The sequence below is a fragment of the Elephas maximus genome, chromosome 5, assembly GCF_024166365.1.
Source record: "Elephas maximus indicus isolate mEleMax1 chromosome 5, mEleMax1 primary haplotype, whole genome shotgun sequence".
NCBI classification, from domain to species: domain Eukaryota; kingdom Metazoa; phylum Chordata; class Mammalia; order Proboscidea; family Elephantidae; genus Elephas; species Elephas maximus.
Window position 1 is genome coordinate 160,105,356 of NC_064823.1, and position 142,250 is coordinate 160,247,605.

The 142,250-nt window shown below is 50.8% G+C and overlaps 3 protein-coding genes across 10 annotated transcripts in view; 2 read left to right on the top strand and 1 right to left on the bottom strand.

The window, feature by feature from the left end:
- The first annotated feature begins 6,073 nt into the window (after window positions 1–6,073).
- Window positions 6,074–25,251, top strand: FGFR3 (fibroblast growth factor receptor 3). 4 transcript variants are annotated; one of them, XM_049886580.1, is made up of 18 exons: window positions 6,074–6,292; window positions 6,625–6,831; window positions 14,293–14,562; window positions 14,923–14,976; window positions 17,156–17,325; window positions 17,417–17,540; window positions 17,633–17,823; window positions 18,918–19,068; window positions 20,419–20,609; window positions 20,885–21,033; window positions 21,467–21,588; window positions 21,673–21,783; window positions 21,980–22,170; window positions 22,379–22,501; window positions 22,634–22,704; window positions 22,898–23,035; window positions 23,219–23,324; window positions 23,445–25,251. In XM_049886580.1, exons 2-18 carry the CDS (start codon window positions 6,723–6,725, stop codon window positions 23,589–23,591), a joined length of 2,418 nt encoding a protein of 805 aa, XP_049742537.1. In that variant the 5' UTR covers window positions 6,074–6,292; window positions 6,625–6,722; the 3' UTR covers window positions 23,592–25,251. The 4 variants fall into 4 exon arrangements, with proteins under 4 accessions (XP_049742537.1, XP_049742538.1, XP_049742539.1 ...); XM_049886581.1 differs by having other exon boundaries at window positions 20,888–21,033; XM_049886582.1 differs by lacking the exon at window positions 18,918–19,068 and adding an exon at window positions 19,756–19,900.
- Window positions 25,252–31,199: 5,948 nt separating this feature from the next.
- LETM1 (leucine zipper and EF-hand containing transmembrane protein 1) lies at window positions 31,200–103,968 on the bottom strand. Of its 2 annotated transcripts, XM_049886584.1 has the most exons (15): window positions 103,670–103,968; window positions 97,279–97,339; window positions 79,671–80,121; window positions 56,858–57,001; window positions 55,367–55,504; window positions 53,067–53,270; window positions 46,225–46,344; window positions 45,205–45,336; window positions 44,509–44,652; window positions 43,418–43,549; window positions 38,681–38,815; window positions 37,846–38,033; window positions 36,963–37,001; window positions 36,330–36,468; window positions 31,200–34,441 (listed from the first exon to the last, which is right to left on the bottom strand). In XM_049886584.1, the coding sequence occupies exons 1-15, from the start codon at window positions 103,746–103,748 to the stop codon at window positions 34,292–34,294; spliced, it is 2,256 nt and encodes a 751-aa protein (XP_049742541.1). In that variant the 5' UTR covers window positions 103,749–103,968; the 3' UTR covers window positions 31,200–34,291. The 2 variants fall into 2 exon arrangements, with proteins under 2 accessions (XP_049742541.1, XP_049742542.1); XM_049886585.1 differs by lacking the exon at window positions 36,963–37,001.
- A 19,434-nt stretch (window positions 103,969–123,402) lies between these two features.
- The window catches only part of NSD2 (nuclear receptor binding SET domain protein 2), a 97,946-nt gene continuing 79,098 nt past the window's right edge, over window positions 123,403–142,250 (top strand). For 2 of the 4 annotated variants that reach the window (XM_049886593.1, XM_049886597.1), the window contains exon 1: window positions 123,725–123,891. The gene's annotated coding sequence lies outside the window, so the exon portion shown is untranslated. Of the gene's footprint in view, window positions 123,427–123,724; window positions 123,892–137,118; window positions 137,815–142,250 lie in introns of those variants that run through there. The other 2 variants (XM_049886596.1, XM_049886595.1) reach the window with 2 other exon arrangements.

A 142,250-nucleotide genomic window follows, 5' to 3' on the forward strand; every position in this document is an offset into this window, starting at 1 on the left:
CACTGCCTGCCGGACCCTGCAGGCCCCTCTGAACTAGCTGACTCCTGCCTTGAATATGGCTGAGGTTTGACCGTGAGTGACCCGTGCAGGGACCACTGGGGCAAAGGCTGGGGGTCAAGGCTCTGAGGAGGGGCTCCAGCCGAGGCTGTGGGGGCAGAGATCTGAAGGGGCTTCCTGGGGCAGGTGATGCCCGGAAGGGCCAGCAGGACAGAGGGGAAGGGGCATTCCAAGGAGGGTGGGGACGGCCATGCAGGAGGACCGGTGTGACGTGAGATTGGCCCACGGTCCCGGGGCCCAGATTCCTAATTCAGCTGGAGCCTGGAGATGGAGCTTGTTTATTCTTGGCAGGAAGGCTGGTGCAGGGGGGTAGGGAGGAGGTGGGGGGTGAAACCTTTTCAAAAAATAAAAATAATAAAAACGCTCATTTAGAAGGCTCCCAAGGCGTGCTAAACTCCAAAAGGGTCTTGGAAAAAATGCTGAGAGGGTTCAAGCATAAATGGACCCAAAACACCATAATTAAATTTCCCTTAAATTTACCAGAGTTTGGGGTCAAAGAAAAAATAAAACTTAGGGAAAATACACTTGAGGTTTCAGGCAAATGCCAAGTGCTTAGGAAAATAGATTTCTGAGCTGCTCAGCAGCTACTGGCCTGGCCCCCGCCAGGCCTGGGAGCTGTACAGGCCTTAACCCCTCCCTGGCTGGCTCTGCCGCCCTGCTGGATACCCCCAGCCCCGCCTCCTGGCCTGCATCGCAGCTGTGGGGGCCTTGTCCACGCCCCGGCTGGCACACGACTCCCTCCCCTTCTCCTACCTTGGCCTCTTCTGCGTTGCCCGGACAGAGGCTCTGTGCCAGGCTCTGAGTGGGGGGCTGGCAGGGGCCCCTTGTCCTTTGCCTTCTGCCCTTCCCCCACCTGAGTTTGGAGCCCAGGGAAAGCCTGAACTTTCACCCCCTCAGCCCCTCCTCTCCTCTGTCTGCAGGCAGCCTGGTCTCCTTCCTTGGCCCATCTGGGAGCAACCACATTTTCCAAACCAAAAGTCAGGACTTGAGATCTAGCTGCCTGAGCAAACCAAGGGGCAAAAAGGCCAGGATGCTTGAGTTGGGCTGCCATGGCATGGTACTGCCAAGGTGACAGACTCCCAACAGCGCTTGCTTCATGGTGTTGCCTTTCTTGCACAGCCTGCCAGGAAGCTCGGAGCTGAATATAAGAATCTGACACAGTAGCTAGTATTGGCCAAGGGACTTGGGAATATTCTCTCTTCTCCCTTCCCATATTCTTTAAAATTACATTTCTGTTATAATGAGGAAATCAAATGTGACTTTTATTTTAATCCTCCTCAAATTCTCTGAGAATAAATTAAAAAGGCAGAAATTATCCATAGTCCAGCCCAGCCCTGCTTAGCAGTGGCCTGTCCCTGGTCCCCCAGGCCCTGCCACAGGGGGTTGGGGGAAATAGTAGTGGTTTCCAGGGACTGAGGAGCTCCCAAGGGTGGACAATATGGGTGTCCCCATTGTCAGGTGGACCCTGCTGAGAAACCACCCAGGGAGGAAGTGCATGTTGGGAGGTGGGGAGCTCCTGAGGGCCTCCTGGAGGAGGGGGATGGAGAGAGGGGACACAAGACTCCCTTGGGGCCTCAGTTTTCCTATGCCTCCCCTATCCTACCACCAGCTGCACCCCTGGGCAGGTCCCTTTATCCCAGGTAACTGAGCAGGAGGCTCCCCCGGGGCTCCAGCTGCCCTGGGCTCCATGCCTGAGTGGCAGTTCCTCAAGGCTCAGCCTCACTCCCCGCCATGTCAGGGTCTATAGCAGCCTCTGCCTGCCAGAAGCACTGTGGATAGCAGGAGGGGCTGCAGATTTGAGCCCATTACCAGGAACACCGTCACCGAAGGCTGACTGTTCCTTGCTGCCATCCCCGGCCTGGAATGGGGAAGGCCAGGAGTGGGTGAAGGCGGGGCCAGCTGCTACCAGCCAGGGTGGTCCCCACACCCAGCACATAGCCCAGCCCGGGTGTCCCTCCCAGTGTACCCCTCCTTGCCTCTTGCTAGCACAGGCCCCAGCAAGCTGGGGCATAGAGGTCTGACTCACCGGCCCCAGGCTGGGCCAGGCCTCAGTGGCCCCTCACACCTCATGCTCTGGCCTCTGCCCCCTGCCCCCCACACACCAGACCCTGTGGGTCTGGGCCTCAGGAGACAGGGTTGTGGGCAGAGGGCTCAGGGGGAGTGGGCTGGGAAGCGTAAACACAGAAGGCTGTCTGGGATAGCTGTCCTCCAGAGGTCCCCTGCAGGCTCCTGAGCCTCGGGACTAGCCCTCAGCAGTTCTCTACCTTCTCTCTCCTCACCTTGCTTGCCTGTCCAATGGGCCTCTAGAGGGCTTACCTGGTCAGGTGGTCGGGACGCCCAAGCTCTGTGATATTGCAAAGTGTCTTGGTGGAAATGTTCAGCAAAGCGGCTCTATTGAAATAGCACTGTTAATGGCTAAATTTTCGAAAGCACCATTGAAACCCCCGGAACAGGTGGAGGTCCTGGAGCTGCCCCTCCAGCACAGAGCACCACCGACAACACTACGCTTGGCCTCACGGCCTGAAAGTCCAGGAAGTACCACAACATAAAAACACAGTGCTTTGGTTTAATTAAACTCATTGATTTGGAAACAATGATTTTGGACAATGAAATCATTTTGACAATAATAGTAAACAATCCCTTTAAGGAATGCCCTCCCCTGGTGGTGAGGGGGGTGTAAAACTGGCAGTGATGCCTTGTCTGGTGGTAGAGGTCATCAGTGGGACCCTGTGGAAGGCACTTGGCAGAATCAGCCAAGAGGCATGAAAACGTTCCCGCCCTTTGACCTAAATGCCAACCAGACAGTTCTACTATAGAGATACAGCGAAGAGGTCACTTTCAGACTGTGGGAGGCACTAGGCGGCCTGATCACCATGGAGTGTGGCAGAATGGTGGTCCCCCAAAAGGGATCTCCCCATTCTAACTCCCAAAACCTGTGAATGTGACCTTATTTGGAAAAAAAGTCTTTGCAGATGTGCTTAAGTGAAACATCTTAGAGATGAGATTGTCCTGAATTAGCCTGTGGACCTTAAATCCAATGACCAAAACCAAACCAGTTACCATCTAGTTGTTTTCACTCCTAGCGGCCCCCTGTGTGTCAGAGTAGAACTGGGCTCCGAAGGGTTTCCAAGGGCTGATTTTTGGGGATTGGATTGTCAGGGCTTTCTTCCAAGGTGCCTCTGGGTGGACTCGAACTTCCAACCATTCAATCAGTAGTTAAGTGGCTAACTGCACCACCCAGGGACTCCTAACCCAATGACAAGTGTCCTTAGATACACAGAGAAGAAGGCCAGGTGAGGATGGACGCAGAAATGGGAGTGGTGTGGCCACAAGTCAAGGAAGCCTGAAGCCGTCAGAAGCTGGAGGAGGCAGGGAAGGATCCTCCCCCAGAGACTCTAGAACGACCCTGCAGACACCTTGACTTTGGACTATTACTGGGGGATGGGAGGAGAGAGCCCCTTCCCCTGTGAGGGCAGTGGTCTAGGAGGGTTCAGCCACAGCCAGGGCTGCAACACCCAAGGGGGAGGGTGCAGGGAAGAAACACACCCGTTTCCCTCCCTTCTTGCTCAGGCTGCCCATGGGCCAAACCTACCCAGAAGGTCGAGGGCAAGGGACCCTAGCAGACTCAGTGTGATCAGGCTCTTGGGACAGGCAGAAAAAGGAACAGGGCATAGGGGTGCAAACAGACAATAACCACCCAGTACAGGTCTCCTTAGTCTGGAAGGACTAAGGTGTCCCTGACCCAAGCCATGCTGTTTTCAATTGCCTCATATGCATGTGAAAGCTGGACAATAAATAAGGAAGCCCGAAGAAAAATTAACACCTTTGAGTTGTGGTGTTGGCGAAAAATACTGAATATACCGTGAACTGCCAAAAAAAAAAAAAAAAATTTTTTTTTTTTTTTTGCCAAAAGAACAAACAAATCTGTCTTGGAAGAAGTACAGCCAGAATGCTCCTTAGAAGTGAGGATGGTGAGACTTCATCTCACATACTTTGGACATGTTATCAGATGGACCAGTCCCTGGAGAAGGGCATCATGCTTGGTAAAGCAGAGGGTTAGCAGAAAAGAGGAAGACCCTCAACAAGATGGACTGACACAGTGGCTGCAACAATGGGCTCAAGCATAACAGCAATTGTGAGGATGTCGCAGGACCAGGCAATGTTTTGTTCTGTTGTACGGAGGGTCGCTATGAGTCAGAACCAAGTATATGGCACCTAACAACAACATGGGCCTTCTGGCCCCCACTGGGCATTTCCGCCAGGTTGAAAATCTTGATGGAACTAAAGCAGGAAGCAGCACACACAAAGATGGGAAAGCTCACCTCTGAGAGGCTGGGGCTTGCAGGGGATGGAGGGACAGCTGGGGCCGGGGCGGGGCTGTGGACATTGTCCTGGGAGAGGGAGCTGGAGCTCCACTGAATCTCCCTGCCCTCTGGCCACCTCTCAGAGACTCACCCCCCTCCTCCCTACCCCCTCCCCTCACTGAGTCCTGCCCCTGCCAACCCCTTTCCACAGGAGGGCAAACCCAGTCCAGACCCCCAGATGAATGGGGGCAAAAAGGCACAGCCCCCACCCATCTCGGCACATGAAGTAACTGATTGATAGGCTGGTTAATAGATTAGGCAGAATGCGCTGCTGGGACCTCCCAGGAGGCCATCCAGGGACAACATCCCAGGAGAGGATGTGGGATGGGGTGGGGGGGGTGGGTGCTGCCTGGGGTTGTGTGCTGGCCTGAGCAGGGATGGGGTCGGCACACAGCAGATGTGCTGAGCCAGCAGGTGGGCCCAGAAGGTGGGCGTGAGGGCTCCCTGGGGTCTGGCCAGAGAGGCTGGGGTGTCCCAGGGTTGGCCTGGGTGAGCACTGGGCAGTGGGCTGGGAAGAGTGGATCGAGCGGCCAGGTCCCAGGAAGCTCTAGCTGCTCATTTTCCTGATGAGCAAACTGAGTCCCAGGAGACTTGTCCTTGGGCCACAAACCAGGTGGGCCATAGGCATTGGAACCAGAGGGGCACCTTCTCCCCACTCTGGCTTCTGTAGTCTTCCTCACATGGGCTCTTGCCCTGGGCTTTCTGAAAGTGGGGAGAACATTTCTGTTCCTTGCGAGCTGGGACAGGGCACAGAGGTACCACAATCACTTAGGGTGGGACCCAGACACCTCAGAGACTTGCAGGGCTGCACGTACTGCTTGCTGGATGGGAGGCCAGACTAGCCTTCTTGGGAACTGAGCTCCCCAGCCCCTAACCCTCCAGCTGGAATGTGGCCCACAGCAGGCCGGCTTAGGCTCCGCCGCCAGTTCCCTAGGTCGCCCCCCACCTGGGGTCCTTGCCCCTGCCCAGCACTCCAGATTCTTGGCAAGCCATTCAACTTGCAAACCTGCTTCCTCCTGGGGGGATGGGGATAGTGGGCCCTCCGGCAGCTTAGCTGCAGTATGTATGCCTCAGGCGCTTAGTGCAGCAGTGACCCCACAACTCTGGGGTGTATTCCCCTTGCATTCCATGCCCCAGGCCTTTGCACACACAATTCCCCACCCTGCACGCCGCCCCGGCCCTCCTCCACCAGCGATGCCTGCTCCCATCGCAGGGAGCAGCTCCAGCGGCTCCTTCTCCGGGAAGCCTCCCTGGACATCCATCGAGCCCATCCCCCTCCGCCCCCTCCCCCGCATTCCCGAGCCTGGGCCCCTGAGCAGAGCTGCGCTGTGCAAACACAGGCGGGTGCTCGGCCTCGCTGTGCTCCCAGCGCGGACCCGCCCTCCGGGCCCCTCGATAAGCTGGGGGGCCTGCCCGCGCCCAGCCCCGGCTCCCACGCCCTCCGAGACCGCCCGGCGCCCCCGCCCGGCTCCGCCCCCTCTAATCCCCTTCGCGGGCAGGGGCGGGGCGAGCTGTGGCCCTGCCCCCGGTCCGCCCTGCAGGGCGGGGCGTGTCTCCGGGCCCGAGCAAGCCTGTCGGGGCGGGGGCGGGGGCGGGGGCGGGGGCGGGGGCGGGGCGGGGCGGGGCGGGCTGGAGGGCCGCCCCCACTGGCTGCCGCGCGCCGGGCTCCCGGGGCTCACAGTGCGCGGTGGCGGCAGCGGCGGCGCGGGTATCGGGCGCCGCGCGCGCATCTGAGGCCGCGTAGTCCTGCTCGGCCGGGCGGAAGGACCCCCAGCGAACCGACGGCAGGAGGGACGGGGCTGGCGCAGGGCCGGCGGGCAACGAGAGGGAGCAGGAGCCGTACTCAGCGAGCCGTGCGCTGAGCTCGCCAGGTCGGTGCGCGAGGCTGGAGAGCGCGGAGGGGCCGGGGGCGCGGGGCTCGGGCGCGCAGCTCGGCTCTGGAACGATCTCTGCGGCAGGGCCCGGGAACGGGCCGGGCTTCCCGCTCCGGAAAGTTTGCCGCCGCCACCCTGGGAGGGCTCTGCGGCCGCCAAGAGGGAAGAGGAGGAGGGAGGGACTGCGGCGGGGAGGCAGCGGCGGCGCCAGGCGGCCCGGGAGCCTGGGCGGCGGCGGGCGGGGTGTCGGAGGGCCAGGGCGCAGAGGCCCGGCCCTCGCCCCTGCGCTCTCGGTCTACCCGGTAACGCGCCGCCTGCTCCTCCCGCAGACTCCGGAGCGGGCCCTCCTCCCGCCGTGCCCCAGCTGGGCGGTGGGGGCAGCATGCCCGCGCGCGCTGCCTGAGGACGCCGCGGCCCCAGCCCCGCCATGGGCGCCCCGGCCTGCGCCCTCGCTCTCTGCGTGGCCGTGGCCGTAGTGGCCGGCGCTGCCTCGGGGCCCCCGGGCACAGAGCTACGCGTCGTGCGGAGAGCGGCAGGTAAGGACTCGACGGGGGCAGGGGCCAGGGCCGGTAAGCAGTGGTGTCGGGACGGAAAGGGAGCCTGGGTTGGCGGGGGTGCAGGGCACTGTCCCCGCTCTGGGACCGCGGGGTAGGGCCCGGGTTCCGCCGCCCCTTCTCCTCGGGGATCGTGGCTGAAGGCGGCGCAGCTGTTTGTGGGGCGCCTGGAGCCGCAGAGCTGCCACCCAAGTGCGAGGCCGCCGCGGGGAGCCGCGCTTAGCGGTGGCGTCCCAGCCCCTGCCCCCCGCGGTTCCCCAGAGGAGTCGCCGTCTGCCCCCGGGCGCCGTCGGGAGGGAGCGGGAGCGGAGTTTCCACGATTTCCATTGTTGATCCGCGGGTTCTGCGCCTACAGAAAGTTCTTCTTGTTGGCAGCCCCCACCACCCTCTCCGTCCCCTGTCAGGGCCAGCTCTGGCCGAAGCGGGAGGCCATGTACTTTGGGTATGACAGATCGTAAGGCGGGCCGTGTTCACGGCCGCGACACTGCCCAGCCGTCCAGTGGCCCGCGTGACCAGCTGACACCCCCTAGTACCAACACTCCCCCACCAGGCAGGCTGTAGTGCCCTTGGCCCCAGTGGGGGACGAAGGGACTTGCACCTGGGAGCTCCCGCCGAACGCTTGGCGGGGGCGCGGGGAGGTGTTGGGGCGCATGTCCGAGGAACTCGGGGCCGCCGGCCCGGGCTGACGGTCAAGGTCCAGCCGCACTGCTGGGGTCCCGGCGAAGGGCTAGTGATGGCAGGGCAGGGAGGGGCAGGAGCGCGTCTTGCGCGGAGTCCCGCCTGCACACGCGCCGGCCCCTGAGGTGCGCGCACGCCGCCCCCTGCCGAGCGCCCCGGGGGGCGGGGGGCCGCCCGCCCTCGCACGCGCCCTGCCAGGCTGGGCGGCTGCCGGGGACTGCGCCCCTGACACCTAGGATAGTCAACCTCAGAGGGTGCAGGTCAAGAGCGCCGGGGCGGGGGGCTGCGCGCGCTGGACCCCATCCCTGCCCAGCCCCGGGGCGCCCTGGCCCGGCTTGGCTGGCGGACTGCTTGCAGGGAGGCCCTCGCCGGTGCGCTCTTGCCCCACCCGGGCTGGCCCCGAACAGCCGCTCTTTTGTACCTCGGCGCGGCCACAGGCCGCGCATTGATGGCGGCGCGGCCTCGCGGGGAGGTGTGAGCTGAGTGGCCGCGGGCGCGGTGTGCCAGGGAGGCTGCCGGCCGCGGGCAAGAAGGAGGCAGATGGCGGCCCGCCCCCTCCGCGCGCCCCTCGCGCCCCTTTCTCCTACGGCGGCTGCAGCCTCCCGGAACAATGTCATTTTTTTTATGAATGAAAGTGGGCCCGCCGCTTGAATGTGCGTGTCATTCAGCAGCGTGACAGAGGCCGTCGGGAGGTCAGCGCGCGCTTTTACCGCCTGCTCGGACAGCCCCTGCTTCCAGGGTAGCCGAATAGGCGGCCGCGGGGGGAGCCCCGTATTAGCATTCGCATTCAGATGAAGATATTACTCCCTACGGCCCGGGAATGTCAAGTAGCTCCGGCGGAGGGGCAGGCGCGGCGGGACCCAGACCCTCGCTAGGACCCCTCTGTGGCGTCGGGGGTAGGGTAGGGGCCTCCCTCCATCCCCCACCGGGAAAGGGCAGCGCCTTCGAGGCCCTGTCCCCGGCGGCGCGGCGCAAAACCTGGGGAGGCTGCCGCTACCCCCAGCAGATCAGCCCCCTCTGGGGCACGGACAGAGGCCGCCCCGCCCCTTCTCCGGCGCTGTGTCTGGACCCCCAGCCCCCGCATTGGAGCTGCTGAAACAGGTAGGGAATTGATAGGTCAATAAACTTAATCCGGTTCCTTAACGAGATGGGCTGAGCAGTAAAAATACAAAGACCTCGTGAAGTTTACAGAGGCCCAGGCTGGCGCTTTCCCGGGGAACATAAATCTTGGAGCCAGAGCTGGCTGGGGTCAAGGGCTCTCGGGCAGGTGGTGGCCGATGGGCAGGATGGCCCTGGCCACTCCAGGCCTGGCCAGAGCAGCTTGTCTGGACATGGGGTGGTGTTCACGGTGGGGGGCCTGCAGGTGGACCCTAAGTTGCTCCAGCTGTACCCCAAGTCACAGGTTGATGGGGGGCACTCCTCCTCCAGTCTGACTGAATCCCACCCCTAGTGGTCTTTGGGGGGGCCCAGGGCATTTACCGGGAAGACGCTCTCTGAAGCCTCCCCCAACCCCCTCCACAGGGGCAGCTGCAACTGGACTTTGAGCCCAGAGGGCCCCTGGGTGGTTCATTAACCTGGGCGGAGCTGGAGGCTGCTCTGGGGCTGAGCCTCTGGCCTCTGAGTCCTGTCAGGCCCTCGAGGCTCCCCTGTCCACCCCTCCCTCACCACGCCCTCATTCCTGGTTGGGGCCGTTCTGGGCCTGGGGTCTCCTTGGGGAAGTGGGACCAGAGTGGCCCCCAGACACAGATGGTGAGTGCCCCCTTCAAACTCCCTGGCATGGTGACCTGAGTTGATTTACAAGTGAATGAGCCCTGAAGCTACCCCTGGGTGGTAGGGATCCCTGACCCCAGCCCTGAGAGGGCTCTCTGAGGCTGGGAGTGGCTGGAGGCTGCCAGCTGACTACCAACCTCTGGGTACACTTTCTGAGCCTCAGTTTCCTAGCTGTCCTGGAGAAGAAATAATTGCAGGGTTGTTGGCAGGATTAGGCCGGATAATCCCAGTAAACCCTCATTAGCCTGCCCAGCCTCCGGATACCCCCTTTGCCCCCCCATTATTATGAAACTTTGCCGCATTCCTGGCGTGAGCTGCGGGGTCAGTGTTGCCCACACCTGTGGCCCCCCGCCTTTCAGACTGAAATCACAGACCTAGCAACGTGTCTTGGAGCTTCATGTGCTTTCTAAGAACAGGACCCTTTTGTTCTGCGACCCAAATCCCTCCGGGTCGGCGGATCCCAGTCCACGCAGTCTTTCCAGTGGGTTGGTTTGAAGCGGTTTCCACACCCAGCACCAGTGAATAATGCTTTGATGTTTAAGGCCCCTGCGATGGAGTTTCTGGGTGTCACAAATGGTCAGGAGCTCTGTTGCTCACCGAAAAGGTTTGCAATTGAGTCCACCCAGGTACGCTTTGAAAGAAAGACCGGGCGATCTACTTCCAAAACATCAGCCGTTGAAACTGGTGTGGAGCACAGTTCTACTCTGACAGACATGGGGGTCCCATGAGTTGGAGTCGACTTGATGGCAACTTCTTTTACTGGTTTGAATCCCCCCCAACCCCCCATGCTACCCAATCCATTGGAACAGTGTTCTAGAACCAGGAGGAAACTTCCCCAGGGCAGGGAGCTGCCCCCTTGAGCAGACTGGTTCCAGCCACCCATCCCCGGGCATAGACTGAGGGCCGTCAGGGTCTCTCTCCATCAGGTCCCCTGCTTTCACATTCTCTGGCCCCCCTAATCAGTGGTGGCAGCCTCCCTGGGCTCCTAGCCCTTGACAGTCATGCCAGGTGAGTTTATTGCCCTGGACCCAGCTGGGGAGACTGAGGCCAGTGGATGGCAGGAAGACATGACTGGGTGCCCTGGGCCCCTAATCTCTTCCGCATGTTCCCCCAAGCCCAGCATGGTCTCTCCAGGACACAGCACCCTTGGGTAACGCCAGCATCCTGTTAGAAGCTCTGCCCCTGCCCACCACCCACCTCCGATGTGTGGGGGCACCAGTGGACATATAGATGTCGGCAGCGCCTCCCTCTTGTTGATCCAGAAAGACCCCTTTCTGGGACCACTAAGTGGGAGAGGGCACTGGGGGGGACTGGCAGCCACACAGGGGCTTGGAGCCGGGAGCATTGCGGGAACTCCCCAGGTAGAGCCAGACCCTGGCCCAGTTGGTACCCAGTCCCCACACTATCCTGCACTCAGCCATTCCCCTGCCAGGTCTCCCCCAGGTTCCCTTGTGCACCCCTGGAGCTGGCTCCAGGTGGGTCTTATGGGATAGCAAGGAGGCGCAGATTTCCTGTCTGCCCAGTGCCCCCCAGGGGGTCCCTGGCCTCTGTGGCAGCCAGTGGGACAAGGTGGGAGGGCAGCATCAGGGGTCAGCCCTTGACTGAGTGGATGGCCCTTCTCCCAGCTCAGCAGGCCCTGCTCCCCTTCCATCCCCGCTCCAAGTAACCGGCGGCTGGCTGGCCTGGGGGATCACTCAGTGTCCCACAGCCCGGGCCCCAGGCCCTCGCTGGACCAAGTTGAAGGGAATACTTGTGCAGACAGCTTGACCCACCATCGCCACTCAGACCAAACCGGAACCAGCCGGTTGTTGCCTTTGGGCTGAGGCCTGAAGCTGAGGCTGCCACGACCAGCCTGTTCTGGGCCTTCTGGGGGGCCTCTAGCAGTACCCGGTGCTGGGTGGTCTGCAGTAGATGCAGTGGCCAGGACTAGAGGACTAGGTGTCAGGCTAGAGCCCCTAACCACTAGCTCACTTCAGGGGCTGGTCCTGAGCTGTGCGTCCCCGTGGGATGCAGCCTTCCGTGGATGCTTCTGGGATGAGCGTAGGCCCTTCTGGCTGGCAGGGTCCAGATGGGTAGTAGGGATGGATGTGGGGCTGGCCGAGGCGGGATGGGCAGAATCCGGCCCATCAGGGGAGCCAGAGACTGGTGGCCAGAGTGGGCAGCTGAAACCTCGAATCTAGGCCACGCGTCGGCAGAATGACAAGTAATGGGCTGGACTGGCCCAGCTGGGCCTGGGGAAGGAGGCCCGCCAGGCGGGACCACCCAGCCCTGTCCCGGGCCCCAAGCCCAGGCTGTTTGCCTGCCCTGGTCATTGTCTGGCCCTGGCAGGGAGACCTGGGGGGACAGTCAGCCCCACCGGTGGTGCATCCCCATTCTCCACGAGGGTCTGGTGGCCCCTCAGGAGCTGGGCAGCCAATGACCACTGGAGATGGTGTTGGGCACTGCTGGAGGCCCCCTGGAAGCCAGGGGGCCCCCTGCATGCATCCCCTCTTGATGACCCTCACCCCACCTTCCTGGCACCTAGAGGGTGAAGCCGCCTGGGTTCCTCGGCTGGGCTCTACAGCCCCGTTCTCCCCAGTCACTGGGTGACCTTGGGTGGCTTCCTCCCTCATCTTCAGTGTTCTCATCTGTTAAATGGGGGCTCCAAGACTCCTGCAGGCAGGAGCCCGTGAACTACCTGGCCACGGGAGACCCAGTGGCCCAGCCTGGCATCTCTTATGTTTTTGGTTTCTTCTTAGTGTGTGGTTTCTCCGACAAACCTCGTTGAAGTGTGTTTTGCATGTAAGATGCTCTGGTTCTGCATGCAGCTGGGTGGGGGCCTTCTGTCAGTGCACCCTCCACCCTACTCCTAGCTTGAGGCAAATAGACCCCTGTGGGGTGCACTAATTGCTTCTGCTTATAATGGTGTTGAAGGTTCAGCAACATTGTTACTGACTTTGAAGCTGGACTTGAAGGCAGCTAACAACAACAACAGGCTAAGAAGAAAGCAATCTGTTCTCTCACGGCCTGAGCTGATGTTGACAACAGTGGGATGATTTGGGGGGAGAAACTCTGAGAAGGATCGTTTCCTGGGGTAAATCTCCCCTCCGAGGAGGCTGGGCTTAGCCCTCACCCTGTTACTCCCACCTCAGTGCCCCCATTTAAATCAAGGGTCTGCAGACTATGCTCTACCACCCACTTCCATAAGGCCCATGAGCTAAGAACGGTTTTCATGTTTCTAAATGGTTGAAAAAAAAAAATCCAAAGAATAATATTTTATGGCACATGAAAATTATATAAAATCCAAGTATCAATGCCCCTAAATAAAGCTTTATTGGAACACAGCCACACCCATTTGTTTACATGTTGTCTAGGGCTGCTTTCAGGGCCCCTGGGTGGCAAGAACAGTGAATGCACTCAGCTGCTAACTAAAAGGTTGACGGTTCAAGTCTATCCAGGGGTGCCTCGGAAGAAAGGCCTGGCAAACTACTTCTGAAAAACCAGCTGTCAAAAACCTTATGGAAAGATACAACGATTGGTCTCTACCCATTCGGATCCGAAGAGAAAGAAGGAAACCAAAAATTCAAAGAAGAAACTGGTCTGCAGGACCAATAGTCTACACGAACCACAGCCTTAGCTACCCTGAGACCAGAAGAACTAGATGGTGCCCGGCTACTACTACCTACCGTTCTGATCAGGGCACGATGGGTGGATCCTGATAAAATGGGAGAAAAATGTGGAACAAAACCTTAAATTCTTTTTTTTTTTTTAATAATTTTTATTGTGCTTTAAGTGAAAGTCTACAAACCAAGTCAGTCTCTCACACAAAAACCCATATACACCTTGCTACACACTCCCAATTATTCTCCCCCTAATGAGACAGCCTGCTCTCTCCCTCTACTCTCTCTTTTCATGTCCATTTCGCCAGCTTCTAACCCCCTCCACCCCCTCATCTCCCCTCCAGGCAGGAGATGCCAACATAGTCTCAAGTGTCCGCCTGATCCAGGAAGCTCACTCCTCACCAGCATCCCTCTCCAACCCATTGTCCAGTCCACTCCATGTCTGAAGAGTTGGCTTCGGGAATGGTTCCTGTCCTGGGCCAACAGAAGGTCTAGGGGCTGTGACCACTGTGGTCCTTCTAGCCTCAGTCAGACGATTAAGTCTGGTCTTATGAGAATTTGGGGTCTGCATCCCACTGCTCTCCTGCTCCCTCAGGGGTTCTCTGTTGTGTTCCCTGTCAGAGCAGTCATCGAAAATCTTAAAATCTTAGAAGGAAAAAAAAAACCAAAAACACAGACTTACTGGACTGATTGAGGCTAGAGGACACCAGGAGACTATTGCCCCGAGATACGTTTTAAACTTTGAACCAAAACTAGTCCCTATAGTCACCTTTTAGCTAAATAACACATTGCCTCAGAGAATAAATAGCATACCTAAGTACTGTTCTCTTTTAAAAATTCATCTGTATGAAGCCAAATGGTCAACAATTACTTTAAAATAAAGATGATAACATAAGGGGGCAGGGAAACTAGGTTAATAGAAAGGGAGCAACCAGGGCATATAGTAAAGAATGTAACCAATGTCTCTGAACAACTTGTGTAGAAATTGTTGAATGGGAACCTAAAGTCCTGTGTAAACCTTGACTGAAAACACAATAAAATATTTAAAAAAAAAGGGAAAGAAAAGCCTGTGGAACACAGTTCTACTCTGACACACACAGGGTCACCCTGAGTCAGAATTGAGTCTACCGTGACTTTTTATTTTTATGGCTGCTCTGTATCACACTGACAGTTGAGTAACTGTGACAGAGATTGTGTAGCAGAGTGGGAAACCCTGGTCGTCTGGCCTTTGGGGGAACAGTTTGCTGGCCGCTGGCTTGAGCCATGCTCTCTGGTAGAGCCCTCTGCGCTCCAGGCCCCAGACACCCCCTGCTGCGTGCGGCCTCTACTGGTATCTGTAAAATGGGCGTAAACATGGGGCCTTCTGTGGTCTCATGGTTGCCCATGTTCCCTGCAGAGGCCCTGGAGCCTGAGCCTGGCCAGAAAGAGCAGCTGGTCTTTGGCAGTGGGGACACCATGGAGCTGACCTGCCACCCACCCATGGGCAGTACCCCAGGACCCACCATCTGGGTGAAGGACGGCTTGGGGCTAGTGCCCTCAGACCGCATCCTGGTGGGGCTGCAGAGGCTACAGGTGCTCAACGCCTCCCACGAGGACGCTGGCGCCTACAGCTGCCGCCAGCGGCTCACCCAGCGCATCCTGTGCCGCTTCAGCGTGCGGGTGACAGGTAAGCACCAACCAGGTGGAGGAGGCTTGGCTGGCTGAGCTCCCCCACGTGGCTGGGGTGGCTGCAGGAGAGGCCAGTGGGCAGGGGTCTCCAAGTGGTGGCTGCGATGTGCCCGTCGAGTGTCTTAATGGTTGGAGGTGCTGAAGCTGAGAGGAGGGTCTGCCCCCAGGAGGGGCTGTCTGAATATGGGGCCTCCAGCCCCACCTCTGAGGACCTCCTGGGCAGGCCAGAGACTGAGATGCTGGGAGGAAAAAGACACTCAACGTCAAAGCTGAGAAGTGGTGGGCATGGGGTCCAGGTGCCGGGCGGCTGCCCATCACGGGCCCACCACCCATACACCCCCACTCTCCTGCTTGGCAGATGCTCCGTCCTCGGGAGATGACGAAGACAGTGAGGACGAGGCTGAGGATACAGGTGAGACCAGGTCCCAGACACACACAGGGCTGGGAGGTGGCTGACTCTGAGCAAGGCTCGGGGACCACCTGCTCTCCTGCCAAACCCCACCCTCCCCAGGTATAGGCCGTCTGGGGAAGCCCTGGGCCCTGGGTGGCAGGCCAGAAGTAGGAAGGTGACCCATACTGCAGGTGGGGAGACTGAGGCCCAGGGTAAAAAGGTCAGTGGGGCTGGGACAGTGAGGCCCGTGGGTGCTGTGAAGATCTTGACATGGACTCTGGGTGAGCTGGGGCCATTTTAAGTGTGAGTAGAACACGGCAACTGTGGGGTGAGTGATAGCAGGGGTGGGGGAGCAGAGGCAACTGCGACAGTTCAGACCGGAGCCGATGGCGGCTGTGGGGTCAGGGATGCCTGGTAGGGCGTGTTGTGAAGGCAGGGGGGGACAGTGCCCCCGGTGTTGGAAGCAGTGGAGGGGACAGGCAGGGAGCTGGGGCATCTGGTCTGGAGGAGCTGGTGGATGTCCATGTGCAGATAAGGGTTGGTGTGGGGTAGACGTCTGCCTGGAGGGGACCCCATCATAACACGGGGGTTGACTCAGCCCTCTGTCTGTGCCTGGCCCAGGTGCTTCCCCTCTGGGACACGGTGGGCATAGAAAATCGACCAGGGAGATGGAGAAGGGCAGGAGACTGGGACAACGAGCCCAGGGAGAAAAGCACTGCTCTGGGGACTCGGGGTCCCTGGGGGTGGGGCCACCAAGCAGGAGCCACCAGGGAAAGGGCTCCCTCCAGGACCAAGGTCGGAAAAGGCTCTGCATCCCCAGGGAGCTGCTGGGCTTTTCCTTGTTTCCCTTTTCTCTTTGGCTGCCAGGAAGTTCCGAGCCAGATTTCTGGCTCAGCAGCCACAGCCGTCCCCTCCCCTGTCCACATGCTCCTTCATGCCTTCCCGAGAGTCTGTGCCCAACCCCAAGTTCCTGTTCTGGCCGTTTGAGGCGGGTGTTTGGCGTTTCCGTCCTGTGTGAGCTCAGGGGCTCTGAGGGTCAGTGGCAGGGCCACCTTCCAGAAGTCTCCATCTGACAGTGGGCAGCTTTGAGTCAGCACAGTCTCCAGGTCCCTCGGAAACAGTCCCTGGCATGGCTGCTAGTCCTGGGGAGCCCCCCAGGCTCTCATTTGGTCATGCTGGGGGTCTCTGCCTGCCCCAGCCTTGGAAACACGGGTGGGGGGCACAAAGCTCTAGGAAGTACCCTTCCTTATGGCATCCACAGTGCACCCAGCCCCTGAGCTCAGTGTTCTCCATTTGATGGATGGGTCCTGGCTGTGTGGTCACGGTGGGGAGGGTCCTCCTTCCTGCCAAAGGCCTAGCCCTCTCCTTGCTGCACCCCTGCGCCCTCCCTCCCCACGAGTCCCAGCATGAAGGAAGCTTCCACCCAGCTCAGAGGAAGGAGAAAAACCAGTTGGGCTATGAGGGTGGGGGTGGTGCAGTGGCCCTGAGCACTGAGAACGGAGGGGACAGGCAGGGCCATCATCACCGTGCACACGCCATGGTGCCCCGGTGCACCAAAGCGGGGGCTGAGGGTCTCTGCAGAAATCTAATGGGCTGTTGCCATCGCGACTTCTCCCGTAGGTGGCTGGATCTCACTCAGCCTCTTGGTGATCTGCTCCCAGGGCCTGCCCTGGCTCGTCCACCCGGCTGGGTGGCATGACCTGGGCCAGCCTGCTCCCTCTCTGGGTCTGACCTTTGTCAGCTGAGTCCAGAGGACACATATAGTGTGTGAGTGGCCAAGCCGAGGTGACGCCGGCTTCCCTCTGTGGGCCTGCCTGGGGGCACCCTGTGCCCCAAAGTCACCCAGGCCAGGGTGGGGTGCCCTGGACCCCTCCCCTGGAGGAGACTGGAGGGGAGGGAACACCAGGCTGGAGGAGCCGGCTCCAGGGACGCCCTGAGGGATTTGGCACGTGGCGCCAGGTCTGCTAGGAGCCTTGTCTAGCCCCGAAAGAGGTCCTCGAAACCTCGTCAACAATTGTGAGGGTGGCGCAGGACCGGGCAGTGTCTCGTTCTGTTGTACATAGGGTCTCTGTGGGTCGGGACCGACTCAACGGCACCTAGCGAGAACAATTCCCTACGCTGGAAGGGAAACTGAGGCCGGGGGGTGGGCACTTTTTGAGGGGGGCGAGGTTATGACCTTCATGCCCCTCTCTGCCTGTAGGAGCCCCTTATTGGACACGGCCTGAGCGCATGGACAAAAAGCTCTTGGCCGTGCCAGCGGCCAACACCGTCCGCTTCCGCTGCCCGGCCGCTGGCAACCCCACACCCTCCATATCGTGGCTCAAGAATGGCAAGGAATTCCGTGGCGAGCACCGCATTGGGGGCATCAAGGTGAGCTGGGTGGTGGGCAGGCGCTCACCCAGGCTCTGTGCTGGCCCCATGGGCCATGCCATCGCCCGCTCACCCCACGTGTCACCTTCAGCTGCGGCACCAGCAGTGGAGTCTGGTCATGGAGAGTGTGGTGCCCTCCGACCGCGGCAACTATACGTGTGTGGTGGAGAACAAGTTCGGCAGCATCCGGCAGACGTACACGTTGGATGTGCTCGGTGAGACTCGGGCTCGGCTCGCGGGTGAACGGGTCACCTGGTGGGGAGGTGGGCATGGCCCAGCAGCCCCTGAGCCCCGTCTGCGCCCACAGAGCGGTCCCCGCACCGGCCCATCCTGCAGGCAGGGCTGCCAGCCAACCAGACGGCAGTGCTGGGCAGCGACGTGGAGTTCCACTGCAAGGTATACAGCGACGCCCAGCCCCACATCCAGTGGCTCAAACACGTGGAGGTGAACGGCAGCAAGGTGGGCCCCGACGGCACACCCTACGTCACTGTGCTCAAGGTGGGGACCTGCTGGGGCAAGGGGATGAAGCACGGGGGAGCAGTACTAGGAGTCTGGGCCTGGGGAGCAAGAAGGCTGCTGTTGCGGGAGGCTGGGGTTTAAGTCCTAGCGTGCTCAAGGCTCAGTTTCTTTGTCTGCCACCGAGAGTTGGCCTCAGCCAGTTGAAGGCCCACAACCTGAAGGCGGGCTGAGTCGTCCTCCCAGGCCTCTGGGCTAGACTGGGCTCAGGGTCTCGGAGGCCTGGGGACCAAAATGCCACCCAGGCTGGAGGGTGGCTAGAGAATGCCTGAAGGGCCTTCCCAGCTCCCTCTGCAGCAGCACCCTGGTAGAGGGGACACTAAGCTAAAGGGACTGGGTGGCTGCTCCCGAGGCTGGCCCTGATGGAGCATGCACAGCATATGAGCGTGGCGTGGACCTCCCACCTGCCCGCCTCCCTCGGGCCAGGACGGCGTCAGCTCTGTTCCCACGGCCGCACGGGGTGGGGGCCGCCGAGTGGGGATGGTTGCGACACTCAAAGCTCAAAGAGAAACATCTGTTGGAGACAAGACGGGCAGTGGGGGTGGGAGCAGTCGCTTGGGGCCGAGAGGGAGAGGCCAGCAGCACAGGAGGGGGGTTCCGTCGGCGCTGGTCCTCATGCACACACACGTGAACACACATGCTTTTGGCCCGGATGGCACTGGATGGCATTGCGGCGAGCCTAGTTAAGACCCCAGGAGTGGGCACGGGTGGGGTGGGCACAGCCAGGGTGGGCTCGGAGCAGCCCTTCCCCACCATGCTCAGCCTTGGGGGGCCCCTGCCCAGGGCCTGGCTCTGAGTTATGGGGTGCAGATGCAGAAAAAGCATCTCCTATGAAACCAAAACCTGCCTGTACGCCTCCTCCAGGCAGCCTTCTGGGCCCCACACCCTTTCCTCAGGGGTCTCCTGCCTCATGGCTGGGGCCGCCCTTGTGTGGCATGCTGGGCGAGGATAGCTGGGGCTGGAGCCAGGCTCGCGTCCCCACGACACTCACACCCGGCTATGGCTGCCGCAGCCCGGCCTGGGTTCGCGCGGGCAGCCGCGGAGGCGCGCCTGAGCCGGGTCTCTTGTCCCCGCAGTCCTGGATCAGTGAGAGTGCGGAGGCTGACGCGCGCCTCCGCCTGGCCAATGTGTCCGAGCGGGACGGGGGCGAGTACCTCTGTCGAGCCACCAATTTCATAGGCGTGGCCGAGAAGGCCTTTTGGCTGCGTGTTCACGGGCCCCCAGCAGGTAACGACTCTGTCCCACGCCTGCCTGGCACGCCGAGCTCCGGCTCCAATGCCCTGGCCACGCGCCTGCCCGCACGCTCGCCCACCCGCATGCTCGCTCTGGTCTCGCTCGCTTCCCGCCCCGTGCTGCTCGCTGCTCCTGACGTGGCCGCCTCCTGAGCGCTGGCTCCTCGCGCCTCCAGTGTGCCCAAGCCCCCTTCGAGCCGCCGTGGCCTGCACCGATCCTCCCCACGCCCACACACTCCCAGGAAGCTCCTGGCGCCAGCAGGGGCCGCGCCCCACGCTATTTGAGCGTTTGCTGTTCCAGCCTTTTCTGTCTTCAGCCACGAGCTCTGCTGCCTGTTCACGTCTTGTCTGTCTGTCCTTCTGTTCTCCCCCGCTCCCCCCACCCCGCCTGCACCCTCTACCCAGTCGCTACGCTAACTCCTAACTCTGCATGTTGCACCTGCGCGGCGCGCTCCTAGCCGCACGCCTGCCGCTCCCTTGGGACAGAGGACTCTCGCCGGTGGAGGGCCTTGGCTTCCGGCTCCTGCGGCGCCAGAGGAGGCGGCGGCCGCGGAGGCCGTGGCGGCGGTGGTGGCGGCGGCGTTTTCCTTGCAGCCTGGCTGGATCGTCGCCGCGTGGACTCGGCTGCGGAGCCCCCGGGGGTGCTGGCACTCGCCTATCGCGCTCTGTTCTCTCTTCGTAGACGGCAGGCGTTAACACCACCGACAAGGAGCTAGAGGTTCTGGCCTTGCGCAATGTCACGTTTGAGGATGCGGGGGAGTACACGTGTCTGGCTGGCAATTCTATCGGGTTTTCCCATCACTCTGCGTGGCTGGTGGTGCTGCCAGGTACTGGCTCCTTCGATGCTGCTTGCTCTGCTCTTGTCCTCTTGGGTGTGGGACGCTGCCTGGGACATGCCACAGCCGCCGGGCACAGGTGGGAGTCCCCAGCGGCTCTCGGCTGCCCCTCCTTACAGAACCCTCGAGCCTGGCCCTGTACCTGGTGTGGGAGCAAAGCCTGCCTTGGCTGTGTCTTGGCTCCAGGGGTGCCTTCCTCCAAGTCCCCTACTGTCCCAGCGGGCCTCCAGCAGCTCTGCTCCGGCGGTTTTGGCATCTCTTGGGTACCGGGGTGGCAGTGTGGGTGCTACTGGCTCGCTGGGCTCATTCTCTGGGTCTGCCTCCTCCCTGCTTACAGGCATTTCTGACTGTAGTACCGTCACTGAGTGGAGGCATCGAGGCCTCGGTCCCCTGCCCCCCAGGAGCCCTGGTCCCCATGAGGGGGCCGAGCCCCCCCATTGGTGCCTGGGGCTGCAGCGGCAGTGAGGGCAGTGGGCGGCGGGCTGGCCCCAACGCCCATGTCTTTGCAGCTGAGGAGGAGCTGGCGGAGGCGGACGAGGCCAGTAGCGTGTACGCAGGCGTTCTCAGCTACGGGGCAGGCTTCTTCTTCTTCATCATGGTGGTGGTGGCCGTGACCCTGTGCCGGCTGCACAGCCCGACCAAGAAGGGCCTGGGCTCTCCCGCCGTGCACAAGGTCTCCCGCTTCCCGCTCAAGCGACAGGTAACAGAAAGTAGATACCAGGTTCTGAGCCAGCCCAGGGCCCGCCACCCCCTGCACCCGCCCCTCAGCCCCCACAGCTGAGACATTCTGCCTGGCCTTCCGTGTTCAGCACGTGGGGCCCCGTTGCTTTGTGGCACAAAACATTTTATTTTGAATTTTCACTTCACACCATACGGAGGTCTGAACACTCCCTTTCCCAACCCAGTGCCCCACCCCCTGCCCACCCTGCCCCAACTGTGCACCCCACGGCACCAACCTGGCCCTGCCGACCCAAGCAGGTGTCCCTGGAGTCCAACTCGTCCATGAATTCCAACACGCCACTGGTGCGCATGGCCAGGCTGTCCTCGGGGGAGGGCCCCACGCTGGCCAACGTCTCTGAGCTCGAGCTGCCTGCCGACCCCAAGTGGGAGCTGTCCCGTGCCCGGTCAGTGAGGGGGTGCACACAGGGCTTTGAGGGGCACCTGGGCAGGTGGTAATGAGAACAGTGTGAGGTTGCAGGGCCTGGCCTGGGGGAAGGGTGAGCACATACAGGGTGGGGTCTTGTGGTCAGGGAGCGGGGAGTCGGGTAGGATTCAGGGGACATGGAGAATGTAGATATGGGGCTGGGACCTCATGGAGAAAGCCAGGCCAGCGGGAGGTGCCCCTGAGATAGGAGCCATGTCTGGAGGCCAAAGGGCAGGAGGTCCAAGGGGCAATGTTCCTCATCTCACAAGCAGAGCTGAGCATGGAGGGCTTCCTGGAGGTGGTGGCACTGGGCCCGGAAGGTGGGGCTAGGGAGGAGCAGAGGCAGGAGCACAGGTGTGGAGGGGCGCTGAGTGGTGAGAGGGCTCATCCCCGCCTCCTGTGTCTTCTGCCAGGCTGACCCTGGGCAAGCCCCTGGGGGAGGGCTGCTTCGGCCAGGTGGTCATGGCAGAGGCCATCGGCATCGACAAAGAGCGGGCTGCCAAGCCTGTCACTGTGGCTGTGAAGATGCTGAAAGGTGAGCGAGGGAGGCCAGCGGGGGCGCCTGGGCCCAAGCTGGGGCGGGGGAGGCAGGCCCTGACGCCCCACCTTCCGTGAGTAGACGATGCCACGGACAAGGACCTCTCGGACCTGGTGTCAGAGATGGAGATGATGAAGATGATTGGCAAGCACAAGAACATCATCAACCTGCTGGGGGCCTGCACGCAGGGCGGTGAGTGCAGGGGGCGATGGGCGCCAGGGGCGGTGGGCGGGCCGGGGCAGGTGGGTGGGCTGGGGGCCGGGGGGCGGATGTCTCCTCCTTCCGAGCGCTGGCTTTTCAGGGAAGCAAGTCCCTGGCTCCCTGCACCCGGCAGCCGGGGGCCTCCTCTTTCTGGGCCCCGGTCTCCTCTGACACACTGTACTTGCAGGGCCCCTGTACGTGCTGGTGGAGTACGCGGCCAAGGGCAACCTGCGGGAGTACCTTCGGGCGCGGAGGCCCCCGGGCATGGACTACTCCTTTGACACCTGCAAGTTGCCTGAGGAGCAGCTCACCTTCAAGGACCTCGTGTCCTGTGCCTACCAGGTGGCACGGGGCATGGAGTATCTGGCCTCCCAGAAGGTGAGTGGGGGGCGGGAGTGGGGTTGACCCCAAGGTGGTGGCTGGCTGTGAGCCAGAGCAAACTGCCCCGGGAAGAGGCTGAGCAGGGGCGATGGGGGCCTGTGGGGCATGGGCCATGGTGGGGGCAGATCACAGAGCAGGCTGCTGCAGGGAGGGGCTGGCGTCGGGCTGATGGAATGTGGTCTCAGTCCCTGCTCCCCACCCCCAGTGCATCCACAGGGATCTGGCCGCCCGCAATGTGCTGGTGACAGAGGACAACGTGATGAAGATAGCTGACTTTGGCCTGGCCCGGGATGTGCACAACCTGGACTACTACAAGAAGACCACCAACGTGAGCCCAACCCGGGGTTGGAGAGTGGGGCTGGGCAGGTGGGGGGGGAGCCGGGCAGGTGGGGGGACCAGGCAGGTGGGGCCCCGGTCAGGAGGCCACCTGGCAGCCTAACACACCTTCCCCTCCCCCCAGGGCCGGCTGCCCGTGAAGTGGATGGCACCCGAGGCTCTGTTTGACCGAGTCTACACCCACCAGAGTGACGTGTATGTGTTGCCTCCAGTCCCCAGGCCCCGAGGGGTGGGGGAGCTGTATGGGGCATGCTGCTCCAGGGCAGGGGGGTTAGGGGCCGGGGAAGGACCCCCATACCCCTGCCAGCCCCTGTCAGGCCTCAGTCTCGTCCTGACGGGGTGGCTCCGGGGGTGGGTTCGCTGACAGCATCGCGGCCCCCTCCCGCAGCTGGTCCTTTGGTGTCCTGCTCTGGGAAATTTTCACGCTGGGGGGCTCACCATACCCCGGCATTCCCGTGGAGGAGCTCTTCAAGCTGCTCAAGGAAGGCCACCGCATGGACAAGCCAGCCAACTGCACACACGACCTGTGAGCCCCGCGCACCACCCACCCTAATGGCCTGTCCGGGAGGGTGGGCTGCCATCCCAGCCTTGGTGCTGGGCAGACCAAGGCAGGGTGAGGGTGCAGGTGGCTGAAGGACGTTCCTGAGCAAGCGTGGGGGGTGCAGGCCTGCCGGCTGGGCGTGGGGTGGCTGAGCGCCCGTCTCTGCAGGTACATGATCATGCGAGAGTGCTGGCATGCTGTGCCCTCCCAGCGGCCCACCTTCAAGCAGCTGGTGGAGGACCTGGACCGTGTGCTCACTGTGACGTCCACTGACGTGAGTGTCAGGCCCCGGGGCCCACACGGGGAGCCGGGCCTCCTGGGGCACAGCCTGAGCCAGGGGCAGTGATGGGAAGGAGGGCGCGGGGCCACAGTGCTGACAGCCCCCTGCCCACAGGAGTACCTGGACCTGTCAGTGCCATTTGAGCAGTACTCGCCTGGTGGCCAGGACACACCCAGCTCCGGCTCCTCGGGCGATGACTCTGTGTTTGCCCACGACCTTCTGCTGCCTGCCCCCCCCAGCAGCGGGGCTCTGCGGACGTGAAGGGCGACCTGACTGAGCCCCCGCCAATGTGAGACCGGCTCCCCACCCAGCCACTGCCTGTGCAGTTGATCACTGAGGCCCACTGCCCTGGGCCTGGGCCCTAGTACAGATGGATGGATGGATAGACAGAAACTGTGTGTGTGTGTTTTTGTGTGCGTGTGTGTGTGTGTGTGAGAGAGAGAGAGAGAGTCTTGCGGCCCCCAGGTTGCCCTGAGCTGCTGTACAAGACCCTCGTGCCCAGTGCCGTCTGTGCCTGTAGCACCTAGGGGCCTTCATTCTGGGGGACCAAATATAGAATGTAAGGAGGTTCCCTGTGGAGCCCTTTGGGGTGGGGAGCTGGGCCAGACTGCCCCCTTGTCCCCCAGTGCCACCCGACAGGGAATATCACAGGGTGGGATGGCCATCGCCTCCCAAAGCTGAGCCTGTAGGGCAGCCCCTCCTGGTGGGTTAAGCCTCTGGCCAGATGGCACCTTGTGCCTGCAGTGAGGGATGAGTGTCAGCGAGCAGCCCCCCCAACCTCCAGGCCTCCCCACTTCCCACCCTGTCCCCTGGAGACTGAAATTACGGGTACCTGAAGGCAGGAGAGCCTTTACTTCTATCCGAAAGGTTTATTGCAGAAGTGTGTATACATTTATATAGATAAATACCGTGTATATGGGATATATACATACAAATATATATATAGAAATACCTATGTGGAAGAAGAAAAGGCTGGTACAGCTGAGGCCCAGGACCCTGGGGGTGCAGGAGGGAGTGCTTCAGTGGGCGAGACCCCCGTGGGTGACGCAGATATAAGAATAAGCCGATTACCTGATATCACAGTTTTGTTTTAAAAATTGTACCTGGAATGTATATTTGTAAAGCTATTTATCGACCTTTGAGTCCTCATCCATGCCATGTTCATAGGTTTAGCCAGCCAAACAGCAGAGAGATTTAAGTTTTAACTTATTAACAGCTGAGAAAATTTATGCCGCATTTACAGGGATTGCGCGAATGTGCATGCAGCGGTGGTGGGCGCTGGGTCCCCCGCTGCCAGTCTGCCCCCCAGGCCAGAGCCGCCCCCCCGCACCCTAAAAGATCATTGCGTCTGAAGTGATTCAAGGGAGGATGTTTTATTTCCTTTGGCCTTCCTTTGCAGGAGACTTGGATTTCTGCAGGATTTTTCCTTAGGAGATTTATTTTTTGCATTTCAAGATGCCTTGGGATTTTTATACAGGTTCTAATTGCCGCCTGTTCTGGGTGTGGGCAGTTTCCAGCCAGGGGGCTGGCCCTGCATGCATGTTCAGTTGTTATTAGATGTTACAAGTTTATATATATCTATATATATAATTTATTGAGTTTTTACGAGATGTATTTGATGTAGACTTAACACTTCTTACGCAATGCTTTAGACGTTTATAGCCTGGGCTGCTACCTTTCAAAACTCGGGAGAGAAATCCGTGAATTCTGTTTTGTTACTTTTTGTACTGTTACCAGGCCCCGCGTCTGGGTGGCTGTCCCTGTGTTCATGGGCTGGCCGCCGCAGGGCAGGTGGCCAGGGCAGTCTCTGATCTCGGGGCTCAGCCGTGTCGTGGCCAAAGGTGTCGGCCCAAACCGGCAGATTGCTTTCGTTAACCTGGCAGACCTACTTTGCAAAAAATAAAGAGAAATGACTGGTTCGAACCCCTACTGTGTGCTTTCTTGCCCTCTGTTGTTCTGGGCTCCCAGGCAGCTTGGTGTCCTCAGCCTTCCTGGATGGGCTCTGTCATTTGCCCCCCCCAGGGCAGAAGGGGTCATGGGGTCCCAGAGGGATGTTCTGCTCTGCCCAGAGGCTCAAAGGGGACCAGCTGCCTGGGTCATGGCCTCGGGGTTTCCATTCAGGCCTTTCTGGCCTTGACACTGGAAAGGAAAGCCAGAGGGCGATCCAGTGTGGCAAGTCGCGTGGGGCCCTGGCACAGGCAGGGCAGAACCTCAAGGCCACCAGTGGTCTTCGTTGCCTTGGTCTTTGGGACCCTGGAGGGCAGGGAAGACAGGAGAGTCAGTGTTCATAGGGGGAGGCATGGAGATAGACACACCAGGGACCAAGGGCTGTGCCAGTCCCTGGGCACTTGAGTGCCCCATCCAGTGTTGATGGGCTCACGGAGGAAGAGCGCTGGGGAAGCAGCGTCCCCTGGTGGACGCTGAGTGTCCGGTTCCAGGTGGATGCTGGCTATGGGGAGTGGATCATGTCCAGACACCTCCAGTAGGTTCTGAGGCCTTCACCTTATCACCCTCTTGCCCTACCTGCTGTGGAGTGGCAGGTTTCCAGGTGTGCCCCTGGTGAGCTGCTCCAGACCCCCGGTGAAGCTGCTGGTAAGCCAGGCCTTCCCGCTGCCGCTCACCAGTGCCTCTTGCTGACCCCCGACACACACACCCCCGCGGCCCTTCCTGCCGCGTGCTGGCGTTTGGCCAGTGCTGAGGTCCCAGCGACGAGCCACAGGACATCCCCCACTCTCCAGTTCACACGGAGGGAGCAGGAAGACACCAGGACGGTGGGAACGGGAACGGGTCACACCTGGGCCCCACCTGGTGGAGAATAAGTCCAGGAAGGCTTCTTGGGGGAGGTGGAGGATAAATTGGCCAGGCCCAGGGGAAGACCAGGCTGTCTTTAGGGACAGGCGGCCATGTCTTGGTGGACTGGCTGGAGCCTGAGCCCGGCACTGCCCACCCCTCCTTCTCTGGGCCTCGGTGTCCTCCCCGCTCGCTCCTCTCAGAGCTGCCTCCGCTGTCCTTCCTGTCTCATCCCGGGACGAAGCCCGTTAGAGCCGCCTTGAGTGGAGAACTCTCAGCCAGTGGGCTTCAGGAACCCCGAGTCAGGGCGGTGGCGCGTGGGGACCAGCACGCCGCCTCGGTGGCCTCACGCGGGCTCGGAGCGCGAGCCGGGGGCGCCACCTAGCTCTGGGCCAGGGGACAGCGCCCGGTGGGGCTGGGCCAAGGAGACAAGAGGAGCTCGGGCCTCCGCAGTCTCCGCCCCGCCACGCCCCTCACCTGGCGGCCATCAGCGGGCATTCGCCTGCTCTCCTGTGGCCCCGCCCTGACCACGCCCCTCCGCAGTCCGGCCCTGCCCCCTACCTGGCTGGCTCCGACTGAGTCTACCTTCGGCCCCGCCCCTCACCTGCCTGCTCCTCTCGAGGTCCCGCCCCACCTCTCACCTGCCGGCTCCTCCTGCGGCCCCGCCCTGGCTCGCTCCTCCACCTGCCAGGTTCCTCCTACGGCCCTGGCCCTCACCTGGCACTCTCCTCCGGCAACCCTAGGTCGGTGAGGTCCGGCCCAACCCTGGGCTGGCACGCGTAGGTGCCTAGTGAGCACTGAACCCCCAGCCTCAGACCCCGCCTGGCCCAGGCTTCCCTGCCCAAACTCCTTCCCCTCCTGCCCTGGCCTGCGGGGGCGGACGGAACTCCTTTTGCTTCGTGAGTCTCCAGTTTCCGACCCCTCGTCCTGGTGGCCTTTGGAATTTGTTCCCAACTTTTTCTCGTGAAATATTTCAACCCTCCAGAAAGGCTGAAGGGAGCGTTCAGGAGCTGCTGGGCACACCTCCCCCCCCACGACTAAGCTCAACGGCGCCCACCTCTGGCCACGTGCGGTGGCTAAGTAGACAGATGTTCCCTAACCATTTGCACCTAAGTACTTCAGTGCGCATTTCTGAAGAACAGACACGCCCCCACGCATATCAACACAACTCATCCCCACTGTCACAGCATCGGTTCATTGTCAGCTCCTCCAACAGTCTCTGCAACGTTGTTAACGCGATACTATCTCAGTCAGGCAATCAGGCATGGAGCTGGTCAGTTCTGTTTAAACCAGAACCCGTTGCCATGGAGTCGACTTCCGACTCAGGGATCCCGTGTGTCAGAGTAGAACTGCTCCCTACGGTTTTCAATGGCTGATTTTTTGGAAGCAGATTGCCAAGCTTTTCTCCCCAGGCAGCTCTGTGGACTCGAACCGCCAAGCTTTCAGTTAGCAGCCGCACATGTCAGCCATTTGCACCACCCAGGGGATCCCGTGTCCCTCTAAAGTCTCCTGCAATCTAGAAAAGCTTTGCTTGTCACCCTCTGCCTCTGGCTTTTTGCAGAGGTGGGTCAGCCTCCAGTAGTGGGGAGTATTCGGGTATGGCCAGTCATCCGGCTTGCTACTGGCAGACACTGCCCAGCCTGGAGGAGGCTTACAGCTTGGGGCAGGCCTGCCTCCCCTCCTGGAGGCAATGCTGTCCCTCCTCCGGGGCCTCCCCTGCACCCACACCCACCACCCAGGGTGGGCCGCATTGGGGGCCTGCAGGGCAGGGTGGGTGGATTCCAGCACTTCCCCACATCAATCAGCTGGCCTTCTCCAGGAAGAAGAGCAGCTAGGATGCCTAGATTTTCTTTCCTTTTTTAATTTTTATTGTGCTTTAAGTGAAAGTTTACAAATCAAGTCAGTCTCTCATACAAAAATTTATACACACTTTGCTTGTTGCTGTTGTTAGGTGCCGTCGAGTCGCTTCCGACTCATAGCGACCCTATGCACAATAGAACAAAACACTGCCTGGTCCTGCACCATCCTTACAATCGTTGTTATGTTTGAGCTCACTGTTGCAGCCACTGTGTCAATCCACCTCGTTGAGGGTCTTCCTCTTTTCCGCTGACCCTGTACTTTGCCAAGCATGATGTCCTTCTCCGGGGACTGATCCCTCCTGACAACGTGTCCAAAGTATGTAAGACGCGGTCTCGCCATCCTTGCCTCTAAGGAGCATTCTGATTGTACTTCTAAGACAGATTTGTTCGTTGTTTTGGCAGTCCATGGTATATTCAATATTCTTCGCCAACACAATTCAAAGGCATCAACTCTTCTTCGGTCTTCCTTATTCATTGTCCAGCTTTCGCATGTATATGATGCGATTGAAAATACCATGGCTTGGGTCAGGCTTGGGTCAAGGTGACATCTTTGCTCTTCAACACTTTGAAGAGGTCCTTTGCAGCAGATTTACCCGATGCAATGCGTCTTTTGATTTCTTGACTGCTGCTTCCATGGCTGTTGATTGTGGACCCAAGTAAATCGAAATCGTTGACAGCTCCAATCTTTTCTCTGTTTATCATGATGTTGCTCATTGGTCCAGTTGTGAGGATTTTTGTTTTCTTTATGTTGAGGTGTAATCCACACTGAAGGCTGTGGTCTTTGATCTTCATTAGTAAGTGCTTCAAGTCCTCTTCACTTTCAGCAAGCAAGGTTGTGTCATCTGCATAACGCAGGTTATTAATGAGTCTTCCTCCGATCCTGATGCTCCGTTCTCCTTCATATAGTCCAGCTTCTCGTATTATTTGCTCAGCATACAGATTGAATAGGTATGGCGAAAGGATACAACCCTGGCGCACACCTTCCCTGACTTTAAATCAATCAGTATCCCCTTGTTCTGTTGGAACAACTGCCTCTTGATCTATGTAAAGGTTCCTCACTAGCACAATTAAGTGTTCTGGCTGATGTAGTCTCTGGTTTATGTGGCCCTTCCTGTCTCTTGGGCTCGTAATTACCTTGTGTTCTTGATTCTCCTTTGATCCAGGTGGGTTGAGCCACTTGCTAGCGTTTAAGGCCCCAGACGCCACTCTCCAAAGTGGGATGCAGAATGTTATCTTAATAGATTTTATTATGCCAATTGACTTAGATGTCCCCTGAAATCATGGTCCCCAAACCCCCACCCTTTGCTAAGCTGGCCTTTGGAGCATTGTTTATTCCGGAAACTGCTTTTGGTTTAGTCCAGTTGTGCTGACCTCTCCTGTATTGTGTTATCTTCCCCTTCACCTAAAATAGTTCTTATCTACTAATTAGTGAAAACCCCTCTCCCTCCCTCCCCATTCTCATAACCATCAAAGAATATTTTCTTTGTTTAAACTATTTCTCAAGTTCTTATAATAGCGGTCTTATATTTGTCCTTTTGCAACTAATTTCACTCAGCATAATGCCTTCCAGATTCCTCCATGTTATGAAATGTTTCACGGATTCATCATTGTTCTTTATCGATGTGTAGTAGTCCATTGTGTGAATATACCATAACTTATTTATCCATTCATCTGTTGATGGACACCTTGGTTGCCTCCATCGTTTTATTGACAACAGTGCTGCAATAAACATGGGTTTGCATATATCTGTTCGTGTAAAGGCTCTTATTTCTCTAGGTAGATTTTCTTGTAAGAAAGCTGGGAAATCATTCTTCCCCTTTGCTATTTTCAAAGTAAGAAACTTGTGTCAAGATCACCCACGGTGACAAACAGTTTTCCTGTTCTTAGTAGTCCAGGGCACATGGAGTAAGTTTTATGTATTTATTTAGTCACTTCTCTTTGTTCTTTCTGATGCTCACGCTGTCCTCACTTTGGCCAGGGGGAGCACAGGGACAGGCCAGTTCTCAAGCTCTGTGCCTTAGTGTGGCCTTTTGGACTTCAGAAGAGACACTTAATAAAGACACATTAGAGAGGCTCCAGCTCAGGCCTCAGGAAGCTCTCAGGATGCAGCCCGCTGCGGTCCAGCCCAGGCCCCTTGCTGCGTTGTCAGCTCAAAGGGGCCCCGCGTCTGAGGCCACTTCCCCAGTGGTCTGGGGCCTGGCCCCGCTCGTTCAGTCGGCAACATTGGTGGGTTCAGGTGCAGGGATAGCAATGAGCAGGCAGATGCCTCAACGGGAGAGGACAGTTGGGGGCCAGCTGGAGGGCCAGGTGGAGGACGTGTGCCCACTCCCGTGCCTGAAAAAAACAGGGTCCTGGGGGAGGCTGAGCTGCTCCAAATGTACCTTTACCCTAGCCAATGCTCAGGACCTGCTGCAGGCCAGAGGGTGGCAGACGGTGACAGTGAGAAGGTGGGCCTTGGGAGAGAGGGGATCGGGCAACAGGCAGGGCGCAAACATGGAGGACTGACAGGCCAGGTGGACGGAAGCGAGGGTTGCTGGTTGGGGACCAAGCAGGAGATGGCAGTGCTGGGCAGAGGCCTGGCAGGGTATGTAATAGCAGGGTGCCAGGAAGGGCTGTGAGGTGGAAGTCCCAGGCTCAGGGTAGGTCTGGCCACTGAGGCAGCTGGAGAGGGCCAGGGAGACGGGATGTGCCCCCATCCTGCTGCCGGAGGACCTTCTGCCTGGCGACCCCTCGAGTTTCCCTGCCTACCCTCCCAGCTAGGCCACAGCTCTCCACCTTCCAGGATAGGATGCACCCTCCTGACACCCAGAGATGTGGGCTAGATCCCATTGCCTGCCTACCACCAGGCTGCACACTGCCCTTCACGTCCCTTCGGCTTTCCGGGGGAGGAGTCCCACCTCCCCTTGACCTCAACCCTGCCTCCCCCCCTCCCCAAGGAGTCGCCTGGGCTGCAGAAAGGCCCGACCATGTCTCAGGAAAAGCAAGCCCTTCTGGGCGACTCCCCAGAGATGGCCCCAGCCCCTGCCGTCCAGGACACCACCTCGGTCCCCCACCTGTGGCTTCAGGCCAGGCAGCTGGCAAGCTGGGTGCCAGGCATCTGGGTCCCCAGGACCTCCCAGTGCCTGAGACATCTATGTGAGTACTCGGGTTGAGGAGAGACTGGTCAGGCAGCAGGGCCTCACAAAACCAGACAAAAGCAAAACCAACGCACGGCAGACAGGTAATCAAGGTAGCACTTTATTCCATCGTCACCACACGTCAGATTGCACTAGAACGCGCTGGCATGGTATTTGACTGCGTCACAGGAGCGCGGAGCAGTTTGGACACACAGTAACATGTCTGATGTCATGGGCCTTTGCACATTTCAGAGCAGGCACGACCACCACAGCACAGGAGGGGACAGGGCACATGAGGCCTGAGCGTAGGCAAGGAGCTGGAAGGTAATGGCAGGTGATGGACCCTCTAAGGAAGCCAGGCTCCTGGAATCTGATCTCCCAGCAGCAGCCCCGCCCCTCAGCACCTTTGCCAGAGTGGCACAGCGCTGGGCGGCCCTGGGGACAGAGACAATTTTGACATTTTCCACCCTGATTTCTTACATGTCATGCAGTTCAGAAATATGACTGTGAGCTTTATGTTAATAAACATCAACTTGATATTTTAATAAAAATACTATTACTAAAAAGGTGTTTGCACCCGGCCCAGGGCAGGAGCTGCTCTGCAAGGCCTGGGTGGACTGAGAACTTGCATTTCCACCTTGTTCCCAAGGCCGCACTGTGAGAACCTCTGGCCAAGAGGGTAGTTCAAAAATCACCCAGGTGCCCCTCATTTCAAAGAGTCTGGAATCTGGAATTCCAAAATGACTCTGAAAGCCCCGTGTGAATTTTCTGATTCCCTATTTTAAAAGCAGACATTTAGGTGGAGTGAAAGAGAAAATACGATTCTTTAAAAATTCCTGTTTCAGCTTCCTGCTGAAAAAGCTGGAGAAAGGGAGGCGGCTCAGGCACCGCAAGGCGGTCAAAAGGTGGCCGCCTTCTTTAAACACTCTAATTTCCGGGTCCACCATTTCACACCCCAGCACCTGGAAACTCACGTCGGCTGCAATAAATAACACTTGGTACAGTAAAAACAAATACAGGATGACAAGGGGAGAGAGCTGTCTCAGACCATCGACGTTGTCACTAAAATGGAAAAATGTCCCCACACGGACCGTTAGCTTTTCTCTTAATGCTCGAGAAAGCGGCCTTGCCCTGTGATGCCACCCGCCTGCCCACCCACTCTCAGCAGTGCCCGGGGGTAAGCAGCTTCTCCGAGGCGATGGCAGGTCTGTGTGGCAGTCCGGAGCAGAGGTCCTCAGAAATGCACCCATGGCGTCCAGTGTGCGGTGGAGTGCTCACCGGTGGCAGGAGGCGGTCTGCATAGCGACAGCCAAGGTGGACAGAAAAGATGGAAGGAATGGCAAGAGACGGTGGTGCCTGGCCATGCAGCAAGGACGAGGACGAGGTTATGGTCGTGACACAGCAGGCTGCCAAAGTGGGACCCAGGCAAGGAAACAGCTCACAAGGAAAAATGCCATCATCTGCCAGGTACATTTGGCAATCACAAAGCTTATTTTCAAAAAATAAGTACACTTTACAACTGAAAACCAGACTAAAGTGAGTTTAAAATAATTTATAAATATTAAGTAAGCATCGAAAACATACTTCTTTCTCCAATCATTGAAGTATAAAAAGCCTTTAGTATGCAACGATTACAAAGGTTTACATGAGACAATGCTACCACCTCATTCCTATGTTGTAGTCTTTAACAGCCAAGTTAAAAAAAAGGTTTCAAGTCATTTGTAGGCTACCGCTTCCAGGCCCTTCTCCTCCCCTTCCTGGCTGACCAGGTTCCTCCACCTACTCCCTTCCTATGCTCCTTAAACTCCTGTACCTGGATTAGCCCTGAGGGAATATGTTGCCTTCAAGTGAGGAGTTGGACACACAGCCGCGGGGAGACAGGTGTGAGGCCCAAGCATGCCCACCCCGGAGCTGTGCCGCCGGGTGTGGACACAAGGGGCCTCTCCACAGGAGTGAGCCCCCCAACTCTGCGGCAGCCACGGCGGTGGAGATGCCTGCGCGTTAAGCATTGCCTGTGGCCACGCAGGCCACACTTAGTGGCTCTGAGACATCTGGTTGCCCTCAGGATGCCACTTCTCACTGTTCATCACGCAGTGACATCATGCTACTTGGTAACCAGGAGTGTGACGACAGCAGCCTACTTGTTCTCAAGGAGCTGAGAGCCCTGGCCTGCCAAGCCCTGAGGAATGGCAAACCTGCCATCCCGCTCCCTCTCCTCAGAGCGTGCACTACCTAAATTTTACAGGAGAAACCACAGAAGCCAAAAGTGGGCTTTGACTAAGAAGTGCCGCTGAGCGAGGGAGTGGAACTTGAGGTGCTGAGGCCGTGAGGCGACACAGGGGTGTCCGCTCAGGGCCCCACACAGCGTCTGTCCACCCCCTCCCCACGGTCACAATGAACACCCGCAGTTGACATTAAGAAGATCTGTGAAAACCATCACATGATAAATCACTCAAACAGGAAATGCTTAATTACCCAGGGCTTCATTAGTATCTCACAGCATGATTTCATTAGGCACTCAGGAGTCAAGCGGACCGTTAGTTCACTGGTTGAAGAAGGAGGTGGAGACCAACAGGAAAGAAAGGGGAACCCTGGAACATAAGCTTAATGGTCAGGGTGCGAATGTTACCGTCTGGCGGCCATGAGACGAACGAACCCGTTGCTTGTTCCTCACATGGGCACGACTTTGAAAACATGTACGAACAGATCTTATTTACATGGACATTCAGGAATCAAAAGTCCACAGACTCATTTAAGTATCTTCTTCAGAGCTGAGAAGGGCTTTGTTTTTGTTTTTACAGAATTTCTACTCAAATGCCTCTGTCAGGGAAGCTGTCCAGCTCCGGCCTGCCCTGTGCCGGCCTCAGAGCTGGGGGTCTGTGTGTGGCTGTGACCAGAGCCGCTGGCAGGTTGCCCACTCCGCCACTGGGTTGGGGTCACTGCAGCACCCCTCCAGGCGTGGATCCAAACATGCTTCCCTGGGAGGGTGTGGGGGGTCCAGGCTGACGGAATCTTCATGGAATGATGGAAATTAGAATTTACCTGATTACAGAAGTCTCTGATTTATTCCAGGAAAAAAATACTAGACTTGCCACTAAGAACCACCTCTGACCTGTCACCATCATGGCCAGTGCCGTGCAGAAAGGATGGTGACAGACGCGCAGGCCACACGCCCCAGAGCGAGTGGCACCCACATCTAGTTCTTCACTTCGGCAGCTTCCTTCTCAGCCTTCTCCTTGGCCTTCTCCTTCTCCTCCACCTTCTCCTCCTTCTCTAGCATCGTCATAATCTCGGTCACCTGGCTGGTGGAGATGTGAATGTCCTCCTTGTCGATCAGCTCGATTACCTACATTCACAGGTAAAGGGACACGTCGCTCAGGAAAGGGTCCGGCTGCCTGCGCTCACCTGCTGCTCCTCCTCTGAGGGGCCTCCTCCGCCACAGGCACTCAGCACACTGGGCTGTCCCACCAGGCAGGGCCAAGGCCACCCGAGCAGGGGGCACCCAGCATGTGCTGACAGGGGCACCCAGCAATGCTGATGGGGGAACTAGGGGTCCTACAGCTGCCCTGGCCCTCAGAGTCCAAGCCCCCACCAAGCCCCAGGGGGCCAGCCAGGCTTCAAAGCCCCTGCGAGCCACCAGGGTGAGGAGCCTCAGGGAGCAGGAGGCCGTGGTCAGCCAAACCAGGTGAGGAGGCAAGGTGTGCTTCCCAAAGGGACCCACGGCCTGCAAAGAGGAGGGGTGGAAACAGCAAAGGGACACGACGGCAAAGTCACTGAAACCAAGTCTCTGCTCAGGGCCAGGGGCCTGCCTGTGCTGGATGGTGGCTCCCACAGGGCCACCCGCCCACCTTGCTGGCTTCGTGAGGACGGAACCCCAGGGAGGGGGGCAGACGACACGGACTTGGTCACCTCCACACTTCTGCTCTGGCATGTTCCTATGACAGGCCTTGCTTTTTAACTGAACTAGAAGGGAATGGGCTGACTTCTTGGGTAAACGCCTGGAAACCCTAAGTTGCTCAATGACGAGCACCGGAAGCCAGCCAAGGCCTCCATTAAGGTACTTCCTCTCCGAACGTGGCAATTTTCTGTGCTCTTGGTCCCTGGAACCCATGGGGCAGGCACATGGGAACCTAGCCTGCAGGATCACCTCTCCTGTGCTGGGCCCAGCCACAGGGTCACTCTTACACACACGCCCTCCCAGGCCTCCTGCAGTATGCACAGGCCCCTCCCCAACACTCACGCTGGCCGTGCTGACCCCTGCTCTGCAGCTCTTCTAGGCAGCAGGCCAGAGGCAGCCCCAGACCTGTGTGGAGCGAGGAACCTGGGGGTGCCTCCCTCAGGGGTGGGGCCGCCACACAGACGGATCTGAGGGCCTGGCCATCCCATCACCACCAGGGTCCAGGGCCCCAAGCCTTGCTAGAAAGGGAATGGCCAAGTGTCCCCTTAAAGAGCAGGCAGCCTGCCCCGGCGGAGACACCCTCACCATACGTGTCCTAACTCTGGTCACATGTGGCCTCTTGGGGCGGCGCATGTGACGAGGCAGAGTACAGCCCGGGCATCTGCTCCTCAGGGCAGGCGCGGTAAGGCCCTCAGAACCTGGCACACTCGAGGACAGACAGCCAGACGCCCAACGAGCTCGCCAGCCAGCTTGTTTGTGCTCCTCCCCACTTTGTTGTGTCTGTACCCCACGTGGCGGCTCACTTGTGGGCTCACGCGAGACCAAAGACCTAATGAATGGTCACAGCTACCGCAAGAACCCTCTAAAGACCTAAGGATGGTCGCAGCTACCGCAAGGACCGTCTGAAGACCTAGTGATGGTCACAGCTACCCTGAGAACCCTGTGAAGACCTAGTGATAGTGCAGTTGCCACAAGGGCCCTCTAAAGACCTAGTGATGGTCACAGCTACCATGAGGACCCTCTGAAGACCTCGTGACAGTGCAGTATGCTACGAGGACCCTCTGAAGACCTAGTGATGGTCACAGCTACCATGAGGACCCTCTGAAGACCTAGTGATAGTGCAGTTGCTACGAGGAACCTCTGAAAAACTAGTGATGGTCACAGCTACCACAAGGACCCTCTGAAGGCCTAGTGGATGGTTCAAACTACCAAGAGGACCCTCTGAAGGGCACTCAGGCCCTGTGGGTGGCAGGGGAGGCAGCAGCTCCCTTGGGCCCCAGCACCACCTGCCCCCCAACCACAGCTGACTGCACCATCTTGGCCTGGCTGGACCCACCTTGGCGAGGTCGTCAATGTCGATCCTGCCGTCTTTGTTCTCATCCAGCGCTGAGGCCAAGCGCAGCAGCTTGCTTTCTGGAATATGCTTAACTTGCTTCATGGCACTGATGAGCTCAGTGATGCTGATGACGTTCTCCCTGGGGTAGGGTGGGGGGGGTGGTAAGCACAGCCTGCCGTGTGGCCTCGGCCAGGGTGGCTCCCACACAGCCGCGGAGCACGGCCCAGACCCAGGTGGCCTCAAGTCTCCCCATGTCTGTCTGAGCTCCGGGGCTTTTCCTCTGGGCAGGCCTGGCCACCTCAGACAGACAGAAAACACAGGCTGCCTTTTCAACCTGGCCTGGTGCTTTCTGTGAGGGACCAGCATCCACACAGCTCTGGAGCTGCCTCAATGAGCCCTGCCACTCCACAGGATGAGGACAGAGAGCCCCAAGGAGGGCTAGGGGCCCACAGATGTGGTCACCATGGTGACTGGATGGTGGTCCTCAGGCCTCACCTCCCTTGAGGGGGCCATGTGGAAATACCATGGTCATGGGGGGGAGGCGGCAGCCCCCAAGGGCCAGCCCCGTGCCCTCCTGCACCACAGACCGAGACATGGGAGATGGGGCAATCACAACCCAAGCGGGACACTGACCTCATCTGGGGATGGAGGAAGGCTTCCATGAGCAGGGACCTGGAGGACGAGCAGGGTCATGGAGGTGAGGGTCATGAGGGGCCCTGGAGCTAGCCTGCCGTGTGACACCCGCCTCGGGGGTCTGGGAGGCCCTGTGAGGCGAGGTGTGCAGGGCATCCCGCCAAGCGCCTGGCCCAGGAAGTGTTCTCCGAGGGCAGCTACCGTGGCTGTGGTTGCTGTTATTGCATCCACTCACAGGTTCCCTTGCTGGCTGCTGCTCCAGGCATACACATTCCCAGCCCTCATGGTACCATTACTGAGCAGGTGTGAGGCTTCAGGAAGGAGGAGGAGGCAGGGATAGGCCGAGGATTTGAGGAAATGGAAGCACCCAGTGTGGCCGAGGCATGGGATGAAGGGGGACACTGTGGGAAGAGCCTAGGGGCTAACAGGGTAGCCATGACCCTATATACATTCTGGAAAATGGGGCTGCAGCCCGGAGAGAGGTATGGGCAAGGGTGGGCATGGGGAGACCAGACAGGCCACAGCTGTGGTCCCCCAGATGAGAGATGGTGGGAGCTGAGGCAGTGGCAGGGGTGCAGAGAAAAGGTGAATTTGAGAACCACTTGAGGAAGGCGATCATCAAGGTGTAGACAGTGAGTCAAAGGTGACCCCGGGTTCCGGCTGGAACTGCTGGGTCAAAGGTGGAAGGAGCAGTTCAGCACAGAGGTCAGAAGTCAAGATGTGGGCTTTGGAAGTAGGAAAGGCCAGGGTCCCAATCCCAGCAGACCCCCTGTTAGCTAAGTGGCCTTGGCTTTCCCAGCCTGAGTTTCCCAAGAGGCCCTTTCCCAGAGGGAGTCTTCCCTCCCCACCCTCCCGCTCCCAGCCCCCCCGGCCCTGCCCTCACCCCGCGGCAGTAGCCTGGCCAGGGTCCAGCTTGCCAGCCTTCTGCTCCGTCTCCAGCTGGGCGATCATCTCGTCGATCTGCCCAATCATCTGCTGCACCCTCTTGGTCAGTCTCTTGCTGGCTTTAGACTCCTCGACTAATTTTTCTTCGCCAGTCTTTGAGAGTTCTTTCTTGATCTCTTGCAAATCCTGATAAAATTATTTCCCACTTTTAAAAAGTTTGTCTCATTGAAAAAAAAAAAAAAACTGAACCTTAAAGTTTCCGGTAGAACTAATTAATCCAAACTGGCATCATGAGCGTGGAAAGTTCCAGGTTGTACGGGAAACAGAAATCCATTGATTCCAACCATGGAAAGCTGCAAAGTCTTACTTGTATTTATCATGCTAATTTGCTTTTATTTTTCCAAACTCTAACTTGTTTTTTTAGCAAAGGATATGAAATCGACTTTGAAACTCAACTTTCTTCATATTTGTTAAAGAATAAATAAGTACTGCCTTGAGGTTTATGCTTTTAAGAACTACCGTATTTTTATGCAAATAACACGTGTGCTGTATGTTTTTTTGCCAACTGTGCAACCCCCTCTCACTATTTTTGTAAGCGAGCTATACTGTGCATTGTATGTGTGGGCATGTTATTTGAGAAAATACGGTATCTATATGGGATCAAACTGACAACAGCAACGCGAATGACTTCATAGGGACATGATGTAGGTGCCATACTTGTGGGGCCCAATCAGAACACGCTACCCTTCACTCCTTCTGCAGCCTTGGTCTCAGGTGCAGACGCCGCCATGCCGGTTCGCCCACCCACCTGCCGGCCCGAGGCGCTGCCTCACCTCGCTGTAGTCCTGCACATCCTCCTTCAGCAGCTCCAGCTCCTCCTTCTCCTTGGTCAGTGACTTCTTCTGCTCCTTCAGCTTAGAACAGGCATCGCTGAGTATGTCGATTTCCTCCTTAGTGATTTCCTCTCCCTGAGAAGTGAACAAACCACCACCTAAATGAAGGGAGACAGGGGGCACTTCCCCAGGTCTCTGTTCACAGTCGCGGGCCAGCATCTGGTGCAGCGGTGCTTGCTGACACTCCATCAGCTGGAACGCCTGAGGCACAGGGCAGACCATGGCTCACAGAAGCAGACTCGGGCTACACGCGCCACGTCCTGGGCTCTTCCCAGCAGCCTTGGGCACTACACAACACATATTTAAGCAGTAAGATATGATGAGTTTTGGTATATGTATGCACCCAGGAAACTATCACCACCATCAAGACCCTGAGCCTATCAGTCACCCCCAAATGTTTCCTTGTACCGCCTTTGGGATCTCTCCTCCTCACCCCCCCTTTCCAAGCAGCTGCTGATGTGCCTTCGGTCACTACAGATCAGTCTGCCTTTTCTCCCAGTCCATATAAATGGAACCGTAGGGCATGTCCTCCTTTCACTCAGCGTGAGGGTGCTGAGATTCAGAAACCCTGCAGTGCCCCTTTGTCACTGCTGAGTAGTATTCTGTACGAACATGCCAAACTATGCTTATCCATTTACCTATCGAGAGATATTAACCTCGACTCTAGTTTTCAACTATTACAGATAACAGTACTACAAATATTCACATGCAAGGTTTTCCTTTCTCTTGGGGAAATACTAGGAGCAGATGGCTGAGTCGTGTGATAGGCCTAAGTTTAACTTTTTAGGAAACTGCCACTGTTTTCCAAGGTGGTTGTACCGTTTCCACCAGCCGTGCGTGAGAGTTCCGGTTTGCCCGCATCCGTGCCAACACCTGGAATGGTGTCTTTTAAATTCTAGTCATCCTAATAGGTGGGTGAAAACCCCGGTGGGATGGTGGTTAAGAGCTATGGCTGCTAACCAAAAGGTCGGCAGTTCGAATTCACCAGGCACTCCTTGGAAACTGTATGGGGCAGTTCTACTCTGTCCTATAGGGTTGCTATGAGTCAGAATCAACTTGAAGGGAAGGGGTATGTTTGGTTTTTTAATAGGTGGGTGGCGATGCAGTGGTTAAGTGCTCACCTGCTAACAGAAAGGTTAGCGGTTGAAACCCACCAGTTGCTCCACAGGAAAAAGATATAGCAGTCTGCTTCCCTACAGTTTTACAGGCTTGGAAACCCTATGGGGCAGTTCTACCCTGTCCTATATGGTCACCATCAATCAGAAACAGCTCGACAGCAGTGGGATTTTTTGGCCTAGATGGGTACTGGTATCTCACTGTGCTTTTAATTCGCATTTCCCTCACGACTAGCCACGCTGGGTATCATCCACACGCTTACCTGCTATCTGGAGAGCATGTCTGGTGAAAGGGCTCTTCAAATACTTTCCTCATTTTTAAAAATCTAATTCTTTGTCTTCCTACTGACTGAGCCGTAAGAACTCTTCGTATACTCTAGGAATAAATTCTTTGTCAGATGTTTTGGCAACTTTTTCTCCCTGCCCACCACTTTCCTTTTCATCAGTGTTTTTTGAAGTAAAAGCTTTTAATTTTGATAAAGTCTAATATATTGATTTTTTTTCTTTTATGCTCTTTGTGTCATATTTAAGAAATCTCTGACAAATCCAAGGTCACTGACCTTTGCTCCTAGGCTTTCTTCCAGGAGTCTGGATGGTGTTAAGCTCTTGTATTTGCACCTGTGACCCACCGGGAGTAAATTCTGCTGTGGGAGTCATGGAGGAGCTGAGCTTCGTCTTTTGCGTGTGGCTGTCCTGCTGTGCCAGCACCTTTGTTGCAAAGATTGCCCTTTCTTTCCTTGCTGAACTGTCTTGGCACTTTTGTAGACAATCAGTTGTCCCTGTACACACACGGTTTCTTTCTGGACTCCCTATTCTGCACGGTGGTCTGTGTACCAATCCTTACGCCAACATCACATGGTCTTGACCACTACAGCTTCAAGTCCCAAAGTCAGGCAGTGCTAGCCCTCCAGCTTTGTTCTTTTTCAAGGTTGTTCCAGCTATGGTGGGTCCTCTGCCTTCCCAAATGAATTCTACAATCAGGTTGTCAATTTCAACCAAAACCCTGCTGAAATTTTAACTGGGATGGTCCTGAATCTATAAATTGCCTCAAGAAGAAACTGACATCTTAGCAATATTGAGTTCTCATCCACGAAAATAGTAAATCTCTGCCTGTTTGTCTTCTTTTACTTATCTCAGCAGTGCTCGATAGTATTCACTGTATGAGTCTTGTATGTTTTTTTAAAACTTTATCCCTAAGTATATCTTGTTTTCTTTGCTGTTGTAAATGTTACATATCTTTTAAACTTCTAATTTGATTCCTCATTATTAGTATACAGAAACACAACAGAATTTTATATTATGATGTAAATTCTATTCATTTGCAAATAAAGACAGCTTTACGCCCTCCTTTCTAACCTCTCTGTTTGGGTTTTGTCCCTACCTTATACCAGCTAGAGCCCCCAATGCAGTGCTGACTAGCAGCTGCCAGAGCAGACACCCTCATCAGTGTTCTTATCACCATGGTCAAGTACTCACCTGTTAGCTGAAAGGTCGGTGGTTCGAACCCACTAGCAGCTCTGTGGGAAAAAAGGCCTGGCGATCTGCTCCCATAAAGTTTACAGCCTTGGAAGCCCTATGGGACAGTTCTACTCTGTGTGCCTATGTGTGACTATGAGTCCCAATCAACCCGATGGCACACAACAACAGGTTTCCGTAGATGCTCTTGATCCTTTTTGGTGAGCTCAAGCCTAACAAGGGTTGTGAGGATGTGCAGGACCAGGCAGTGCTTTGTTCTGTCATACACAGGGCCACTGTGAGTAGGCATCGACTAGACGGCACCTAACAACCACCACCATGGTAATTACATTGACTTTTGAATGTCAATCCAAATTGTCTTTCCTGGACAAGCCACACTTGCTCAGGGTGTACTACCCTCTCCATAGGTTGCAGCATCTGGTTTGCTGACATCTGGGAAGAACTGTCACACCCACGCCAGCAGGGACACGGACTGCTGTTCTCTGCTCTTGTCTCACCGCATCCATCTGATCTGCTCTCCTCTGGTTTGGGATCAGGGTGCTTGCTGCTCATCCCATAGAGGGAGTTGGAAAATGCTTTCTCCTGTTCAATTTTCGGCAAGTTTGTGTAGTGCTGCATCGCTTCTTCCTTATGTGTTTGGATTCACCGAATAACTCACCGCGGAAGCCGTTTGGGCCTGGGGTTTTCTCTGTGGAAAGGTTTTCAGCTGCAAATTTCACTTCTTGTCCAACATAGGGCTCTCCAGCCTCCCTTGTCCTCCTGGTGGGGCTGGTCAACACTGACGAAATCCACGTCTGCCTTGGTGGACAGGCACAAGGCCCCTGGTTTTTTCTCTCTTCGTGGTATCTTTTTAATGAACCCAAGTGCTTAGCTGCAATTTTTTAAAGGTTTGTGCTTCTTGTTTAAGAAACCTTGGCAAGCTTAGTTCAGAAGGTATCCTCCTATATTCTCTCCTGAGAGTTCTAAAGTTTTCCCTTTACGTTTATGTTTCTAAACCATCAGGAACTGATTCCACTTGTGTCCACAGAGACAGCCCTGTCCCAGCCCTGTCTATTGAGGGGTCCCCTCCTTGTTCACAGCCATGACTAAGCCAGATTCCAGCCAAGCCAGGCTCCACCTGGGCTCTGGCCACACACTGCCCTAAACACCAGTTTCACCCCGATCCCCTGATATCTGACAGACCAGGCCTCCACCGCCTCCTTCAGGAGTGTCTTGGGCACCCACTTTCCCTGGCTCGGCCAGGCCACCCCGAGACTGCTGCTCCTTTGCAGGGATCTTGTCCTTCCAGCTGCATCGTGGCAGTAATAATGTCACATGTTTGTGGAAGCTCTGTCTCCCTAGGTCATGTCTCAGGAGTGACCCCAGTCTCCCTATGAGTCTCAAGGCCACCAGTGGGGTGAAGACTGTGGCCTCCATCAGGTAAGCAGGGGCCCAGGGCTCCCACTCAGCCCACCAGGACAAATCCCATGCTTCTATCTACATCAATCTCCAAGAGGAGCCCCCCTCAGCTCTGGATGGCCCCTGTTCCACCCACGTCCCCCGCCCTCCCCCAACATGGTACCTGTGGGATTCACGGCCCAACATCCACAAGCTGGCTTCTGCAGGCCTTGTTCCTTCCTCTCCTCTGCTCTGCCTGACCCTGCCCTAGCCTGACTGAGAAGGGGGCAGAAACCCACTGATGGTCTCAGTGCCCCTGCCATTCAGAGCAGGTGGAGACAGAGCTGGCGCTCGTTCTAGCAGCTTCTCCTTCCAGTCACTAAGCCCAAACTTCAGAATCTTACACGACTCTCTCCTCACATACCACCTCACAGGAAATCCTGTTGGCCTCGGCTTCAAAGCACACCCAGCACAGACCCCTTCTCACCCGGTCTGTGACCACCTGGTCCAAGCCACCACTGCCTCTCCCGGATGGCACAGCTGCCCTAGCCAGCCCGTCCGTGCCCCACGAGCCCACCCTCCGCTGTGCAAGTCCAGCTCCCAGGAGTCGCCCACCCAGACCCATTGGCCCCTCACCCTCCTGCTCATCCCTTGCCCTGTCCTTCCTTTTCAGGACTGTGTTCTTCATATGACACGCAGTCACCACTACCTTCACGCCTTCCAAGACAGGGGCGGTGTCCTTCAGCACCTCGGACGGCAAGATCAAGTCGGCCACCTCGGGCTGCGGCTCTGCCACAGGCCTCCCAGGGGGGACATCTGCCACCACTTCCGGCTCGACTTTCTGCAACAAGGCACAGCATTCAGCCCCCATCTGCAACACGGCACAGCACTCACGCCCCACCCTGCAACACGGTACGGCACTCACCCATGACCCTGCAACACAGCACGGCGCTCACCACACTCTCTGCAACACAGCACAGCACTCACCCCCACCCTGCAACACAGCATGATGCTCACCACCCTCTCTGCAACATGGCACAGCACTCACCTCGCACCCTGCAACACAGCACACAGTGCTCACCTCCCACCCTGCAATACAGCACAGCACTCGCCCCGCACCCTGCAACAGGGCACGGCACTCACCCCCCACCCTGCAACACAGCGCGGCGCTTACCACCCTCTCTGCAACATGGTACAGCACTCACCCCCACCCTGCAACATGGCACAGAGCTAGGGAGGGATGCTGGGAAGGGACGCTGGGAGGAATGATGTGGGGGGACGCCGGGGAGGGACGCTGGGAGGGGTGCTGGGAACGATGCTGGGAGGGATGCTGGAAGGGGGAGGGACGCTGGTCATGATGCTGGGAGGGACACGGGGAGGGACGCTGGGAACGATCCGTGGAGGGACGCTGGGGAGGGATGCTGGGAACGACGCTGGAGAGACACAGGAGGGACACTGGGGAAGGTAACCCCAGGACAGGTGGTGAGTCCTGCAACAGACCACACCTGGGCCTTTGGTGGGGACACCTCCTTTCAGCACAGCAGCCCCAAGGCAGCCCCACTGCCTGGGGGCTCCCAGCCCGAGTCCAGACTGCACTGTCTACCACTAGTGGCCCACAGGCACCACTGCGAGCTCTTCCTCGGGGAGCCTCCCCAACAGCAGCCCCCAACACAAAACAGAACAGCCAGCACCCCTCACCCAGCCTCTCTGCCCCCACGGTGCCCGCCCCAGTATTCCGGAGGAACTGGGAAAGAGAGCCCTGTTGGAAGCCAGTGCTACCCTGTGAAGGCCTGTGCTCACCGCTGCCTCTGCGTGCTTCTGCAGCTCCTTCTCCTTGTGCTCCTGCCGGATGGCCTCCTCCTCCCGCAGTGTGGCCTCCAGCTTTGCTTTGTTGTCCACCTGCTCGCCCTCCACTTGGGCCGCCTTCACCTGGGCCTCCTTCGCCTGATGGGGGAGCCCAGGTCATCACCGCAGCGGCTCCCCGCCCCTCCACCCAAGACAGAGGCCTCTGCACACACCCACTCGAGGCCCCAGCCCTGTGTCTGCGCTGCCGCATGGGGCTTCCACACAGGGGACTGATACAAGTCCTCCCCCTAGAAGTGCAGAGAGCTGTGGAAGGCAGCCAGGGGTCACCTGCTCCACGGCTCTTAAACAAAGCCTCCATATCCAAAAAACGACCAGATAAAAGATGCTATTGGCAAAAATTTTAAGTGCTACGTTTGAAATTTGCCACGCACAGCCAACACGCATCACGTCTAGGGTTGGGGCTCCTCAGCTCCAGCTCCACATTACTGCACCATGTGGGAAGCCAAGCCAGGTGGAAGGGGCGAGGTGGGAGCTGGAGGGAGTCAGGAGGAGGTGGGGGACAAGTGAGGTGTGAGTTGGTGGGGGCGTTGGCTGGAGAGAAGCGGAAAGACCAGGGTGGAGCTCCATGGCTGAGGACATACACGTTTCTGTGGCCCCTCTGCCCCCCAGAAGAGAGGCATTCACACATACCACAATCTCCGGGAGGGTCTGCAATGTGGACTTGAGCTGGTCAGCAGGCGAGAGGGTGTCAGGGAGGTACATGGCCCGGGACAAGATCAGCAGCGATGTGGGGATCTCCTGGTTCAGGTGCAGGTCCAGCCACTGCGGTTCAAGACACAGGCTCACAGGCCTGCCATCCTCGCCCCACCCTGCTGGCCGTCACCTCGTCCCATGGGGGTCAAAGCACCGCTCAGGTCTCTTAGCCCTGAAACTCTCTTCTGCTGTTCGGGCTAGGCTGAGGGCACGTGGGGAGGAGGAGGAAGAGGAGGCTGACGATGGGAGAGGGGCAGGATAGCAAGGGTAGCGCTAGCCTGGGTGGAGTTACCAAACCTCTCCTGGCCTCAGTTCACAGACATGTTCCAAATGTGAAGATGTCCCAGAAATCCCGAGTGAAGGTGACCTAAGTCCTCATTTGACTATAAAAAAAAATCAAGAAAAGTGGAGTCCCTGGTGGCACAAATGGTTACACACTCAACTGCCAGCTGGATGTCTGGAGGTTCGAGTTTGCCCGGAGGTGCCACAGAAGACAGGCCTGGCAATCTCCCAAAAAGCCACTGCCTGGAAAACCTTGTGGAGCGGTTCTACTCTACATACGCGGGGTCGCCATGAGTCAGAATCAACTTAACGGCAGTTAACAGTAACAACTGTTTAAAAAATTTTAAAAAATCAAGGGAAGGGTGAGATACAAAGGCCTTTAAAATCGACCAAGAGCAGATCAGAAAAACGGAAGCAATACTCACTAGGCTAGCAAAGCCGAGAGCCCCAGGGGACACATGAGTATGCCACACACCGCAAAGGTCAGGAACGTGCTCTCATCCAGAAACACGTGGCCATTAGGGATAAGCCAGCGCTGGGCTCAAAGTCACAGGCCCTGTGGCTGAGACTTTGAAAAAAGCCTCCACTCGTGGAGCTGTCTCCCCAGGTCCCAGGCACTACCCGGTTGAGGGGAGCTCTGAGCTTCGCCACACCAGTGGGGCCGTGGCCACGCACCTGCTTCAGCTGCTCCTTGAGCCGGTCCTCGGTGACGCCGAGTGCCCGCATGCCTCTGGCCCGGCAGGCCGCCTGTAGCTCCTTGACATTGAGACTGTCCACCCCTTCCTCAGCAATCAGCTGCAAAAGAAAACCACCTAATTATCGTCTTAAAAGGCCATTAGAAGTTTCTGGGGTTCACCGTTAACACGGTTGGGAAACAACTAATCAGAAACTGCTTTCCAAGCACACACTTCACCAAGCCAAAGAAAACCAGGCGGCTCCAGTTGTGGATCTGAAAGACTGGAACCGTCTGAGGGAGGTGACAGGTCAGGACCGCAGGCACATGCAGAGCTGATACACTCCGCGCGGGCCCAGCTCAGGGCATGCACACCCTCCTCAAAACAGCCCTCAGAAAAGGCGGCTGAGAAGGGCTGCACAACTTGGAGAACGTAATCAGAGTCACAGAACGTACACGTAGAAACTGCTGAACCGGTGTCTGCTTTGCCGTATATATTCTCACCAGCAACAAAAAACCCCACGGGGGGAGCACAGTTCTACTCCGCCACACGTCGGGTCTCCGTGAGCCGAAGCCGACCGGATCACCACTGGATTTTATCAGGAGTTTGCGCCTCCTTATTCCTGTGGCATGGATCGACCACAACTCGTTTAACTATCCACCCACTGAAGAACATCTGGGTTATTTCCAGGTTTTGGCTATTACCAATAAAGCTACTTTTTGTTACTGTTTTCTTTGTTCTGTCTTCCTGTCAGTTATGTGAATATTCTTGAAATCCATTTTATCTTTCTAAATGTATCTCTTTTACAGCTTTTTAAGTGGTTGCTCTAAGTATTTATCTTAGTTTCTTAGCGCTACTGTAACAGAATACCACAGATGGGTGGTTGTTGAGAACAGAAATTTACTTTCTCACAGTCAGGAGGCAGAAGTCCAAACTGCTCTAGGGGAAGGCTTTCTCTCTCTGTCAGCTTTTGGGAAAGGCCTTGTCTCTTTTCAGGTTTCCGGTCCTCTCAATTCCTTGGCACTGTGATCTTCCTGCGGTACGCATCTTCCCCCATCGGTGCTTGCTTGTTTCTCTGCCTCATCTGCCCCTTTTATATCTCAAAAGTGATTGGCTTAAAACATATCCTATACTGCCAAGGCCTTGTTAACAAAGAAAATCCTATTCCCAAATGGGATTCCATCCACAGGTATAGGAGTAAGGATACCCAACATACATCCTGGGGGCACAATTCAGTCCGCAACTGTATTACATTAATATACACACCTTACCACCATCTTCTAGCATCATGAGTTCACCAGCCTGGGTAATGTGTATAGACTTTACTTCCCTTTTTCTCTCTGTACCCTCCCGTTCATAACTGCCTCAACTATTTTTTTCTACTTACACTGAGAACCACATCAGACAGTCTTAACATTTCTGCTTCGACCGTCCGGCATAATTTAGAAAACTCGAGAGGAAAAGGCAAGTCTGTTGTATGTACCCGTATCATTGCTTACTATGTTCTCTCTTCCTGAGGGCCAAGGTTTCTTCTGGTCTCCTTTCCTGTTCAGGGCACTTCCTTAGCCATTCTTTGAGGGCAGGTCTGCTGGCAGCAAATTCTCTTAGCTTCCGTTTATTTAATCTTGATCTCCTCTTCACTCCTGAAGGATGTGTTTGCTGGATAGAGGACGCTGCACTGACAGGTCTCTTCTTTTGGCACTTGACAAACACTGTGCCCTGTCCTTCTGGCCCCATGGCTTCTGACGAGAACTGCGCCACGTTTGGATGGTTTTTCCCCTCCAGGTGTCACATCTCTCTCATTGCTTTCAAACATTTGTACTTAGTGGTCTTTGTGTGGATTTCTTTGGGTTTATCCTGTTTGCTCACTCTTAAATTTGTCAGATTTATGTCTTTTGCCAAGTTTGGGGAGTTGTTGCCATTATTTCTTCGGCTACTTTTTCAGTCCTGCCCTCTTTCTCTGTTCCTTCCGGGACTCAGATGATGTGAATGCTAGATTTTGTTATAGTCCCACAGATCCCTAAGCCTTGTCCCTGGGTTCTCTTCTTTGTTCAGACTGGGGAATTTCTATCGTGCTGTCTTTAAGTTCACTGATTCTGTCCTTTGTCCCTTCATTCTGCTGTTGAGTTCCTAACTGAATTTAAGTTATTAAAATTTTAAATTCTAAAATTTCCATTTGGTTCTTCTTTATAGCTTCTTTTTCCTTGTGAGGCTTTCTATTGTTCCAAGTATATTCATAATTGCTTGTTGAAGCCGTTTTATGATGGCTGCTTTACAGTGCTTCCCAGATAATTCTAACACCTCTGTTATCTGGATATTGATATCTATTGTCTTTTTTTCATCCCATTGGATATTTGCAAATTCAATCATGCAATTTCCAGCATCGTGTCTATCATCAAGGCCGTATTTTCCACTACCGATCCTTCTTCATTTCCAACTTTCACAATCCAATCACCAGTAATTATCAGTGCATCCTAACGGCATGTTCAATCAATTTCAGAGTGCAGAATTTGGTAAAAATCTTCAATTTCTTCCTCTTTGGCCTTAGTGGTTGGTGCGTAATTTTGAATAATATTCGTATTAACTGGTCTTCCTTGTAGGCCTATGGATATTATCCTATCACTGACAGCATTGTACTTCAGGATAGATCTTGAAATGTTCTTGACAATGAACACAATGCCATTCCTCTTCAAGTTGTCATTCAGGGCACAGTAGACCATATGATTGTCCGATTCAAAATGGCTAATACCAGTCCATTTCAGCTCAGTAGTGCCTAGGATATGGATCTTTATGTACTCCATTTCTATTGATGCCTTTGAATTGTGGTGTTGGCGAAGAATACTGAATATACCATGGACTGGAAGAAGAACGAACAGATCTGTCTTGGAAGAAGTACAACCAGAATGCTCCTTAGAAGCAAGGATGACGAGACTATGTCTCACGTATTTTGGACGTGTTATCAGGAGGGATCAGTCCCTAGAGGAGGACATCATGCTTGGTGAAGTAGAGGGTCAGCGAAAAAGAGGAAAACCCTCAATGAGGTGGATTGACATAGTGGCTGCAACAATGGGCTCAAGCATAGCAACAATTCTGAGGATGGCACAGGACCGGGCAGTGTTTCGTTCTGTTGTGCACGGGGTCGCTAAGTCGGAACCGACTTGGTAGCACCTAACAACACCACCACCACCACTGAATATTCGGTATGACAAATATCTGCCATTGGAATCTGGACATTTTGGGTATTGTGTTAGGAGATTTTGGATCTTATTTAAGTCTTCTGTTTTGGCTGATTTCCTCTGACTCTCCTCTGGGAAAGGGGGATGCTGCCAGGTAGCGGTGTAAGTCCAGGTTCCCATTCAGCCTCTGTTGATACCGAAGCAAAAGCTCCTCATTACTGGTGGGTGAGGCTGGGTGGAAGTTCTGGCTCTCCCCTAGGCCTCCACTGATACCTCTCTGGCTGGGAGGAGTAGAAGTAGCTCGTTATTGCTCCCCACGTGGCTTCTACTGAGAGCACGGGCAAGAGCTGGCGTTACAGCTGGGTGGTGGTCTGGCTCTCCACAAGGCCCCCTCTAAGGGGCACCACTCCAATGGTGAGAGGGAGGAGCGTCTAGCCACTGCCAAGTTCCCCATGTGGTCTCTCTCCACTGACACTATGTGTGGGGTGGTTGTGCCTACTTGGTGGTGCCACGCTGCAGCCTGGTGCCGGGGGAGGCTCCTCTCTGACTTTTCTGGCACAGGTGGAGGTGGATTCGGTCTTCTCTCCAGTGTCTGGCAGCAGTAGAGCGGTCACTGTTTACAAGTTTCCTGTCTTGGTAGGCTGCCCCTTTCCTAGACCTCTGGCCAGACAGAGTAGGCCTTTGTTGGGTCTGTTGTCTGTAATCACTGGCATTTCTGGGTTGCTGGCTTCTTCAGCTCCAAGTATGACATATATGAGGAAAAAAGAAAACCCCAGAAGCTCACCACTGCGTCGCTTCTTGAGTCCCAAGGTCTCTTGCCAGTTTGCCTTCTTCTCTCCTTTTCAGAGACTTCTTATGCTTGTTTTACATATAATGTCCAGGGTTTTTAGTTGAACTTAGCAGGAGAAGTGTGGCCATTATCCCCATTTCACAGATGAAAGTTTAAGTCGCTGATGGGTTACATAACCCGTACAAGGTCACGAGGTAATGCTGGGCCAGGACTCAGCTCCAAGTGGCTGTACTTGCAGCTGCCTCTCCCAAGGTGGGCTAGCCAAGAGAGAGGAGGCAAAAGCTAAAGCGCGACTCCCATGAGACATCAGGGGGCTCGGTGAGGTGACCTAGGGTGGCCCCTGATGGGGTCGTCTGTGAGATCCAGGCACAGGGCACTGGGCCAGGGGCCACCTCGACTTGCTGCTGGACCCTGTATAGTTACTTACATCTGTGCGCCCCAGTTTATTCCTTAGTCCCTCCCCTAGAGTGACATGAAGAGTCAATCAATACACACAAACCTCACGTTATGTGATCAGCAAACGTTAGCTATTAATACGCAGTCAATCCTTTCTATCCCCAGATTCTGTATTTGCAACGCTGCCTATTTGTCAAACACGGTCGCGGCACTCTCACGCTCACCCACGGACACGCACAGGGAGTCCAACTCCCATCTAAGGCTGGACAGACCTGGTCTGGTATTCGCTAATTCACTGTTCTCAGGAGCTTTACAGAACATAACCACCGCAAATAATGAGAATGAGAACCAAGTGAATATTTCTCAGGTAATCAATAACCTCTGCCTAAGTACTAATGCAAGAATGATGAGGTCGGAAGTCCAAGTGCAGTGGCTTAGGAATGAACAGACTTAATGCAAACACAATAAATTTCTATAGGATCTTCAAAGTAGGGTGCTCCAGCTCAGGGAGGCAGAAGACGGGACAAGACCCTTGCATTGTGATAGCTGGCCCTGCAGAGCAGTGAGCAATGAAGGACAATCCACCACCCACCAGGGAAAACCACGGGCATGTGCAGTACAATGGATCACTTTTGTGTGGCCTCTTTAGCCATGGTCTTGTAACTCCGCCCAAGTGATTAGGTGGGATTGTGCAAATAAGGCAATTGTGGCGTACCGAGGGGACTGGCCAGTTTTGCCTTAAAACTAAGCCAGTTTCAGAGCAGAGAGGATCCTACCACCACCAAGGAAGAACAACCAGGAGTGGAGAGCGCATCTTTTGGACCTGGGATCCCTGCACTAAGAGCTCCTGGAATCAGGAGACGAAGAGAGAGCTGTAACCCTGAAGACAGCGAGAAGCCATGGCAGGAGACTGTGCAGTGGGTTTCCCGGCCCGTGGAGTGAGAAAGCTGAGTGCCTCTGGGCCAACGCTTACTGGCGGAGTGGCGTGCCTCTGGGGACTCACTGGCAGGGGCTAAGAGAACTTTGTAACACTTGCCTGAGCAGGGCAGAGGCCAAGGGGCCAGAGAGAGGCATGCATGTGGCACAGCTGGGAAGAAGCTTTCCTGATGGAAGAACTGTATCCTGAGGGTTCCTGAGCCTGAATCATAACCTTTTACTTCCCTAAGACACCCCGTAACCGTGAGTGTGGTCTGTGAGTTCTGTGTGGCCACTGCAATGTATTATCGAACCCGCCACAGAAGTAGAGAGTGCCATGGGAGGAATGACTGGTGTCAGAAGTGGCAAAGATAGCGCAGAGAGGAGGCACGTCTCATCTCCACCCTATGGGAATCACCGTTGGGCTGTTCATCTTGACTCTCTTTCCCCCTTGTGAGGAGAGAGGAGGTCAGACACTGTCTTCACATTGTTTTTACAGTGTGAGCCCCCACTCCTCTACATGCCAGAGACCTAAATGTGAAAGACAAATGATAAAGCTGATGGGACTCAAGAGAACATTTTTATGGCTTTGGGGTAGGGAATGATTTCTTAAATAAGACACAAAAGTATTCACCATAAAGGAAAAAAGTGTTAAATTTAGCATAAAATTAAGAACTTACCTTTATGAAAGAATACTATTTAAGACCGTGAAAAGATGAGCCACTAAGTGAGAGACAGTATTTGCAATGCTAGTTCCAACAAGAGACAAAGGTCCCCACGAATCAAAGAGAAAAAGACAACACAGGAGAAAAATGCACAAGAGACCTGACCCAGCTCTTCATAGATAAGGAGGCCCAAAGGGCCAACAAACACAGAAAAAGATGCTTGGCAGACAGCTCCCCTCCTACTTCCCAAGGAAAAGAGAAGGCGACAGATAGGAAGGTCCTCGGGCTCTCGCTATTCAGTAACCACATGGGAGAAGGCGGCACAGGGAAAAGCCAGGTCTGCGGGTCAGACTGCTTGGCTTGTAACCACAGCTCCACTGTGGCCAGCTGTGTGAAAGCGGGCATCGGACTTCACTGCCACCTTCCACTACTTACAGCAGCACTGTTCAGGGCAGCAAAAACTTAGCTAAGGTGACGGTTAAAGAAATGACAATGCTTCATGTAATGACACGCTAGGCAGCCATTAAAATTCATCTCTTCAATGACTATTTAGTGACATGAGGGGTCTCAAAATGGCAAGTGAAAAAAATTTTATGGGCTGTCCAATTCCAGCACTAATTTCAATAGATAAACACACACACGCTCACACGCACTCTCACACACACACATGCTTACAAGCTCACACACATACGACCTCACACACGTTCACACACACCCACACGCTCACACACATATTGCTTACGTGCATATGGAGCACAGGGTGGGCAGAAATGCATAAACCGCTGACATCGTGATCTTCAAATGCCAGCAATTTTTTTCAGTGTTTTCCAGACCCTCTACAATAAGGGTGCGCTGCTTTTACAGGCAGGACATGAAGGTAACAAGCAGAAGAGCCACCAACCTTGTCGTCGACTTTGATGGAACGCAGCCTCATGATGAGCTGGAAACGCAGGAAGTTGTTGGTGCCGATGGACTGCAGCTCCAGCAGTTTACACAGCGCCACCAGCTGCGGCCGCGTGAGGTTGTCCAGGGTCAGCTCGTCTTCAAATAACTTGGAGAAACGTAGGATTTCCTCGTTGCTGGGTCTCTCCCCCGTCTCTCGGATCTGCAAGATAGTACCAAGGCTCAACCCACCGGGTGGGTGGGTGTGGATGTGTGTATTTTCCTAGCACCCTTTCCACGGCCTCAGGGCAAAGGCCTGAAGTGACCAAACAAGAACTGAGGTTGAAGTGACTCACCTCTGCCACCACCCTGGCCCTCGACAGCCTCAGCCTGGCCACCCAAGTCTGGCCCTAAGATCTACCCTTTTACCCCACCCCTGCTAGGTAGCTGCCCTCCCATCTCAGAGACTCTGACCACAGAATTCTGCCACAGGACTGGCACCCAGGCCTCTGAGGCTACGATGTGGAGAATCCAGTGTACTGGGGGCTAGCGAGATGGAGACTGGCAGGGAGAGGCCCGAGCCCAGAGTCGGGGGTTGTGCAGTGATGGGGGGCTCAGGCTGGGCAGTCTGTGAGGTATGTGTGTAGGTTCTGGTACCCACACATACATGCACACCACGTCTGGGCCCTGGAGGCCTATCCTGCCTCATTCTGGTGCCTGCCTACACCAGGAGAGGCCGAGGCTGCCTATCAGGGGAGGCCCCGGGCCCTCTTGCTGCCGGGGCAGGGGCTCTGCCATCCTTTCGCCACCCGGAAGTGGCAGTGGAGTAGCATCCTGAGACCCGTGTGCCAGGCCCCCACATCACACCCTCCACGACTGCAGAGGAGCACCAGGGAGTGGACAGCCACCCCAAACCCCTAGCCTGCACTGCTGGTGGTCACTTTTTTGCCCTCTAGGAAGAGGGGAGGGCCACTCGGCTCAGATTTCCCAATGCTCTTCAGGGAACTGCCTGCGTCTCCCTCCCAGCCTAATAGCCCACTGGTCAGTCTCTGTGAAGAGGTGAAGAAGGCCAGCCTCAGCAGAGAGAAACAGGCCAGGGCGGCCCTACCTGACCTGGCGGTGCCCAGATCAGCACCCACACGGACCTGGTGCTAGGCTGAGAGCCGGCGCCTCGCACCCCCACTGCTGCACAACCCCCGACTCTGGGCTCGGGCCTCCCCCTGCCAGTCTCCATCTCACCAGCCCCCGATGCACTGGATTATCCCATAACCTCCCCCACTGACCTCTAGACCACTGAAGCCTCACTTCTGCCCTCATCACACTACCAAAATCACCCTTCAGGACCCAGGTCCCTTGATGTCACCCTACCTCCAGTGACCTTTCCACAGCTGGCTCGCCCTCCTACCTGCTCCTGAAGTGCTGCTGTCCCCTGGCAGGTACATCAGCCCCCGGCGGCTGTGGCTATATTCAGAGCAGAGGTCAGCACACTGTCCCTGAAGGGCCAGGCAGGACACCGACATGCCTGACTCCTCCACCTTTGTAGGCGGAAGCAGCCACTACAACACACAGACCAATGGGTGTGGACACTTGCCCCTGGAAGCACTTTGCTGACTCTGGTTTAAACTTTTCTTAAACTCCAGACACACTTTTCTGACTCCATAAAGTTCCACAAGTGCCTCAAACTCCACAAACCTCAGCTCACCCTCCTCTTCTGCTCACGGACTAGCTCAGGGCACTAACCCTGCCACCTCTCCCCTAGCTCACAGCCAGAGGAATGCTCACCCCCTGCTGCTGCCTCAGGCCAGGCCTTCACTGTCCCTCATCCAGGCCTCTGGAACAATCCTCGTGGGGCTGTCGATGGCCACCACTGGGTCCTTCCTGACTGACCTCAGGTGGAGAGGGCACAGCCTGGCAGAAACACCAGCCCTGACCACCCAGTGAGCCCCAACTCGGCATCTCAGGTTCCTCAGCTGTCATATCCCACTCCCCCGGGGACAGCTGGCAAAGCCACAGGAACAAACGGGTCATTCTGAATGTTGGTATGGCACAGGTGCTCACAAGCACAGGGTTGGCTTCACTCGGAGCATGTGATGGGAGAGTTCCCCACAGATCACGCCCGTCAGCAGGTCAGGCCTCCTAGTTACCGCCCTACAGGACTAGTAAACCTGTTCCTGGGATTCTGCTCTCTGTTGAGTATAGTGAGAAGAAAGAAGGAAAGATGTGCTCGCCCCAGGCAAAGTGCACTGGCACGCAGAGGCACTGGCCAGCACTCTGTCCCATTGAGCTGAGGCCATAAGGGCACCGAAGCATCACAGGCACCTTCTGGAAGAACGCCGAGAAGTCTTTGGTGGCATTTCCTTTGGCTGCTTTGTTTTTCAAGGCCATCTCCTCAATGGTGTCCTGGAGAAACTTGGCCAGCTCAAGCTTGACCCGCAGCTCCTTCTTCATCTTCTCCTCCTGCAAGGTCAAAGAGAGGGGCGCTGCACTCCCCCGAGACCCCCAACTGACACCCAGCTGGCCTCCCTGCTCCACCACACCTAGGCCACTGCCCACTCTCCACCTGCTCTGTGCCACCCCTCAGGCCACCTCAGCCACAGGGCTGAGTCACCAGTCCTCAGCGGGCAGCACGGGTTACAGTAGCATGTTTCAACACTTCTCTCCCCATACTCACAGTAAGAAGTAGATTTTACAGCTCAGCCCAGTACCCACTTCACACACACACACACACACACACGCTAATGTGTCAAACGAGACAAACATGGCATGGAGCCAGGCTCGCTCTCATCTAGGAGCAATGCGTTCTGAAATTTTCTCCTTCATTCATGGTTTTAAAAAAAACGCATACAACCACTAATTCCTCTGCCAGGAGACCAAAAGAACTGGATGGCGCCTGGCTACCATTACTGAACATTTTGAACAAAGAATCCTGATCAGAAGCGGGAAAATGCAGAACAGAATTTCAAATTATCATGGACTCTAGACTTTCTAGAGTCATGGAGGCTGGATGAACCTCTGAAATTATTGCCCTGGGATAATCTTTAAACCTTAAATAAAAAAAATATCCCCTGAAGTCATGTTAAAACCGAGCAATATTTTAGCTTAACTAGTAACAAAAGTCTGCCTCGAGTATTATGCTCTTTTAAGAACTATCTGTATGGGATCAAACTGACAACAGCAACTCAGAAGATTAGGAACCTCAGGGGCAGAGAGTTTATGTTAACGGGGGAGGAACAACCCGGAAAAGGAGGGTGAGAGCGGCTGCACGACTCGAAGAACGGAATCAATGTCACTGAATCGTACACGTAGAAACTGTTGAATTGGTGTTTGTTTTGCTGTGTATATTCCCAACAGCAACAAGAACAAAATTAAAAAAAAAAAAAAGTTTGCCATATCCTCCTAGGCCCTGGATCAGCACACTTTTCCCGTAAAGGGCCAGAGAGTAAAGACCTTAGGCTTTGCAGCCAGATGGTCTGCCACAGTTTCTTAACTCAGTGGTTGCAGCACAGAGAGTATGGCAGTGTCCCTTAAGGCTTTGCAGGCAAAAGCAGGCTGGGTGCACTGATTACCCACGCCCATAACGGGCCCGACCTGTAGTTTAAAAAACAGTGGTCTAGAGAAACCGTATTTTAAAACACAGATAAAGAGAACAGATCAGAAGCTGAGTATCCATCAAATAATGCTTACACAGCAGTAGGACTGAATTACAAGGACAACACGAAGCCCCCAAAATATCTAACACCTGAAATCTGGTCAACAACGAATGGCTATCACTCAGCAACGTCAAGCTCATTCCATCACCACTCCCGTCACCTTGACGGACTGGGTCTCAAACGTGGACGGCAACATGTTGGGGAACAGCTTCACGGCCACAGGAAGCAGGAACTCCATGAAGGGCACCACCACGAAGACCAGGAATGGGACCAGGCGGAAGAGGTCGGCACATATCCGGAGAAACTGGGAAAGGAGGTGAAAACCTGTTAGTGGAGAAGACTGAAGGAGCACTGTGTGGCAGGAGCAGACTGTTGTGAGTGGGTCTCATGTAATAGCTTATAGGGTCAACCACGGCCAGTGCTTCAGAGGAGCCAGCAGTAGTTCTGAGTTCCTACAACTCCTGAAGGCGCGTGCAGACTGGATACCAGGTCATCTTCAGGAAAGCGTGGTGGGGTGTAACCCTGTCTGTGGGGCAACATACTCTCACGATTCATTCACCCAGAGGCATTTATCGAGGGCCTACTGGGGTCATGCTTGGTAGAAAAAAATTGAGGCAGACATGGGCCTGCCCCACAGTACTTGGCAGTCAGCCAGACAGCAGGGACAGGTGAAGGCCCTGGCAGCTGACTGCGTGGGAGTCCTGCCTGTTCAGCGTGATGGTGAGGACACCCACCCATAGAAGCTTCTAGAAAAGAGCGCTGGCCGCATACTTCTTTTGTCACTCCTTGGACGGTCAGATTTAAGACTAATGCAGAGCAATACTTTTTAAAAAATTCCAAAGTATTTTGTAAATATCAATAATATGATGCCATGAAAGAAATATGAAACATGAAATAATCCCAAATTCCCTAAGGGTGGTGAACAGTTCTGTGGGCCCCCAAGCAGCTCCACTTCTGTTCAGTCCATTACTACTGACAGAACTATTGTTCACGCACAAGCCCTTCCAGGCTCTTAGGAACCAAGAGTGTTGTTGTGAGCTGCTGTCGTGTCAGCCTTGGCTCATGACAACCCCACGCAATGAGACTGGAACGTTGTGATTCGTAGGGTTTCACTGGCTGATTTTTCAGAAGTGGATCACCAGGCCTCTACTCCTGGTCTCTTGGCCTGGAGCCCGTTCAGCCCCACAGCGATACATGAGCCTCCACTGACAGGCGAGCGGCGACTACACGTGAGCTGCGCTGGCCAGGAACGGAGCCCAGGTCTCCCGCACGGAAGGCCGGAATCCTATCACTTAGCCACCGCTGCCCACACTTTCGTCCTAGATTCAGCGTTCACGAAGGTTCCTATCTGAACCAGTCTTTACTCTGATGGTCACAAAATAGTGATTTTCAACACGAGCACTAAGGTCCAGATTTCCCTGTCTGAGGTAGGAAAAACCCTGTTTCCTTGCACATTTATTTTTCTATTTATTATCAAAATGAACTTAGGGATTTCTATATTTTTAAAATGGTTTACAATTCATCACTGTCTTTATGCTCAAATGGTCCCAGACTTGGCCAGGGGAGACCCTTCAAGTTCGCTGCTGTGATCTTGACATACCCTCATCATTTCCTTGGCAGCTTTACTCAGGTGTCACTCACATGCCATAACACTCACCCGCCGTAAGGATACAACATTCAATCATTTTAAGTAAATTTACAGACTGCGAAATCATCACTAAAATCCAGTTTTAGAACATGTTCATCACACCAGAAGATTCCGCGTGTCTAACTACTGTTGGTGTCTGTTCCCACTGCCCAGTCCTAGGCAAACACTAACTTGATTTCCGTCTCTACAAATGTGCCTTTTCTGGGCATGTCACAGAAGCGCAACCATACAGAACCTGCTGTCTCTTGCGTCTGGCTCCTGCTATCAGGTGCACAGAGGTTTGGGATACTTAAAGCCTCTCGATGAACTGACAGGTGTCTTTATAAAATGACCCTCCTTATCCCTGGTAATACCTTTTCTTCCCGAATCTACTACGTCAAATACTAACATAGCCACTCGTGCTTTCTTCTGCCCAGTGTCAGCTTGGTCCATCTTGTCCACCCTTCCACTTTTACCCTATTTGTGTTTTCTATTTAAAGTCTGTGTCTTATAGGCAGCATATAGTTGAGTCCTGCTTTTTTATCCAATCTGACAATCTCAACCATTTAATTAACAAGCTAGAAAAGAAAAAACATCATCATCTCAATAGATGCATAAAAAACATTTAACAAAAGCCAAAATCCAGTCCTGATTAAAAGAAGTCCAATAGAGTCTACAAAAAAAAAAAAAAAACTATGAGGACAAGTAACTCAGTATGGTAAGTCTACAAAGTACAAGATCAATATGTAAAAAATCAACTGTAATTCTATACACTAGTGCTTAAGAGCTCGGCTGCCAACCAAAAGGTCAGCAGTTCAAATCCACCAGCCGCTCTGTGGAAAAACCCTGTGAGGCAGTTCTCTGTCCTGTAGGGTCACTATGAGTCAAAATCAACTCAACAGCAACGGGTTTGGTTTTTGGTTTACCAATGAGTAACTGGAAATTGAAATTTCAAAAATACCATTTTGAATAGCATCAAAAAATATGAAAGCACTCATCGAGACTGAGGGAACCTCCAAATCTAATGGCCAGAAATAATTTTTAAACACTGAACTGAAATTATCTCCTGAAGTCATTACGAAACTAAACAACAGGTTAGCCCAATTAATAAAGGATATTTGCTTGAGCTCTTAAACAGAACTATCTACACGAGTACAAACTGACTACAATCGATCCAAAGACCAGATGATAACTATAAAGGCAGAGAGCCTAGATTAATAGTGATGAACGATATGCGTAAAGACACAACGGTGACACAGCGTGAAGTACGTCACCAACGTCACTGAACTGTTCACACAGAAATTGTAAATGAATGTATGTTTGGTTGTACATATTGCCACCAAGAAAAAATATTTTAAAAATATATGAAAGCACACTCTATTGCTGAGAGGAGTTAGTTAAAGAAGCCTGCTTTGTTTCCCACTGGCCACAACCAGAGTCCCCACTCCCCACAAGTCTTTCTCATTTTCTGGCACAGAAAGATGTTCAAGGCCCATCTTGTGCCACCCCTGCCCAAACCTGGAATCGGCCATGTTTCCAAGGGGCTCTGCCCTTTCCACAAGGAAGGGCATTAGAAGCCAAGGTATGGGCAAGGGTGTGCTCTTCTTACTAGGGTGCCGTTTCTTCTCAGCCCAGCCACCAAACAGAAGGAAGCAGACTAGTGGGCAGCAGGAAAGATCATGTGAGCAATTTAACAGGAACAAAGTCCCAAAATATAGCAGAGGAGATCAATTTATGACCACTCCTAGATAACAAAAACAACAAAAAAAAACCTGCTGCCGTCGAGTCAATTCTGACTCATAGCAACCCTACAGGACAGAGTAGAACTAATTGCCCCATACGGTTTCCAAGGAGTGCCTGGTGGATTCAAACTGCTGACCTTTTTGGTTAGCAGCCGTACCTCTTAACCACTACACCACCAGATAACTCCCAGAATGCTTAATTGTGCTCACGAAGAACTATACATAGGCCCAGAGGCAATCATTCAAACAGAACAAGGGTATACTGCATGGTTTAAAATCAGGAAAGGTGTGCGCCAGGGTTGTATTCTTTCACCATACCTTTTCAATCTGTATGCTGAGCAAACAATCCGAGAAGCTGGACTATATGAAGAACAATGGGGCATCGGGACTGGAGGAAGACTCACTAACAACCTGTGTTATGGAGATGACACAACCTTGCTTGCTGAAAGTGAAGAAGACTTGAAACACTTACTGATGAAGATTAAAGACCACAGCCTTCAGTATGGCTTACACCTTAACATAAAGAAAACAAAAATCTTACAATTGGACCAATAAGCAACACTGTGATAAACAGAGAAAATACTGAAGTTGTTAAGGATTTCATTTTACTTGGATCCACAATCAACGCCCATGGAAGCAGCAATCGAGAAATCAAACGACACATTGCACTGGGCAAATCTGCTGCAAAGGACTTCTTTAAAGTGTTCAAAAGCAAAGATACCACTTTGAGGACTAAGGGGCACCTGACCCAAGCCATGGTATTTTTAATCACCTCATATGCATGTGAAAGCTGGACAATGAGTAATGAAGGTCCAAGTAGAACTGATGCCTTCGAATTGTGATGTTGACAAAGAACGCTGAATATATCATGGACTGCTGGAAGAACAAACAAGTCTGCCTTGGAGGAAGTACAGCCAGAATGCTCCTTACAAGTGAGGATGGGTAGACTTCGTCTCATGTACTTTAGACATGTTATCAGGTGGGACCAGTCCCTGAAGGACACCGTGCTTGGTAAAGTTGATGGTCAGTGATAAAGAGGAAGACCCTCAATGAAATGGACTGAAACAGTGGCTGAACAACAGGCTCAAGCATAACAACAACTGTGAGGACGGCACGGGGCCGGGCGGTGCTTCGTTCTGCTGTACATAAGGCTGCTATGAGTCGGAACCCACTCAACGGGACCTAATAACAACATGGGGGTTGGTTTGTAACTACAGGTTGTATGGAAGTCGGAGGTTTATAACCCAGGGACTGCCTGTATTTAAGCTACAATTCGCATTAAAATCAAGGCCCAATAAATGTGATCAGGATGACTCTGAAATTCATTCTAATACAGCACTTTCCTCTTCAAAGTGTCGATGTGCTCCCGTCTAAAACATGATTCCTTGAGAAAACAAACAAAAAACCCCTGTGTTCAATGGTTCTGGAGAACAAGTATTAAACTAGAAGCCAGTTACTGCCATCCATAACAAGGAAGTAACTCCCACGACCATTCAAATCACATTCTCATTTTTGCTTGAATTAATCCTCAGGCAATTCCGAGCAGCCGCACGTGAGTGGGATGACCACAAGTAGGGAAGGGGCATTTCTGGCCTTTCCCTTGGTGGCACCGGGTTTGAAGCTGTCACTTGTTCCCTGGGAACTAGCCAAGAAAGAAAAGAGCAGGAAGGAAAGAAGAAAAGCTTACAATGCAACTGCTAGCTATCTCACAGACAAAATACGACTCAGGAGGTCTGTAGCGTACAGCATTGGTTTCTGAGAACATATTTCTCTTGGAAAAGTTATTGGTCGATGAGTGTGAAAAATAAAACTTGGAACCATCAAGGCTGCAGTAACCCTCCCTACCCTCTAAGGCATCCTCACACAATCCCAATTCTCTCTTGGATTCTGAAAATGAATGGAAGCACACCAGATGCTAAGACTACTGAGCAGCTTTGTTGATGTCAAGAGGCTGCCCAGTCTTACCAACAGGGATCCTGCCGGATGGCTCAACCCCAAAGGCAGAGAAGCTACACAACTACAATAAAGGCACACTGCCTGCGACCTGCTGCATCTTAGACATTCGTAACGAGATACTTAGAAGTACATGCCACAAACTTAGTATCAAAGTAGACTTTAAGACAAATAAAGACGGACGTTATATAGTGATAAAAGGGTCAGTTAATCAAAGACTTAACAATCATAAATATATATGTACCCAACATCAAGGCACCTAAATATATAAAGCAAACACTGATAGAATTGAAGGGAGAAATAGCTAATACTACAATAATAGTTGGAAACTTCAATACACCACTTTCAATACTGGACAGAACATCTAGAAAGATCAACAAGGAAACAGAGGACCTGAATGACACCATAAACCAACTAGATTTACCAGACATATATAGAATACTTCATCCAAAAACAGCACAACATACATTCTACTCCAGTACACATGGGTCATTCTGGAGGATAGACTACATTTTACATCACAAAGCAAGTCTTGATAAATTTAAAAAGACTGAAATCATACAAAATATTTCCTTTGACCACAACGGAGTGAAGCTAGAAATTAATGCCAGAAAAAAAACTGGAAAACACACAAACATATGGAAATTAAACAAAACACTATTAAATTACCAATGGGCCAAGAAAGAAATCACAAATTTAGAGTCAAATGAAAATGAAAGAACACACCTAGCCTTTTGAGATGCAACAAAGATGGAATGCAGAGGGAAACTTACAGCAATAAATGCCTACATAAACAAAGATCTCAAATTAACAGCTTAACTCGACAACTCCAAGAACTAGAAAGAGAAGAGTAAATTAAGCCTAAACCTACCAGTAGAAAGGAAATAACAAAGATCAGAGCAGAAATAAATAAAATTGAAAACAGAAAAACAATAGAACCAATAAAACCAAAGTTAGTTCTTTGAAAAGATCAATAAAACTGACAAACATTTAGGTAGACTGATACAGAAAAAAAGAGAAAATACGCAAATAACCAAAATAAAAAATGAAACAGGGGACACAACAACTAACCCGATAGAAATAAAGAGAATTACAACAGAATATTATGAACAACTGTATAGCAACAAACTGGATGACCTAGATGAAACGGACAAATCCTTAGAAGCACACGACCTACCCAAACTGACTCACAAGGAAACAAAGTCTCAATAGACCCATAACAAGTAAAGAAAAAAATCATTGATTAAGAACCTCCCAGCAAAAAAAAGCCCTGGACCAGATGGTTTAACTGGGGAATTCTATAAAACATTTAGAGAAGAACTGACACCAATACTGTTTAAACTCTTCCAAAAGACAGGGAAGAAAGGAATACTTCCTAATTCATTCTATGAAGCAAACATAACCGATACCCAAACCAGGCAAAGACACGACAAGAAAACTAGAGGCCAGTATCTCTTATAAATACAGATACAAAAACCCTCAACAAAATATTAGCAAACAAAATTAGAGCATATTAAAAGAGTCATACACCATAACCAAGTGGGATACATTCCAGACACGGTTCACCATCAGAAAATCTATCAACGTAATACACCACATCAACAGAACAGAGGAAAAGAACCACCGGATCACCTCCATGAAGGCAGAAAAAGTATTCTAATAAAATCCAACACCCCTCCTTGATGAAAAACCTAAAGAAGATTGGAATAGAAGGGAAATTCCTCACTATGATTTGGGGCATACATGAAAAGCCAACAACCAACATCATACCTAATGGGGAAAAACCGAGAGCTTCTCCCTTGAAATCGGGAACAAGATACGGGTCCCTACTCTCACTACTTCTATTCAACATTATATTAGAAGTCCTAGTCAGAACACTAAAACAAGAAAAAGAAATAAAAGATATCCAGATTGGAAAAACCCACTGCCAACGAGTTGATTCCACTGCACTACCAGGGCTCCTAACCAATTGGAATAAAAGAAGTAAAATTATCTTTATTAACGGATGATACGATCCTATACATAGAAAATCCCAAGGAGTCCACAGAAATCTTCAAAAGCTAATAATTTAGTGAAGTTGCAGGGTACAAGGTCAACAAACAAAAATCAGTTGGGTTTCTATACACCAGCGATGAGAAATCTGAAAGGAAAATTAGGGAAACAATTCCACTTAGAGTATCACCTAAGAGAATGTTGTTGTTGTTAGGTGCCATCCAGTCGATTCTGACTCATAGCAACTCTATGCACAACAGAACAAAACACTGCCCGATCCTACGCCCTGTTCACACTGTTGCTATGCGTGTGCTCACTGTTGGAGCCACTGTGTCAATTCACCTCGTTGAGGGTCTTCCTCTTTTTCGTTGGCCCTCTACTTTACTAAGCATGATGTCCTTCTCTAGTGTCTGATCCCTCCTGATAACATGTCCAAAGTATATGAGATGTACTCTCGCCATCTTTGCTTCTAAGAATATTCTGGTTGTACCTCTGAGACAGGTTTTTTCATTATTTTGGTAGTCCATGGCATATACAATATTCTTCACCAACACCACAATTCGAAGGTGACAATTCTTCTTTGGTCTCCTTATTCATTTCATTGTTCGGCTTTCACATGCCTACGAGATGACTGAAAATACCATGACTTGGGTCAGACACACCTTAATCCTCAAGGTGACATCTTTGCCTTTCAACACTTCAAAGAGGTCTTTTGCAGCCGATATGCCCAATGCAATGCATCATTTGATTTCCTGACTGCAGCTTCCATGGACACTGATTGTGTATCCAAGTCAAATGAAATCCTTGACAACTTCAGTCTTTTCTCCGTTTATCATGATGTTGCTTACTGGTCCAGTTGTGAGGATTGTTGTTTTCTTTATGTTGAGGTAAAATCCATACTGAAGGCTATGGTCTTTGATCTTCATCAGTGTAAGTGCTTCAAGGCCTCTTCGCTTTCAGCAAGCAGGCGTGTGTCATCTGCATAACACAGGTTGTTAACGAGTCTTCCTCCAATCCTGATGCCCTATTCTTCTTCATATAGTCCAGCTTCTCAGATTATTTCCTCAGCATACAGATTGAATAGGTATGGTGAAAGGATACAACCCTGACACACACTTTTCCTGACTTTAAACCATATAGCATCCTCTTGTTGTTTGACCAAATGCCTCTTGATCCATGTATAGATTCCTCATGAGCACACTTAAGCGTTCTGGAACTCCCGTTCTCTGCGATGTAACCCATAATTTGTTATGGTCCACACAGTTGAATGCCTTAGCATAGTCAATAAAACATGGGTAAATATCCTTCTGGTATTCTCTGCTTTCAGCCAGAATCCATCTGACATCAGCAATGATATCGCTGGTTCCAGGTCCTCTTCTAAATCCAGCTTGAATTTCTGGCAGTTCCCTGTCGATATACTGCTGCAGCCACTTTTGAATGATCTTCAGCAAAATTTTGCTGACATGTGATAGCAATGATATTCTTCTGTAATTTCCACATTCAGCTGGATCACTTTTCTTGGGAACAGGCATAAATACGGATCTCTTTCAGTCAGTTGGCCAGGTAGCTGTCGTCCAAATTTCTTGGCATAGACAAGTGAGTGCTCCTAGTACTGCAACCAATTGTTGACACATCTCATTTGGTATTCCGTCAATTCCAGAGCCTTGTTTTTTGCTAACGCTTTCAGGGCAGCTTGGACTTCTTCCTCCAGTACCATCAGTTCCTGATCATGTGTTGCCTCATGAAATGGCTGAACGACAACCCATTCTTTTTTGTTTAATATTTTCCCCATAGAATCCTTCAGTATTGCAACACGAGGCTAGAATTTTTTCTTCAGTTCTTTAAGCTTGAGAAATGCTGAGTGTCTTCTTCCCTTTTCGTTTTCTATCTCCAGATCTTTGCACATGTCATCATAATACTTTACCTTGTCTTTTTGAGCCGCCCTTTGAAATCTTTTGTTCAACTCTTTTACTTCAACATTTTTTCGTTTTGCTTCAGCTACTTGATGTTCAAGAGGAAGTTTCAGAGTCTCTTCTGATATTCATTTAGGTGTTTTCTTTCTCACCTATCTTTTTAATGACCTCTTGCTTTCTTCATGTATCATGTCCTTCCACACTTGTCTGGTCTTCAGTCGTTAGTGTTCAATGCATCAAATCTATTCTTAAGATGGTCTCTAAATTCAGGAGGGATACACTCAAGGACGTACTTTGGATCTCATGGAAATATTCAAATTTTCTTCAGTTTCAACTTGAACTTGCATATGAGTAATTGATGGTCTGACCCACAGTTAGTCCTTGGCCTTGTTCTGATAATATTGAGCTTTTCCATCGTCTCTTTCCACAGATGTAAGTCAATTTGACTCCTGTGTATTCCATCTGGTGAGGCCCATGTGTATTTATGTTGGTGAAAAAAGGTGTTTTCGACGAAAAAGTCTTTGGTCTTGCAAAATTCAATCATGCGATCTCTGACGTTGTTTCTATCACCAAGGCCACATTTTCCAACTACCAATCCTTTTTGTTTCCAACTTTCACATTCCAATCACCAGTAATTATCAGTGCATCCTGATTGCATGTTCAATCAATTTCAGACTGCAGAAGTTGGTAAAAATTTTCAATTTCATCATTGGCCTTAGTGGTTGGTGCGTGAATTTGAATAATAGTCATGTTAACTGGTCTTCCTTGTAGACCGTAGGAATACGTATGGATATTATCCTATCACTAGTAGCGCTGTACTTCAGGATAGACCTTGAAATGTTCTTTTTAATGATGAACGCCAACACCATTCCTCTTCAAGTGGTCATTCCTGGCATAGGAGACTACGTGATTGCCTGATTCTGAATGGCCAATACCAGTCCATTTCAGCTCACTGATGCCTAGGATATTGATCTGGTTGCGTTCCATTTCATTTTTCATGATTCCCAATTTTCCCAGATTCATGCTTCGTACATTCCATGTTCCGATTTCCTGAAATCTTGACTCCATCCACATCATTAAGGTCAACTCTACTTTGAGGAGGCAGCTCCTCCCCAGCTGCACTGAGTGCCTTCCAACCTCAGGGGCTCATCTTCCGGCACGATATCAGACAATGTTCTGCTGCTGTTCATAAGGTTTTCACTGGCTAATTCTTTGCAGAGTGGACAGCCAGGTCCTTCTTCCTAATCTGTCTTAGTCTGGAAGCTCAGCTGAAACCTATCCACAATGGGTGACCCTACTGGTATTTGAATACCAGTGGCATAGCTTCCAGCATCGTAGCAACACACAAGCCCCCACAGTATGACAAACTGACAGATGCACAGGGGATCTAAGAGAATAAAACCCCAAAAACCAAACCCGCTGCTGTCAAGTCGATTCCAACTCATAGTGACCCTAGAGAACAGAGTAGAACTGCCCCATAGGGTTTTCAGGGCCATAAATCTTTACAGAACTAGGCTACCACATCTTTCTCCCATGGAACAGCTGGTGGGTTCGAACCATTGACCTTTTGTTTAACAGCTGAGCACTTAACCATTGCATCACCAGGGCTCCAGAGAATAAAATACCTAGGAGTAAATCTGACCAAGGATATGAAGGACTTATATAATGAAAATTATAAAACACTGCTGAAAGGGATTAAAGAAGATTTAAATAAATGGAAAGATGTTCCATATTCATGGACTGGAAGATTTAATATGAAGATGATGTCACTACTACCCACAGCAACCCATAGATTCAACACAATCCTGATCAAAATTCCCAAAGCCTTCTTTACAGGAATAGAAAACCAATCCTCCACATTATATGGAATGGCAAAAGGTCACAAATAGCTAAACCAATATTAAAAAAGAAGAGCAAAGTAGGAGGACTCACACTTCCTGATTTTAAAACATACTGGTGGCACAGTGGTTAAGCGTTAAGGGTGCTGACCAAAAGTCATCAGTTTAAATCCACCAGCCACTCCCTGGAAACTCTATGGGGGGGGGCAGTTCTACTCTGTTCTACAGGGTCGCTATGAGTCGGAATCGACTCGATGGCAACAGGTTTGGTTTTGGTTTATACGGCTATAGCAAAGATGCCACTTTGAGGACTAAGGTGTCCCTGACCCAAGTCATGGTGTTTTCAATTGCCTCACATGCATGCAAAAGCTGGACAATGAACAAAGAAGACCAAAGAAGAACTGACACCTTTGAATTGTGGTGTTGGTGAAGAATACTGAATATATCATGGACTGCCAAAAGAATAAACATATCTGTCTTTGAAGAAGTACAGCCAGAATGTTCCTTAGAAGCAAGGATGGCTAGACTTTATCTCACATACTTTGGACATGTTGTCAGGAGGGACCAGTCCTTGGAGAAGGACATCACGCTTGGTAAGGTAGAGGGCCAGCTACAGAGATGAAGACCCTCAACAAGACGGACTGACACAGTGGCGGCAACAATGGGCTCAAGCGTAACAATGATCATAAGGGTGGCACAGGACTGGGCAGTGTTTTGTCCTGTTACACACAGGGCAGGTATGAGTCAGAACCAACTCAGTGGCACCTAACAAGAACAACAACATATTGCTACAGGAATCAAAATGGACTAGGTCTAGTATAACAATAGACATTAAAAAAAAAAAAAAGACATAGACCAATGAATAGAACTCAGAGTCTAGAAATAAACCCACACATGTACAGTCAACTGATTTTTGACAAGCACGCTCCATTCAATGGAGAAAGAAGAGTCTCTTCAATAAATGGTGCTGGAAAAATTGCATTTCCACATGCAGAAAAATGAAACAGGATTCATGCCTCATATGAAACACAAAAACAGATTCCAAATGGATTAAGGACCTAAATATGCAAATTAAAACCACATTTGACACCAATAAACTCACACCTATCAATAATTACACTGAACATAAATGGCCTAAATCCACCATAAAGAAACAGAGAGTGACAGAATGGATAAAAAAACAAGATCCATCAATATGCTGTCTCCAAGAGACACATTTTAGAAACAAAGATGTACATTTATTAAAACTCAAAGGATGGAAAAAAATCTATCAAGCAAACAGCTACCAAAAAAGAACAGGAGTCACAATACTAATCTCAGAGAAAATAGACTTTAAAACAAAATCCACCATAAAAGACAAAGAAAGACATTATATAACGAATAAGGGGAAAATCCTTCATGAAGACATACCCATAATAAGTATCTACACTCCCAATGACAGGGCTCCAAAATACATAAAATAAACTCTAACAGCACTGAAAAGAGAAATTGACAGTTCCACAATAATAGTAGGAGACTTCAACACACCACTCTTGGTAAAGGATAGAGCATCTAGAAAGAAACTCAACAAAGATACAGAGGATCTAAAGGCCACAATAAGCCAACTTGACCTCACAGACATATATAGAACACTCCACCCAACAGCTGCAAAGTATACATTCTTTTCCAATGCACATGGAATGTTCTCCAGAATAGACCAAATCTTAGGCCACACAGCAACCCTCAATAAAATCTAAAACACTAAGATAACACAAAGTATCTTTTCTGATCACAACGCCATTAAAGTAGAAATTAACAACAGGAAGAGCAAGGAAAAAAATCAATTACATGGAAACTTGCTTAAAAGCCACTGGAAACCCTGGTGGCTCAGTGGTTAAGAGCTACGGCTGCTAACCAAAAGGTCAGCAGTTCTAATCCACCAGGCGCTCCTTGGAAACTCTGAGGCAGTTCTACTCTGTCCTATAGGGTTGCTATGAGTCGGTAACCAACTCGACGGCAGTGGGTTTGGTTTTTGGTTTAAAAACCACTGGGTAATAGAAGAACTCAAACTGGGAATCAAAAAATTCCTAGAATCAAACAAGAATGAAAACACATCATACCAAAACCTTTGGGACACAGCAAAAGCAGTGCTCAGAGGACAATTTATAGCAATAGATGCACACATCAAAAAAAAAAAGAAGGGACAAAATCAAAACATGAGCTACACAACTCAAACAAATAGAGAACAGCAAAAGAAGCCCACAGCCTCTAGAAGAAAGGAAATAATAAAGATCAGGACAGAAATAAATGAAATAGAGAACAACAGGAAGAATCAACAAAACCAAAAGTTGGTTCTTTGAAAGGATCAACAAAATCGACAAACCGGAGGCCAAACTGACAAAAGAAAAACTGGAAAGGGTGCAGATAACACAAATAAGAAATGAAATGGGGACATTACAACAGACTTAAATGAAATAGAAAGGATCATAACTACAGTACTATGAAAAAATACACTCCAAACAAATTTGAAAACTTAGAGGAAACGGACAAATTTTTAGAAACACATACTACCTATCCACACTAACATAAAATGATGTTGAAAATCTGAGCAGACCCATAACAAGAGACTGAAAAAGCAATTAAAAAACAAACTCCCAACAAAAAAAAGGCCTGCCCCAGATGGCTTCACTGGAGAATTCTACCAAACATTCAGAGAAGAGCTTACCCCAGTACTACTCAAACTATTTCAAAACATAGAAGTGATACCTCCAAATTCATTCTATGAAGCCAGCATAACCCTGATAACAAAACCAGGCAAGACACCACAAAAAAAAAAAAAAAAAAAATTACAGACCAGTATCTCTCATGAATATAGACGCAAAAATTCTCAACAAAGTTCTAGCCAACAGAATTCAGCATCATATCAAAAAAATAACATACTATGACCAAGTGGGATGCAAACCAGGTATGCAAGGATGGTTCAACACTAGAAAATCAATCAACGTAACCCACCACATAAATAAAAGAATCACATGATCATCTTAATCGACAAAGAAAAAGCATATGACAAAGTCCAACACCCATTCTTGATAAAAACTCTCAATAAAATAGGTCTAGAAAGGGAAATTCCTCAACATAATGAAGGGCATCTATAAAAAACCAACAGCCAACATCATTCTTAATGGGCAGAGATTGAAAACATTCTCTGAGAACAGGAACAAGGATGCCCCTTATCAACACTCCTATTTAACACTGTGCTAGAAGTTCTAGCTACAGCAATAAGGCAAGAAAAAGAAATGAAGGGCATTCAAATTGGTAATGAAGAAGTAAAACTGTCACTCCTATTTAACACTGTGCTAGAAGTCCTAGCTACAGCAATAAGGCAAGAAAAAGAAATGAAGGGCACTCAAATTGGTAATGAAGAAGTAAAACTGTCACTATTTACTTGATATGATACTATGTATAAAAAATTCAAAAGACTCCACGAGAAAACTACTGGAACTAATAGATTCCAGCAGAGTAGCAGGATACAAGATAAACACAGGAAAAAAAAAAAAAAAAAACATAAAATTCTTAGAAGAACAAGCAGGGGCAACACTGCCAGGCCTAGCTTTCAATAAAAAAGTTTTGTTCATGAAAAGACTTCACCAAAAAAATGAAAAGACAACCTGGTGAATGGGAGAATATCTTTGGAAACCATGTATCCAACAAAAATTTAATAACCAAAATATATTTAAAATTTCTACAACTTAACAACAAAAAACAACCCAATCATAAAATGGACAAAGGACTTGAATAGACATTTCACCAGAGAGGACATTCAAATGGCTACCAAACACATGAAAAGATGTCAGGGTCATTAGCCCTCACAGAGATGCAAATCAAAACCACAATGAGATACCATTTTACTCACCACTAGGATAACTAAGATTTAAAAAAAAAAAAGAAAAATGTTGGTAAGGATGTGGGAAAATTGGAACCCTTATCCACTGCTGGTGGGAAGGCAAAATGCTACAGCTATTTTGGAAAACAGTGTGGCAGTTCCTCAAAAAACTAAAAATAGAACTACCATATTACCCAGCAATTCCACTCCTAGGTATATACCCCAAAGACTTGAAAGCAGAGACTCAAGCAGAGACTTGTACGGCAACGTTCACTGCAGCACTATTCACAACAGCCAAAAGGTGGAAACAGCTTAAATGTCCATCAACAGACAAATGGATAAGATGAGTTGTGGGATGATATCAAGGGCAGCATACACGAAGAAAGCAAAAGGTCATTAAAAAGACAGGAAAAAAAGAAAAGACCAAAATGGATGTCAGAAGGGACTCTGCAACTAGCTATTGAACGTCAAGTAGCTAAAGCGAATGGAAGAAATGATGAAATAAAAGAGATGAACAGAAGATTTCAAAGGGTGGCTCAAGAAGACAAAGTAAAGTATCATAATGAAATGCACAAAGACGTGGTGTTAGAAAACCAAAAGGGAAGAACATGCTCGTCATTTCTTCAAGCTGAAAGAAAAAGAGCTGAAGAGAAAATTCTCGAGTTGCAATACTAAAGAATTCCACCGGGAAAATATTAAATGACATAGGAAGCATCAAAATAAGATGGAAGGAATACAGAGAGTCACTGTACAAAAAGGAATTGCCCAACGTTCAACCATTTCAGGAGGCAGCATTATGATCAAGAACCAACGGTGCGTGGAAGGAAGAAGACCAAGCTGCACTGAAGACGTTAGCAAAAAACAGGGCTCCAGGAGTTGACAGAATATCAGTCGAGATGTTTCGACAAACGGACACCAACACTGGAAGCACCCACTCACACAGGCCAAGAACTCTGGAAGAGAGCTACCTGGCCACTGACTGGAAGAGATCAACATTCGCGCCCATTCCAAAGAAAGGCGATTTAACAGGATGCACAAATTATAAAACAGTATCAGTAACGTCATGGGGAAGTAAATTTCTGCTGAAGATGTTTACCTGTGTTTTATCGACTATGCAAAGGCATTGCACCGTGTGGATCATAACAATTTATGGGTGACATTGCAAAAAGTGGGAATTCCAGAAACCACTCCCAAAGCCAACTCTTCAGGCAAAGATTGGACTGGACTATAAGACAGAAAATGATACTGGTGAGGAGTGAGCTTCTTGGCTCAAGTAGACACATGAGACTACGTGGGCAGCTCCTGTCTGGAGGGGAGATGAGAAGGCAGAGGGGGACAGAGACTGGCTGAATGGACACAGGAATACAGGGTGGAGAGGAGGACTGTGCTGTCTCATAAGGGAAAGAGCAACTAGGAGTACATAGCAAGGTGTATATAAATTTTTGTATGCGAGGCTGACTTGATTTGTAAACTTTCACTTAAAGCACAATTAGACAAAAAAAAGGAGTGGAAATTCCAGAACACAGCTGTGCTCATGCAGAGCCAAGGTGTGCGTCAGGGTTGTATCCTTTCACCACCTATTCAATCTGTATGCTGAGAAAATAATCAGAGAAACTGAACTATATGAAAAAGAAAGCAGCGTCAAGATTGGAGGAAGAATCAATAACAATCTACAAAATGCAGATGACACAGCCTTGCTTGCTGAAAGTGCAGAGGACCTGAAGCACCTACTGATGAAGATCAAAGACCACAACCTTCAGTATGGATTACACCTCAATATAAAGAAAACAAAAATCCTCACAGGTTGACTCATAAGCATCATCATGATAAACAGAAATACTCAAGTTGTTAAGGATTTCATTTTACTTGGATCCACAATCAACACCCATGGAAGCAGCAGTCAAGAAATAAAACGACGTACCGTACTAGGCAAACCTCCTGCCAAAGACCTTTTTAACCAGAAGAACTAGATGGTGCCCAGCTACAACCAATGACTGCCCTGACAGGGAACAAAACAGAGAACCCCTGAGGGAGCAGGAGAGCAATGGGATGCAGACCCCAAATTCTCATAAGACCAGACTTAATGGTTTGACTGAGACTGGAAGGACCCCGGTGCTCATGGCCCCCAGACCTTCTGTTGGCCCAAGACAGGAACCATTCCCGAAGCCAACTCTTCAGACATGGATTGGACTGGACAATGGGTTGGAGAGGGATGCTGGTGAGGATTGAGCTTCTTGGATCAGGTGGACACTTGAGACTATGTTGGCATCTCCTGCCTGCAGGGGAGATGAGAGGGTGGAGGGGGTTAGAAGCTGGCGAAAAGGACATGAAAAGAGAGAGCGGAGGGAGAGAGCGGGCTGTCTCACTAGGGGGAGAGTAATTGGGAGTGTGTAGCAAGGTGTATATGGGTTTTTGTGTGAGAGACTGACTTGATTTGTAAACTTCCACTTAAAACAATAAAAATTATTTTAAAAAAAAAAGACCTCTTTAAAGTGTTAAGAAACAAAGATGTTACCTTGAAGACAAGGTGCACCTAACCCAAGCCATGGTATTTTCAATCACCTCTTATGCATGTGAAAGCTGGACAACATATAAGAAAGACCAAAGAATTGATGCATTTGAATTATGGTTTCGGGGAAGAATACTGAATATGTCATGGACTGCCAGAAGAATGAACAAGTCTGTCTTGGAAGAAGTACAGTCAGAATGCTTCTTAGAAGCAAGGACAGCAAGACTTTGTCTCACGTACTTTGCACATGTTATCAGGAGGGACCAGTCCCTGGAGGAGAACATCATGCTTGGTAAAGTAGAGGGTCAGTGAATGTAAAAGAGGAAGACTTTCCATAAGATGGGACTGACACAGTGGCTACAACAATGGGCTCAAACATTGCAACAACTGTGAGGATCGTGCAGGGCCAGGCAGTGTTTCGTTCTGTTGCACCTAGGGTCGCTGTGAGTTGGAACCGACTTGACAGCATCTAACAACAAGGAAAGTGTGGCTAACTGCCTCCTCTGTGAACTGCCTCCTTTGTCATTAAACCAGTAGAACTGGATGGTGCTTGGCTACCTTCAGTGAAGATTTTGATCAAAGATTCCACAGAAGAACCCTGATCAAAAGGGGAAAATACAGAACAAAATTTCAAATTATCATGCACGCCAGACTTTCTGGAGACATGGAGGTTGAATGAACCCCTGAAACCACTGCCCTGAGATAATTTTTAAACCTTAAACCAAAAATATCCCCGAAGTCATCTTAAAACCAAACAATTGTTTAGTTTAACTAGTAAAAAAGGTCTGCCTTGAGCATTATGTTCTTTCAAGAATGATCTATATGGGATCAAACTGACAGCAGCAACTCAAAAGATTAGACAGGACCCTTAGTAGGCAATGAGTTTATGTTAATGGGGGAGGAACAACTCAGAAAAGGAGGATGAGGATGGTTGCACAACTTGAAGAATATAATCGATGTCACTGAATTGTACATGTAGAAACTGTTGAATACATTTTTCCTGTGTATATTCTCAACAACAGCAACAATAAAATAAAATTTAAAAAAAAGTATAAAAGCGAAATTACAAAGAAGAAGGATAAAGCAGGCGGATTCACACTCATTGTAGCGTAAAGCCATAGTAACTAAAACATTCTGGTACTTACATAATAACAGACATACAGACCAGCAGGGTAAAACTGAGAACCCAGAAGTAAATCCAAACATCTGTGTTCAACTGCTTTTCAACAAGGATGCGGAGTCCACTCAATAGTGAAGGATGAGTCTCTTCAATAAATGGTACTGGGAAAATTGGATTTCCACGTGCAGAGGGGTGAATGAGGATCTAAGCCTCACCCAACACACAAAAATCAATTCAAAATGGATCAAGGACCTAAATGTAAAAACTGAAACCATAAAATTCTTAGAAGGAAATGTAGGGGTGTGACTGCAGGGCCTAGCTTTTAATGATGAGTTATCAGATATGACCAAAGGAACAGAAGCAGCAAAAGACAAAATAGATAAATGAGACCTCATAAAAAATTAAAATACTTTTGTTCATCAAAGGACTTTATGAACAAAGTGAAAAGACAATTTAGCAACTGGGAGAAAATTTTCAGGGACCATACATCCATTAAGGTCTAATATCCAAAATATATATAAAACTTCTACAGTTTAAAACAAAAAGACAAATAGCCCAATCAAAAAATGGGCAAAAGACCTGAACAGGCATTTCACTAAAGAGGATTTTCAAATGGCCAGCAAGCACATGAACAGATGCTCACTGTTGTTAGCCGTTGCTCTGTTAGCTGCCATCAAGCTGGTTCTGACTCACGGCTGACCCACGTGTGAAGAGCAGAAATGCTCCACATTGCCAGGCCTGTCTTTTGACGCGCCTCTGGATGGGATCTGTAACTCGCCCAACCTTTCAGCTACAACGAACTCCGTCACTGGTTGCGCTACCCAGGGAGTCCATTAAAAAGGGAGATGCAAATCAAATAAGATACCGCCTCACCACCATGTGAAGGTCAGTGATCAAAAAAAAAAAAAAAAACAGGTGTTGGCAAGGTTATGGGGAAACTGTGGTTTACATTCCCACTGTGGTGGGAATATAAAATGGTGCAACCACTGTGGAAAAAATTTGGCAGTTCCTCAAAAAGTTGAACACAGAACTACCACGTGACCCAGCAATCCTAATCATTGATATACACCCAGAAGAAATAAAAGCAGGAACGCAAACAAAGACTTGTACACGAACATTCATCGCAGCGTTATTCACAAGAACGAACAGGTGGAAAGTACCAAAATGTCCACCGAGAGATGAATGGATAAACAAAATGTGGTATATGCATACAATGGAATACCACTCAGCCAAAAAGGGCAATGAAGTCCTGATACTTACCACAGCATGCATGAACGTCGAAAACGCCATGCTGAGTGTAACAAGTCAGTCCCAAAAGGGCAAATACGGCGTATCATTTATATTAAGTAGACAAATATACAGAAACCAGGTATTCTTAGTGGTTGCTGGGGTGGGAGTTAGGAGAAAAGGGGGCGTTTTGGCTTAGGGGGCACTGAGCTGATGTTAATGGCGGTGGAATGATCTGGAAAAGGGTGGCGAGAACAGCTGCACAACATAAAGAACGTAATCATGTCACTGAAACATCCATGTCGAAATTGTTGAACGGCAAATGTTCTGTTGTGTACATTGTCACCACAACTTTTTTAAAAAGCAGGATTACAAATCCCACTGTCGCGTGGCACTTTTAAAAAAAAAAGTTTTGTTTTTTTTTTTTGGCACTGTACAAATTATCTTTAAGAAGGTAAAAAATACTGCGGGACACACGACCAGCAATGCACTGACAGGCTTCAGATGTGAAGCTGACTTGAACATGCACAGACATCTTGGTCTAGACATGGTCACATCTCCCCCACCCCAGCGATGCACCCAGAGGCTCTTCAGGCAAAGGAGGCCCGGGCCTGCAGGGATAAAGAAACGGATTGCTGGGCTTCCACTGCATGCTCAGGGTGACCTCACACAAAGGTGATGCAGAAGGGATGCCGGGGCACAGGCTGTGGCACACCAGGGATCCAGGGCTCATTAGGAGTGAGGGGGAGCAATGGGGGGAGAAGTCATGGCGTGAGGGGCTGGAGAATGTGGGGACCGAGGCTGGGAGGGCTTTTTCCTAGAGAAGGAAGACCCGGGAGGGTACTGGACATGAGCTGACAACATCCATTTTCAAAGGACTGCCCTCGCTGGTGTGTGTACAGACAGTTGCAGTTAAGGGTGGATGCAGGGGGCCTGTGGCAACAACCCAGGGCCAGAGGGGTGGCCAGACAGCAGTGGTGGAGATGGTGCAGAGCAAACCTGCCGGACTGTGGCAGGCTGGCTGTGTGCTGGCGGGAGAGAGAGGGGCATCAGGGGTAACTCCATGGAGGCCTCCAGGAGACATCCCAGAGGGACAGGGCAGGGCTGGCACAGGTTGGAGACATGGAGAAGAGTGGAGTTTGGCTTTAGACATGCAGTTCTGAGATGGCTGTGACACACCTACATGGCCAGAAAATACCAAGGAGGCAGAGGGCTTGGGTGCAGGTTCAGGGCAGGGGTGGCCTGCTTGAGACGTGTACGGGTGGCAGCAGCCATGGCGGGTGCAGAGCTGTGGGACTAGGCGTCTCCACATTGTCCACACTACAGCGAGGGACTTGGTAGTGCCACCGTGACTGAGTGGCCAAGCTCAGCTGCCCAGTGAAGTCGTGGGCATGTCAAGTGCCCCGGGGGAGGTGAGGAGGAGTTGTCGTCTCTGTGGGCCTCTTCACCCCCATCTGACACTCCCTGCCTGGGGACGTTCCTCAAGACACCTGCCCTGAGCTATCGTGGTCGTGACAGACCAGGGAAGACTGAAAAGGAGACCATGTTGTGACCCAGGTGGGGTCCTGGGCCACAGAAGGGCATCTTGGGAAAAGAGGAAATGGGAACAAAGTCTGGGCTTAATTACCAGGACTGTGCCAGGGCTGGCGCCTCAGCTGTGAGGAATGTACGGTGTACTGGGAGAGGAAGTGTTAGGGGACCAGGAACTGGGTGGGGCCTACGGGAACTCTCCCAACCGTGTTTGCGACTTCTCTGTAAATCTAAAATTATTCCCCAAATTAAAAGATTTAAAAATAAATAAACAGCAGAAAGTAATGGAAAGGCCCAGAGCTAAAAACAAAAAGGCAACTGACACTGTTGGGAGGGAGGGAGGAAGGGAGGGCTGCAGTCCCGTAAAAGCTGAGGCACAGGAGGCCATGCCCTGGAGTGAGGCCTCAATTCCCACACACGGCTGCACCTTCCCTGAGAGGGGGGCAGGGCCCACACTACCCCCAGAAGCAACCAACCAAGCCACACAGATGAAATCCCTCTGAGGATAAACTCACAGTCCAAAATTACAGCACACACCCCACTCACCACAAGCAAAAGTCAACAGACACAATCAAGAGCTGGATCCAGCCCCACGAGTGTGAGGAAAGAAGAACACTAAATTCAAACTATAACGGAACTGCATTTAAAACGGTTGAGGACATAAAAGGTGGAATCTAAAACTCAAAAAAAAGAACAAAATCCTATCAAAAATGATCAAGCTCATTGATAAAAACCCTAACAGAGTGTTTATTTTCCTCACAAATTAAAATAACAATAACATGAAAAGCAGAGTATTATAAAGGAAACTAATTACAAAACAAATGTCAAATATTAAAACAATTTATGACACAAATAAACTTCTAGAGTTAAAATACAGTAACTGAAAATAAAATTCCAATGAATGAATTAAACAGATTACTTCAGCTAAAAAGAGAATTAACAAACTAGAAGAAAAATATCTAGGTGGCAGTCCTGAGAGCCAGAAACAGAAAATAGGAAAAATATCTTAAGAGACATGGAGGACAGAAGGAGTTGGTGCAACCATTGCCTAACCAAAGGCCTCTCCCTGTCCAAGAGCTGGTGAGTGATCAAGTTCTAGAGCTGGTGGCTGACTATGTCCTAGCGCTGACGGGCGGTCAAGTTCTAGGGCTGACAGGCGATCAGGTTCTAGAGCTGATGGACGACCACGTTCTAGCACTGACCGGCAGTCAAGTTCTAGAGTTGGCAGTCAGTCAAGTTCAAGAGATGGCAGGCAACCAGGTTCTGCAGCTGATGTCTGATCACGTTCTAGAGCTGATGACTGACGTGAAATCTCAAAGTTGAGAGGATAAATCCCAAACATTCAATAAAAGCAAACTCACTCAAACAAGCTCACACAGCCCTGAAGACCTGGAAAGCAATCAGAGAAGACATTTTACCTGCAAAAGAAATACAAGCAATCAGACAGCAGAGCTCTCACCAGCAGTAAGAGAGGCCAGGAGACAATGGAATGGCATCAAGGCACTGAGAGAAAACAAACACCTGTGTGTTAAAACGCACTGACAGAACAGACAAGATGTCAACAGTGTTACGACTGAGTGGATATATTTCCAGGAAGTTCACTTCATCGTGCATTTCTCTACGGGTGAAATAAACACAAGCTCGGGTGCGCCTCCCTTACCTGCCTCCGCTCCCTGCGTGTCAGGGTGTGGCCGTGCAGGATTCGCCACAGCATGCGCGCAGCAATCTTGGTGTCGATCCAGAGCAAGCGGAAGCCGTGGTAGTAGTGCTTCAGCTCATCCAGAACTCTCTGCCCGATGGACTTCTTCACCACCACCTCCACAGGTGGGCTGTACACAGGGCCGCCCTCCTCTAGCTTCTTGTTCTTGTCCTTCAAGGACTTGAGAGACTTCTCCACGATGGAGTCATCCCACAGCGGGTGTGATGAATGCCAGCAGCGCACCGGAAGGGACCACGGTCCCGTGAAAACCAGCCCCGCTGAGACTGGGGCCCATGGTGCTCTCGCCCCTGTGCACGCACGCTCTGGCCTCAGAGTCCAACAGCTGAAATGACTGCTCTTGCAGGGGACGAAGACAGGGTGGACAGGAGGGCAGCATCCACATTTAACATTCCTTTGAGAAGGAAAACAGGAAAAGAGCAATGAGAGTCCAGCCATCTTCTCTGAACTCTAAACACTACACATCAACAAGAGCACGAGACCAAGCCCACACACCCGGTCTCATCACACCACATGTGTGTCACAGCAGCTGAGAGCCAGAAGGTGCGTTCCCTCAGGACGGGGCCCCACCATGCACCCAGGCGAGATTTAGCATCGCCCCTTCCCATCAGACTCTGATCAAATGTCTCCAGTGGTTTTGCCCAGCAGGTCCCCCTCTAAAGCCGTCTCCTCTGAATCAGAACCACTCAGCTCCTGAATGTGCACCCTAGGGAGAAGTGAGGGGCTGAGCCGTATACGCATCCCGCAGGCTCCTGGCAGGAGAGTCGGTAAGAATCCGGCACCCACAGGCTAGAACTGAATGTCCCATCACCATTTAAGCCACTTAGTTCACTGAGAAGCAAAAATTCTGTTCTCTGCCACAAACCAGCCAACTGCAGGGCCCACCTGCGCACGGGAGACACTGACCAGGAAGAATCAGGGTGAGCAGGGATGAAGCCGGAAACCAAGCCCCAAGCTCCGGGCCCAACAGCAAGTGCGTCCTACCCAGGCCAGCTCCTTGTGACAGCGACAGCACCTCTTTTCTGGACCCACTTTATGCCAAATACTGCTTGTAAGCAACAACTTCACACTTCCTTTTTAAGAAACAGTATCCACGTTCTTAAAGAGAACCAAAACGACAAGATTTCCTGAAATACAGTAATGGCTCTATAAAGACAATATTGGTTAAGAAATCTCCTTGCCAGGAACTTTATAACCAGAAGGAAAAAAAATCAGAGGAATGAGGCCCACCTGTGGGGCCACCGGGGAGGGACACACCCCTTTTTGGCAATGCTCACTGCCACCCGGGACGCACCTAAGGTCCCCCAAATGCCTACCCTGAATCTATGCTCGTCAACTTTTTTAAGATGCCAGCCACGCCCACTAACAGGCACAGCGGGTCTGCACCTGGTGTTGAAGTCCAGTCCGTGGCTGCCCGCCAGTTCCTATCCTGGCTCTGCCCGCATGGGACATGCCCCTGGGCTGGCTTCTTATCTGTGTCCTCAATCCCTCCTGCAAAGGGTGCCTTCAAATTTCAAGGTAACAACACAGGGAAGGCGCTGACTGGGCCTCGGGTGGGGCGGGATCCTAAGTCAGCAGTTGTGGTCTTGGGTGGACACAATGCCCACCTGCCTCAGTCAGTGTTGAAACAGACTTACCATCAAAGCAGCAGGACAGGTTGAGGGCCAGAGTCTGAGACAGAACCCCTGCCCATTTCCGGTGCTTGAAAAAGCATCACAGTTTGACCTCAAAATCCCAAAACTGAATGGCCTGGCGTGCGAAACGCCAGGTCAAATCAAACTCTGAGGGCACAAAGTGCAGCCCCTGCACTGGCCTCAGCCCTGGGCAGGCAGCGTGACCCCCACCTCCAACTCCATGGAGGTTTGGAACATGGCTTTGGGGTGCCTTGGGAGTGGCAGGGGAGTAGGGGCTTTGTTGTTTGGGTCTGGAGGTCTCCTCCCCTAACAGGTGACTTTCTATAAAGACCCGTGACTCTTGAGGCAGTCCTGAAAATCAGTGAGGATGCCTGAATTGACTGCTACTCAGACAGCGACACAGAGCTAACAAAGGTGTTAACATGCAAACCGGCAAAATCAAATGAATGCAACCCAAAGCCCGTTTCCTCTCATCCTCGGCCTCTCTGCTAGGGCACTGGCTCTCTGGCGATGCCCTTGCCCACAGGCTCTGGGCTGCTCCTGCCCTAGACACCCCACATACAGTGCACCCACCCTCACCCCACCCAGGAAGTCCAGCCACCCCACCTCGCCCGTCCTCCTGAGGTCTCGTTGTGGCCATCACACCCTGCCTTCCTGCTGAAATGGGGACCCAGCGAGGGCCAGAGGAGGAAGACGAGGGAGCGGGCCCAACCATACGAGGCCCGACCCTGCGAGGCCCTGACCGTGACCGTGCGGGGTCTGCCCATGAGCGCCTGACTGTATGAGGCCCTGACTGTGCCAGGCCAAGGAAAGCCGAGGGCTGAGCTGCCTCACAGAGCAGAGGAGAGCGGCTGGGCTTCTCGCTAGGTCAAGAGCTCGGCACTTTCCCTACTGCTCTGGTCACCGCTGGGCTGGGCTTCTCGCTAGGTCAAGAGCTCGGCACTTTCCCTACCGCTCTGGTCACCACTGTGCTGGGCTTCTCGCTAGGTCAAGAGCTCGGCACTTTCCCTACCACTCTGGTCACCAATGGGCTGGGCTTCTCGCTAGGTCAAGAGCTCGGCACTTTCCCTACCACTCTGGTCACCACTGGGCTGGGCTTCTCGCTAGGTCAAGAGCTTGGCACTTTCCCTACCGCTCTGGTCACCACTGGGCTGGGCTTCTCGCTAGGTCAAGAGCTCGGCACTTTCCCTACCGCTCTGGTCACCGCTGGGCTGGGCTTCTCGCTAGGTCAAGAGCTCGGCACTTTCCCTACCGCTCTGGTCACCACTGTGCTGGGCTTCTCGCTAGGTCAAGAGCTCGGCACTTTCCCTACCACTCTGGTCACCACTGGGCTGGACTTCTCACTAGGTCAAGAGCTCGGCACTTTCCCGACCCCTCTGGTCACCACTGCGCCCGACCCAGCTCTCAGGACGCCTTGAGGGAATTGACGCTTCAGCTTTGACTTCTTAGAATGGACACCTGGGTAGAACCAAACTTTCCCCTCATTTTATTCAATTAATAGAACGATCACACAAAATGGAAATTCAGAAACCACAGTCTGAACTCATTCGTTAGGCTCTGTTTTCTAATAAGAGGGGGAAAATATCACTGGCAAGGGCTGATGAAAGCCATTTCTTCACAGTTAGAGCTGCTTCCTCCCAGGTCAGGTCCATAGGACTGGCTGGACACAGGGGCGGTGAAGCAGTCCACCCGCTCCTCCCAGGCAAGCTGCCCACTCGGTGCCACCAGCAAAACGCCCAGGCTAGGAGGTCCGACCTGAGCCTCCAAGCTCCTGGAGGCCGGCCCACGCCCTCTGCCTGGAGCCTGACACAGCCCAGGGATTGTGCATGGAGCAGTCGTCACCCTCAATCTAACTGCCACAGAACAACATGAGGCCATTCACAATCTTTTAAAACAATGCACCTATAGAATCCTTTTTCATTCCACCGATCCTACTGATCTCCTACTGGTCTCATCTGTCACATTAGAACACCCTCCCACCCCTGTTCAAGTAGGAACTTATCAGTGGGGGGGGGTCCATGGGTCCAACTGATGTCAGAGTCAGGCCAAGGATAACTGGGCAGCCCAGACTCCGCTCACCCGCCCAGCCATCCTGCACGTGGCAGACGCACAGCAGCAGGGACTGAACTCTGAACCAGATCATTGGTTTCAAAGTTTGGCTCCACTGCTCATTTGCAGTGTGACCCTGAACAACTAACTTGACCTCTCTGCTTCAGCAGCTTCTTTTGTAGGTTGGGAGGGATAATAGTATCTACCTTACAGGGCTGTTGTAAATACTAAATTAGCTAATACATGTGAAGTACTCAGAACTGTGTCTGGCACACAGTAACACCACAGAAGCGGTCACTATTATTACTGCCACATCAAAGCAGCTGAGAAGATGCCAACCAGGGCTGGAAGAAAGCCGCTCGCTTTATAGACAGGGAATACCGAACAATAAGACACAGGCATCGCCTCAGCTTCCCAGCCCTGGGCAGGTGCAGCTGGTGCAGGGAGCTGCCAACCTGGATGGGTCCGAGTGTGGAACCAGTGGGAGAGGGCCCGGGCTCAGCTCTGGTACCCATCACTGGCTGTGGACTCACCCCCCCATACACACACACATCCTCCCCAAAGCAACTCTCAGGCTCAAAACCTTCCTTCCACTACAGAACCGCAAACCGGAAGATTCACAGAAAGCCTGTGGGCTGAATGAGAGCACGGGTGGTGTAGCGTGCCCCCTCCCCGAGCTGGTACATTGTCTGATCTGCCATGGGGTTTGTCTCACCCAACAGCCATCACCTCAGTGAACCCAGGCCTTGGAAGGGCTGGTTGAGGGCTCTCTCCAAGATAACGCCACGTCCCCAAATCCCCTTGCCTGCCACGAGTGTGGCAGACACCTGCACTGGCCAGCAAGGGGCTCACAAGTGAGATGGCAGCTCCTGCGGAGCAAGGCAGGCCCACTCCTCACAGGTCTCCCCCCTGCCCCAGCCCAGTCCTGCCTCAGAAGCCCTTCCCCGCCACTCCCGCACAGACAGGAAAGCAGCCAGCCCTGCTTCAACCTTGACGTCAGCCCTGGCTCTTCTCCGCCCTGCTCACAGGTGTTCAGCAGACTCCCGCAGGCTCAGATGCCAGCCACGAAGCTCTGGCCATACTTGGTACCCGCTGTGCCTTTGTCACTTGAAAGGTATAGATGACAGTGCCCACACACAGGAACACGTAACGAATGGACACTCCCATAATCACCAAGTTTAATCATTCCATGTTCCAACCCTCAAGGATCCCTGGTGGCACAGTGGTTAAGCACTTGGCTGCCAACCAAAAGGTTGGCAGTTCGAACCCACCCGCCACTCTGCAGGAGAAAGATGTGGCAGTCTGCTTCTGTAAAGATTGTCCTATAGGGTTGCTGTGAGTCGGAATCAACTCAATGGCGGTCGGTTTGGTTTTTTGTTGGTTTGGTTCTGACCCTCAATCAAAAAGAAAGCGAGTGGCTTCCTCGAAAAGGTCTGGTATCAGCACTGTGAGGGGCAGCTGGCTGTAGGTGGAGAAGAGAAAGGTCACCTTAAACTCATGAGCAGAGCACCCAGGCTGCTGCTGCAGGCCTGGCCAATGCCCAGCACAGGCAAAAAGTTGTTACCACCAGTAATACACACAGAGGAAGCCGGAAAAGGCTTAGCAATTTTCAAGAAGCATAAAATTACATGACATATTTTAAAAACTTTCATCCAAACAAAACTAGCCTGGGTACTGCCAACTTCCTCGAGCAGGCTCTAAAGGACAGACAGACAGGACTGCCAAGGAAGGCTGGCACCCACACTGTGCCACTCCTGAGAGGTACCACCCGCCTCACCTGTACAGGATGGGGGCCAGCTCCCCACCAACCCATCACAAGACATCTCCAGCTTTCTGTTTCTCTCTCTCTGTAAATCACCTCCAAAGCAGAGGGAAACGGTCTGAGAGAATGCAACATTTCAACAGCGAGTACACGGTCATGAAAGAGGAAGCCCTTTGGTTCACACTTAAAGGTTCGGGTATTTTTGGTAGAGTAGGTCACATCACTCTGGAATGCCCTCAAAAAGAGAAAAGGTAGGCAGGGCCTTACAAGGAACAGCACTTTGGGTCCAGAAATTTCAGTTGCCTGACCACATCTGCTCCACCCAACGCAAGGGACACAGGCACGACACGAGTGGGTGGAGGTCCTGCTCCTCCTACCACTGCAGGTTCTTGGGACACTTGTGAACAGTTGTGAACACGTCACAGGTGCAGATGTGGGAGCCACTAATTCCAGGTAACGTGCCCTCTTCCAGGGGATGGTCCCTGGCAAGGTGGTGGCGCACTGGCATTCCCACAACCTCCAACACAGCTGTGCTTAGCCAGGCAGGTGTCGTCACCCCACAGAAACCCAGAAGCAGGGCCAATGGACACAACTCACCACAGGCCACTCACCTCTTCAGGACACAGTACCGCAGGGGCAGAGTTATCCTCAGTGACGAGAAAAACGGAAACAGCCACCACAAGCAAGGGTGACTCCAGAAATGCAGGACAGCCCTCCACCCTGAGATGGGAGAACACAACAGTCCACATCAAGAGATGAAGGTACGCAACTGTGCACACCTCTGGGGTGCACGCTCTCATGACCTGGTGCTCATCAGTGGGGTCACTGGAGACCATGAGGAAAACCAACTCCTGAGAACCCCCAGCAGGCCCGCAGCACCTCCTCCAAACCCTCAGAACTCACTACTGTGCTTCACGTAGCTACGTGCAGAGAGCAGAGACACAACGGAGCACCCGGGGGCCCAGGCAGCACTGGCACACACACACCCACACACCCTCAGCAGAGACGCAGTGGAGCACCCGGGGGCCCGGGCAGCACTGGCACACACACACCCACACACCCACAGCAGAGACGCAGTGGAGCACCCGGGGGCCCGGCAGCGCTGGCACACACACATCCACACACCCGCAGCAAGTCTCAGAAGCAGTCACACTAAGTGGGTGGACATCTGAGAAGAGACACGGCCTCACATCGGCTCAGGGCTTTCCTCCAATGTGCTTCAGAGCTCTCGTCTGTGGCGAGAGGAATTCCTGTATGCGGCTCTTTGCCTTGGTTCTTTGGAAAAACAGCTTAAGAGATTCTTCCCCCAAGCCCTGAAGAGTTACCTTTGCCGTTGCTTTCTATCCCAGAGGGTTTGTTATTTTTGCCCAGGCTGACCGACATTTCTTGGGTAAGCTGTAAACAACTTGGTTTGTTGTGGCCTTGGCTGCAGCCTGCCCTGTGACTGGTATGCACCTTGCAGGGATTGGTCAATGAGCTATGCAAATGAGGTGACTATAGCCTACTATGCAAATTAAGTGTTTGTAGTCTGCCAAGAGAGGATTGGTCAGTTCATGCTCCCCCACTGGGAGGGGCCATGCCTTGAAACTGACAAGGCACCGTGTATATATGCAACCAGCCCCACAGAGGTTTTCCAGACAGAAAGAAGAGAAGCAGAAGGAAGAAGGCAGCAGCAGAGACGGACGAGGCAAAGAATCTCCCAGAAGAGCTATAACACGGGTCACGGGCTATCATGCTCAAGACAGAGACTGGCCCAGAAAGGGGCCTACAGAAGAGTCCATGGTGACAGCCAGCAGGGCCAAGAGGAGCCTGTCCTCAGGTGGCTTGAGAGGAGGACTACACAGCAGAGAGGAGCTGAGAGAGCTATCCTGCACTGAAGAAGGGAGACTTTGCCTGCATGCTTCCTGATCCTGAGTTGTGTACCCTGTTGCTTCCTTAATAAACCACTTAATTGTAAGTATGGTCTGGGAGTTCTGTATGGCCACTGCAACGGATTATCAAACCCAGAAGAGAAGTAGAGAGTGCTGTGGGAGGGATGGCTGGTGTCAGAATTGGTAAAAAAGTTGAAGGGCGGAGGACGCCTGATCTCCACCAGCCCAAGGCTGATCGTGACTCACGTTTTCCTCCCGAAAGTTAGCCAGGTTCTGATGCTGAGACCATGTACTACTATGACTTCCACCATTTTACACTAAGTTTCGGGATTGCCGTAACCCAGCTTCCCTGCTTACTCAAGGTTCTGGGGGCTTCTCTCTGCCTATAGATCTACGATGAAGAAGGTCAAGAGTTGTTAGAGAATATCAGTTAGAGAACCCTCAGGGGTCGGGACCCATTTCACTGAAGACTATCTGAGGCAGCAAAAGAGACTGTTATAACTGTCACGAACGGTTACCACTTGTACCTACATGTCTGTGTGACTCAGGATTTTTTACACTGTGACCAAAATAAAAAATAAAATTTGACTGGGTGCTGAGACTGATATAAAACTTCGACTCTCAACCGTAATTCCTGATTTGAAGTGCTTTAGTTCATCAAAACAGCTTTATAGTTCTCATTGCTTAACTTTCTAAGGAAATGCTAAAAATTGTTAACTTATAAAGAAGTTCTATAAACAAAGCACAGCTTCTGTGTATTACTTAATAATATGAATCTTAATAAAGGCTAAAAAAAAAAAGTCTTCAACAAATCCAATATTTATTCCTAATAAAAATGCTCTAAAATAAGAACAGACATGGCAAAGAGTACTTAAAAACAAAAGATGAGACAAACAAATTAAAAAATGGGCAAAGGGTTTAAATAGGCCTTCTCCAAAGAAGAGATATAAATGGTCAATGAACACATGAAAATATGTTCAGCATCGTTAGTCACTTGGGAGATTCAAATCAAAACCACATTGAGATACCACTTTACACGTGCTAGGATGGTGTTTACCAAAAAATATTGAAAATAACAAGTGTTGGAAAGGATGTAGAGAAATTAGCATCCTCATTCATCCACTGGAGGAAGAAGCCTAAGCTGCTCTGAAGGCAATGGCAAAGAACAACGCCCCAGGAATTGATGGAATACCAATTGAGATGTTTCAACAAACAGATGCAGCACTGGAAGTGCTCACTCGTCTATGCCAAGAAATATGGAAGACAGCTTCCTGGCCAACTGACTGGAACAGATCCATATTTATGCCTATTCCCAAGAAAGTTCATCCAACTGAATGCAGAAATTATCAAACAATATCATTAATATCACATGCAAGCAAAATTTTGCTGAAGATCATTCAAAAACGGCTGCAGCAGTATATCGACAGGGAACTGCCAAATATTCAGGCCGGTTTCAGAAGAGGATGTGGAACCAGGGATGTCATTGCTGATGTCAGATGGATCCTGGCTGAAAGCAGAGAATACCAGAAGGATGTTTACCTGTGTTTTATTGACTGTGCAAAGGCATTTGACTGTGTGGATCATAACAAACTATGGATGACACTGTGAAGAATGGGAATTCCAGAACACTTAATTGTGCTCATGAGGAACCTTTACATAGATCAAGAGGCAGTTGTTCGGACAGAACAAGGGAATACTGATTGGTTTAAAGTCAGGAAAGGTGTATGTCAGGGTTGTATTCTTTCACCTTACCTATTTAATTTTTATGCTGAACAAATAATACGAGAAGCTGGACTACATGAAGAAGAACGGGGTATTACGATTGGAGGAAGACTCATTGACAACCTGCGTTATGCAGATGACACAACCCTGCTTGCTGAAAATGAAGAGGACTTGAAGCACTTACTGATGAAGATCAAAGACCACAGCCTTCAACATGGATTATACCTCAACATAAAGAAAATAAAACTCCTCACAACTGGACCAATAAGCAACATCACGATAAACAGAGAAAAGACTGAAGTTGTCAAGGATTTCATTTTACTTAGATCCACAATCAACACTCATGGAAGTAGCAGTCAAGAGATCAAAAGACGCATTGCATTGGGCAAATCTGCACAAAAGACCTCTTTAAAGTCTTGAAAAGCAAGGATGTCACCTTGAGGACTAAACTATGATGTGCCCGACCGGAACCATGGTGTTTTCAATCGCCTCATATGCATGCGAAAGGTGGACAATGAATATGGAAAGACTGAAAAAGAATTGTGGTGTTGAAGAAGAATACTGAATATACCACTGACTGCCAAAAGAGCAAACAAATCTGTTTTGGAAGAAGTACCACCAGAAGGCTCCTTAGAAGCAAGGGTGGTGAGACTACATCTCACATACTTTGGACATGTTATCAAGAGGGATCAGTCCCTGGAAAAGGACATCATGGTTGGTAAATTGGAGGGTTAGCAAGAAAGGAAGACCCTCACCAAGATGGATTGACACAGTGGCTACAACAATGGGCTCAAGCGTAACTGATCACAAGGATGGCGCAGGACCGGACCGTGTTTTGTTCTGTCATACACAGGGTGGCTACGAGTCAGAACCGACTCGACGGCACTCAACAACAGAAGCAACCACTGCTGGAATGCCAGACGGTGAGCCCCTCAGGTTGGAAGGCACTCAAAACATGACTGGGGAAGAACTGTCTCCTCAAAATACAGCTGATTTAATGACATGGAGTCAAGCTTTCGGGACCTCCATGTGCTGACGTGGCACGGCTCAAAATGAGAAGGAACAGCATAAACGTCCGTTAACAATCGAAACACGGACTGTGCTAAGTACGAATCTAGAAAAATCTGGAGTCATCAAAAATGAAATGGTCAATTGGTCTCAACCCACCTGGAGCAAAGGAGAATGAAGAACACCAAGGCCACACGACAACTAAGAGCCCAAGAGACAGAAAGGGCCACGTGAACCAGAGACCTACATCATCCTGAGACCAGAAGAACTAGATGGTGCCCGGCCACAATCGATGACTGCCCTGACAGGGAGCACAGCAGAGGACCCCTGAGGGAGCAGGAGATCAGTGGGATGCAGACCCCAAATTCTCATAAAAAGACCATACTTAATGGTCTGACTGAGACTAGAGGAATCCCGGCGGCCATGCTCCCCAGACCTTCTGTTGGCACAAGACAGGAACCATCCCCGAAGACAACTCATCAGACATGAAAGGGACTGGTCAGCGGGTGGGAGAGAGATGCTGATGAAGAGTGAGCTAATTAAATCAGGTGGACACTTGAGAGTGTGTTGGCAACTCTTGTCTGGAGTGGGGATGGGAGGATAGAGAGAGAGGGAAGCTGGCAAAATTGTCACGAAAGGAGAGACTGAAAGGGCTGACTCAATAGGGGGAGAGCAAGTGGGAGTACGGAGTAAGATGTATGTAAACTTATATGTGACAGACTGATTGGATTTGTAAACGTACACTTGAAGCTTAATAAAAGTTAATAAAAAAAAAAAATGAAATGGCACGCATAAAGACTGATATCCCAAGGCATTAGTGAGGTGAAACGTACTGGCATTGGCCATTTTGAATCAGACAATCATATGGTCCACTACACTGGGAATGACAACTCGAAGACGAATGGCATTGCGATCACTGTCAACAAGAACGTTTCAAGATCCATCCTCAAGTACAACACTGTCAGTGACAGGGTAATATCTACATGCCTACAAGGAAGACCAGTTAATACGACTGTTAGTCAAATTTATGCACCTATCACAATTGAAGATTTTTATCAACTTCTGCAGTCTGAGATTGATCAAACATCCAATCAAAATGCATTGATAATTACTGATGATTGGAATGCAAAAGTTGGAAACGAAGAAGGATCAGCGGTTGGAAAATATGGCCTTGGTGATAGAAACAATGCTGGAGATTGCATGATAGAATTTAACAAAACCAATGACTTCTTCCTTGTAACTACATTTTTTCAACAACATAAATGGCACCTATACATGTAGACCCCACTGGATGGAAAACACAAGAATCAAATCAACTACGTCTGTGGAAACAGACTATGGAAAAGTACAATATCATCAGTCAGAACACAGACAGAGGGCCAACTGTGGAACAGACCATCAATTACTCACATGCAATTTTAAGATGAAGATGTAGAAAATTAAAACAAGCCCACAAGAACCAAACCACAACCTTGAGTATATCCTATGTGAATTCACAGATCATCTCAAGAATAGATTTGATACATTGAACGCTAACGACCGAAAAGACCAGATTAGCTGTGGAATGACATCAAGGACATCATACAAGAACAAAGCAAAAAGTCATTGAAAAGACAAGAAAGAAAGAAAAGACCAAAATGGATGTCAGAAGAGACTCTGAAACTCTCTTGAACACAGAGTAGCTAAAGTGAAAGGAAGAAATGATGAAGTAAAAGAGCTGAACAGATTTCAAAGGGCAGCTTGAGAAGACAAGGTAAACTATTATATTGAAACATGCTAAGACCTGCAGTTAGAAAACTAAAAGAGAAAAACAAGTTCAGCATTTCTCACACTGAAAGAACTGAAGAAAAAATTCAACCCTCAAGTTGCAATTCTGAAGGATTCTATGGGCAAAATACTGAACAACCCAGAAAGCATCAAAAGATGGAAGGAATATACAGAGTCACTGTACCAAAAAAACTGGTTGATGTTCAACCATTTCAGGAGGTAGCATATTATCAAGAACCAATAATATTGAAAAAAGAAGTCCAAGCTACATTGAAGGCATTGGCGAAAAACAAGGCTCCAGGAATTGATGGAATACCAACTGAGATGTTTCAACAAACAGATGCAGCGCTGGAGGTATTCACTCGTCTATGCCAAGAAATTTGGAAGACAGCTACCTGGCCAACCAACTGGAGAGATCTGTATTGATGCCCATTCCAGAGAAAGGTGATCCAACAGAATGAGGATATTACCGAACAATATTATTAATGTCACATGAAAGTAAAATTTTGCTGAAAATAATTCAAGAACAGTTGTAGCAATACATTGCCAGGGAACTGCCAGAAATTCAAGTCAGATTCAGAAAAAGACATAGAATGAGAGGTTATCCTTGCTGATGTCAGACGGATCTTGGCCAAAAGCAGAGAATACCAGCAAGGTGTTTACCTGTGTTTCATTGACTATGCAAAGGCATTTGACTGTGTGGATCATAACAAACTATGGTTAACATTGCAAAGGATGGGAATTCCAGAACACTTAATTGTGCCCATGTGAAACCTGTACTTAGACCAAGAGGCAGTCGTTTGAACAGAACAATACTGCATGGTTTAAAGTCAGGAAAGGTGTGCATTGAGGTTGTATCCTTTCACCACACTTATTCTATCTGTATGCTGAGTAAATAATCTGAGAAGCTGAACTATATAAGAACTCGGAATCAGCAATGGAGGAAGACTCATTAACAACCTGTGATACGCAGATGACATAACCTTGCTTGCTGACAGGTAAGAGGACTTGAAGCACTTATTGATGAAGACCAAAGACTACAGCCTTAAGTATGGATTACACCTCAATATAAAGAAAACAAAAATCCTCACAACTGGACCAACAGGCAACATCTTGACAAACAGAGAAAATACTGAAGTTGTCAAGGACTTCATTTTACTTGGAGCCCTGGTGGCACAGTGGTTAAAACAATCAACTGCTAACCGAAAGGTAGGCAGTTCGAAACCACGAGCAGTTCTGCAGGAGACAGATGTGGCAGTCTCCTTCTGTACAGATTTTTGGCCTTGGAAGCCCTGTGGGGTCACTGTGAGTCAGAATCTACTTGATGGCAGTGGGTTAGAAAAGATAATAAAAAGGGAGGCCCATTACCAGCAAATATAAAACATCTGGCAACTGCCTTCAAGAGCAAAGCTGCGGCCTGTATGAGGAAAACAGCATACCTCTTTCTGAAAAGAAGAAAAGGTCTTAATAAAGAAAGCAACTTACGCTTAGAAAGACTACATATTTTTTACAATTACGATTCTTAAACTTTTTAATAGGTTAAATAACATTGTGGGTTAGAATCCCAAAAATATTTTTTTAGAAGTGAAATAACTCAAATGCCCATCTAGAATAAACAGACTAGAATATCAGAGAAAGGGCCAAAAAAGGGAAGTGTGCAAGCCTGGTCCCAGAAACTCAAGCAGGTTAGAGAATTCCGTAAGTCAAACAAGGCAATGCTGAGTTACCTGGCAGCAGTGGAGAAAGGAAGGTGGCCCCTGCAGTGCTGGAGTGGATTCAGGCAGGGGTCACTGAAGGGGCTGGTACAATCCGAATCCAGTTCACACAGGGTTGATGCCAACCCACATCGAGATCCTCCACGCTAAAAAACCAGGCTTCACATTAAAAGCCAAACTTCTGATTTCTCTTGAAAAATCTAAGGTCAGGCCATGGGGCCCATGTCTTCAAGGCAGCCACTGGCTCCAGCTGACCATGGACCAGCACCCCCGGCCCAGACACCCAAAACGCTACCCATAGATTAAAGGGCTCACTTTATGATGGACTCTACAGAAGCAAGAGCAAAGATGTGCTATGCCTATCCATTAAAGCCTATATTGTCACAACAAGGAGGAGACCTCATGACAAAAGACTTCTGAATATCAGAAAAGACCCTAATTAAAATCAAAGCCGAAGAGCCAGATAGGAGCATCTACAGCAGGTGGCAACGGCCTTCAGAGGCCGCTGGTGACGCGGACATGAACCAGGCAGGGGGCTGCTGTTGTACACTCTTCAATCCAGCAATCCCACGCCAGGGAAATACTCCTGGGGAACAAAAAGACGCGTGCATACCTGCTCACTTCAGCACTTTACAAAAGTCATGAAACCGGAAACAGTGCTCAAGCAGTATTTGACTTTAACAAGCAGTGCAGTGAATGACTTCATACAGCCCTTCTAGCCATGGTCTTTGTAACTCCCACAAAAGGGTGGGATTATACAAATAAGGTGTTTGTGGCCCACCAAGGGGATCTGACAGCCTGCTAATAATGCAAACAATGTACATGCAACACTGCAGGGGTGGGACCATGCAAATAAAGTCCATGGAACTCTAATGAGGGGATTGGTCAGTTTTGCCATCTGCTAGGCTTAAAAGAAGCCAGTATCAGAAGCAGAGAGAGGAGCTCGCTACCATCAAGAAGAACCAGGAACAAAGCGCACCCTTTGGATCCAGGGTCCCTACACTGAGAACCTCCCAGATCTCCCAGATCCAGGCAACAGAGAGCTCTAATACCAGAGATGGTGAGAGATGACAAGTGTCAGAGAATATGTGGCAGCAGAGGCAGCAGAACCAGAAGACTGGCAGGAGATAGCACAGTGGGTTTTCTGGCCTACAGAGCAAGGTGGCTACACTGGGCATGCCAAGCCACGGAGCAAGAGAGCTGAGCACCTTTGGGCAGGAGACTTGCTGGCAGAATGGGGTGCCTCTAGGCACTTGCTGACAAAGCTAAAAAGCTTTGTAACACCTGCCCAGGCAGGGCAGAGGCCACGCCAACAGCGCAGGGTCCGGCAGCAGAAGCCGAGAAGAAGCTGCCCTGATCAAAGAACTGTATACTGAGTTGTTCCTGTTACTTCCAAGCTGATTCTGATCTTGAGTTGGAACCTGTTACCACCCTATAAGAAGGGACCAGACCCTAGAGAGGGACATCATGCTTGGTAAAGTGGAGGGTCGGCAAAAAAAAGACCCTCAATGAGATGGAATGACACAGTGGCTGCAACAATGGGCTCAAGCACGGCAACAATTGTGAGGACGGTGCAGGACCAGGCAGTGTTTTCTTCTGTTCTACATAGGGTTGCTATGAGTCGGAACTGACTTGACAGCACCTAACGACACTACCGCTTCTCGAATCAAACCCGTAACTGTGCGTATGGTCTGTGAACTCTGTGGGCACCGCCATGAATTACCGAAGGCGGCAAGGAAGCAGAGAGTGCCGTGGCATGGGTAGCTGGTGTCAGAATTGGTAAAAAGGTTGGAGACAGGAGGTTTGTCTGACTGCTGATGTTGACCTTGATTCTCTCTCCTCCCCCTTGTGAAATTAGATGAGGTGTGACACTGTTGCACCATTTTTGCAAACTACAACCAAGTTTTTATCTTAGGGAACTAAATCTGCCCCAGGAAGCACCCTCCAGAAAGTTCCACAGCCAAACTGAGATAGTAAATCAATAATTTTAAATGAATACGAAAACCCAAAATTCCCCCACATCTCTCTCACATAGGACACTTGGACATGCTCGGAGGGGAGAGGAGGCAAGCTCCACTCCAGTTGTTCTGAGCTTGAGACACTGCTAAGAAAGTGTCCGGGGGAGGTGGACACAGACCTGGTGCTCCGGAGAGAGGTCTAGGGGTCATCACACAGCTGAGGAGGAACACCAGGAGATGGCCAGATTGGGGGAGGGAAAGGGGTGCAGGCAGAGGGGACAGCAGGTCCAGTGTGGGGACAGGGAAGCATGGGGTGTCCTCACTCCAAGAGGCCTTCTCAAATGGGCCCCCTAGATTCACAGCAGCACCGCAAGCCCCCCTCGCAGCCTTTCTACACTAAGCTGTCATTACCTGTCAATTACCTGTCACTTTGCCAGACTGTGGGCACCATAAGGGAAGGGCTATCATCCACTGTACTCACAGGAACACCCTCCAAACCAGGCATGGAGTGTGCCATATGGTCATCACTTAATAAACGTGATGGGAGCATGCAGATGGGAGCACCAGGGGGCAGCATGTCTGTCTTCCTGTTCACTGACAGACCCCACACCCAGGACATTGTCTGACACACATCCAAGTCTTTTTTGCATGAGTAAATGAACCAAAACCCAAAACCAAACCCACTGTCAATGAGTCGATTCCGACTCCTAGTGACCCCACAGGGTATCCAAGGCTGTAAATCTCTATGGAAGCAGACTGCCACATCTTTCTCCCACAGAGCCACTGGTAGTTTCAAACCACTGACCTTTTGGTTAGCAGTCCATCGCTTTAACCACTGTGCCACCAGGGCTCCTCTAGTAAATGAAAGACCACTAAAAATGGCCACTGTACAACTGGGCTAAACCAAAACAATGCAGTTTCCTGAATAAACTGAACACTTTAAAAGCCAGAGTAGCAGGGGCGGGAGTCTGGGGACCATGGTTTCAGCGGACATCTAGATCAACTGGAATAATAAAAATCTATTAAGAAAATATTCTGCATCCCACTTTGGAGAGTGGCATCTGGGGTAAACATTAGCAAGCTACCATCTAAGATGCATCAATTGGTCTCAACCCACCTGGAGCAAAGGAGAATGAAGAACACCAAAGACACAAGGTAATCATAAGCCCAAGAGACAGAAAGGGCCACATAAAATCAGAGACCACATCAGTCTGATACTAGAACGAGATGGTGCCCAGCTACAACTGATGACTGCCTTGACAGGGAACACAACTGAGAATCCCTGATGGAGCAGGAGAGCAGTGGGATGCAGACCCCAAATTACTGTAAAAAGACCAGACTTAATGGTCTGACTGAGACTAGAAGGACACCGGAGGTCATGGTCCCCAGACCTTCTGTTAGCCCAAGACAGGAACCATTCCCAAAGCCAACTCTTCAGACAAGGATTAGACTGGACAATGGGATAGAAAATGACACTGGTGAAGAGTGAGCTTCTCAGATAAGTAGACACATTAGACTATGTGGGCAACTCCTGTCTGGAGGGGAGATGAGAGGGCAGAGGGGATCAGAAGCTGGCTGAATGGGCACGAAGAGAGTAGAGGGAAGGAATGTGCTCTCATTAGGGGAAGAGCAACTAGGAGTACATAGCAAGGTGTATATAAATTTTCGTATGAGAGACTGACTTGATTTGTCAACTTTCACTTAAAGCACAATAAAAATAAATAAAAAATGAAAAAATGGCAGCTGTGTGGACACATGGAGAAGCTATGTGATACCAAACCCCATGCAGGATACGATAACAACTATATATTTAAAAAACTGTATATTTTAAAAGAAAAAACAGTTAGACGAAGAGGTTGGACTAAAATGTACCAAAATGCGAATAAATATGTAATAGAGTACTGGGATGACGGACATTCATTTTCCTATGCGCATGGTTTAGGAAAAAAAAGGACAGGAAAGTATGAAATTGCTCCCCCTCAGAATCAAGAGGAACGCCTGACTCTCAAGCATTTCCAAGCCCCATTTTCAAACATACATGTGAAAAGTGACATTATTTACTTACACATGGCTTATCAGCCCCACGGTGTTGGTACAACTGAGACAAGCACGGTCCCCCAGACTGCCTACAACAAAAACAAAGAAAAGGTAAGTAAATAAATCTCAAACTAGGCTATTTATACTGACACCATCTTTTAAAGTCTAAAACAGCACCACTCTATTTTGTAGAAACCTCTCCATGTAAGTTTCTGGAAGCTTGTTCTAAGTGTTGGAAGGCTCCAGAGTGTAGCTAAGTGATGGGTCTGTCCCAACCAGGGAATAAAGAGTCTCAGGGTGGCCCCAAGGAAAAAAAGGGAGCCTAACACAGCCCCTGGTTCTGTGCACCCCGAGGGGGAAGCCGCGCAGGCCAACCCTCAAGAAAGAGATCCCACAGTCGGCAAGCAAGCGGAGGGGCCAGGACCACTCTCCCAGGGAGCACTTTAGGCTGGTTCTGGTGGACAGGGGCCAGGAACGCCACGTGACCTCCAACGCCGTCAGTCCTGCAGAGCAAGCATGGGCCCATGAAAATGACCACACCGGCCTCTCTGAGTGCACAAGGGACAGGGGCTATGAAGATGAGCAAACGAATGCAAAAAGGACGCCACCTCTGGGATGAACAGTAAACAGTGACAAGGGTACAAACTGTTTCAGGGTTTTAACGTATTTCTGATGCCTCCCCTAACTCACTCTAGACTCAGGACTCTGTCAGCATAAAGTCAGAGCTCACTCACACAGCCAACATTCAAGGTCTGCCTGTACTGGGGATTCAAGACAGATGTCAGATAGACGAGGCAGGCACTGCTGGAGCGGCCACTGAGGGTGCACCAGGCCTGTGCAGAAATCAGGCAGCTCCCCAGAAGGAGGCAAGCCTGGAAAGGCAGGTGGCATTTGTAAAAGGCTTGTCTGTCGGCGAGACCAACGGCTTCGACCCTTCAGGCAGTGGGGAGAGGCAGGGGCAGGTTTGGATGGCTGAGACATCACTGTAAGAGCCAGCAGGCGGGGAAGAGAAGCCAGAGGGGGCAGGGGGCAGGCGCTGAGTGTCACAGCCCAGAGCAAGAGGTCAGGCAGGGTGGTACCCGGCTGCTTACAGTGGGTCCTCCCAGGGATGAAAGATGTCCTCTTGCTCCTTCACGTCATTCAAGAGAGGAGCAGCCACTCACATGGTGAGGGATGCTTCAGTTAAACACGACATTCAGAAATGCAGACTACTGGTGACGGCCTAGGTTTTAGGTCAGGGCTGGGTTTCCCCGTGTTCAGGTCACCATCACCCATAATTTAAAGATGTCATAGACGTTCTTTTCCATATCAAGTGTTACTTACGTTTTAAATCAAAATTAAAAAATACACATTCCATTATAAACATCTACTTTATAAACCTTACCCACTGAAAGAAACGGCTGTGGTATGCGGACATGCCAAGTCCTTCACACTGAGGCCCTCCCTTTCCTTCCCCCCAAAACAGAAGGAAACGTGAGGGGCCACAGCCCACCACCACAGTACCACCTGTGCCCTCCTTCTGGTCTCTCTGCTCCTACCTGGGGCCTCCCCAGCCTCCTAAAGACTCAGCTGGGAAATGGCTCCACGCACCTCAGGCACGTCCCCACCAGCAGGCAGACATGCCACCACAGTTCCCATCCTGCAAATGTAAAAAGTGGAAACCAACCCCCCTCAAACTCACCTGTAGTGAGCACCTCCTTCTCTCTGAGGACAGACCCCGACTCAGATCCCCCAGCAGTGACACTCCCTCCTTTCTGATGACAGACCCCTGACTCGGATCCCCCAACCCGTAGGAAGCGCCCCCTCCCCTCTGAGAACGAACCTCCTACTCCAGTCCCCCTGCAGCGCCCACCTGCTCCTCTCTGAGCTGCGTCTCCTAGTCCACTCGGCCACTCGCTGTTGCCGTGCTCTTCCCAAAACCACTCCAGGGGATTCTGTCCTCAGTGCTCCCAGGGACCCCTCGGTCAAGGCCATGGTCAAGGCCACAGAGGACACCAGTGCTTTCTGCTAGTCCTCCTCTCCCCTCCCCCTCCACAGCAGTGACACTGTCCACGGACCACTCCCTGTTGCGTGGGCCGCTCCCTCCTTCCGGAAGCTCTTTCTTCACCGGGCTTCCAGGAAGCCACACTCTCTTGGGTTTCCTCCTCAGGCTGCTCCTTTCTAGGACAAAGGCAAGCACTTTCCTGAGCGGCGGATACATGGTCCACCTGGTGCAACACCTCCACCTGGAGGTCTCACAGGCAGCTAATTCAACAACTCAGGAACTCTCACCATGCCCCCAACCTGCTCCCTCCCAAGTCTTCCCCTGGTGACAGATGGCACTGCTGTCCCTGGTGCTGGCTCAGGCCAGATGACCAGGAATCACCCCTAATCCTCTCTCCCCCTTCTCTCCCACCCAGCTCTTTAGCAAGCCCAGTCACCCCTACTTCTAAACACCCTCTGCCAACTCCTGAAATGTGGGCCACAGGTAGCAACGCCCTTCCAAAGGTACAGGCCAGGACAGACCTGACAACACGACCTCAGTCAAGGGATCAAGGTTCACATCCACAGTGCTAAGTCGTGGTGACAGTGTGAGCCCTTGATGGGAAGTGATGAGAAAGACACTTCACCTCTGTGGTCTCTTCCTCCCCAAAACCTACCATCTCAGTCTAATCAGACAGACATCAGACAAACTCCAAGTGAGGCCATCCTACAAAGTACCTGACCAGCACTCCTCCAAACTGTCAAGGTCATCGAAAACAAGCGAAGTCTGAGAAACTGTCACAGCCCAGAGGAGCTTACGGAGACATGATGACTAAATGTCACGTGGTGTCCTGGATGGGATCCTGGGAGAGAAAAAGGACACTAGGGGAAAACTAAGGAAACCCAAACACAGTGTGGACTCTAGTTAACATAACGTGTCGGTGTGGCTGCTCAGTTGCGACAAGTGAACCATATGAGACGTTAACAACAGGGTAGGTGTGTGGCACATAGGAACTGTCCTGCTAGTGGCTCAGTTTTTTCTGTAAATCTAAAATTGCTCTAAAACAGTTTCTTTTAAAAAAAGATGAGCCAGGCACTGTCCTGAGCACTCCACGTGAGCAGATTCATCAACCCTCCACCTGACAACTGTCAGGCAGTGACCCTTTCCCTGCTTTACAATGAGAAAAGGAGACAGCAAGGGACGGCTTCTTGGCCCAGTCCTGTAGCTGGGAGGTAGGCAGCCAGGATGGGAGCCAGGGCCCGCCCTCGGGGACACTGCCACGCTGCCTGCTTGTGTGCCTCACAGGGACCTGCTCACCACGAGGGAAAAGGGCTCGGGGTTAATTTTCCATGCCTAAGGCTTGCGTGTTGCTATGATCCTGAATAGGTTTCAGCAGAACTTACAGACTAAAAGTAGGAAAAAAGCCCTGGTGATCTACTTCCAAAAAGCAGCCAGTGAAAACCCTATGGATCACAACAGTCTAATCAAACAGTCACCAGGAGTCTGGCTGGCATCTAACAACTCAGGAGGGATGGCGTCGGTCAGCTCAGTAAATGTTTGACAGCTGAATTAATGAACGCGTCATGGCCAAGGGGGTCTTTGAGGCCTTAGGGAATCTGATGACCACCAGGGCCCCTTGCTCCAGAAAAAGACGTGTAAGCACTCAGCTGGGGTGGGGGTGTTCATTTCCAAGGCCTCAGGGATCTCCCCAAAGTCCATCCCCAGCCCCCAAGTGGAGAACCTGGTCAAAGGCTCTGAATTTCTTCTCAGTCCTACAGCAAACTGGCTGTGTAACTCACCCTCCATCACTTAATACCTCCATAAGAAAGAACGGTGATAACGATAAAAACATTTGTGTCCTTAGGATGATAAAAAAAAACGTTCACACACAGAAAACATCAGATAATTCCTAAACCATAACATGCTGTAGAAATGTGAGGGGGCAAAGACATTTTTATCATCATCTTTAACATTTCCAGACGCAGAGGGCACCTCCACCGCAGATGAAAGGCTAAAAGCTGAGCTAGAGAGGGACCAGGCCGTTCAGGCCATCCCTGCCCACAGCTCCAAAGGTCTCAACTGCTGGCCTGCCACTGTTAAAAATTACAAGAATTAAGTTTCTTGTGGTATTCTCACAAACTGTAAAAACCTTTTTTATATTACTAGACTCTCTCGATTGTATAGGACAAGTACTAGCCTTAGCCCAATCTTACAAACATACAAATAAGTAAACAAATCCAGATAGGTTAAAGAGAGAAAGACAGATTTCAGAGGACATCTACGTCAACTGGCATAACAAAATCTATTAGGAAAACATTCTGCATCCCACTTTGGAGAGTGGCGTCCGGGGTCTTAAACGCTAGCAAGCAGCCATCTAAGATGCATCAACTGGTCTCAACCTACCTGGAGCAAAGGAGAATGAACAATACCAAAGACACAAGATAACCATGAGCCCAAGAGACAGAAAGGGGAATATAAACCAGAGACTACGTCAGCCTGAGACCAGAAGAACTAGACGGTACCTAGCTATAACCAATGACTGCCCTGACAGGGAACCAACAGAGAACCCCGAGGGAGCAGGAGAGCAGTGGGATGCAGACCCCAAATTCTCATAAAAAGATCAGACTTAATAGTCTGACTGAGACTAGAAGGACCCCAGAGGTCACGGTCTCCAGACCTTCTGTTAGCCCAAGACAGGAACCATTCCCAAAGCCAACTCTTCAGACAGGGATTAGACTGGACTATGGGATAGAAAATGATACTGGTGAAGAGCGAGCTTCTTGGATCAAGTAGAAACTTGAGACTGTGTGCAGCTCCTGTCTGGAGGAGAGATGAGAGGGCAGAGGGGGTCAGAAGCTGGCCTAATGGACACGAAAATAGAGAATGGGAAGAAGGAGTGTGCTGTCTCATTAGGGGGAGAGCACCTGGGGGTGTATAGCAAGGTGTGTACAAATTTTTGTATTAGAGACTAGCTTGATTTGTAAACTTTCACTTAAAGCACATTAAAAATTAAAAAAAAAAATTCAGAAGGGGAAAGGGGGAATGTGCTGTTACATTCTGGGGACTGCAACTAATGTCACAAAATAACATGTGTATCAATTTTTATGAGACATTAACTTAAGTTGTGAACGTTCACCTAAATTTAAAAAAAAGAGAGAGAAAAACAAAGAAAGAGGCCATTTGCTAGGAGCCAAGCGTAGGCGCCTTTGGTGTTAAACCCTAAGAGCCTGTGAGTCAGGTGTGATCCAGGTGTTAAGGGACCTGCTGAAGGTCAGGTCACGCACAGCAATGCCTGGGGCCCCTCTACTGGAGTGCTCTCCTGGACGTGAGGCCGCCGCCCACACCAGTGCCCTCTGCCCATCAGTCCAGCTCATCTCCTACTGCCTCTCATATCTTACTGCCTCTGCAGTGTCATCACTTTTGATATTCCCTGCTTCGTCTAAGTGTTCGCCCTCGACCCTGTCTGTGTGGCAGTCAGCACTGGGGAAGCTTCCACTTACCCAATTAGACACACACACACTCATGTTCAGCATTTCAGCATTCCCGAAGGTGACACACACACACACACACACACACACAGACAGACAGACAGACAGACACACACACACACACGCGCGCGCGCGCTAATTATATGGGCAGGGTCTGCAGCTAGCTCATCTCCTCCGCGCAGTATCTGGCGCCACACAGGTGGGTGCCCAGTAATTTCACAGGGATAAACGGGATGTTGCCATCGACCTTATCAGGTCCCCCAGATCTCCTGCAATCTTACAGGTCTGCCTCCACGCCACTCGGACAGTCCCACCTCAGAATCTCAGAACGTGGCCAAAAGGCACGGCTGTGCTCGCGAGTGGCCGCCCCGTTCCAGAGACTTGTCACAGAGAAGGGGCCAGCGAGCCGGACCAGGGCTGGTCGTCAGCACGCTCTTTCCAAAACTCTCCTAAGCTCTCCTACAGATACGGTAACCAGCGGCGACCGGTGCGCTTAAGGTCACAGCCCGAGTGGAGAGAGTGACGGCAGCCGCACCCCGCGCCAAGTGGCACCGCTCGCACCAGGCCCCGGGTCGCCAGGCCGGCCAGCGACTCCAGCTGCAGCTGCCGGGCTCTGGGGCCCAGACCGACCGCGGCCGCTCGGCATCGCCCCGGCAGCCCACCCAGCCCGGGCTCCCGCGCACCGGGAGGCGGCGGGCCGGCGGCCGGGCGGGGCGCTGCGGAGGCGGACAGCGGCTGGCGGCTGGCTCGCCCGGCCGCCGCGGGGCCGTCTGCGGTTCCTTCCCGGCCGTGACCCCGAACGAGGCGCCCCTCGGCTCGCCTCCCGGCCCCAGCCCGTCCTCCGGGCACAGGCCGAGCGCCCCGCCCCGCCCCGCCCGTGGGGCCGCGCCCGGCTCGCCCGGAGCCGCAGGGCCCGAGCCCCACCCGGCCCCGACCCCGCGCCAGCGGCCGAGCGCCGGCCGGCTTACCCCTCGGCGCGGCGGCGCGGGGCGGCGGGAGGCGGGCGGGCCCCCGGCCGCGGCAGCTCCTCAGTAAGATGGACGCCATGTGCCCGGGCGCGGCGCCCGCTGCGGGCCTGCAGCCTCCTTTCCGCGGCCGCGGCTCCTCGCCGTGCTGGCGGCGCCTCGGTGCCCGGCGGGTGGGCGAGCCTGGCCCCGCACTGACAGTTGGCGGCGGCGGTTAGCTCCTGGCGGCAGGCGCTCAATCCGAGGACCCGGCACCGACGGCGGCCATAACCCGGCACCGACGTCCGGCGGGTGCTGGGCGGGGCGGCCGGCCGCCGCTCCCATTGGCCACCTCCGGCGCCGGCAGCCGGCAGGTGAGGGGCGGGCCCGCGCCCGCGGACTACAGCTCCCGGTGTGCACCGGGTGGCCTGGCCTCCCAGAACACTCCCTCCGGCCGACTACAGTTCCCGGCGTGCATCGGGCTCCGGGATCACTGAGCCACTCACCCTCTCGGACTACAGATCCCGGCATGCATCACAGCGGGCTGAACGGCCAGAGAGCGGCGGCCCAGGCGCGCTGCATTCTGGTTCTTGTAGTTCTGCAGCACACGCTGATCCCTGGCTTTTGCCCTCGGAGTGCTGTGGGGACCGTTGGTGCCTGAGCAGGTGCTGCCTTTCCTCCTCTTGGCGGCAGCGGCGGCAGGGGAACCTGGACCTTAGCCGCGACTAAGCTCAAGTCATGTTAGGCAATGAATAAGGGAAGACTAAAGAATTAATGCCTTTGAATTATGGTGTTGGGGAAGAATACTGAGTACACCATGGACTGCGGGAAGAATGAAGAACCCTGCCTTGGAAGAAACACAGCCAGAGTGCTGTAGGACGTTCTGGAGAGGAGCCCAGCTAGGGGCCGGACGTCCTCTAGGAGACTCCCGGGTCGGGTATGGAGGGCGTTCAGAGGCCAGGCTATGTGTCCAAGCACCTTATAGGCCTGGCCCCGTCCCGCTCCTAAACCGCGGCTCTGCCCTTCGGTAGGCTGCATCTGTCCGCGCTCAGCCCCCACTGCCCTTTTCCGGGGCTCCAGGGCGGCGCTCCCCCGTCCCCACGCTGCTCAGAGTTGGGGTTCTGGCCACCACTGGGGGACAGGAGCTCGAGGTCTTGCCTGGAAGACAGGGACGTGTTGCCCCCGCGAGGAGGGGCGCCCACATTGGATGGTGGTGCGCCAGCACAGGTCATCACACACCCACCGCGTCCTCCCAGAGGAGGTTCTAGGCAGAAGTGGTTCCCCTGGGGAGGAGAGGAGACCCTCGTTCAGCTCAGGTTCGTGGGGGCCCAGGTGCGGCAATGGCGTCAGGATTCCTGCTCTGGCCTTTGCCCTGCCTGCGCCCTTCCTCCGAATCCTTGAATGGGAACGCGAAGCCCAGAGACGTCTAGGTCCCGGTTAGGCTTCCAGGATTCCCTGCTGGCTGCGCTAAGTGCCAGCTCTCAGGAGCTTTCTCCCCACCCAGCTTGGCAGTCAGCCCTACCCACTCTGGCTCAAGGAGACCAGGTAACCTCCTAGCAGCCCATGACCTCTGAGCCCTTACATGGAGATCACAAACTCATGCGTGGAGGGAGTGTCCAAGGAGGTGAGCCAGGGAAAACAGGCGGTGGAAATGTGAGGGCTCCTGGGGCCCAGTGTAACTTCTGTCCTTCTTAACTGGTTGAACACCCCCCCACCCCCCAACTGCCAGGCTCAGTCACACAGGCCTGCTCCCCAACCCAATGGTGCCAGGTTCTTCCCTGGGACTAGCCTCACTGGTTCCCACCTCCCAGCCTTTGCTCCTCTCAGGCCCTCTGCCTAGGTCTTTCCCATCCTTCTTGCCCTGTCCCCTTCTGTGTCTGTCTTGTTCACTGATGTAGCCCCAGATGCAGCCCAGCATAATGCATGTTCAGTGTTGGGATGGACCTCTGGAACCCCTGATCCCGGCTGGCTTCCCCCTTCCCCCCCCATTTCAGAGTTCGGTTGCATTGCAGAATTCACTAGAAGGCTCCCTAGCCCAGTGCCCTCATAGCTCACCCTTGCCCAGCCAAGACCTGGACCCAGCACAGGTGGGAAGAAGAGCTAGTCTGATTCTCCCTAAACAGGAACCACCAGGTTCTGTGACCCTTGGTGGACCTGGGGTCCTCCTCTTAGGTGGGGGAGGATGATGTGGAAACACCTTACCTTTTCTGGGGAGGGGGCACTCACTATAGACTTGAAAGACAAAGTTCATCTAAAGTGCACTTACTCCTGCTGCTAACAAGCCAGAAGCTTCAGCCCCTTCCCACCCACCCAGGAGGCAAAAGGGGTTCCCAAACCAAAAACCAAACCCAGTACCATCAAGTTGATTCCGACTCATAGCGACCCTAATAGGACAGAGTAGAACTGCCCCATAGAACTTCCAAGGAGCACCTGGCGGATTCGAACTGCAGACCCTTTGGTTAGCAGCCGTAACACTTAACCACTACACCACCAGGGTTTCTGCAAAGGGGGTTAAGGAAGGACAAGTCCATGGCTCCTCACTTAGAATCAGGCTGAGGCAGGGCAGACAGGACTGGCCTTCTAAGACCTGAAGCAAGGCAACAGCCCTAGTTCTAGTAGCTGACTTGGCCTGAGAGCTCAGGATGGCCCTGCTCGAAGCCTTCAGGGGGCAGGGAGAGAAAGCCCAGAGAGGGGAGAATCACTTCTGGTCCCTGACCATGCCTAATGGTCCCTTCCCCAGTCAGAGCCGAGCAGTGAGGCAGTGATCGAGCCACCTGCACAAGCATGTGTTTGCAAGGCTTTGAATGACATTGGACAAAGCAAGGAAAGCCCTAACCAACCACTGCATTGCCCAAGGTGCCCAAAACCCAATGCTATAGAATCAATTCCCACTCATAGTGACCTACTGGACAGCATGGAACTGCCCCATTGGGTTTCCAAGGAGCGGCTGGAGGATTCAAACTGCTGATCTTTTGGTTAGCAGCTGAGCTCTTAACTACTGTGCCATCAGGGCTCTAGATGTAAGAAAATGTAGCCACACCACCTGCCCTTGGGTTCATTCACCTTTGGTTCAGAACGATGAGCGCCCAGCGGCAGATGCCATACAGCAGAATCTGCAGAGGGCGGGGCGGGGCGGCTTCACCAAACTCTCTACAGATTGGTAGAGAAATTAACTTTTCACAGAGATAATTGCTTTTTGGGTGTTATGGATTGAATTGTGTTCCCCCTAAATTTATGTTGGAATCCTAACTCTAGTGACACAACAGTTAAGCACTCAGCTGCTAACCAAAAGGGTGGTGGTTTGAACCCCCCCAGTGGCTCCTCAGGAGAAAGAGCTGGTGATCTGAGTCCGTAACAATTACAGCCCAGAAAGCCCTACGGGGTCGTTCTGCTCTGTGGTGTAGCGTCACTACGGGTCGGGATCGACTGGAGGGCACCTGACAACAACGTGAGCGGAAACTGAGTGAGGGGCACAGGTGAACTCTGTACTGTTGTTGCAACTTTTCTTTAAATATAAAATTACTCCATATTAAAAAAAAACTGTTATAGATTGATTTGTGTCCCCCCAAAATATGTGTTGGAATCCTAACCACTATACCTGTTTTTTAATGACCTTTTGCTTTTTTCATGTGTGATGTCCTTGATGTCATTCCACAAGTTGTCTGGTTTTGGGTCATTAGTGTTCAATGTGTCAAATTTGTTCTCGAGGTGGTCTATAAATCCAGGTGGGATATGCTTAAGGTTGTACTTTTGCTCTTGCGGACTTGTTCTAATTTTCTTTGGCTTCAACTTGAACTTGCATATGAGCAATTGACGGTGTATTCTGCAGGCGGCCCCTGGCCCTGTTCTGCCTGACAATATTGAGCTTCTCCATTGTCTCTTTCCACAGATGTGGTCGATTTGATTCCTGTTCATTCATTCCATCCTGCAAGGTCCACGTGTATAGTCACCATTTATGTTGCTAAAAAAAAGGTATTGGCAATGAGGAAGTCCTTGGTCTTCCAAAATTCTATCATTCGATTTTTGAAGTCGTTTCTGTCACTAAGGCATATTTCCCAACTACTGATCCTTCTTCGTTTCCAACTTTCATATTCCAATCACCAGTAATTATCAACGCATCTTGATTGCATGTTTGATCAATTTCAGACTGCAGAAGTTGGTAAAAATCTTCAATTTCTTCATCTTTTGCCTTAGTGGTTGGAGCATAAATCTGAAAAATAGTCTTATTAACTGCTCTTGTTTGTAGGCTTGTGGATATTATCCTATCACTGACAGCCTTGTACTTCAGGATTGATTTTTGAAATGTTCTTTTTGATGAATGTGACATAATTCCTCTTCAGTTTATCATTCCCAGCATAGTAGACCATATGATTGTCTGATTCAAAAGGGCCAGTGCCAGTCCATTTCAACTCATTAATGCTTAGGATATCGATGTTTATGCATTCCACTTCATTTTTGACAACTTACCATTTTCATAGATTCATGTATCCTGCATTCTATGTTCCTATTATTAATGGATGTTTGCAGTTTCTTCTCATTTTGAGTTGTGCCACATCAGCAATTGAAGGTTCCAAAAGCTTGACTCCATCCACGTCATTAAGGTCAACTCTAAGGAGGCAGCTCTTCCTAGTGGTATCTTGAGTGCCTTCCAACATGAGGGACTCATCTTCCAGCACTATTTCAGACAATGTTCCACTGCTATCCATAGGTTTTCCCTGGCCAATTTTTTCAGAAGTAGACCTCCAGGCCCTTCTTCCTACTCAAGTCTGGAAGCTCTGCTGAAACCTGTCCACCATGGGTGACCCTGCTGGTATTTGACATACTGGTGGCATAGCTTCCAGCATCACAGCGATGTGCAAGACACCACAGTAGGACAAACTGACAGATGAGCGGTGGTCAGAAGAGACTCTGAAACTTGCTTTTGAATGTAGAGTAGCTAAAGTGAAAGGAAGAAATGATGAAGTAAAAGAGCTGAACAGAAGATTTCAAAGGGCAGCTCAAGAAGACAAAGTATTATAATGAAACATGCAGAGACCTGGAGTTAGAAAAGCAAAAGAAAAGAACACACTCGGTGTTTCTCAAGCTGAAAGAACAGAAAAAAAATTCAAGCCTCAAGTTGCAATACTGAAGGATTCTATAGGCAAAATATTGAACAACGTAGGAAGCATCAAAAGATGGAAGGAATACACAATCACTGTACCAAAAAGAATTGGTGAACTGTAAAAACAGAGTAGGGGTAGCATCCAACATCCTCTAACTTCACCAGGGGAAAGAAGACTCGCCAGTCAAGGCTAATTCCTATAAGACAGAGGTCAGACATGCCTCCTCTCTCCACCATCTTTACCAATTCTGACACCAATTGTCCCTCCCAGGGCACTCTCTACTTCTCTGCTGAGTTAAATAATTAATTGCAATGGCCACACAGAACTCACAGACCATACTCATGATTATGGGTCTTATTAGGTAAACAACAGGTTGCAATTCAGGCTCAGGAACAGTCAGGATACAGTTCTTCCATCAGGACAGCCTCTTCCTAGCCATGCTTGTAGGCATGCCTCTCCCTGGCCTTAGGCCTCTGCCCAAAGGCACTCAGCTTTCTCACTCCATGGGCTGGGAAGCCCACCACGCTGTCTCCTGCTACTGGGCCTCTGCTGTCACCACTTCTCACCATCTTCAGGGTTACACTTTGCTCTCTCTCTAGGTCTCCTGCTTCCAGGAGCTTCTAAGTACAGGGATCCCAGGTACAAAGGACATACCCTCCGCTCTTGGCATTTCTTGCTTGGTGGTGGTGGTATCTTCTCTTTCCCACCTCTGGGGTGGCTCATTTCAAGCCCAGCAGGATGGCAAAACTGATCAGTCCCCTTGGTGAGCCACAATTACCATATCTGCACAGTCCCACCCAATCGCTTGGGTGGAAGTTACAAGACCATGGCCAGAAAGTCCACACAAAAGTGATCCATGACACTGCACTGATGTTCAACCATTTCAGGAGATAGCATATTATTAAGAACCTATGGTATTCAAAGATGAAGACCAAACTACGCTGAAGGCATTGGTGAAAAACAAGGCTCTAGGAATTGATGGGATATCAATTGACACGTTTCAACAAACTGATGCAGCGCTAGAAGTGTCCTCTCATCTATGCCAAGAAATTGGAAGACAACTACCTGGCCAACCAACTGGAAGAGATCCGTATTTATGTCTGTTCCCAAGAAAGGTGATCCAATCAAACGCAGATATTATCGAACAATATCATTAATACCACACGCAAGTAAGATTTTGCTGAAGATCATTCAAAAGCAGTCGCAGCAGTATATCGACAGGGAACTGCCAGACATGCAAGCCAGATTCAGAAGAGGATGTGGAACCAGCGATATCACTGCTGATGTCACATGGATCCTGGCTGAAAAGCAGAGAATACCAGAAGGATGTTTACCTGTGTTTTATTGACTATGCAAAGGCATTTGACTGTGTGGATCATAACAAATTATGGATAATATTGAGAAGAATGGGAATTCCAGAACACTTAATTGTGCTCATGAGGAATCTGTACATGGATCAAGAGGCAGTCATTCAAACAGACCAAACGGATACTACATGTTTTAAAGTCAGGAAAGGTGTGCGTCAGGGTTGTATCCTTATACCATACGTATTCAATCTGTATGCTGAGCAAATAATCCAAGAAGCTGGACTATCTGAAGAAGAATGGGGCATCAGGATGGGAGGAAGACTCACTAACAACCTTCATTATGCAGAGGACACAACCTTGCTTGCCGAAAGTGAAGAGGACTTGAAACACTGATGAAGATAAGAGACTACAGCCTTCTGTGTGGATTACACCTCAACAAAAAGAAAACAAAAATCCTCACAACTGGACCAATGAGCAACACGCACACCATGATAAACAGAGAAAAGACTGAAGTTGTCAAGGATTTCATTTTACTTGGATCCACAATCAACACCCATGGAAGCAGCAAGAAAGCAAACGACACATTGCATTGGGCAAATCTGCTGCAAAAGACCTCTTTAAAGTGTTAAAAAGCGAAAATGTCACCTTGAGGACTTAATTGCTTCTGACCCAAGCAATGGTGTTTTCAGTTGCCTCACGTGCATGGGAAAGGTAGACGATGAATAAGAAAGACTGAAGAAGAATTGATGCCTTTGAATTATGGTGTTGGTGAACAATATTGAACACACCACAGACTGCCAGAAGAAGGAACAAATCTGTCTTGGAAGAAGTACAGCAGGAATGCTCCAGAGAAGCAAGGATGGCAAGACTTCATCTTGTATTTTGAACATGTTATCAGGAGGGACCACTCCATGGAGAAGGATATCATGCTTGGTAGAGGGTAAGGGAAAGAGAGGAAGACCCTCAGTGAGATGGATTGACACAGTGGCTGCAAAAATGGGCTCAAGTATAACGATGATTGTGTGGACAGTGCAGTAAGGAGCAGAGTTTTATTCTGTTGTACATAGGTAGGGTCGATCTGAGTCAGAACCAACTCCACGGCACCTAACAACATCACCACGCCTCCTAAACTGAGAAAATAATTTCTGTTCTTTAAAGCCACTCACTTACTGTTTGTTACAGCAGCACTACGACAAATTATTTTTTAAAAGAATGAAAATTTTAAATTCACTGCTGGGGGTGGAGGACCTTGGTTCTCTGTGTGGCTGCCCACCAGGGTGAGTCTGGGTGGGCTGTGGTCAGTCCCCAATCAGCCCGGGGAAGAAGACAGTCCTGGGTTCCGACGTAGCTGGAAGCGCTCCCCAAGCTGTTTCCAGCGCTTACGTCTGGCTGTAGGCACAAACCTTACGGAGGACTTTCATTTTCTGTTTTCTGCTGTTCTGGTTTTCATTTCCTACAGTTCTCATCATTGGAAAAACAAGCTCCCCGTTAGCATAAAACAATGTTTCTGCAGCCAAAGCCCGAGTGAGTGGGCCGCACGGGCCCTGCCCTGGGTGGTCCTCGACCCTAAGAGCTGGGCAGTCCCAACGGAGGAGTCAGGATGTGCGGGCGGCAGGAAGGGGTGGCGGGAGAAATGGCCAAATCGCCCGCCTTCTCGTTATTGCCTTCGGGCCGCGGTTCCCAGGCAGCGCTTGCTTCCCTCTGAGGGTCCCAAAGCAGCAAACACGAAACACCCAGGCGACACCAAGGCCGCCGGGGAAGAGAGGAAGCAGAAGACGCCCCGGCGTGGGCGGAACCCGCAGGGGGGGCGGGGCGTGGCTACGCCGGGAGGTGGGCGGGGTCAAAGCGGGTGGACTCCGCAGCAGAGCTTGAGCAGAGGACCGCACTCTGGGGGCGTGGCCAAGCAGGGGCGGGGCCCTGTGGGTGGGGCCAGGGCAGTGGGCTGGGCCACCAGGGGAAGGGGCGGGGCTGCGGTGGTGGGGCTCTGTGGGGTGGCCCAGGGCCAGTCTGTCCCGGCTGCCTTAACCGGCAGGTGCGAGCCCTCAGGGCCCCGGAGAGAGCTCTCTCACCTTTCGACCTAACTGTGCTAGCCTGCCTGGCCCTCGCCCTGCCCTCGCCCTGCCGCCCAGGCCCCGGGCAACAGGAAGGTACCGCCTGCTGGGTTCGCCCCCTGAGGCGTCACCAGTGCACGCGGTTGGGGCTCCACGAGGGCTTCTGGAAGGTTCCCACACGGCGGTGGGCACCCAGGCCTCACCCCCCAGTGTGGGGGTGGGCGACTGAGAGCAAATGCCCCAAGGACGAGGCCGGCTCTGACTTTCCACGCAGCCCCTCCCTGTGTCCTCACAGCCGTTCCCTGGAGCAGACACTGTACACAGTGATTTTCCCAATTTTACACCGCGAGTTTCAACAATCTCAGGGAATACAACTAGTAAGGGAAAATAAGTTGCGTTCCAATCGACTCAGACTCAGACTCGCAGCAACCCTACGTGTTTCAGAGTAGAACGACCCTTCACAGGTTTTCAATGGCCGATTTTTCCAGAGTAAATCGCCAGGCCTTTCTTCTAAGGGGCCTCTTGGTAGACTTAAACAGCCAACTTTTCAGTTAGCAGCGGAGTGTTTTAACATTTGTACCGTCTAGGGGCTCCAGTAAGGGGGAACCACGATCAAATCCCAGCAGTCCACCTCCAGAGGTAGTTTCATCACCTCCAGAAAAGTGTGCTACCCCAGGGTGTTTTTATGAGAACTCACCGAAGGACTCAGCCCAGCCTGGGAGGGGGCCACGGAAGGTGTCTGGAGAAAGGAGTGTCTCAGCTCAACCTACCATGGGGATGGAGAGACTGATCCCTGCCCAGGGTGGGTGCCCGTGGCTGTCGCAGGGGAGATATCCTCCTGGGGTGTTGATGTGGAGCTAGGCTGGTGAGTGAATCTGGAATCCTCCCTGTTCCTGGTGGCCCAGTGTCAGGCTGGCTGAAGAGTGGGCTTTGCCAGAGGGCACTGGGGAACGCAGTAGGATTTTTTTTTTTAATCTTAAAACTGTATTAAGCAAAATAATACAGACACAAAAGAGTTCATAATGTATTTTCATTTATATGAAGATAAAGAATGAGCAAAACTAATGCATTGTCATAGAAATCAGAATAATCATTGCTTTGGGGTGATGAGAAGAAAAGGGCAAGAGATGGCTTTTAGGGGTGATGGAAATGATCTATACCCTGGTTTGTGTGATGCAAAAAACTCGTGGACATATTTACTTAATTTCTAGGAATATCACTATGTAAACTATACCTTAATAAAAATGTTTAAAAAGGTATGAGCATTTTTTTTAAATATATTTTTTATTGTGTTTTTAGGTGAAAGTTACACACCAATTAGGTTCCCATTTAACAGGTTTCACGCACATTGTTCCTTAACACTGGCTACAATTTTCACAATGCATGAGCATTCTCATTATTCCCATCCTGCTTGTTGTGTTTCCATCGATCTAGCTTGCCTTCCCCTCCTTGCCTTCTCATCTTTTGCTTTTGGGTAAATGCTGACACTTTGTTCTCATATACGTGATTGTTTAAGGGAGCACATTACTCACTGGTGATATCGTTTATTTTATAGATCAATCTGTTATTTGGGTGGGAAACGCTGGTAGTGTAGTGGTTAAGTGCTACAATGACTAACCAAAAGGTCAGCAGTTCGAATCCACCATGCACTCCTTGGAAACTCGATGGGGCAGTTCTACTCTGTCCTATAGGGTCGCTACAAGTCAGAATCAACTTGGTGGCAAAGGGTATTATATTATTTGGCTGGATGGTGACCTTCAGGAGTAGTGTCACTTCTAAGTTCAAAGGGTATCTTAAGGTGATAGTCTTGAGGGTTCCTCTAGTCTCTATTGGTAAGTCTGGCCTTTTTTAGAATTTGAGTTTTGTTCTACATTTTTCTCCCATTCAGTCCAGGACCTCTTATTGTGTCCCTGGTCAGAATGGTCGGTAGTGGTAGCCAGGCACTATCTAGCTCTTCTGGTCTCGGGTTAGAAAAGGCCGTGGTTCATGTGGGCTATGTCCTGTGGACTAGTTTCTTCTTTGAATCTTTGGTTTCTTTCATTCTCTTTTGCTCCAAACAAGTAGAAACCAATAGTTGTATCTCAGATGGCCACTCACAAGCTTTTAAAACCCCAGATGCTACTCACCAAACTAGGATGTAGAACATAATTTATCTTTATGAACTATGTTATGCCAATTAACTGAGGTGTCCCATAAGGCTATGAGACTGCTCTTAAACCATTTAATTCAGTAAACCAATCCCAGGAGGAGTCTGAATTCTCTCTTTCCCACCACTGGGGTGGCTTAGTTCAAGCCCAACAAGATGGCAAAACTGACCAATCCCTTTGGTGGGCCACAATTACCATACCTCCACAGTCCTGCCCAATTATTTTGGTGGGAGTTACAAGACCATGACTAGAAAGGCCACATAAAAGCGAACTATGGTAAGGCGGTTGTAGATCACAGACACAATTTAAACATGTATGTAGAAGAGTCATGAGCAAAAGAGCATAGTGGGATTCTAAGCAGGTGGGTGACATGGTGAGTTTTGTGCTTTAGAAAACTGGGTGCAAAGAGTGGACTGAGGGGGAGAAACTGAAGCAGGAAGACCAGTGAGGAGGCAGGTGTCTCCTAATTCCAAGTAGGAGGCTGAACCCAGGCCCTGGCAGTGATGGGGCTGAGGGTCTGGGGAAGATAGGCTGAACAAGAGAGAACTTCAGGAAGTGGAGTCCTGGGGCAAGTCCTAGGTCTGCTTGGGTGGAATCTTCCAGAGGAAGCCATTTGTGGAGGGGCGGTCTGCAATTGCCCCAGGATCTGTGGCTCTGGTTTGGTCCTAGAGGTGACCGCTGGAGCTCTGACAAGAGGCAAATCAGGCCTCCAGGGGCTCCTGCAGGTCAGTCCTGAGCCAGCGGGCCTGAGAGAGAGAGATGAGCAGAGAGAGTGGGCAGCCTCTTTAGCCAGGACTTCTGGGGAGCTTCTCAGCTGGGTTTCAGACCCCATGTCCTTTTTCCCAGCCCCGTGGGACCCCAGTTCCGTGGAGGTTTAGCCCACTGACCTCAAGGGGCCTGGCGGTGCTTCCCTCAGGCTCCTGTGTCTGCAGCTGCTGCTTCTGAGGAAACTGGGAGGCCGAGCTGGGGCGTCAGGCCAGCACCAGTAGGAGCCTGGAGAGTGGTCAGGGCTGGGAAGGGTTGGGGATGGGAGACCCCTTCTGGCATTCGTTGGGGCTGGCCCCCACCCCTTCGAAGCTCGGCTTGGACTCTGCTCTCCCCTGGGCTGAGGGGAGGGGGCCTCCCTTCCCCTCCCCTCCTTGGAGGCGGGGGCCACCTGGGGCATGGGAGGAGGGGTTGCTGGAGACTGCCGGTTTCCACTTGGAAGCCCTCTTTATTTGGCCAGGGATGGAGAAAGGCTGGGGTCAGAGTGCATATATCCCCATGGAAACAGCAGTGGGCCTGGCCCCTCGAGGACCTCAGCCCTGGCGGGGACGGGGAGGCCAAGCCTGGGGCTCAGGGGCTCCTTCGGGCAGCAGCTCTTCCAGGGCGGTCTCAGCCGTGCGGCTGTTAGCGTTGTGGTTTCAGCCAGGGCCACACAGACTGCTAATGCCTGAGGCAGCCAGAGGCAGGTGCAGCTGGGCTCTCCCATCTCAGCTTGGACCCTTGGTCCGCGGCTGTGGGCCCCGGGTAGCCTGCTCCTAATGCCTTGCTGTCTCAGTGGGTTTGAGGACTGGGAGGAAGCAGTGGGTGGGAGTCAAAATGGAGGGCAGCTGGATCCCAAACAGGGCAGAGGCACCATAGCAGGCAGCAGCCCTGGCCCTCCTGAAAAGGCCTCTTTTCTGAGGTTGCTGCTTTATGTCAAGACTTTGAAAACTAACAGTGGAGGATTCTGCAATTTCCCAGAGAAGCATAAGCGTCTTGGAGACTATAACATGGCTTACCCCCAGCTGCAGCAGCTCCTGGGCATCTGCTCCACCCTGGGCCCCACGGGGCTCTGGGCCTTGCCTCAAACTTGCCCTCGACAATGCTTCTCTCCACCTGTCCTGCCAGTAAACCGCCCAGGCCCCCAGAAGTTCCAGGCTGTATACGTGCTGACATAGTCACCCTGTGGGACAAAGAAAGGCACTGAGACAGCCACAGGGGCAACTGCCACCTTTGTGAAGCCTTGCACATGAGCTTGGAAAGCTCCTGCAAGGGTGGGGCACCTGCCAAGGAGCCCTCTTCTTTCCAGGAATCTACGTGTCAGGTGTTTCCTGAAATGCTTCCAGGGCCTCTTTCTTCACACCCAGGAGGCCAACAAGCAAGACTCTTTCTGTTGGCAGAGGGAGACCCCATTAGCTGAAATATCACTCTGGCCATGGGCAGAGGCCTGGGGTGTGTGCAGGGCTGAGGTCTGTCTGGTGACAGACTCACGGGATGGGGCTAATGCCCACCCCAAGACAGCTGGACTGAGCTCCCATGGCTGGGAAAGGACAAGCTACCTTCAAATAACTTTCGAGAAAACCCAAGCAGACATTTGCATGATGTTTCGAATAAATTTACATATTGATTGCACTATTCCAAATGCAGGTTCATTTTTTTGTTTTAAAGCCTCTCTAACTCTAACTGGTGGTGCAATGATTAAAAGGTACAGCTGCTAACCAAAAGGTCAGCAGTTTGAATCCACCAGGTGCTCCTTAGAAACTAGTCTGTTCTGTACAATCACTATGAGTCTGACTTGATGGCAACGAGTTTGTTTTTTCTGGTTTTAACTCCAAATAGGAGCCCTGGTGGTGCAGTGGTTAAGGGTTTGGCTGTTTACCAAAAAGTTGGCAGTTCGAATCCACGAATTCCCCCTTGGAAACCTTATTGGGCACTTCTACTCTGTCCTATGGAGTAGCTATGAGTCGGGATCGACTAAACGGCAAATTGTGTTTAATTCCAAATATGTGAAATTGAATGCAATGGGGTTGTGTTTGTCTGGTACTGCCAGGATTTAAAAGGCCCTGAGGAGGCAGGTAGGAGCCCCTGAGTGGTACAAATGGTTAAGCACTTGGACTAAAGTTGGTGGTTCAAACCTGCCAAGAAGTGCTTCAGAAGAAAAGCCTGGCAATTGTCTTCCCAAAAGTCACAGCTGCTGAAAACCCTGTGGAAGAGTTCTATTCTGCACACGTGGGTCTCCATGAGTTGGAATCAACTTGACAGAAACAGGTTTGGGGTTTTGGCTTGTGGAAGTATCCAAGGCCCAGAGAGGGCCTTAGTCTCTTCCCCATGGCCAGAGTGATTTGGCAAAAATACAAATGTGAACCAATCCTTGCCCAGCTCAACATCCTCCGGTGGCTCTGTGGGACCATGACACACGGCCTGTAAAACCCGTTGCTGTTGAGTCAATTCAGACTCAAATCAACCCTACAGGGCAGAGTAGAACTGCCCCATAGGGTTCCCAAGGATGTAATCTTTCTGGGAGCAAACTGCCACATCTTTCTCCTGCAGAGCGGCTGGTGGGTTTGAATTATCTACTTTTCAGTTAGCAGCTGAGCGCTTTAACCACTGCACCACCAGGCCTCCCTTGGCACATGGCAGGACCTCACAGTGTACTTTTTTTGGATGAAAGGGTAAACAATTCTGTAGTCCACTCCAGCTGGGATGCTGGGGAGGGTCAGGGCCGTGTACCCGGGGCCCCTACCTGCTGCAGGAGCAAGCAGATGAAGCTTGCAACGGATCACAGGGAGAGTTTGTTCCCAGTGCCGTTGCTCTGCCTTCCTGCCCTTGATATCCTGTCTGGGCCTGAAACCTCAGCTCCCCAATCCTTCTTGCTCTTGGTGGAGTCTGCCTGGGCTTTGGGCTTTGGGGTCTTTTTCCTGTTCCTTTCAGACTGGGAGAAGGAGCAGTGGACTATGAGTACTCTCAAGGTTCTGGGAGACTCAGAGGCTTTGAAAGCAGGTTGGACCAGGGCTGAAGCAAGGAGCTTGGCCAGGCCCTGAGCCACAGCCCTGAGCCCCAACACCAGGCATGTGGGTGCCTGCTGTACTTACAGGTGACCTGGCCACACTAGTTCTGAGAGATACACATGTCAGGGCAGGCCCTGGTGTAGAGTGGTGCAGCCCATACTCCAGGCGGTATCCAAGGCCCAGGAACCAGGAGAGTAGATGTCTTGTCCAGAGGCCACTGCAGATAGTGGGCCAGGAAGCCCTTGTCTGTGCTCTTGGTGCCCCTTTTGCTACCCGCGGCAGCACCCAGAGTTGGGGCCTGGGTGGGAGCCGGGCCTGCCAGGGTCCTGAGCACAGGCAGGAAGGAAGTGAACACAGGTCAAGCACCAAGTGCCAGGCTCCTAGGCTAGCCTCCTTTACATGATTTACGTACAATGTATCCTCACAACCGCCTTCCATTTACAGTCCAGGTGGCTGAAGCTCAGAGAGATTGAGGGTCCAGCCTGAGTCCTACAGCTTTGCACACAGGAGTTGGCCTGGTGCTGGAAGTCTGTGCCCTTTGCTGTGGGTACTGCCTCTTAGGAGCCCTGGGAAGCTCCCTGGGAACCTGGGGACACAAGAAGCCATTCTTTGACCCTCCTCTCTTGCTCACCTAAGCGTCAAGTCCTGAGGACATTCATCTCTACTGCCTGAGCACAGGCCACTCTGCTGACCTGTTCCCTTCCCCAGTGACCCTGAACCTAGCCCAGCCCTCTTCAGCTGTCATCATTGGTTCTGTAGAAACAGACCATGTCTTCATTTCTTAGTGCTGCTGTAACAGAAATGTAAGTGGCTGGTTTTAAAGAGCAAAATTTATTTTCTCACAGCTCAGGAGGCTCGAAGTCTGAATTCAGGGCACCAGCTCTAAGGACAGGCTCTGTCGCCTCTGGGGAAATATCTCTTTGTTTTTGTAGACCCAGCGTTCCTTGAGTCCTTGTGGAGCTCCACATGGCCTCTGTTTGTGCTTGCTTCTCTGTGCCTAATCTGCTTTTTATTTTTGTATTTTATTGTGTTTAAGTGAAAGTTTACAGTTCAAGTTAGTTTCTCATACAAAAATTTATGCATCGTTATGTGTTCCTAGTTGCTCTCCCTATAATGTGACAGCACACTCCTCCTTTCCATCCCAGATTTCCTGTGTCCATTCAACCAGCTCCTGTCCCTTTTTGCCTTCTCGGCTCACCTCTAGAGAGGAGCTGCCCATTTTAGTCTCATGTATCTGCTTGAGCTAAGAAGCACTCTCTTCACGAGTATTATTTTATGTCTCATAGCCCAGTGTAATTTTTGTCTGAAGAGTTGGCTTCTAGGCTAACGGAAAGTCCAGGGGCCAGGTCTTCTCGGGCCCCTCTAGTCTCAGTCAGGCCCTTAAGTCTGGTCTTTTTACTAGAATCTGTTCTGCACCCCGCTTTTCTCCTGCTCCGTCAGGGCAGCCACTGGTGGTAGCCAGGCACCATTTGGTTCTTCTGGTCTCAGGATGATGGAGTCTCTGGTTTATGTGGCCCTTTCTGTCACTTGGGCTAATACTTTCCTTGTGTCTTTGGTGTTCTTCATTCTCCTTCTTTCCAGGTGGGTTGGGAAAAATTGATGTATCTTAGATGGCTGCTCACCAGCTTTGAAGATCCCAGATACCAGTCACCAAAATGGGATGCAGAACATTTTCTTAATTAACTTTATTACAATCTGCTGTTTTTATATCTCAGAAGTTGAGTAGGTTTAGGACCCACCCTACACTCATATGATCTCATTAATGTAACAAAGAAAATCCTATTCCCAAATGGGATTACACCTACAAGTATAGGGGTTAGAATTCCAACACATATTTTTTGGGGACACAATTCAGTCATGACAGACCCTGAGATGGAGTTTGAGGTGCAAGATGTTTACTAGAGACCAATACTTGTGACTGTCTGAAATTGATCGAACATGTAATTGGGATGTATTGATAATTACTCGTGATTGAAATTCGAAAGTTGGAAACAAAGAAGCAGGATCGCTGGTTGGAAAATATGGCCTTGGTGACAGAAATGATGTTGGAGATCATATGATTGGATTTTGCAAGACCAATGACTTCATCGCAAATACCTTTTTTCAGCAACATAAAGACTGACTATACATCTGCGGGATGTAACTATGGAAAAGCCGAATATCATCAGTCAGAACAAGGCCAGGGGCCCACTGCGAAACAGACCATCAATGGCTCATATGCGAGTTCAAGCTGAAGCTGAAGAAAATTAGAACAAGTCGATGAGAGCCAAAGTACTACCTTGAGTATATCTTACCTGAATTTAGGGACCACCTCAAGAATAGATTTGACGCATTGAACATTGACGACCGAAGACCAGATGAGTTGTGAATGACATCAAGGACATCTTCCATGAAGAAAGCAAGAGGTCACCAAAAAGACAAGAACGAAAAGACCAAAATGGATGTCCGAAGAGACTCTGAAACTTGTTCTTGAACATCAAGCAGCTAAAGAAAAAGGAAGAAATGATGAAGTAAAAGAACTGAGATTTCAAAGGTTGGCTTGAAAAGAAAGTATTATATAATCAGGAAGTCCAAGCTGCACTGAATAAAAAAAAGGCATTGGCAAATACAAGGCTCCAGGAATTGATGGAATATCAATTGAGATGTTTCAACAAACGGATGCGGCACCGGAAGCGCTCACTCGTCTATGCCAAGAAATTTGGAAGACAGCTATCTGACCAACTGACTGGAAGAGATCCATATTTATGCCTGTTCCCAAGAAAGGTGATCCAACCGAATGCAGAAATTATCAAACAATATCATTAATACCATATGCAAGTAAAATTTTGCTGAAGATCATTCAAAAGCAGCTGCAGCAGTATATTGGCAGGGAACTGCTAGAAATTCAAGCCGGATTTAGAAGAGGATGTGGAACAAGGGATATCATTGCTGACGTCAGATAGATCTTGGCTGAAAGCAGAGAATACATGAAAGATGTTTACCTGTGTTTTACTATGCAAGGGCATTCAACTGTGTGGATCATAGTAAATTATGGATAACATCGCAAAGAATGGGACTTCCAGAACATTTAATTGTGCTCATGAGGAACCTGTACATAGATCAAGAGGCAGTTGTTCAGAGATAACAAGGGGATAATGAGTAGTTTAAAGTCAGGAAAGGTGTGCGTCAGGGTTGTATCCTTTCACCTATTCAATCTGTATGCTGAGCAAATAATCTGAGAAGCTGGACTGTATGAAGAACGGGGTATCAAGATTACAGGAGGACTCATTAACAACCTGTGTTATACTGATGACACAACTTTGCTTGGTGAAAGTGAAGAGGACTTGAAGCACTTACCGATGAGGATCAAAGACCACAGCCTTCAGTATGGATTACACCTCAACAAAAAGAAAACAAAAATCCTCACAACTGGACCAATAATCAACATCATGATAAATGGCTAAAAGATTGAAGTTGTGAAGAATTTCATTTTACTTGGATCCACAGTCAACACCCGTGGAAGTAGCAGTCAAAAGAAGCATTGCGTTCAGATCTGCTGCAGAAGGCCTCTTTAAAGTATTGAAGAGCAAAGATGTCACTGTGAAGACTTAGGTGTGCCTGACCCAACCCATGGTATTTTCAATCTAATCATATACGTGATGGACAATGAATAAGGAAGGTCGAAGAACGATGCCTTTGAATTGTGGCCTTGGTGAAGAACACTGCCATCAACTGCCAAAACAACGAACAAATCTATCTTGGAAGAAGTACAAGAATGCTCCTTAGAACCAAGGATGGCTTACATACTTTGGACATATCATCAGGAGGGATTAGCCCCTGGAGAAGAACATCATGCTTGGTAAAGTACAGGGTTAACAAAAAAAAGGAAGACCCTCAAAGAGATGGATTGACACAGTGGCTGCCACAGTGGGCTCAAGCATAATCGTTCTGAGCATGGTGCAGGACGGGCCAGCGTTTTGCTCTGTAGTACACAGGGTCTCTATGAGCCGGAACCTGACTGGACAGTACCTAACAACACTTGTGAAGGGGAGGGAACAGAGGCAGGACTTGGCAGACCTCAGGCAGCTGCACTCCTTTGAGGCGAGTACTGCCCATCAGAGTCCTGAATCAGTGAACTGACCAGGCCTTTTTTTTATTTATACCCCACTCTTGAGTCACTGGATGTGGGGTGCCCAGGAAGGGCGTAGCCTGAGGTGAAGCCTCTCTCTGCAGCTGAGGCAGACCCTGTAGGAGCAGGCAATAGGAAGGTGGGCAGCAAGGCCCTCCTAGAAGGGGGACCTGGGTAGCACATCTCCTGTCCACTACCCTAGCCTTCTGTTCTCACCGCAGCCAGGGTGATCTTTCTGAAGTTGGACTCTGACCTGGCCAGTCCACTCGCCGCTCCTGGGCCTATTTCACAGCCTTCCATGGCCTGCCCGTCTGCTGTCCTCCAGCCTCGCTAAAATGTTAGGTCCCGCAGCAGTCTCAGCTCCAGGCCAGACCCGAGCCTGCAGGAAGACAGAGGAGTCCATGCCCTACAGGCATTCTGCAGGAAGACCCCTCAGACCGCTGGGTGGACTAGTCCTAGCTAGGTTCCTTCCGGGACTCTCTGATCTGTCCCCTGCTCCCTATACCAGGTTCCAGGAGACAGGACCCAGGCCCATGCAAGGACACGAGCTCCTGCTGGCAGCACCCTTGTAAGGAGGCTCCATAAGCGCCAGGGCCCGAGAGCAAGGCACGGCTGGACTTCGGGCTGCAGGGGCCGTGGGAACACGGTCTCCTGCTTTCCCGATATGGGGCGGCGTCGGTCAGGCACTGTGCCTCCTGCTCCCGGTGCTTTCCTTTTCCACCTAAGGCTGCAGAGTGGGTGTGGGTCACCTGTGGGCCCAGTCAATGTGGGCAGCCCCGCCGGTGGCGCACGGGGCAGCCCACACTGACCGCTGAACTGTTGGCGGACGTGGGGCGCCCAGGCCGTGCCCGAGGGTGGGGCAGGACCCCTGCCCGGGTGTGAGGCCCGTGCGCCGGGCCCTGTCTGCGCGGAGGGCCTCGGGCTTGGGGCTTGGGAGGGTGACAGGGGGCTCAGGGACCAGGGCCGGGTCCTTCGGAGGAAAGGCTCCTGCTCCCGACCCGCAGCGCTTCCACCGAGGGGCCCAGCACCACCGGCCGGCCGGCCGTTTACAAAGCCCGGCTCCGCGCGCCCCGCTCCGCGCCGTACGTCAGCACTCCCACGGCCGCGCGCCCACGGGCTCGAAAGCGGCACCGTGCTGGGCGGGCTCGCGGGCGGCGATTGGGCGCGCGGGCCGTGACGTCAGCACGCCCGGCTCGCTCCGACCTCTTAGTTCCGGGATCCGGGTTTTTGATTTTGCCGCCGCCTGGCGCGCACCCGGCCGAGTAGCGGGAGTGGGGCGCGCGCTCGGGCGCTCCTCGGAGGCGCTTCTCTGAGGTGCTTTTCTGACGCGGCTCGCGGGCTCCCCGCCCTCGCCCTGTCGGCGCGCGGCCCCGGCCCTCGCCCCCCGCCGCTGCCGGCGCACAGCCCCGGCACTCGTCCTTAGCTCCTCAGCCGCCCGCGCCGGCGCGGCGAGGATTTGAAAAGCCCGGTCCGCAGGCAGCGCCAGCGCGGCAGCCAATCAGCGGCGCGCAGTTTTCCCGCGGCTTCTGTGAGGGCGGTGGCGGCGGCAGCGGCGGCGGCGGCGGGCGGGAGGCGCGGGGGCGGGGCCGGCGCCGCGCGCGGAGAGCCTCGGCCTGGCCGCGCTTCGCCCGCCGCCGCCGTCGAGCCGCCGCCGCCCCCTCCCTTCCCTCCTCCCTCTGTCCCCGCGGCCCCGACCCCCTCCCGGCCCGCGGACCCCGCCGGAGCGCCGCGCCGAGGGAGCCGCCGCCGCCGCGCCTCGGAGGATGCGACGCACAACAGGTCACTGGAGCCGCCGGCCCACCCGCCGCGCTCGCCGCCAACCGCCGCGGCGGGCGGGCCGGGGTCGGGCGGGCCGGGCGGGGGTCGGGGCGGGCCTCGCGGCGGCCCGGGGCGGCCGCGGCCTGGCCTTCGTGGGCGCCTGGCGCGCTGCGGCGGCGGCAGCTAACGGGCGGCGGGCGCGGCCATGTTGGGCCCGAGGCGGCCCGGCGGCTGCACCTGTGCCGGCCCGGGCCGGCGGCCGCCTTTGTTCCCGCGGCGCCGGGCGGGCCGGGCGGGCCTTTGTGAGGCACCGGGCGGGCCGGGCCGGCCTCGGGCCCGGGTGGGAGGGGCCGGCCGAGCCGCAGAGCCGGCGTGGGGTCGGCCGGGCGGAGGCGCTTTGTGTGTCCGGAACGGCGCTCGGCTGACACTCGTCGCCGCGGGCCGTGTGTCAGCGGCGGCGGCCGGTCGCGCCGGGCCCCGGGCGAGGCCTCTGGCAGGTGGAGGCGCGGCGGCCGGGGTGGAGACGCCGCCGGGCTGGGCTGTCCGCGCGCCGGGCCTCGGCTCCGCCCGAGGGCGCGCCCCGCTCCGTTAGCGCGGAGGGGACAGTCCTTGAGGCCTCGGACACGTTGTGGGAAGGGTGCTGGCCCCTGGCCCGCTCTCGTGCGCGGCGCTTTAAAATCTCGGCCTTTAAAGCCTGCCCTTGCCGAGTTCGCGTCCCCGGGAGGTGGACCAGGGCATCGGACGGGCACAGGGCGCTGTGAGCCCTTCCTCCCCTCGGCGCCCAGGACGTGCGTTGGCACATGCTTGACATTCATGTCGAAACTTATATCAGAACTGCTCCTCTGACGGTCACCGTTCTTAGTCGGAGAGTTAGGGCTCTGAGATGATTATTCAAACCAGTACCCAGTGCCCTCGAGTCGATTGAGTTTTAATCAGACGGACCCTATTAAATTTTTTTTTTTTTGATAAGGAGTGAATGCAGAGCTGGGATAGGAGAAGCCCTTCGCACTGCCAGCCCACTCTCGGCCAGGCTTGCAAGGCCCTGACTGCTGAAGGTGTTAAATAGCGACATGTGTGTTTCTTGATCGTTGGCCACTTTAAATACCTCACACAGGTGTCACTCATCGTTCATAGTAATTCTGCTCTGTATATATATATTTTTAATGAGATGATCAAGATGGAAAATAAGTTAGGAGCCATCCCATTTATGAAGCTGGGACTTCTTTATTTCTCCAAGTGTTTCAGATATTTAAATATGACAAGGGAAAGATTGTTTAAAAAGCACAACTCCAGACAGTAACGTGAAGGAAACAAGATCTAGTGAGCACAACCATTTCATGGTGTGTTTTCTGTGTGCTCCTATTCTTTACAACTGATGATAGTTCAAATCTAAACCACTGACTGGAAACGAAGAGGACTCATGCCTTAAGCACGATTACTTTGAGTCATTTCCTTTTCTTCCATTTTCTCAGCCACCCTTGGGTCAGTGGTTGGTAAAGTGAGGGTTTACTGCAGGGTTGTAAGTTTGTGAAGAACTTCAGCACAAAAATCTTTTTTCTTTGACTTCTTCACTACAACATAGGCTGGTAAACATCCAATTTAACGGTATTGGATAAGTAACTTTACTAATTTCAAGGAGCGAAGATTATTTGTTCATGTTTGCAAATATATGGTATAGTTATATGTAATGTGTAAAGTAACGTAACTTGAAATCAGTGATGTACAGAGCAAAATGAGAAGGTAAAAAGGCTGCCAGGCTTGGATACTAGATTTATGGTTTTTGGACAGCCAACGTATACAGAGCTGTTAAACCAGTACCTGCGTAAATGTGGAGACTCAAATGAAGAATCAGTCAGAACTGCGGAACAGGCCAGAAACTAGAGACCTTGTGGATTACTTAGGAGGAGTGGCCAGAGCCTGCCATCTTTTCAGATGCCCTCTCCTTCTAGAAGTAGTCAGACTTTGAAATGTTTACTCACATGGTAGAATGTAAACTAGTTACTTTCTTTTTTATGGTTTGACATTTCGGTGTAAAAAGGTGGAATTAGGCTTCTTAAAAAGTGCCAGTGAGAGGATAGAAAATACTGCCTCAAAATATGTGCTATATGAGATACAGGAAGGGTTCTTATCGCCAGATAATAGCACATATGAGAGGATGTCCTAAGATGGTGCTGTAGTTAATAATTCAAACTTACCTTGCCCTGACTTTTTTTAATCTGGGCAGATAACCTAAGAAAAAGCTTTAGTTAACCACCAGGAAATGAGGACATATGGCTTTATATTCATTCATATATTCTGACATGGGGGTAGTTTATTTGGTTGGTTGGTTTTTTTTGGTGACCTGTGTTCATGGCTATAGACTATGCAGCTTTGGAGAAGCATCCTGATATCTTCAGCAGCACCCCAGTAAATGTGTCCATGTTCCCCAAATTCTTGGTGCCCTGTCCTGACTCCAGGCCTTTGCGTGGGCTGTCCTTGGGTGCGGGCGCTGCCTGTCTTCCCTTTCTTAGTGCGGAGTACTCTGCCTTTAAACGGTCACACACCGCCTTTCTCTCCTGCTGGATGAGCTCAGAAGTGGGACTGTCATCACTGTGGGCAGCCCAGCCTCTGCTGGTGCCTCCTCATTAAATGCTGAATAAGTGGGCATAATTTAGGGTAACCAAACCACCCATTTTCAGTGCCAACATCTGGCCTGTTTGCTTCTCTTTTTATAAGTTATGTTGGAGCAGAAAGGGACCCTCTGGCAGAACTGAGTGGAAAGTAAGGGACTGGTCCAAGGTGACACTGCAGAGCGAAGACCCTGTTTACCAGGCTTTTCTCATTACAGCTAATCTCAAATGTTAAAAAATTAATCATGAAACACTGCAGACATGTGAGTACAACAAATGACATAACAGTCGTGTGCCTGTGACCAGGACGAAGCAAGCTATGATGAGGCTTCTACTCTACCTCTTATTTCTCTGTCGCTGGGCAAGGTAAAGAGTTTAAGGTATGCAGCCTATGGAAGCAAGACAGGTATCGGTAGCTTTAAAGGATTAGTCTCATACGGTGCAAACCACGCTTACGTGATCCGCTAATTTCTTTTTCAGGAATGGTTATTTACAATAAGCACTTTGGGGGAGAAAAAGATTTCTGCTTGTTACCCAGGAACTCATCGGCATTTTGCATTTGTCTACATGGCATGGTGGTTAAGAGCTACGGCTGTTAACTGGCCGGCAGTTCAAATCCGCGAGGCACTCCTTGGAAACCCTATGGGGCAGTTCTACTCTGTCCTATAGGGTAACTATGAGTCGGAATGGACTTGGTCTCAGCGGGTTTTATAGGTTGCAATATAGCTTTCTAAGGAGTTGTTGGATTTGATGAAATTTGGTTTGCTGGTAAAAACAAAATCAAGACAGACCTCAAATTATTAACTTTATGCTGCCTTTCTAAAACCAAATGGCCATGGATGAGTTTTCAGAGGACCTTCATTTGTGTCATATTGAATGGTTTCAACAAAATATATGATAGACATTGCAGATTGTTGGTTGAGCTGAGTGGTGGTCTACAGAGTGAAAACCCCAGTGATAAGGCTTCCCTAGTGTGTGTGTAGGGAAAAACTGTGTTTTTCCTTAGTAGACGCAGTTGGGGCCACAATTTTTAAGTTGAGTGGGGCTGGCCTCGAAAGGGTTGAGAATCCGAGTTACGTTTGTTATGCTATTGAAGAGTGTGTATATTAGCAGTGTCTTCACTTTCTGATTGCTAAGTTTTCATGTGTGTTTTGCTGCTGTGTCATGGAGGCCTGAGGACCAGTGAGCTTGTTCCTGCCTCCCCTTTGACTTCCCTCAGTCAGCTCTCTATCCCAAAGCCCGCTGGTCTTTCTAAATGCAAATGTGATCACGTGAGTGTTGGAGGATCTCCATCGCGCTTGGGGTTAAAGTCCTGTCTCTCACCGGACATTCCATCTTTCACAGCCTCTATCCAGCCCTCGCCTGACCTCTCCCTGTCCCCTCTCTGGCTGCCATTTTTCTTCCCCCGGCGTTTGCATGGTCAGTTTTTGTTAAAACCTCGTCCCCTCCCCCAGACATGGCTGCATGCTTGCTTTTTCTTCATTTCCCCTCAGCCTGGACCTTTCTCCTCACAACCCTTCACTGATCCCCTGCCTGATTTAAGAGGCCCTGGTGGGTAAACCTTTACACTTTGGGCCTCGCTGATCCTTGGCCGCTCCATTCCCACTGTGCTCCAGCCTGCCAGCCCCTTCTGTCCTCATGGCCTGCAGCACAGGGTGCTGCAGACCATTGGACTTGGTGGTCCTTCTGCCTGGAATGCCCTTCCCCCAAACACCTGGCTGCTCACTCTTTGCCTAAAGGTCTTTGCTCAAACTTCATCTTGGCAGTGGCACCTTTCCTGACTACTGTTTTAAAAAGTCTGTCTCCATCTGACACTTCCCCTGTGCCTTACTTTTTCTCTATAGCACTTATCATCCTCTGATGTTTGCCCCCTCCCCCAACTACATTGGAACATCTGTGAAGGCAGAGAGTTTTCTTCTCTTGGCTTTGATTATTGGCCCATCCTCAGCACCTAGGGCGGTACCTGAATGCCTGTCAGGTGCTTAGCCAATATTTGATGAACGGACCCTCAGTCCCTTGTACGGTATCCAGCTGTACTATGCCTCGGAAGCGGTAGAAATGAAGGAGAGTGCCCTGTGTGGCGTTGGAGTTGGGGAGGCCTCAGGGCTGATGGCAGAGGCCAGAGAGGAGGCTCTCGCACAGCACCAGGAACAAAGCCCCTGAGGTAGGGAAGGAGAAGTGCCAGCAGTGGAAGAGGTGGGCTGATGGGGCCTTGGCTTGGGTGGGTCACAGCCTGGAGGGTGCACAGAATGAGGAGAGAGACCAGGATGATTCTGATATTCACAGCCTGAAAGCCCTAGGTCTTGCGCATGGCATGTAGTCCCTGCCTGTCTTTCTAGCGTCTTCACTGGCCAGTCCCTTGTGATGGCTCAGAGATTCCACTGTCACTTTGCCTGCAGCTCTGATGATAAAGCCCTTCTCCTTGTGCTGTTCCTTCTGCCTGAGCTGGCTCACTCCTCATCCCAGTGCTCTTATACTCAGCCCCTGTCTCGGTGAAGCCTTTACCTTTCTCCACTTGTGTTACAGACCCTGGTCTTGGGGTACTTGTTTTTTGCTCTCAAGTTTCTCACGCCTCTGCGAGTGCCAGGCCCTGTTTTGGCATCTAGCACATTGCGTGGGCTCTTGCCTCTCCCCTCGCCAGGTTGGGAGTTTTTCAAGGCCCGGACCTTCTGGCTTGTCTGTGTCTTTTGGGCTTTGCGAAGTGCCAGAAACATGGGAGGCAGTTAACAAGTAGAGATGGCTTTTCTTAGGGATTTTTGTTTTATAAAAATGTGAATTGCTAGATGATTTTTTTTTAACTATTTTTTTGTTGTTGAGAATATGGACAGCAGAACACACACTGATTCAACAGTTTCTACATGGACAGTTCAGTGACATAGATTATGTTCTTTGACATACGTAGCTATTGTCCTCCGTTTTTGAGTTGAAATTATTAGATTTTTAAATTAAAATAAATGTTAGAAATGAAAGGTTTCTGTATTGCTTCTGCAAGTAATTTTGAAGTTGGTGCCATCTGTGTAGAGCTTTGCTGTGCATAGGGAGCAGTGAATTTCTTTACCTTACCTCATTAAAGCCTCACAGCAGGAAATGGAATTTCAAAGATGTTAAGTAACTGACCCAGAGTCACAAGGCTTTAAGTGATGGAGTTAGAGCCCCTGCAGGGCCTGACCTCTAATTCTGTTCCCTGGGAACTCTCAGGGAACATTTTGACATAAAACTGTATGTGAAGGGGGGTGGGCCATTAGGCTTCCATTAGTCAGTATGGCAGTGTCCTTCTGTCCAAGGTTTCTTCATTCATGGAGCAAATGATTACCAACTGCATGCCAGGGATGAGCAAAAACCTAAGTCCTTGGTGTCAACTTACAGACCTGTGCTTGGGGAGAAATGGGAGGGAGACATTAAACAGATCACATCTGTGAAAAACCTCTGATACAACCTTGCCACAACATCGAATCTGAGTCTAATCAAGCCTCTAAATTCAACTACCAATTCACAGGAAATACAGAGGAGAGAGGGCCATGCCAGAATACACTACAGGGTCCCCGTCAGCAAAACTCAGGATGCGGTAAACTGCAAGACCAATGACCTGCTCTCCTCAACAAAGAAGGAAAAAGATGGAGGGGCTGGGATGACAAGAGATTGGAAGCATATCAGTTAGTTGCAACATACAGAGCTTATTTTCGTCAGAGTCACACTGATGAGTTATAGAAATACAACTAGACATCACTTAGGGTATTTGAGATACTTAGTCATTTGTTCAGTTATTAGAAATTTGAGCACTGACTAGGTTTGGTTTCAAGGAATTTTTTTTTTTTTTTTTTAGCTGTGATGGTAGTTTTCTTGTTACGGTTTCAGAATCTGTACCTTTTGGAGATGCATACAGATATTCGCAGATGAAATGATACATCTGGAATTTGCTTTGCAATTCTGTGGAAGAAGAAATGGGTGAGGGTGTGGCTGGAACAGGGTTGGCCCTAGGTTGATGGTGGTGTGGGTACTTGGGGTTCCACTTATTCTACTTTTATGTGTATTCAGGATTCTCCATAATAAAAGACAAAGAGAAAGTTATGAAGGAAAGATAAAGGGTGCATCTAGCAGGGAGATTGAACCTAAATGGGGATTGGGGTGTCAGGGAAGACTTCCTGGTGAGACTCACGCGGGAGTAGAGAGCTGAAGGGTGCTTGGGAGTTAACTGTGTAGAAGATGGGGAGAATATTCTGGATAGAGGGAACAGCTTATGCCAAGACCCTGTGGCAGGAGCAGAGTGAAGGGGAACTGTGTGCAAAACAAGGCTCGAGAGGCATGGTGGGGGTCAAGCACATTCTTTGTAGACTGTAGTGGGGATTTTCATCCTAATATCAATGTGAGGCCCTTAAAGGGTTTTAGGAGCCCCGGTGGCAAGTGTTTAAGAGTTCGGCTGCCAACCAAAAGGCTCCAGCCCTTGTTTGGAAACCCTGTGGGGCAGTTCTACTCTGTCCTGTAGGGTCCCTGTAAGTTGGAATCGACTCGATGACAGCGGGTTTGGTTTTGGTTTTAAGGAGCCCTGGTGGCACAGGGTTAAAGCGCTTGGCTGCTAACCAAAAGGACAGTGGTTCAAAACCACCAGTGGCTCTGTGGGAGAAAGATGTAGCAGTCTGCGTCCATGGAGACTTACAGCTTTACAAACCCTATGGAGTCACTATGAGTAAAGGGGTTTAAGCGAGTGTGTGACGTGAATCCATTAGCTGGAAAAGCTCATTCCTCAGAGTCCTCTGTAGATTGAATTGGTGACGGGGGAGGGGAGGGAAGTGTATACAGAAGACAGATCTGCGGGCTGCTCAGTCTCTTCAGGTTTGCACCTTTCCAATTCTCCCTACTTTGGCGTCTGGTAGGATTAAATTGCCCCACTCCTTTGAAGTTTGGTGTGGCCTTGGGACTTGCTTCGGCCAACAAAAAATGCTGTGTTACTCTGGGTGGAAGTTCTGAGAAAGGTGTGCCTTATCCATTCCCTTTTCATATCTCTAACTCCAAGAGCACAGGGTGGGGCCGCTCTCAGCCTGGGTGCTGAGCCTCTTAACTGACCTGCAAATGATGTGTAGCAAGGAAGAAACCTTCACATTAAGCCAAGTCACAGGTGATCTGGGGCTTGTTACTGCCAAATTGATGGCAGCTGACAAAAGCAACAACTTCATCCAAACCTAGGCCAGTGGCTCTCAAAAGTTTGCTGTCCTGATTGGCAGCATCAACACCACCTGGAACTTGTTAGGAATGTAGAGTCTCAGGTCCCACCTTAGACCTACTGAGTCATAAGCTCAGGGTTTGAGGCTCAGCAATCTGTTCTAACAAGCCCTTCAGGTGATTCTGATGCCCTCAAAGTAGAGAACCACTGCCTTAGAGTATCCTGACTGAGACAGCTTGTTAGGAGACTGGTGAAAAGGGATGGTGGGTGGACGATAGGATTGAGATTGTGGGCACGGGGAGAAGTGGACTAAGACGGATTTTGGAGTAAACTTGGTGAGGCTTATTGGTTTGGATACGAGAGACGTTGGGGGAGAGGTGTCAGAATTGGCCCCTGAGTTTTTGTCTAACAGAAGTGGATGGAGGTGCTGTTCACGGTCCAGATAAAATGTGTTTTTCTTAAGTATTTATGTTTTATGTATTTAGTTTTGGGATTTAGACTCAAATAAGGGAAAACCTATTAAGAAATAAGGAAACTTTTGTTGACTTCCTTTGCTTAAATACCAGCTTCTCAAGCTCTCATCAACAACTTCCCTTTAAAATTTTACTGCCCTCCCCGATCCCTTTGCCCTGATTATTTTTTCCATTGCACTGATCACCTTACTTATTACATTTATCATTCATCATCTGTCCCTACATGCCCTTGAACGGAAGCGCCATGAAGACGGGGAGGCTTGTCTCCCTTCTGTATCCCTAGAGCTGAGCTGCACATGACAGGGCTCAGTGTAGGCACGTTGAATGAGTAGAGTACATGACTGCATGTTGAGATGTCATCTGTAGGAGTGTCAGCCCTGAACACTTAATTTTGACCAGATCAGGGAGCAGATAGCACACTTGAGAATGGAGGGTGGTGAGGGAAAAGTGGCTGACTTGGAACCTTCTCAAGTTTTTGGTCTGGAGATGTGAGCTAGATGGTGCTGGTGTCTGGGTTAGGAGCCCCTGACAGTGGTCCTCCTCCTGAGTGCCCCTTGTTTCCCTTCTACTTCAGATTCTTCTTTTGTGTCATAGCCTCAGATGAAGGCACGAGCTGGCATGAGAGCATGGAGAAGTTTCTCTAACTTCAGGCACTTTACCTATTGACGTCGAGTCGATTCTGACTCAGAGAGACTCTGTAGGACAGGGTAGAGCTGCCCCATAGGGTTTCCAAGGCTGTCATCTTCACAAAAGCAGACTGCCACATCTTTCTCCCACAGAGCAACTGGAGGGTTCGAACCACAGACCTTTTGGTTAACAGCTAAGCACTTAACCACTCCACCACCAGGGCTCCTTCAGGCAATTTACTCTTCCCCAAATAATGCTTCAGTAGCAGCAGCACTGCCAAAAATGAAAGCTTACAAAATGAGACTATTGAGAAAGTTGTATGTGAAAAAGTTAAGATTTTTCTTCTGTTCTCTCTTTTTCTTTTTATTCAGTGACAATATACCCAACAAAATCTTCACCAGTTTGGGGAGGAATAACTCCGAAAAGGACAGTGAGAGTGGTTGCATAACTCAATTGTTTATTTTTTTAATTGTACTTTAGATGAGCAAACTAGTTTTTCATTAAACAGTACACATATTGTTTTATGACATTGGTTAACAGTCCCACAACATGTCAGTGCTCTCCCTTCTTGACCTTGGGTTCCCTATTACCAGCTTTCCTGTTCCCTCCTGCCTTCTAATCCTTGCCCCTGGTCTGATATGCCTCTTTAGTCTCTTTTTGTTTTATGGGCCTGTCTAATCTTTGGCTGAAGGGTGTGAACCTCAGGAGTGACTTCATTACTGAGCTAAGAGGGTGTTCGGGGGCCATACTCTTAAGGTTTCTCCAGTCTCCGTCAGGCCAGTAAGTCTGGTCTTTTTTTTGTGAGTTAGAGTTTTGTTCTACATTTTTCTCCAGCTCTGTCCAGGACTCTCTATTGTGACCCCTGTCAGAGCAGTCACTGGTGGTAGCCAGGTGCCATCTAGTTGTGCTGGACTCACTCTGGTGGGAGCCGTGGTTGATGTGGTCCATTAGCCCTTTGGACTTGGATAAATTTTTTAATCATTTATTTTTGTTGAGAATATACACAGCAGAACATACATCAATTCAGTTTTCCACATGTACAGTTCAGTGATATTGATTACATTCTTCATGTTGTACAACCTTTGTCGCCACCCTTTTCCAAATTATCTCACCACCCGTTAACAAACTCAATACCCCTTAAGCAAAAGTTCCCCTTTCCTCCTCTCTCCCGCTCCTGGTAACCACTAGTAATCTTTGTTTATTTCCTCATTTCACATACATGAAGTCATATAGTATATGTCCTTTTGTGTTGACTTTACTCGGCGTGGTGTTTTCAGGGTTCATCCGTGTTGTGGCATGTATCAGGACTTATTTCTCTTTAGGGTGAGTGATACTTCATTCTCTGCATATACCACATTTTGCCTGTCCGTTTGTCTGTGATGGGTGTTTTGGCTGTTTCCACCTTTTGGCTGTGCTGCAGCGAACACTGGTGTGCAGGTTCCTATTTGCATTCTTGATTTTACTTCCAGGGGCGTACCTAGGATTGGGATTGCTGGGTCATAGCCTGTCTTTTGTCCTTTATCTGATCGAGTACTTTATTTGTGAAGGATGAGTTGGGGTTATGTGTTGTGCTTGACAGTGAGCTCTTTTCTGATGAGTTCTGAAATCTGCAAAAAGTAAAATACTCGTTTCCTTCAAATTCAACTGCTTATCATGCTTTTAAAACAATTAATAGTGATTCTTGTTGTCTACTTTTAGAGGCTAATCTTGTGGATTTCTCAGTAACCAGTATCCTACAAGGAGCCTTGGTGGCACAGTGGTTAGGAGCTTGGCTGCTAACTGAAAGGTCTATGGTTTGAACCCATCACGGGCTCTACGGGAGAAAAGACCTGGTGATCTGCTCTCGTAAAGATTACAGCCTGGAAAACCCAACGGGGGTAGTTCTGCTGTGCCCTGTGGGGTCGCTATGAGTCAGAACTGACTGAACAGCACACAGCAGCAGCAGTAGTGTGCTTCAGGCTGCCTTTGCTTTGTTCAGAGGGATCTTAGCAGATTCGATAAAGGGCAGAAACCAGGCAGAGACGGTGCCGTCCTACCAGGCACCTCTTATGAGTCAGTGGGAGTTTTATTGAGTATCTACTGGTTCAGAAGAAATAGTAAAAAAATAAATCATAGGTCATTACCTTCTCTATTTCCTTTGGGGAGGGGGTCCCGGTCAGTTGTGTAGGCTGATAAATGTCTAAGATAGCAGGATCTGTGTCTTGACAGTGCATTAGAAGTAAACATACATTGTCCTTGTTCCTAAATTTCTGCCCGTTGCAGAGTCCGAGGTGGATCCTTGGGGCGGTGCACGCTAGTCCATGGAGCACAGGCACTGGGTATGAGCAGAGCTGCTGGACCCTTGAGCCTGGCCCCATTCATGGTTGTGCTGTATTTGTGGGTTGCTTCTTTTGGTATCCATAGACTGCTTCTCTTATTCTGTTATTGGCCAGAGATCTCTGAGCTGGTACCCTGAGCTGCCCTGGTCCTGGCAGCCCACCTTGCTGCTCTTCTTCTTTCAACTGTGAGTTCCCTGGCACAGGAATCATGGGCAGGGTATGATGTAGCAGAGACTAAGCTGTGAGTTCCAGCCTGAAGCCTACAGGCATTTTATTTTCAAGGATGTACAGTTTCATGGTACATAATTTATGGCAAAGTAGAAAGCTTAATTATTAATTTTACAATCAAAATAAAGTTTATGAAAAATTTTTATAATACAGAAAGTGAAAGGAAAATGACTATAAGCTGACCAACCATAATGCTTAGGTATATTTCCAATTTATCTTTTCCATGATCAAACTAAAAGATGTACACTGAAGAGTTTGTTCCATGAGGCTCTTAAAAAATAACTCCTCGGTGTCACTCTACCCACCTTATGCCCATTCCCCAAGGCAGCCTCTTTGTTCTTTTAGCTGTTTCTTCCGTGTTTATCTGTATTTTAAAAAACAACTTGTATCTTTTGCTAATTTTAGAACTTCCAGATTTCTGTTTTATATATTAGTTCATCTATGGAAGATGAGGACTAAGCTTCCTTACACCCTTTCCTTCCTGTCTTCCCTTATCACTTCTTCCCACTGCGCTGGTGTTTCAGTTGTCTGTGCCTGCATAATAAGCTACCCCAGAATTTTGTGGCTGAAAAGACAACATGTATTTGTTTATAGTTTTGGAATTTGAATACAGTTTGCCTGGGTAAGCTTGTCTCTTCAGAATTGTTTCAGCTGGTTTCATTCACAGGGCTGGCTTGTGGGTACTGTCTGTTGGCCATGGCCCTTGATTCTCCCCAGTGTGGGCCTTGCCATAAGCTGCGTGGACTTTCTTATAGTATGGTGGCTGATTCCCAGACAGAAAAGCAAAACTTGCTAGTCCGTTTAAGGCTAGGCTGAGAACTGGCAGAGTGTTACTTTTGCCATGTTCTGTTGGTGAGAACAATTACAGGCCCAGGCCAGATTGAAGGTGATAGAGAAATAGGCTCTACCTCTTGGTGTCTAAAGTGGCAAAACATTTTTGTCCATTTTTAATCCACCACACCGCAGATTTTTTTAATACAAATTTTGGTTAAAGTTAATATTTATCAAGTGTTGACATTGTTCAGCCAACCCATGTACTCGTGTACTGTGATTGATTATTTTTCCTTGTATGACTTTTTGTTTTTGTGGTGTTTTCCTGGTGAGAGTGACACCCCTCTGTTCATGTTAGAGACCTGTCCCTCCTCTATTCCATGTGGTCCTGTGGGGGCTGCCCAGCCTCCCCAGCCACTGAGGAAGGAGTGTGACCAAAGTCTGGCCAGTTATGGGGCCCGTATCACCCTGGCCATGTTGCTTGGTTTAGGGCTGAAGGTGCCACCTAAGGCCTGGTAGGGTTTGTTCTGGGATTTTATATCAATACAGTGAGATCTTCAAGGGTTGCAAAGCTGAGAGATGCTGCAGGTGGAGATGTGTACTACCCTGTGCCTCCTATTTGCATGTGTAGCCCTAAGCAGTACGCAGGAACACGTCTCTGTGCTGTCATGGAGTTGTTAGCTGCATGCTCTGTATGCTTTCTGATTTTTCTCTTTCCAAATATAAGGGTAGTAGACTTCTGTTTTAGGTCTTTATTTTCTCAACATGTAAGATCATATAAGATGATACACATGTATGTGTATATGTATATGTGTACATATCTCCTGTGAAATGTAAATAATTAGCCATATCATTCCTAAGAACTTAATAAAAAAACAGCAATATGATGCTTAACTCTTTGTACCCTCAATTCCTCTTCCCCTAAAAACCACTGGTAACTCTTTTAATTGTTAATTTGTGTTTTTTTTTACCTTGAATTTTATTTTGCTGTGGTTGAGAATATACACTGCAAAACATACACTAATTCAACATGTATAATTTAGTGACTTTGATTACATTCTTCCAGTTGTATAACCATTCTCACCCTCATTTTCTGAGTTGTTCCTACCCTGTTAACATAAACTCAAAAGATCCCTATGTAATCTTTCGGGTTGCTGTGAGCAATCTCATCCCATATAGATAGTTCTTAAAAGAGCAAAATGCTCAAGGCAGACCTTTTTTTACTAGTTAAGCTATACTATTGTGCAGTTTTAAGATGACTTCAGGGGATATTTTTGGTTTAAGGTTTAAAGATTATCTCAGGGCAGTAGTTTCAGGGGTTCATTCAGCCTCCATGTCTCCAGAAAGTCTGGAGTCCACGAGAATTTGAAATTCTGTTCTGCATTTTCCTCTTTTGATAGGATTCTTCTATGGAATATTTGATTGAAATTTTCAGTAATGGTAGCCGGGCATTATCCAGTTTTTCTGGTGTTGTGGCAAAGGAGGCAGTTGTTCATGGAGGTGATTGGCCACACATTCCCTATCCTCCTCCTGTTCCTGACTCTCTTCCTTCCTCTGTTGCTCCAGGTGAATAGGGACCAACTGTTGTGCCTTGGACGGCCACTTGCAAGCCTTTAAGACCCCAGGCACTACTCAACGAACTAGGAGGTAGGACAGAAGCACTAAACACGTTATTAGGCCAGTTAAGTGGGATGTGCCATGAAACGATGACCTGAAACCTCCAAACCAAGGAACCAAATCCATGAGGTGTTTGGTTGTACGTAAGTAGCCTCAGCAGCTACTCTTTTTTTTTTTTTTTGTAAATGTATTTATCACACAATTTTTGCCAATTCAACTTTTTATAGCTGTATAACCTATTGACAGCGTTATAATCATCAGCTGTACAACCCTACCTTAATGTGATTTTTTTTTTCATTACTGTTAGTCCCCCCTCCCCACCCCGTCTCTGGTAACCACTAACAAACTTTGGTCTCTATACATTTGTCTTTTCTTGTCTTTTTGTATAGGTGAGGTCGTACAGTATTTGTCCTTTTGCGGTTGGCTTATTTCGCTCTGCATAAGTTTTCAAGCTTCATCCCTACTGTAGCATCTATTAAAACTTTATTTCTTCTACTGACTGAGTAGCATTCCGTTGTATGTATGTACCACATCGTGTTTATCCATGTGTCTGTTGTTGGGTGTTTAGGTTGTTGCCACCTTTTGGCTATTGTGAATAGTACTGCAGTGAACATTTGTGTACAGGTCTTTTTGAATCTCTGCTTTCAAGTCTTTTGGGTATTGTTTTAGTTACCTAGTGCTGCTATAACAGAAATACAACAAGTGGCTGGCTTTAACAAACAAATTTATTTTCTTATAGTTTAGTAAGCTAGAAGTTTGAATTCAGAGCATCAGCTCTAGGGGAAGGCTTTCTCTCTCTGTTGGCTCTGGAAGAAGGTCCGGTCCGTGTCTCTTCAGCTTCTGTTTCCTGGTTCCTTGGAGATCATCGTGTGTCTTGGCATCGATCTTTCCCCATCTCTGCCTGCCTGATCGGAAACTCTGGTGGTGTAGTGGTTAAGTGCTACAGCTGCTAACCAAAAGGTCGGCAGTTCAAATCCACAAGGCGAGCCTTGGGAACTCTACGGAGCGGTTCTCCTCTCTCCTATAGCGCAGCCATGAGACGGGAATCAACTCCACAGCAATGGGTTTTTTGTTTGTTTTGCCCACCTAATCTGTTCCTTTTATCTCTTGTGAGACACACCCTACACTGATCTTGCCTCTTTGACAACAGAAAACTCATTCCCACGTGGGACTATAACCACAGGCATAGGGGTTAGGATTTACAACACATATTTTTGGGGACAGAATTCAATCCATAACAGGTATATACCTGCAAGTGGAATTTCTGGGTCATATGGTAGTCCTATTTTTAGTTTTTTGAGGATCTGCCACACTCTTTTCTGCAATGGCTGTACCATTTTGCATTCCCACCAGCAGTGGATAAGAGTTCCAATTTCCCCATGTCCTCACCAACATTTGTTATTTTAGCCTAATTCATGTTTTTTAACCTCCATATTTTCGTTCTCCACTCTTGAATGCTTCAGGATTTTCTTTCCTTTTTACAGTGATTATATATTTGTAATTTTAAAACATTTTCAAAGTAAAAGGATTTATGGACAAGAGAGATTCTTAAGTTATTAGTCTTCCTCTTACAACAGCATGTCTCTGATAGAAACATGATTCAGCAAATCAGCTTGCCCAGGTTTGACATCTCTTATCCCTTACGTCCTCTTTGTCTTTGTGGGTTTAAGTCTTATTTGGAAGTTCTTTTACTGCCATTTTAATGGCAGTTTCTGGAAGGAGTATAGATAAATGTGAAGGAGGAAGCCTCACATTCTTTTTAAATATAAAGATCATATTAGTATTTCTAACTTACCTTCCTTTATTGTTTGGATCTTATTCTTTCCTTCTGGGTTTAGTTTCTTGATCAAGTTCCACCTTTAGCATTTCTTGAAAGGGCTATGTATATTAAACTTCTCTAGTCTCTACAAGTCTGAAAATGTATTTATTTTGCTGTCACATTTAAATGATTATTTAGCTGGGTATAAAGTCCTAGGTAGGTAGTTATTTTCCCTGAACATTTAAAAAATACTCCATCATCTCCTGTATTTATTGAGACTAAACAAAGCTCTGTAGTTACTGCTTCCCTTTTCTTTTTTCTTGCTGAAGTCTGGGATTTTACTTATTCTTTATGCCTATTCAGGTTTCGAGATTTTCTTTTTATCCTTGATATTCTGTGCTTTCAGTATAGTGTATAGGTGCTGATTTGTTTTCATTTATCTTGATCAGAATCCTGGATGCTCTTTTAATTTGAATGCTCAAGATTTCACTCATCTGTGGAAAATTATCTACTGTTATCTCCTTTGAAAACTGCCTTCTTCCATTCTCCCTAGTCTCTTCTCCTGGAACTCCACCGCAGTGTAAGCTGCTGAAGGCAGATTATTTTTTAATACTGTTTTGTTCAGTGTTGTGACCCCAAAACCAAAAAGCCAAACCTAGTGCCGTCAAGTCGATTCCGACTCATAGCGACCCTATAGGACAGAGTAAAACTGCCCCATAGAGTTTCCAAGGAGCACCTGGCGGATTCGAACTGCCGACCCTTTGGTTAGCAACCGTAGCACTTAACCACTATGCCACCAGGGTTTCTGCTGTGACCCCAGCACCTAAAAATCAGTGTCTGGCACATCAGAGGCACTCTATAAATATTTGAAAGAATGAAATATGCACACTGTTGAGTATTCTCATCTCTTTCTCAGCTTTTTTCTGTTGATAAATTGTTCAGATTTATTTTCTCATCCATTGTATTTTTTGCTGTGTCAAGTGTACTATTCAACTCACTGACTGAGTTTTTTATTTCAGCATCTGCTTTTCCTTTTCAAATCTGTTATTCTGTGGAAGACCGACCTCGCGTATTACGCTATGCCTAGCTCCTTGAGTATTCCCCATTCACCGTTGGTGGTGAGTTTGTGTGTTATGTAGCTAACTTAAAAAAATAAATAAATTAGGTAGTTTCAGCAGAAATGTATAATCTGTTAACATGGTGACTTACATTAATAGAGTTCCTGACATTGATCAAACTTATATTTTTGGATAAACCCTTTTTGGTTGTGGTATTGGTGTTGTTCTAGTAGTGCCTGAAGTCCTTTGGCTTCAGGAGGAGGAGGAGAATCACCATCAGCTCAAGGACTAATTCCTATAAGGTGAGGTTAGACATAACTCCACCCTTCAACCTTTTTACCAACTCTGACACCGGCTGTCCTCCCCACAGCACTCTCCTTTCCTGCCGGGTTTGATAATTTATTGCAGTGGCCTCACAGGACTTAGAGACCATACTTGCAGTTAAGTGGTTGCAGTGCAGTGAATTACTTAATATGGCCTTTCTAGCCACAGTCTTTGTAACTCCCATCGGATGACTGGGGGGACTATGCAGATGAGGTGCGTGTGGCCTGCCAAGGGGATTGGATAGCTTGCTAAAATCTAAATAAGGTGTATGGCACCCTTGTGGGGGTGGGACTATGCAAATAAGGTACATGGAGCCCTAACAAGGGGATCAGTCAGTTTTGCAGTCCCACTAAGCTTAAAATGAACCATCCCTGTGTCGGGAAGGGAGGATCTCACCACAACCAAGGAGGAAGAGCCAGGAGTAGAATGTGTCCTTTGGATCTGGGATTCCTGTGCTGAGAATCTCCTAGATCCGGGAGATAGAGCTGTAACACTGGAGACAGCGACAGACAGTAAGAAGCAGAGGCAGCAGAACCAGGAGACTGGCCGGAGATGGTGCAGTGGGCTTGCTGGCCCACAGAGCCAGGATGCCGAACGCCTTTGGGCAGGAGGCTCACTGGTTGCATGGGATGACCCAGGCATTTATTGACAGAGCTGGAACAGCTCGGTGTAACACTCACTGGAGCAGGGCAGAGGCCGAGGGGCCGGGGAGAGATGTGCTTGCGAGCATGGCTGAGAAGAGCCTATCCTGATCAAAGAATTGCATCCTGAGTGTTCCTGAACCTGAACTGTAACCTGTTACTTCCCTAATAAACTCCTGTTTAAGTATTGACTGTGAGTTCTGTGTGGCCATTATCAAACTAAGCAGAGAATAGTTCCATGGGAGGGACGGCTGATGTCAGAATTAGTACAAAGGTTTGAGAGCGGAGGCATGTCTGACCTCCACTTCATAGGAATCAGCCTTGGGCTGTCAATCTGGATTCTCCTTCCCCTTTGTGAAGTTAGAGGAGATCAGATACTCTGCCACGCCATTCTTACAGTGGTTTATTAAGGAAGTAACAGGGTGGAACGCAGGATCAGGAAGCACGCAGGCAAAGTCTGGAAAGCGCCCCCAAAGCGGAGAACACATCCCTCCCTTCTTCAGTGCAGGATAGCTCTCTCACCTCCTCTAAGCCATGCAGGCAAGCAGGCCCTTCTTTTGTGCATGTCCCCTCTCAGCCGTGCAGGCCTCCTCTCAGCCCCTGAGGAAGGGCCTCCCTGCCGTTCGGCTCTCCATGGCTAACTGACACAACTCATAGCCAGTGTTACAGTTTTGTTTAGTTCTCTTAGCTGCATTCACCACAGACTGTGTCACAGAGTCCCCTTCAGGCATGTTGCCACTGGCTCTACTCAGGGCCCCCTCCATGCCTCTCACTGTTTTCAGTGTTGCAGCCCTTGA

Bases quoted from the DNA above. Each gene is read 5' to 3' on its own strand.
- LETM1 (XM_049886584.1), bottom strand. From the start codon at position 103,748: ATGGCGTCCATCTTACTGAGGAGCTGCCGCGGCCGGGGGCCCGCCCGC. The intron at 80,122-97,278 runs GTAAGTAAATAA...TCCTTCTCAAAG, and splicing joins GTGGGGCTGATAAGCCATGT to GAATGTTAAATGTGGATGCT. The intron at 46,345-53,066 runs GTTGGTGGCTCT...TTTCTTTTGCAG, and splicing joins CCATCAAAGTCGACGACAAG to CTGATTGCTGAGGAAGGGGT.
- FGFR3 (XM_049886580.1), top strand. From the start codon at position 6,723: ATGGGCGCCCCGGCCTGCGCCCTCGCTCTCTGCGTGGCCGTGGCCGTA. The intron at 6,832-14,292 runs GTAAGGACTCGA...TGTTCCCTGCAG, and splicing joins CGTCGTGCGGAGAGCGGCAG to AGGCCCTGGAGCCTGAGCCT. The intron at 14,977-17,155 runs GTGAGACCAGGT...CTCTGCCTGTAG, and splicing joins GGACGAGGCTGAGGATACAG to GAGCCCCTTATTGGACACGG.